This window comes from Arachis hypogaea, chromosome 13 (assembly GCF_003086295.3).
Source record: "Arachis hypogaea cultivar Tifrunner chromosome 13, arahy.Tifrunner.gnm2.J5K5, whole genome shotgun sequence".
In the NCBI taxonomy this organism is placed as follows: Eukaryota; Viridiplantae; Streptophyta; class Magnoliopsida; order Fabales; family Fabaceae; genus Arachis; species Arachis hypogaea.
Window position 1 is genome coordinate 11573876 of NC_092048.1, and position 144179 is coordinate 11718054.

General features: G+C 32.8%; 12 protein-coding genes, 2 long non-coding RNA genes and 1 pseudogene across 20 annotated transcripts in view; 9 read left to right on the forward strand and 6 right to left on the reverse strand.

Annotated features, from left to right (window-relative positions):
• Positions 1 to 207, forward strand: part of LOC112737199 (cinnamoyl-CoA reductase CAD2) — a 3628-nt gene extending 3421 nt beyond the window's left edge. The window contains exon 6 of the mRNA XM_025786979.2: positions 1 to 207. This exon is cut by the window's left edge and continues 69 nt beyond it. Coding sequence (XP_025642764.1) covers positions 1 to 73 — 73 coding nt within the window. The 3' untranslated portion in view covers positions 74 to 207.
• A 12221-nt stretch (positions 208 to 12428) lies between these two features.
• LOC112737202 (phenylacetaldehyde reductase) lies at positions 12429 to 15466 on the forward strand. The gene is made up of 6 exons (XM_025786982.3): positions 12429 to 12678; positions 12757 to 12929; positions 13614 to 13805; positions 13925 to 14087; positions 14266 to 14449; positions 15096 to 15466. Exons 1-6 carry the CDS (start codon positions 12531 to 12533, stop codon positions 15238 to 15240), a joined length of 1005 nt encoding a protein of 334 aa, XP_025642767.1. The 5' UTR covers positions 12429 to 12530; the 3' UTR covers positions 15241 to 15466.
• A 6791-nt stretch (positions 15467 to 22257) lies between these two features.
• On the forward strand, positions 22258 to 24901 carry LOC140177442 (uncharacterized). Its single transcript, XM_072210547.1, has 4 exons — positions 22258 to 22406; positions 23084 to 23411; positions 23514 to 24309; positions 24687 to 24901. Exons 1-4 carry the CDS (start codon positions 22258 to 22260, stop codon positions 24899 to 24901), a joined length of 1488 nt encoding a protein of 495 aa, XP_072066648.1.
• Positions 24902 to 30358: 5457 nt separating this feature from the next.
• On the forward strand, positions 30359 to 35219 carry LOC112737203 (cinnamoyl-CoA reductase CAD2). The gene is made up of 6 exons (XM_025786983.2): positions 30359 to 30622; positions 30711 to 30883; positions 32781 to 32972; positions 33829 to 33997; positions 34099 to 34282; positions 34913 to 35219. Exons 1-6 carry the CDS (start codon positions 30502 to 30504, stop codon positions 35055 to 35057), a joined length of 984 nt encoding a protein of 327 aa, XP_025642768.1. The 5' UTR covers positions 30359 to 30501; the 3' UTR covers positions 35058 to 35219.
• Positions 35220 to 35271: 52 nt separating this feature from the next.
• LOC112737204 (phosphatidylinositol N-acetylglucosaminyltransferase subunit C) lies at positions 35272 to 37666 on the reverse strand. 2 transcript variants are annotated; one of them, XM_025786986.2, is made up of 3 exons: positions 37484 to 37666; positions 36412 to 36584; positions 35272 to 36344 (listed from the first exon to the last, which is right to left on the reverse strand). In XM_025786986.2, the coding sequence occupies exons 2-3, from the start codon at positions 36430 to 36432 to the stop codon at positions 35463 to 35465; spliced, it is 903 nt and encodes a 300-aa protein (XP_025642771.1). In that variant the 5' UTR covers positions 36433 to 36584; positions 37484 to 37666; the 3' UTR covers positions 35272 to 35462. The 2 variants fall into 2 exon arrangements, with proteins under 2 accessions (XP_025642771.1, XP_072067316.1); XM_072211215.1 differs by lacking the exon at positions 37484 to 37666 and adding an exon at positions 36833 to 36953.
• A 2525-nt stretch (positions 37667 to 40191) lies between these two features.
• LOC112737200 (uncharacterized) lies at positions 40192 to 42646 on the reverse strand. Its single transcript, XM_025786980.3, has 5 exons — positions 41921 to 42646; positions 41493 to 41792; positions 41246 to 41419; positions 40916 to 41116; positions 40192 to 40820 (listed from the first exon to the last, which is right to left on the reverse strand). Exons 1-5 carry the CDS (start codon positions 42596 to 42598, stop codon positions 40452 to 40454), a joined length of 1722 nt encoding a protein of 573 aa, XP_025642765.1. The 5' UTR covers positions 42599 to 42646; the 3' UTR covers positions 40192 to 40451.
• A 14474-nt stretch (positions 42647 to 57120) lies between these two features.
• Positions 57121 to 70211, reverse strand: LOC112737201 (cytochrome P450 81Q32). Its single transcript, XM_025786981.3, has 4 exons — positions 70131 to 70211; positions 61654 to 62467; positions 60930 to 61319; positions 57121 to 57908 (listed from the first exon to the last, which is right to left on the reverse strand). Exons 2-4 carry the CDS (start codon positions 62179 to 62181, stop codon positions 57288 to 57290), a joined length of 1539 nt encoding a protein of 512 aa, XP_025642766.1. The 5' UTR covers positions 62182 to 62467; positions 70131 to 70211; the 3' UTR covers positions 57121 to 57287.
• On the reverse strand, positions 65933 to 67846 carry LOC112732655 (putative disease resistance protein At3g14460). Its single transcript, XM_025781403.1, has one exon. The coding sequence runs from the start codon at positions 67844 to 67846 to the stop codon at positions 65933 to 65935; it is 1914 nt and encodes a 637-aa protein (XP_025637188.1).
• Positions 70212 to 71204: 993 nt separating the features above from the next.
• LOC140177851 (uncharacterized) lies at positions 71205 to 72506 on the reverse strand. The gene is made up of 2 exons (XR_011869353.1): positions 72363 to 72506; positions 71205 to 71473 (listed from the first exon to the last, which is right to left on the reverse strand). It is a non-coding gene; the product is annotated as an uncharacterized lncRNA (long non-coding RNA).
• Positions 72507 to 74134: 1628 nt separating this feature from the next.
• On the reverse strand, positions 74135 to 77502 carry LOC140177852 (uncharacterized). Its single transcript, XR_011869354.1, has 2 exons — positions 77129 to 77502; positions 74135 to 76256 (listed from the first exon to the last, which is right to left on the reverse strand). It is a non-coding gene; the product is annotated as an uncharacterized lncRNA (long non-coding RNA).
• Positions 77503 to 80179: 2677 nt separating this feature from the next.
• Positions 80180 to 91120, forward strand: LOC112737206 (cytochrome P450 81Q32). Its single transcript, XM_025786989.3, has 3 exons — positions 80180 to 80736; positions 81249 to 81647; positions 90406 to 91120. Exons 1-3 carry the CDS (start codon positions 80212 to 80214, stop codon positions 91036 to 91038), a joined length of 1557 nt encoding a protein of 518 aa, XP_025642774.3. The 5' UTR covers positions 80180 to 80211; the 3' UTR covers positions 91039 to 91120.
• Positions 91121 to 91259: 139 nt separating this feature from the next.
• On the forward strand, positions 91260 to 92979 carry LOC112732656 (gallate 1-beta-glucosyltransferase 84A24-like; annotated as a pseudogene).
• A 28040-nt stretch (positions 92980 to 121019) lies between these two features.
• On the forward strand, positions 121020 to 123106 carry LOC112737207 (protein VASCULATURE COMPLEXITY AND CONNECTIVITY-like). Its single transcript, XM_025786991.3, has 3 exons — positions 121020 to 121421; positions 122071 to 122273; positions 122442 to 123106. The coding sequence occupies exons 1-3, from the start codon at positions 121326 to 121328 to the stop codon at positions 122776 to 122778; spliced, it is 636 nt and encodes a 211-aa protein (XP_025642776.1). The 5' UTR covers positions 121020 to 121325; the 3' UTR covers positions 122779 to 123106.
• A 2980-nt stretch (positions 123107 to 126086) lies between these two features.
• LOC112737208 (DEAD-box ATP-dependent RNA helicase 45) lies at positions 126087 to 132274 on the forward strand. 6 transcript variants are annotated; one of them, XR_003812937.2, is made up of 5 exons: positions 126087 to 126450; positions 126683 to 130179; positions 131011 to 131126; positions 131258 to 131835; positions 132037 to 132274. XR_003812937.2 is itself a non-coding variant. In XM_029291442.2 (3 exons), the coding sequence occupies exon 2, from the start codon at positions 126718 to 126720 to the stop codon at positions 130174 to 130176; it is 3459 nt and encodes a 1152-aa protein (XP_029147275.1). In that variant the 5' UTR covers positions 126087 to 126450; positions 126683 to 126717; the 3' UTR covers positions 130177 to 130179; positions 131011 to 132274. The 6 variants fall into 6 exon arrangements, 1 of the variants encoding a protein (XP_029147275.1); XR_003812939.2 differs by having other exon boundaries at positions 131592 to 131835; XR_011869356.1 differs by having other exon boundaries at positions 131592 to 131835; positions 132047 to 132274.
• Positions 132275 to 141252: 8978 nt separating this feature from the next.
• Positions 141253 to 144179, forward strand: part of LOC112737209 (uncharacterized) — a 4044-nt gene continuing 1117 nt past the window's right edge. Inside the window, exons 1-4 of the mRNA XM_025786997.3 lie at positions 141253 to 141487; positions 141710 to 142298; positions 142392 to 142721; positions 142806 to 144179. The exon at positions 142806 to 144179 is cut by the window's right edge and continues 608 nt beyond it. Of these exons, the coding sequence (XP_025642782.1) occupies positions 141374 to 141487; positions 141710 to 142298; positions 142392 to 142721; positions 142806 to 144179 (2407 nt within the window). The 5' untranslated portion in view covers positions 141253 to 141373. The remainder of the gene's footprint in view (positions 141488 to 141709; positions 142299 to 142391; positions 142722 to 142805) is intronic.

The window sequence follows — 144179 nt, forward strand, 5'->3', positions numbered from 1 at the left end:
ATTTACTCCTTTGGAGGTGACCCTTAAGGAGACCGTGGAAAGCTTTAGAAAAAATAAGATATTCAACTTCTAAATTCGTCATTTCCTCCGTTTGAAGAATAAATGTTGATAAAATGCCATTATGTACTGTATATGTGTGTGCTTCATGTTGATTTTTTTTTTAATAATCGATACATCCATCGTCAAATAAGATCAGATAACTAAAAACTCTGTTGCTAATATCAAACTATAAGGCTTGATTCGAAATCAAAACATGTTAATATAAAAAATATTATTTGTATATTAAAATTAATTATTAATATATTTGTATATAAATATATATATAATTTATTTTATTTTAATATATATTTTATATTAATAATTAATTTTAATAGTTAATTTTAATGTATATGTATCATAGTTGGGTCAAATATATATACTGCTTGATAAGCTATCTGATTATATGTAGGTACGGCTATTAGATGTTAGTATGAATGAATCCTTAATTACGGTAACTTGACTACTTAAGACATAAGAATGACGGTCTTTTAACTGATGTATCATTTTTTTTAAATTTAATACTAAAATATATTTCTTTTAAAATTAATTATTCAAATATTATGTTTTTATAGAATAAAGTATTATTTTAATATTAAGTATTTGAAATAAATTCTAATTTGATAACATTTTTAATATTTTATTTTTATTCTAAAAATGTTTAAACAAATTTTAATATTCTTTTACTATTAAATTTGATATGAATAGTTAATAAAATGGGTGATATTTTTTGTTTTATCAAGGATAAAGTCGTTTTATTTTATTAGAAATAAATTTATGGTCCATATTTAGACACTAATTGAAGAATAATATTGGAAATGTTCCACCAAAAAATAATTAAGCTTACAATAGAAGAGTAAAGGTCTCAGGAGAGGGAGAGACATCTCTAAGCTTGAGATTCATTAACCGCAAAGCTTCTTCCGCAATTAGGAGGGGAGAACTTCTGTTTTCCTTCAAAAACAAATTCATTTCTAACCGTCCAATTCAACCAAGTTGTAATAGCTGTCAAGTTCCTCTTCTTTCCGTTAGCGTCACTGAACCATTCGAGCAATTTCAACCACCATTGCCATGGGAAGTCCGTGTGAGATAGAATAGGGAGGCCGCAAGCATACCAAGCTTCAACTGCGTTCAGACAAGCCCAGAGACAATGAAAGATCGATTTTTCTTCACTGTGGCATCTTGGACAAATCGATACTACTGTTTGAATTCTTTGGCCCAATTTCTGTTTTACAGATAAACCGTCATGCATGACTTTTCATATAAAATTTTTAATCTTTGGTTGACATCTGAGTTTCTAAATGGCTGTCCATAGTTCTTTCTTTCTACAGTGTTCTGGAAAAAAATCTGTTGGAGGATAAAAAAATTGAAAGCCCACACCATAACCAGAAGCTATTGTATATGTCCTAGATTTTTCTTTCATCCAGGTAATTCTATCCTCCTCCTGGTGAATTGTTGAATTTAGAATAGCATTTGCAATTGCTGGATTGAATGCCTCACGAATTAGTATCTGATTCTATGTTTTGTCTGGTAGCATCAAATTTGAGACCCATTCTAGTCTTCGACCCTCTGGGTTATTAGGATTAGGAGTAATTTTTTGAAAGTCTCTTAACTGTAGGTCTTGCTGAATCCTAATTGTACTACCTCTACCAATTTGCCATAAGATTTCTTTTTTTAGCACTTTTCGACCCTCCAAAACACTTCACCAGCTCCAAGATGGGTTGTTCCCAATCTCCGCATTTAAAAAATTTGAGAACTTAAAATATTTACTCTTGTACACCTTATAATACAGAGAGTGTGGCTTAGTTATCAGTCTCCACCCTTACTTTGTTAACATTGCAAGGTTAAAGGCTTTAAGATCTTTGAAGTTAAGACCCCTTGAGATTTAGATCTACAAGAAATTCTCTATCCTATCCAGTGCATCATTCTTTCCGAGCCTCGCTATCCCCACCAAAATTGGAGCATGAGCTTTTGAATTTCATCAACCAGTGTCTCTGGCAGTTTAAAAGAACCACTACAAGAAAATGGAACATTTGTAACAAAAAAATTGTATCAAATTTAAAATTGTTATAAAAAATTAATATTTTTTAATAATAATTTTTTATTGTTACAAAAGAATAATGTTTTGTAACAACCTGTTTTATTTTGTTACAAATTATGTTAGTTTTTGTAACGATATAGTATTTTATTACAGAATATTGTAATATTTTGTAACAAAAAAAAAAACAAGTTACAAAAATTTAAAATATTTTGTAACAATTTTTTTTTTGTTTAAAAAACTCCAATTATTTTGTAACAAAATTTAATATTGTTTGTAACAAGTTAATTATTTGTCACAAAATATAAGTATATTTTATAACATTTTTTTTCAAAATGTTAAACACTTTAAGAGTAAAAAAATTGTGTATATATTTTTTTAAAATAATTTTATTTTATTTCAAAAATTAAAATTTTTTATATAATGTATGTATTCATTAATTTTTAAAAATTATAAATATTATTTTACTTTCTTCTAAATAATTAATATATAATTTTTATTAATAATTAGATTTTTATACTACAAATTTTTTAATAATTAGTGGAGATTTTTTAGTGAGAATTTTTAAAAACTTACACAAAATATTTTATTTGTGTCAAATTATAAAACTCCTCTGCATAATTCTAAAAATTCTCCCACTATTACACATAATTAAAATTTTTAACTCCCTCCAAACAAACCCTAAAGCTCTCAGCCGTCGCAGTGTGAGAGAGAAGATCTCGTGAAAATGTGCAAGAGGCTAGCTTTAACCCTAAAGCTCGCAGCCGTCGCCGCCTCCATCGCCGCCGCCATCACCACCACCATATCTGTAAGACCCGGAACTTTTGAAAAATCTTATTATGATCAAGTCTCAAATCATATAGTTATTTATAGTCTTAATTTCAGAATATTATTTTATTAAAGATAATTAGAGCAAATTTTGATTAATTAAATTTGAAATAAATTAGGATTATTATCTAATTTTATAATTATTAGATTATTTCCTATATTTAAATTATAAAGTTGGTAATTATGAAATAATAAGAATTTTATATGGTTTGGACTAAATAATTAATATTTAAAATATTAATACCGCTGCTTTGGAAAATAGAGAAATTAATTATATTATTTCTAATTTTTGGATTTGAACATTTTATTGAAAGTCATTTATAAAATTGATGAACAAATAGTATTTTTATACATTATTATTGTTGGAGTAAAATTTATTCCTAATTATTATATTATCCCCACTTTTATTTGAAATTACAAAACTAACCCTAGACCTATTTTTACTCAAAATCCTAATCCACCCTCACTCATCTCCCAGCCGCAGCCCTTCCCCAGCAAACTCATCAAGCTTGAAACACACACAACATCACCGAACTCAAGAAACATAAAGGGTAGAAAGGAGAGGGATTCACAGGAAAAAGGGGAGGGGAGAGTGAGGACGGTGCCGGCGGGCGTCACTGCCGCCACGCCGTTGTGTCGCTCAGAGAAGAGAGAGGTGCGAGCCGAGGAAGGACAAGGAGGAGAAGGCCGCGCTGTTGCCACCGTCGTTCGGTCTGTCCATGAGCTGCTGCCAGAACCGCACGAGGAGGAGCGTCGCCGTTCTGTGGAGCCGTGTTGTCGCTGTTCAACCCACTGCCGGAGCAGAGACGCACGAGGGAGGAAGCCGTCGCGAGGAGGATGTCATCAGTGCGAGCTCGCGGAGGGAGAGAGGGAGCCCGCAAAGTCGCTGCTGAGCTACCGTTGATGCGAGGAACAGAACACGCGAGAGGGATTTGAGGCTGCGCTGTTAGATGCTTTTGAATCCGAGGAACAGAACCTCTTCTGCTTCTGCTGTCATGCCGTTGTCTGCCCCTCTGGACGTCGCTGCTTTTGAATCGTGTCCTGTCACTCGGATACCACTGCTATGAAGAGGCATTGATGAGGAAGAAGCACAAACCCTCCACCAGCAATACCACTGCTATGAAGAGGATGATGAGGAATCCTTATGAGTATCACCACGATCTGGGTTAGTTTCCTCTTTTTTTCCTATTTGTTAGTTATGACTGCCAACTGTTTAATATAATGATGGGTTTCCTTTGTTAATTTCTTGCATTTTGTATAAGTTGCTAGAAAGAACAGTTAGTGCTGTATTAATTTGTGTCTATTATATAAAATGCATAGCACAGTAATATGATTTCTGCTGCTAATGCAATCCGTGATTGATTTATTTCATGTATGAATTACACACTTATAACTGATAATCTCATTGTGGGATTCCAACCACAGAAGCCTGAAGACATCAATCACCTCAAGAAGGAAGAAGGTGTGACATACATTCTGAATTTGCAGCAAGATAAGGATGTAGAATATTAAGGAATAGACTTGAAGTCGATAAAAAGGAGGTGTGACGAACTCGATGTTCGACATATGAGGAGGCCGGTAAGTAAGAAAGCTACAAACCTGTATTTCAGTCAATTTTGTTGAGAAAATAGACTCCCACTCTCTGAATTTTATAAAAGTATATACAACAATGCCAACTTATCTTGCTTAATGGCATTGTCATGAGATAGAAATTTTAATTTTTCCTATCTGGCTAATACAATGTATGGCTAAGTCAAGGATCCATATACTTTTGGTGCAATTGACATTGCACTTTAAAAGTGTTAGAAAACCTTTTTCTAAAAGAGTTGTGAGTTTGTTAAATGCTTTGCTTGCTTTTCTGAGACTGGATTATAATTCATAACTTGATATATTTTATAAATCTATTCTATAAGGCAATAGACTTTGATCCAAACTTCTTGCGAAATATTCTACCTAAAGCAGTCTGATCATTGGAATGGGCAATCTCAGAGGGAAAAGGAAGAGTTTATGTGCATTGTACTGCTGGACTTGGGAGAGCACCAGGGGTGACAATAGCTTATTTGTTCTGATTCTATGACATGAATGTGAGTTCTAAACTTCCACCTATCTTTGATTCAAGAAATGATTATCAAATTTGATATTGTTAAGTGTAATGTTATGGTTGCACTAATTTTCTAGCTCATGTTATGGAAAAACAGTATTTTTAATATGTATGACAGATTAGTTCACAATTTCTTAAAAAGTCTTAATTATCAAGAAAAGAATGTGTTGTCTTTCTTGTGAATGAATTGTTATGGAATCCATGCCTGATGAGATAACAGCTTCCCTTATACAATGCTTGATAATGTAGCTTAGTGTATTCAATTGATGGTGGAGTAATGTGTGACCGTGACTTATATGGAAAGAGGGATATAGAGTGTTGATCTTGTTGTGGCCCTGAAATCAGGAATAGGCTTTGAACTTTTGGGATAATTTTGGACTCAGATACATAATGGGGATAGAATAGAATAGGATTCTATCTTTTAACACCAAAAGTTGCATTCTTATTCAATGCAAAAGCTGATGGATGATGCTGCAGCAGCAACACTAAGCTCTGAGGTGTTGCTTATTAAGCTAATTAATGTGGCAAAGTTATTATGAACATACAAAAATTGTGCTGCATCTTACTCACTATGCTTCACCAACTCTGATGGTTTTCAGTGGCTAAGAGAAGGGGGGTTGAATCTTAGCCCCTTTTTCTTTCAGTAACACTTGCTGGTCGTGAAACAACTTTTGGAGACTTTTTGCCTTTTTGTCTCGTCACCAGCCACGAGACTTTTTTTTTTGTCTCGTACCCAGCCACGAGACTTTTCTTTTTGTCTCGTTGTTCAGCACGAGATATTTTTTTCAATTTTATCTCCAGTGCAGCAGAAACAGAAATGGAGTAGAAGGGAGAGAAAATTACACTCAGATATATCCTAGTTTAGCTGCTAAGTGCAGTGCAGCCTACATCCAGTCTCCATCACAACAATGATAGAATTTCACTATAATCATCTTTGATTACAAACACCGATTCTCCCTAGGAACTATCCTTCCTATCCGGGACAAGTCCAGAATCTAAACCCCAATCCTGAACTTGACTTGGTCACTGCCAAGCTTTCCAACTGCTAAGTGCTAACCCAACTTGCAAGGGAATTCCCACAGAATCATGAAACACAACATATATGTACAAAGGACCTCTAAGGACATCTATGGCTTTTTCTTTTAATTTTGCACTCTCTGCCTTTTTTCACTCTATGGCTTTTTCTTTACAAACCTCACTGTTTGCCTTTTTTCATGAGACTCAAGATAGACAAAATTAAACAGAAAAATTACAAAATAAAGAACATTAAAGGAGAAGAACTTCTGTTATCTTAGGTAGCTATGAGAACTCTGTGCCTTGCACTCTCACTCCTTGCTCCTTGCCCTGGCTGTTCACCCTTACTTATAGGGAGAAGCCTCCACGGTTGGAACTAAACAAACCAAGCTAATCTTCTTCTTCTTCAAACCAGAACCGGTTCGGCCAGAGAGAGAGAAGAGATAACCCATGCAAAACCCAACATGTAATTACCTCTAGTCCTTCCTTGGTCACCAATCTTCATCAATCCGAGCCCTCCATCCTTGCCTTGCTCTCCAAGATGGATTCTTAGCCCTTGATGCATGCTTGATGATGATGGCTTCATCTGCTCCAATCTCTGCCTCTTCCATCACGTAGCCACTGTAGCTACCTCCTGTGGTGGTTGAGCAAGATCAGAATCAAGCCATCCTCTCCAAGGATCTTCTTCTCTGACCGGGATCTTCTCTTCCATTTTTGGGTATGGAGAAGCCAAGATCTCTTCACTAAATCTTACCATAAGTGATGAGAATCTTAGTCACAACATACTTTTAGTTTTCTTTTTCTTGCCATCATTGTGATGGTCTTGTTGCTTGCACTTTCTTCTTTTCGGTGACTCAATATTTCTTCCATAGTTTGCTGTGTAATGACTGAAAACAAGAAGCAAGGTGAGAAAGAGAGGAAAGAGAAATTTGAACACTAACTAATAGATTTTGACAAAGTAAATTAAATTTTCACTTCCCTTGCATTAGGTAGCCTGTAGCATTGATGATGTCCATCAAATGAATAGCTAACTCTCTCTCATATTTCCAATGTAAGTTTAATTCAAGTTAAATGAATTTGAAATCCATATGATGAAAGAGTGAGATCCGTTGGAAGCAATGGAATTTTGCTTTCTTTGCTTAATGGTTTCGGACCATGCAAGCTTGCCTTCAAGCAATTTAGTTTTGGGCTTAGTTCAACATGGTTCTGGCCCAATTAATCACAAATTGCTTCAGCCACTTAATATAACATACTTTGAACAAGGCTAAAAAGCACATTGGGCTTGCAGTAATAAATCAAGCTGGCCCAATAAAATAATTCAGCCAACATAATCATATTTAACATCAAGGCTAAAGGTAAGATGCATATATGGGCTTGCAACTTTTTTTCTATATTTTCGGCCCAATTAAAATCTGTATGAACAAAATTATCAATCAATACATATGAATTAAAAAATAAATTGACAATTTTGTAATTTAATCAAATTAATAATATTTGTTCATCATCAAAATAAATTTAGAGTTTTCCAAACTCATCAAACTCTATCTCAGTATATATCTTCTCTTTTTTATTTTTCATTATATTTAAATATATATGTTGTCAATTAGTGAACATAACTTAAGTGAATTATGATATTTTATTGCATGGACTTGATTCATTGTAGGGTGTTTTGTTTTCCTTTTTCTTTTTCTCCTTGATTTGAAAGAAAAAAAATTGATGTTGTATATATCAAACTCCATCCTTAGGTGAGACCTTGAATCTTTGTTTTACCTTAGGATGGATTCTTTACCAGTATTTCATTTATTATTTATTTTTTGGTCATTATTGGCAGTCTTCAGAAGACATGGGGTGACATGTACTGCCACTGAAAATGATGTAGATGTTTTGATAGCTGCATATGCATTTCGTCTTAAAATTTTGCATGAAAGGGGACTTAATCTGTTAAACAAGGAAGGTATGGGCTTCCACTACTTATATGAATTTGATGACTTATTGAAAATCTTACTTCAATTCTACTTATCAAACCATTTAACATGCAGCAGAAAATGATAAAGCAAAGCGTGTTCATTCTACTGACAAGAAACTCTCTCTTCATAGTCAGCATGCAACCATGATCAATGGTTTACAAGGTCGTCACCCAAATTAGAGGATACATTAACTTGTTTGGTAGATACAATGAACTGAATTTATTTATTGAATTTTTAATTAAATTTTGCTTGTGTAATAGATGTGCTCAAAGAAAAACTTGAAGAGCAACAAATACGGAAAGAGGAAGAATTAGCTAGAGTGAAAGCTCAACAAGTCGTACTCTTTCATAGCGCGTTTTGACGATGAACGAAACTAGACAATTAAAGGTACTCCTAAAATTGCTTATAGTTTTAATACATATTCTTAGATGATTCATATATTATTAGTATAGCTTAATTGTATATGGATCTATTTATTATATTTTACTTGTGTCATGTTGATAAATGATAAATGTTCTATTATTTGGTTTGATAAATTTAGTTGTGTATTGGATGAGACATAATTGGTTGCTTTTGTTGGAACCGTAGACAGTGGAAATATCCAAGTTTTAGGGGAGGTTCTGCCAAAATTTTTCTAAACATTTTGGATAAAAGTTAATGGAAAAAATTATAATTAGTGTTATATCTTGTTTCTAATTTTTTGTTTCGATTTTTCTTATTTACAGGAGTGCTGAAATGGTGACCACATGCTACCTTAAGGGCTCAAGAATATTTTGATTCATAGAGACACTAATCTATGTTAGAACTTTTAACTTTTGGTTGAAATTATGCAAGACATATAACTTGTAGAACTAATCAATATACTCACTAATGTTATTTTGTTTTAAAACAATTTTAGCTAAAAAGATCTTGTTTGAATTATCTATGTTTTTGCATATTATATAGATGTAGACTTCGCTTATTAAAATAGTTAATATATTAGTTAATTTAAAAAATAATTTAGTAAATTATGCATGCAATTTGTATTAAAAAAATTGTTACAAAATAATTAATTTACTTTTGTAACTAAAGAAAAAAAATGTTACAAAATTATGTTACATTTTGTAACAAAATTTTATGATAGAAAAAAATAGATTGTCACCAAAAATACCTTGAATATCAAAATTTGTTACCACTTTTGTAACGGCCTCTGGTTTTTTGTATCAGAAAAATTTGTTACAAAATATCATTTTGAATTGTAACAGTTCCATTTTTTGTTACAAAAACTTTTTGTAACGGGACATACTGCAACGGCTCCTTAGTTTGTTAGTCTTTAAGATTGGTTGCTATTTTAGTAATTTTTTTATAGTGTTTGTTGTTCTCTTCTCTTTTTCACTTCAAATGTAATTTTTCAATTGTGATTAAAAATTCTATTATATTATTGTCATGTCATTAAATTTTGTGCACTACAAGAAAGTTGTCAGATACTGGTAAATTTATCAAAAAATTTGCCGTAATCTGTTTATCGTCAGATTTAACGACAGAATAAATTCGACAGTATAAATCTCGCTGGTAATTATTTACCGGCAAATTTAGGGACGAATATAAACTTTTAGTTGCAAAATTCTGGAGTTTGTTACTGTCGGATTTTCTTTTGGTAAATTCGATGGTAATATATTATTTAATATTAATAATTAAATTATTACTTATTAGTAGATTTAACCGACGGTAAACTTAAATTTTAATCTTTTTTAAAAATTTATTTGAAAATTTAATATATAATTTTAAATAGAAACAGCGACAACTTATTTATTACTTTAGGTGACACAACTGAAAAACAGAAGATTAACTAAACAAGTTTCTTTTATCTCTTTTCTTCTACTTTAAAACTACTTCATTCATAAATGGAATCTACAACTTATATGGGAGCTAAACAATAACAATGATAAATAAAAAAACTAAAGATCCAAAAAATAATTCCTATATAATTTACAATTCCAATTCAACAAATCACAAAATCATCAAATTGAATAAACTCTTACATCCTAAACAAATTACAAAATCATAGAGAAGCTAAAAACAAAAAATAACAAAACATAAAGAAGTTAAAGTCGAAGTATTTCCTATACCTTGCTATAATACTATTCAAATTAACAAATCAAGAGATCAATCAAAATGCACTAAAACCCCAGTAACTTACTCACAATTTTGTTGAAGTTACTTACTTACTCCGCTGGCAATGATGACACCAACGATAATCAGAACAAGTGTGAGATATGTGAGTCAAATCTCCCTCTTAAACGTCATTAGGTAAGTAAAAACGACAATGAAAAAAGATGTTGTGGCAACAATTGCTTGGTTAAACGACACAAAAAGGTACCTCAACAACACATTTTCAAACACAATAAAGACACAGAAAATAAGACTCAAAGTAGAATCTTGAAGAACTGAATAAATATTAGCAAAAAATTTAACAAATCAACAAGAACCATAACAACAATAACTACAAGAACTGAACACTTATTAGCAAAAAATTTAAGTAATCAAGAACAATAACAGCAAATAAATTTAATAACTACAAGAACTGAACATCTATGCAACAACAACATAACAATTAACAAGAAGAATCAGCAACAAGAAAAACAACTAACAGAGGCTGAAGAAGAACAATCAGCGACGAGATGTTGAAGACTTGAATCGAATAACAGAGTCATGCACTATACCTAAAAGCCAGAAAGAATGGAGCTAGAGGCGAGTAGGTCTGAAAGGGACGGCGACGAGAGGCATAAGACGACAACAAAGTGACTATAGAGCTCGCAGAATAGCAGACAGAGGAACTCGCAGTTTGAAGCTCTGGGAGAGGAAGGAGATACACCGTTGGAGAGGAGAAACACAACTCCAGCAACAGAGAGAGCTGCAGCAGTAGCTCTTCTAATGGTGGCGAAGATAGAGGGAGCAACTCCATTTGAGGCAACGAAACATGATATAGACGACTTAACGCATACTTTGGAGGAGAATGGAGGTGGACATCATTGGCGGAGGGGCTATCGGAGATAGTTGCAAGGGAGAGAGAAGAGAAAGGAGAATGAGGAAGAGAAAAGAGTGTTCTCAAAAGTGAGGGGAGAGGGCCGCGCATTTTGAATTTTAATTAGATTTATCGTTGGATTTACCAGTGGATAAATCTGACGGTAATGCATTGCGTATGACCAAAACAAAGCGTTCCATTAATTGACCTTTACCGGAGGATAAATCCGTCGATAATTGTGACGGTAATGCTCGCGCCAATTTTTCTTTTTCTCTTCAAAATATTACCGGCAGATTTACTGTCGAAAAATTTAATCCGTCGACAACTTTTGTACCCAACAAATTTATTGTCATATCCAACGATAAATTTGACAGTATTCAGCATTTCTTGTAGTGGTGAAGAACGTGATACAATTGTTGATTTATTTATTTATTATTTAAAAATAAAAATTTAAACTCTCAACCAAATAATCAAATAATAACTTATATTTGCTTTTATTCTTAGTATATATCTTCTCTTTTTAATCACTCTTAATAATTTCTTTCGTAAATTATTAATCATAGTTGTAAATTTCTTGTAATAATTATAAATTCGTGGAGACAATAGAAAAATTAATATATTGTATGTTAAAATAAGTAATTAATGATTGGATAATATTAAGAATATAAATAAAATAATAGTGATTAATAATAAACTCTATTTTGAAGGGAAATAGAAGTTATGAAAGTGTAAACATTCACTTTTAGTATATTAAGGTTGATGATTTCACAACGTTTATATATATATATATATATATATATATATATATATATTATAATGGCTTATTAAATTTAATTTTTAAAAGATAATTTTTTATTATTGTAATATTTATATTTGATAAATTAAAATAAAAATAATTTTCAAAAAATACAAACAATAATAACTAATCAACTGTACGAAAAACTCAATTATTTGGTGGGCTGTGATTAATAACCAAGTATAATTGACATGTTACCAATTAGATATTATATTTCTATAATACGACTAAATTATAAAGGATGCTTGAAGGCTAAAGCATTATTTTTTTTTGAAGGAATTTGATTCGTTTAATTATATGTTACATTTTTAAATAGATTTTGAAAAAGTGTAAGAACCAACTATATCATAAGCCAATTTAAATAAATTTTTTTGTGTTTTTAGTTTTAAATTTTGAAAAATTAGAAGTAGTGTGATTTTTTTTTTATATAACAAATTTTCGATTTTAAAATTAGTTAGTTCTAGTTAGTTATACTCTTAATTAATTTTTTAGCAAAATTCAATAAAAATTTAAGTACGGTTAATTTTATACGAATAACTTAAAAACAGTTAGATATAACAATTTAATCAAATATATTAAATTATTTAATAATTTTTAACTATCAATTTCAAATAAAATTAAATGAGTTTTCACATTTATTTTAACTTATTAGTGAAATCTGAAATCTCACCAAAATTAGAAGGGGACAAGAAAAGAAGACAGCAGCAAAATCCGGAAAGAGCTGAACAACAAAGGAAGAGACTGAGAAAATGAGCAACAGCATCGCTGGAATTGGAACTGGAAATGGAAATGGGAAAGTGGTGTGCGTTACCGGCGCTTCTGGTTACATAGCGTCATGGATAGTCAACCTCCTCCTTCAACGTGGCTACACTGTTAGGGCCACCCTTCGTGATCCAAGTCAGCCTTATTAGTTACTAATTCACTCTCACTTATTAATAATCACTCCTTAATCTCAATTTTAACCGAACGTCTCAGGTAATCCAAAGAAGCTTGATCACTTGCTCAAACTCCACGGCGCAAAGGAGAGGTTGCAGATCTTTAAGGCGGACCTTCTAGAAGATGGCTCCTTTGACTCTGCCATTGACGGTTGCGATGGTGTCTTTCATACTGCTTCGCCTGTTACGCTTCGGGTTGTCAATGACCCGCAGGTTGCTTCTTTCCATAATTCAATTCGTTCATCTCTTGTTGATAATCCCCTTTTTGCCGCTACTGTCTTTGCTGTATATAAATATAGAGACAAACTCTTTTTAGATAGGCAAATATTTGTAGAGACAGAAATTTTATTGTTTAATTTTGATGTACGGACATGAAGCTTTATATAGTAATCTAATCAAATTAATGTTTGGATAATTTTTAAGCAGCTAATTTAAAAATTAGTTGCTTTTGCTGGCATGACAATATACGATTATATATATTTGTAATTTCTGAAAAATTGAAAGCAAAATATATCTATTTCTATTTCTATGGAATCTAATACAACTTATGAGAATTACATGTCCGAGTTGATATATTCTAAGGTGCTTATTATTTATTTGTCTTACCTACAAAAGAAGAAAGGTTAAATTACACAGACCTCTCTGTTAAGCTTAGATGATATTAGATATGACACTCCTTCATTTGTCAATGCCAAATTTTATTAAATACATGGATACTAAGTATATAACTTAAAACCTCAAGAGAGGTTAGTTTTTTTTTTTTTTTTTATCTTTACAAATGAAAAGGTGTTATGCATAATGTCCTTGAGAGGAGTTCTATCTAATTTCCATTGCCCTGTCCTTTTGAAACAAGCTCAGTTGCCTATTATTCACTTTTCTTTTGTTTCTTTGCTTCAGGCTGAATTAATTGATCCAGCAGTGAAAGGAACCTTGAATGTCCTTCAATCCTGTGCAAAATCACCATCGGTGAAACGAGTAGTATTGACATCTTCTATTTCTGCGGTTCTATTTACAGATAGGCCTTTAACTCCCGATGTAGTGGTCGATGAGACATGGTTTTCAGATGCTGATAACTGTACAAAACTAGAGGTTTCGTGCTATGCTTACTAGAACTCATTCAGAAATGAACTACAATTAGAACTTTTTGCCTTGTATAATATGTTAGCAATTTATCTGATTTTCTTGCCATTTCCTATTTGAATTGTCAGAGATGGTATTCACTTTCAAAGACTTTAGCAGAGGATGCAGCCTGGAAATTTGCAAACAAGAACGGCATTGACATGGTTTCTATTTTACCATCAATGGTAGCAGGACCTCTGTTACAACCAGAAGTTAATGAAAGCGTTGAGCCAATCCTAAGCATAATAAATGGTAACTTATATTCTAATGAATTTATGATGTATCAAAGTTAAAATCCAAAGAACATTGTAGTCAATTGATGTAATAATATCTTTGGATAATGAATCAAAATATCAGTTTGATTTTGATCATTATTTTGCCTTGATCCAAGAATAGAAGCACTGTTTAACTTGGGTTGATGCTGATGCAGGTGCACCATTTCCAAATAGAGTTTTTGGATGGGTGAACGTGAAAGATGTCGCGATCGCCCATATTCAGGCATATGAGATTCCTACAGCTAGTGGAAGATATCTTATTGTTGAGAGAGTGGTGCACTACTCTGAACATGCTAGGATTTTGCATGATCTTTACCCAACATTACAGATTAAGGATAAGTAAGTTTAATTATTTACTAAACTTTCTTTTGAAATTTTAATGTCTAGTTTGAAAACTTGATTCAAGCTGAAAACAAGAGGATTGAAATTGATTTGCTTAGTCTAATGTATGTGCCAAAGCGGAAATCAAGAGGAAAAGTGCTGAAGATGAGTACCCATGAATAAATGCAAGAGCGACATGTTTCTTTCTAAAATCATTTAATAAAAATGCATACTTTTAATTTTCAATCTTTTTGGTATAAGGCTTAAGAATAGTAAAGGATAATAGTATTCAGTTATCCAATATAAGCACCGTAAATATATATCAGTCTCATCAATAGCATCCTTTGTCTTCACTAATTTTTCCCTCATCAATGTGTTTCAATAGATCATTTTTTTTCTCAATTTGGCTTAAATGAATTTACTTCTTGCATGACTGCGTGGTTGAATAAAGTTAGTAGAATCCACTTTTATATTGCAAGAATATTGTGTATTCTAAATCTATGAACTGTTCTTTCATTCCTGGTTTGTTTTCCATCCATTCAATTCAGTCAAATCTTTATACATAATCCTGTCTATTTTCATATTCTAGTTTAAATAGTTTAAGCCTGTTTTTGTTCTTTTGATTTTTCTGATAACATTTTATAACTTTGAACAATGTTATCAGGTGCGAAGACGATAAGCCATTTGTGCCAACATATCAGGTTTCCAAAGAAAAGGCAGAGAGTTTGGGAATCGAATTCACACCATTGGAAGTAACCCTCAAAGAGACTGTTGAAAGCTTTAGAGAAAAGAACATTGTCAACTTTTAAATTTCTCAGCCATGATATCTCATGAGGTAATAAATGTCAATATGGTTAATCCATGTTCAATTGGTAAATATAATTTTACAAACTCCGTGCTTATATTCTATGAAGGAATAAATACTGTTTACTGTGGTTTGTATTGACTATTGAATCAGATCAGTCAATATTGTTTCAAGTAATTTTAAGCAATACTGTAAAATGTAAATGATATGAAGTTTTCAAGTTTGTTAAACTCCATGAACAGGCATAGGCACAGATCTAGAAATATTATTATGGGCCAATAATATATATAATATTAAAAAATTATGCAAAAAATTATATAATGTAAGATGTATTACAAAAAATATACCGATAGAAAATATATTTTAAAGTACAAAAAATATGTGTGTACTTTTTACTAACGAAGTAATCGATTCTTCGTATCATAAAATTTATCAATAATAGAATTTGTGTCAAATTTTTTAGCAATTTTCTTTTCAATATAATTAAAAGACAATTAGCAAGAAATTCATCTTTCATTTTGTTTCTGAGTTATTTTTCACAATATTTATAGTTGAAAAAGATCTCTCAATTGTAACAATTGAAATGGTGAGAATTAATACCAAATGAATAAAAAAGAACGGTTATAAGAAAAAAATTCATTTTATGGGACTTGAAAATTTTTATTTAATTAAAAAATATTAGTAATAATATCTTTTTCATATTTTTTTAATATTATTACTTACTTTTTAGATATTAGAAATCATTAATATTTAGATTGGATTGGATTTTTATTTATACTAGACTAAATACTAAATAAATTTTTTAAAAAATTAAATTATACTTAATAACTTATCATTATTAATTTTCTTTAAAAAAAAGCTGGGGACCGGGGCCTCCAGTGACCCCCATATGTCTGTCAGGAAGAATCACATATTTAAACCCATATATTTTTTAGATGCGGGGTATTATCAACATGGAAGTTCAAAGTTGACAACAACTCTTAAAAAAGAAAAATCAATCAAAAAGTTAGCAACATAATAATTCAAAAAATTCAACAACTGAGAACGAGAGTAACCTACATGCAGAACAATATCAGAGCAAACATAAATCAAAATCAATACCATGATCAGAGGTTTAAAGAACCAACAGGAGCAAATTTGACATGAGAAAGCACAAGACTTCTACAACCTTGGTTAAAGAAATTGGAGATGAAGAAACGGTGGGAGTGGAATTTCAGTGGCAGCATCAATTTGTATTGAGACAAGACACGCAATCAAAATGATATAACAAACTTTATTTTGAGGATGTATAAAATACAGGTCGGTTACAACTTATAAGAGAAAAGAGAGTTGGAAAATACACCATCATCGAAATTGCAAATTTAGAGGAGAGGAAGCAGAAGCTTCCATGTTTGTGCATCCTTGGCGTCGAAGCTTCATTCGGAGCGCAGACAGCAGAAGAGACCCAATCAAAAGTCTCATTTACAATTACATATCAATATAGGTTCTGGAGAGAGCAACCGCGTTGCAACGGCTTGAACACATTAATTGCCTAAATGGAAGAGAATACATGTTGCGGTAAATTGGAGCACAAAACGAAAAAAGGATAAAAAGATCTTTGTGCTTCAAAGTTCAAAATAGATGGAATGAATTAGGAAAGTTAGATTGGATTGGGGTTCGGTTGGGTATTCTGGGATTTAATGGCCAATATCTAAAAAAAACCTATATATTTTCTAAAAGATGTGATCATTTACTAGATTACTTCATGTTGGTTGAGAAAACTTTTCTCAAAAACTCAATTCAATGATTCCTTTCAAAAATTAGTTCGGGCCTTCAAAATGTTACTGCTTAGTCTCACCAGTCATGTGTTGCAAGAAAACTAACTACGCCAAACAACAATGCTGGAGTAAATACATATTGTTTTTGTAATATGAAAAGAGTTTTGATCTTGTGGTGGTGATAATATTGAATGGATGGAGAACTCACTCTATTCTTACCTACATAAATGGTTTTTTTTTTTTCAAATTTAAATAACACAGATAATATTTAAATTGATGTTAAAAAAAGTAATTTACTAGCAGCAATTTACTTTTTTACTCCACATAGAACCAGTCAAACGCGGAGAAAATCTAAGACCGTTTTTCACATGGTGCAATATAAGAATTAAGATATTAAGACGTAGCCGTCAATAGCGACATTTAAAAAAGCTTTGTGATCAAGATTGATATAAACCAATTCAGCTAACTAGTATTTATTTATCTATTTATGATCATAATACACGTTCTGAAGATTTGCTTGTGATTTAATTTAAATTTGGAACAATAAAATGAGAGATTTAAATTTGCTTATTTAAGCTTGGATTCGTTTACTATTTTTTGTGTCGATTTTCGGCAATTTTCAAATGTTTCTGATTGCAAACAAGTAAAATGAATTAATGTATGCATTGAAAGAAGTACTAGAAATTGTATTTTATTTTTTACAAAATAAGTTAACTAAAAAATTGTTTGACGGCAAGTGGCGTAACTGGGATCGTGAAAACTATGCTTACTGATATTATTTGTTTGTGTATTAAAGGGAGGTTGTTGGATGATTTGCAAGAAGGACATGTATGTTATAAAAAACTAGTACCTGGTTTAATTTGGTCAATGAATTAATTGTTGTGTAATCATCTAATAATATTGATGTGTCCAATTTGTTTGGCAGGCTTATGGCATTAAACGCATTGAGCCAGACGTGATTCCTTTAGACATCCGTCATCATTCGGTTATTTGGAGTGTCACGGCGCCGCTTATATCTTTCGAATGCGTCGAGTGGCATGCATCCGATAGATTCAGGAGCCAATTTGGTTTGATCCAAGGCATTCCTAATCAAGAGCGGGATCTAGGTGCATCACACGGCGAAGTACTAACTGGAGCTAAGAATTAAAATTGGGCCGACACCCATTTTTTTTGGATGATGCAGTGGACCAATCGATATAGTCACGTTCTTGCTGATGACTTGGTGCTTTTACATTATCCTTTGAAAATTTACAAGCATTGGTACCGAGGATATTTGAGAATACACGATACTCTCCTAGATATTTGAGAATTTATCTTCTCACAAATTACACCGTTTAATTTCTCAAATGACAATGTAAACGGAATAACATCTAATGAATTTTCACATACAAATTAAACTCTCTCATATGTTTATAATAAAATCTGTCCATAACAATAAATTTTTAAGATAATTCTATCATCTATAATGATATTAAACACTCTCAATCTCACTATTATTTTTCTGAAAAAATAAAAAAGAAGAATAAGAGGAGAGAAAGAACATGATGAGCTCATATTTAAAACTCATGGTGAAGAAGAAGCAAGGAGTTCTATACAATTTTGGTTTATGCATACATGAACAAGTAAATTGGACAGTCGGACTGCGTTTCAAATTTCAATTTTTTTACGGATCCAAAATTGGTGAATCCGATTAATGTGCACTCGCATTAAAAAGAATTTCTAAACCCAAAAATTAGTGAGTCCGATTTTAATCTAGCCCAATTTCTTTCTCCCTTGATTCCAAAAAAGTAACACCATCATAACAGTATATCACTCCAAAAAATTTTATAACCCAGCATAACTCATATGTGTAAATCATATAAAAACAAATTAGCCGTATTTCACGTGGTGCAATATAAGAATTAGCCACCGAAGAAAAACGTACCTAGATATAGTAGACTTTATGAGAAAAACTTTGTAATCAAGATTGATATAAACCAAATCAGCTAACTAGTACTTTTTTATCTATTTATGATCCTAATACATGTACCTTTTTTTTTGTCATGATAATACATGTACTGAAACGCAATCCATACGCTTCCCTTTTGGGCTTAGGGCTTCTTTTTCAAATAAAAAGTAGACAAGATTTGGTTGTGATTTAATTTAAATTAAACGTGGAACAAAAAAAAAAAAACGTGGAACAATAAAATGAGAGATGTTTTTGCCAACCCGACGTAATAAAATTCGAACACTTGGTTGGTTATGAATTTTAATTGATTGCAATAATATGAAGAGTGAGTTTGTGATTAAAAAGAACACAAATTAAAATTAGTTTAATAAATTGTTAATTGACTCTTAGTTGATATTTATTGCTTACCAAACAGTACTCAGTATAATAAATAGAATCTTTCCTCGAATTTTCTTTCCTCGAAATTCTAACTAGGAAAAAGGAAAGGACTGCATATAGATTGGATAATATTCACGTATTCGCAGTAATTATCTGCATCTGATCTGAATTTTGTGGATATTATCCGATCCATAGAGTTATCGGATCGGATCAGATCCGATCCACATTATGGTAGGATCGAATTGCGAATTTAGCAGTAATATCCGCAGATCCGGTCCGTAAATCCGCATATCCGCACATCTCATATAAATAGCATAGTTTAAGAAAGTAAACCCTAATGTGATATGAATAATAGTGTGTTGCTTTATGAATTTTATGATATCTTGTTTTTAATTTTTTATGTTGTACTTCAACTTAGAATAATTAAACTTAAATTTTGTGTTATTATTTTTTTTTTGTTATTCAAGAGAACTTTTATTGATAATATTTTAGGAATAAATAGGCTTAAACAGGTGAAAAATGAATATTATGGATATTTTTTTGTAAAAATGGCCAAATAGAATCTTAAAATAGTTTATTTTTAATTATGCGGATATACTCATATCCGATCCGATCCGATCTGCAAGTATACGGATCGGATCTCGCCTGAAAAAATGCGGATATCGTATCCGATTCGATACGTGTGCAGCCCTAGAAAAGGGCAGTTTTTCAAAGCTTTATCATGTGGGGGTGAAAGAAAAGAACTAAATAAAAAGAAGATAAACTTTTACATGTAAAACTAGGTACAAATAAGACAAGGTAGTACTAAATTTTTGAAAATTGAACTGCAGTAAAGTTAGAAATTTAAAAGTTTAATCAAATTTTAATTAGAGTTGAACTTGATATATAAAATAATTTATTTATCTATAAATTATATAATTTTTTAAAAATAATTTTTTAATATTTTATTATTTTAAATTAGTTAATTACTAAAAAATAGATTAATTCGATTAATTAATTGATTGTTTGATTTTTTTTTTTATTTTTTAACCAATTTATTATTGGTCAGTTTTTAATTTTTGTTCTAAATTTGACTGATTTAATAACTAATTCTTAATTAATCCATTTAAATCAATAAGTTCAATTCAATTCTTGAAACAATAAGTAGTATATCGTATTTTTATTTTTAATATTAAAAAATGGGTGTTTTATTGTATCATAGAGATAAGAGGTGTATTATAAAATTATAAAAAAATAATAAAAAAATTAAAAGATCAAATTTAAAAATAAAAAATTTGAGGATCAAATTTGGATTTATAATTTTTTATTTGTTTATGAATTTTTTTATTTTTTTAAAATCACAAATTTGATTATTAGCTTTTCTCTCACGTCAACATTTATAAATTAAATTATCACCTAACCTAACTCGCAGAAATTGTCTGAAAATTTTAAAGTAGTAATCAAATCAATCAGAAATTATTGTGTAGTCTTGATGACTAGTAATAAATTAAATATGTTCTTCAATAATTAATCCATCCATCGCTTTATTTTTTTTAATTAACATGTTTTTAATGATGACTTATAAAATAACATACATACATCTCAACTTTATATATATATATATATAAAATAAATGCCCCTTTAATGAAATCAATAAGTGAAATTGCATGAATAGTGTAGCTTATAAGTAAAAAACGACCTCGTAAAATAATATATTTATCTATAAATTATATAATTTTTTAAAAATTAATTTTTTTATATTTTATTATTTTAAACTGATTAATTACTAAAAGACAGATTAGTTCAATTAATTAATTGATTGTTTGATTATTTTATTTATTCTTTAACCAATTTATTATTGGTCAATTTTTATTCTAAATTTGACTGGTTTAATAATTAATTCTTAATTAATCCATTCAAATCAACTGGTTCAATTCGATTCTTGAAAGTTATTTTGTCAATGAAAAAGAAATCGAAAGTTTTTGACAAATGGTCCCATACTTGGGAAGGTCCTTTCCAAGTGATAGGATTATATTCTGGAAATGCATATCAAATCAAGGATATCGAACCGGAAAATATAATTAACTCGATTAATGAAAAGTATTTGAAGCAATATTATTGTTTGCTGAATTAAAGATAAAATGCATAAGTCTGAAAATAAAGAAAACCATGATAAGTACTTAAGTTCAAGGTGAAGAAATGTAAGGCGCCATAAGCTTTGCTAAGTTTAAGCGTAACTTTACCCTTTCATTGTCTAGAATTGAAAGTGTCTCAGCATGCTTGAATTTTAAGTGTCCAAAATTCGCAGACATGTTGATTGATTCTGCAGCGAAAAACAAAATTTTAAGTTTTATGGACGGTTATTCAGGATATAACCAAATCTTCAATGCAGAAGATGATGTATCCAAAACTGCTTTTCATTGTCCTGGGGTGTTAGGCACTTATGAATAGGTGGTTATACCTTTTGGTTTGAAAAATGCCGGTGCAACTTACCAGCAAGCAATGAATGCTATATTCCATGAGTATATTGGGAGATTTATGGAAGTGTATATCAATGATGTTATGGTTAAATCAATTTCGGTGAATCAGCATATTGATCACTTGAGGAAAGCATTTGTCACCATGAGAAAGAAAGGGTTAAAATTGAATCCTTTAAAATGTGCTTTTGGTGTGTCGGCTTGAAATTTTTTAGGATTCATTGTTCACAAAAAAGGGATTGCAATCGATAGGAGTAAGGCTGATGCAATTTTAACATTGTCTTCACCTAAATCGAAAAAAGAAGTGCAATCGTTCTTGGGTAAAATAAATTATCTTAGAAGGTTCATTTCGAATCTTTCTGATTGAACTCGAGTGTTCGCACCTTTAGTGAAACTAAAGAGTGATTCGCAGTTCGAATGGACAAATGAGCATCAAACAAGCATTCAAGTCAATTAAGACTTATTTATCTAAGGTCCCAATAATGGCGAATGTTCGTCCTCATGAGCCCTTGAAGCTATATATTGCAGCATCTATAAATACAATTGGGTGTATGCTAGCCTATGATAACGAAAATAGGCATGAACAAGCAGTTTATTACCTTAGTCGAGTTTTGAGTAATATCGAAATAAGGTATTCCCCGATAGAAAAATTGTGTTTGTCCCTATACTATACTTGTATGAAATTAAAGTGCTATATGGTGGCTAAATCGGTGAAAGTTATAGCACAAACTAATCTCATCAAATATATGTTGAGTTTTCCAATGTTACGAGGTCGATTAGGGAAATGGATGCTCGCCCTGATAGAATTTGATTTACAATATGTCCCTGCCAAGGCTGTGAAAGGTTAGGTCATTGCAGATTTTTTAGTGGATAATTCAAATATTCTGAATGATCAGGGGGCAAATATACTCGACATTAAAGTCGATGAAAGTTATATTTTGATGGATCGAAGCACAAAGATGGTGTAGGGGTTAGAATTCTTATTATATCACCAGGAGGGATTCCATCAGAATTCATATTCAAGTTAAAATATCCTTGCTCGAATAATATGGCGGAGTATGAAGCTTTGATTTTGGGTCTTAAAATATTGATTGGTAAAGGGGCTTTGGAAGTCCAAATACTAGGGGACTCTCAGTTAGTCCTGAAACAATTATCGATGGAGTTCAAATGTAATAATGAGAAGTTGCAAAAATATTTGGCAACGGCTTGGGAATTATTAACTTCTTTTCGAAAAGTTCTTTTAGTTCATATCCCAAGGATTCATAACGAGATCGCTAATGAATTAGCCTAAATCACTTTGAGATATAGAATTGGTCCAAAAACTTTAAGAAAATTAGCTAGTATTCATCAGATTTTAGTGCCTGCAGATGAAAGGGGGGCTTTGTGTATAGGCGAATGGGAAGATAATGATTGGAGAAAGCCTATTGCTGAGTATATAAAGAATCCTAGCATCCCAGTTGATAGAAAGATAAAATTTCAGGCAATAAATTTTGTCTTGATGGCTGATGAGTTGTATAAGAAAATGATCGATGGAAGTTTGTCGAGATGTTTAAGTCAAGATGATAAAGATATTACTTTGGGTGAAGTCCATAAAGGGATATGTGGTGCTCATCAATTTGGGAAGAAGATGAAATGGGTGCTACATTTCAATCATGTGTATTGGCTATCTATGATCAAAGATTGTATTGAATAAGCAAAGGCGTGTCAGGAATGTCAAAAACATGATTCGGTACAACAGATACCAGCATCTGAGTTGCATTCGATAATAAAACTATGGCCATTTAGAGGTTGGTCTTTGGATCTAATTGGATTGATTCACCCTCCTTCATCGAAACTTCATAAATTTATTTTGGTAGCAATTGATTATTTCACAAAATGGGTTGAAGCAGTTCCTTTAATAGAAGTTGGGCAAAATGAAATAATAGATTTTATTGAGGAACATATAATCAATCGATTTGGGATTCCTCAAACATTGAGTACTGATCAAGGGACTATGTTTACTGGTCAGCGCATCAAGAATTTTGCATCTTCGAGGAATATCAATATGGTTACTTCAACTTCCTATTATGCACAGGCCAATGGGCAAGTTGAGGCAGCAAATAAAATCCTGATAAGTGTGATTAAAAAACAGATCGGGAATAGAGCTCGAACTTGGCATGAAACGTTAAGTCATGTACTATGGGCTTATCGAAATTCTCCAAGAGGGTCAACATGTATTTTGCCCTATAAATTGGTTTATAGTCATGATGCTATGCTACCATTGGAAATCAATTTGAATACTCTGAGGGTATCAAAACAGAATGACTTGCTAGTCGATGATTATTGGAATCCAATGTTTGATGAGTTGAATGAATTAGACTTAGAGCGGATATTAGCACTTGAAAATATGATTCGACAAAAAGAAAGTGTTGCTCGAAATTATAATCGTCAAATAAAAGAGAAGTGCTTCAGTATAGGCGAGTTGGTTTTAAAAGTTATTTTGCCAATGGAAAAAAAATCGAGAGTTCTTAGCAAATGGTCCCATACTTGGGAAGGTCCTTTCCAAGTGATAAGATTATATTCTGGAAATGCATATCGAATCAAGGATATCGAATCGGGAAATATAATTAACTTGATTAACGGAAAGTATTTGAAGCAATATTATTGTTTGTTGAATTAAAGATAAAATGCATAAGTCTGAAAATAAAGAAAACCATGACAAGTACTGAAGTTCAAGGTGAAGAAATGTAAGGCGCTATAAGCTTTGCTAAGTCTAAGCGTAACTTTACCCTTTCATTGTCCAGAATTGAAAGTGTCTCAGCATGCTTGAATTTTTTATATTGGGCCTTGTCAAGTTACTTCTCACATTCTTCATGTTTGGCCTCAATAAAAATGATTTCTTGGACAAGTTGTTGTTACTCTTGCTGGGCAGTGGATAAAGGTGTAACTATATCAGCTCTTCTCTTCCAAATTTTTGGTAAGTTTTTCATTGATCTGAGCCAATTCTACTTCGAGCTTTCTCTCTTCCTTGTCATAGTGAGCTTGAATGGAAATACCTTGAGAAATTCTCAAATAGAATTCTTCACGGGAAGCTTTGATGGGTTGAAGAGTCGCAATATAGCTTTCTGCCTCAGTCCTGATTTTTAGCCTCTTCATCTTTGATTTCTTGAAGTTTTTCCTAGGTAGTTACACTTCTGTTGGTAATTTATTTGAATTGGTTGATTATGACAGAGTGAAAGATCGAAACTTGAAGTTCAAAAGATGAACTTAAGAGGTCAGATGAAAGCCTGTTCAAGGTTACATCATTAGTCCAATTAATGAGTGGATGGTCCAGGAGCTTGAGAAGTGATAAAAGTTGTTCTCGAGTATTAAAACTCAATTCAAATGAAGGACTAGATGTAGATGGACCAATGAGTACAGGGGTAGAAATAGGCACTTCATCTTCTTGAATAGCCTGATTTAAGATGGTGACCAGGTTAGCCGGAGTGGCATTTGTAGATCCAGTAGAAACACCCAAATTTTCAGATCCTTGACCAAGGAAACTTTGAAGTTCAGCTTGTTGGGGAGGACTGGAGGTTCTTTGAGGAGAAGGAATGGTTTCCAAAACTCTAGATGGGGAATCTGAAGCAGTAGTCTCAGCGACTCGAGAAGGAGAGTCAGCATCAGGGGCCACTTGCAATTCAGTAGAAGGTGCAGCCTGGTTGATAGGAGAAACATGCTCAATGATCAAAGTTTGTGTTGGTGAGTGATGGATATGCTCCCTTGTTAAGTCTACTACATGTGTTCCCGTCGAAATTGGAAAAGCGATTTGGAGAGGCTGAACTGATTCTGTGCTTTGGATTGATGAGTGAGATGTGGTTTGTCCAAAGCCTTGTTGTTGTTGATGTGACTGGTCAGGTGCAAGAGAAGAGGTAATCGATTGAGCAACAGTGACAGGCTGAAATGTAAGGTGCGATAAGTTGAAGTTTATTTTGAGTGAATCAAAATTTATGTGAGAATGATATAGTATTACCAGAATGGGTCTTACTCTTCGAATCAATTGAGAGCCTAAATCTGAATCAATTGTATCCTCCGATTGTGAGGACGTAGCAAGAATATTCTGGATAGACAGCTCACTTTCATCAGAGCTTTCACTTGATGGTTGCAACTGTAACTAAGAAAAGATTGATATTTAAAGAGTTGCAAGTGAATGTGGTTATTGAAGAATGATAGTTAAAGAATGAGTGTATGTACATAATTACCTTCCTAGAAGTTTTTGAAGGTGTTCATCGACTCTTCCTTTATGGTTGACGTGAGGAAGTTGTAGTTTCAGCTTTTCTTTTTTGAGTTCTCTTTGGAGAACCCTCAGCAGCAGGGACCGCTTGAACAGCAGAACGCTTGATCTCCTCTAGGGTACGACTGTACCTAGAGTAGTAAGTAGTCCACCAATCGAAGCAAGATTTTGTGATGTATGAGCTTCGATCGTAAACCAGGTAATTATAGCCCTTTTTGTTTTTGATTTTTTAAGAGGCAGAGATCAAGTTCTTTCTGAGAAGTCAAAGTGATTTGGCAAAATGGTTTGTTGTTTCGGGGGAGTGGAGTTGGGATGGCTTGTGAGAATCCAAGTTTCCTGGCTGTGTAATGAGGAGCGTATAGAGTTACTTTGAAACGTTGTTTTTTGTGTTGAGGTAACCCTGTAGGAATCACTTGTACATCCAACAAATTTTTCCAGTTCCTATTGGCAAGCTCATTTTTTTCAGCATCATTGGGGAAGAGGAGACGCTCGAGCCAAGCAGGACCGCAATTTCGACGCATGAAAGGGGAGAAGTTGAGGTCCTCATTGTGGAAGTCTTTGCAGGAATGGAAGGAGAAAAGACACCTCAAAATCGGTCTTCATCCGATTGTACTTCTGGAAAATCTGGTTTGAAATTAGCCAATCAAAAATCTTCAATGTGTTGTTTGTCTGTAGCGCCAGCCCCAGGCATTATCATATGCTTTTCGAAAATGGCGTTAAGCTATAATTGGAGAAGTCCGAGTGGACCACATGTACTGATCAAATAATCATTTCGAAGACAATAACAAATTGGTCAAGTTCTTCGAAAACATGCCCTATAAGAAGTTTGGCCAAATTGAGGTTGTTTCCTTCGTGAAGCAAAGAAGCAAGAAGAAGGAAAAGCTTCTGCATCTGCACACTTCGAGAGTAGAAAATAATTGCATTTAACCAATAAAATAGAAAGACTACATGCTCATCATCTATAATAGGAGTGCCTTCTTTGCCCATATGATGAGCAATAAAGACACTATAGGAGGTCATAGGGCCTATGTTGTATTGTTGTCTGGGTTGCATGTCAGAGGTGAAGTCTGGAGGACTAATGGAGAGTCCCGTAATAGTAGTCACGTCCAAAAGTGACATACCAATCATCCCACAAGGAAGATGGAAATTATTGGTAGTTCTGTTCCAGAAAAAAGTCACTGCTCCAATTATCCAAGGGAGCGTCGAAGGTGAGAAGTGTGAAAGCCTTATAAGGTCCTGAATCCCGAGAGCTCCCCAAGCAGTGCTCTTCGAGGGAGCAAAGCGCTTGTACCAAGCTGTGAAGTCAGTCCCTCGAGGATTATTTTTGGGTTATTCCTAAAAGGCTTTTGGCTGATGAAAAAAAAGATATCAAGGTCTTGGTTGATCACCAAATCTTTCCCTTAAGCACTGGGGAAGAAAGACAATTTCTTGTTTGCCCTTTCCAAGTTCTCGACGGGACCAATGAAACAATGTCTTCACCTATAGTGAAGGGAACAAGGATTCTAGGGTCATTGACTTGGAGTTGTGAGTCGTCAATGACTTTATCATTGACTTGATTCAGCACATGAAGAGTTGGAGGAGCCGGTGGTTCTACCATGGGACCTTTGCCTTTGTCTTGTGCAGCGACGTGGGATGAAGAAGCAGCCATTGAAGAGCAAAGAGGAATGGAGATTGAAGAGTCAAACCCTAATGTGATATGAATTTTAGTGTGTTGTTTTATGAATTTTATGATATCTTGTTTTTAATTTTTTATGTTGTACTTCAACTTAGAATAATTAAATTTAAATCTTGTGTTATTATTATTTTTTTGTTACTCAAGAGAACTTTTATTGATAATATTTTAGGAGTAAATAGGCTTAAACAGATGAAAAATGAATTTTATGGATTTTTTTTTGAAAAAATAGTCAAATAGAATCTTAAAATAGTTTTTTTTTAATTATGCGGATATACCCATATCCGATCCGATCTGATCCGCAAGTATACGGATCGGATCTTGCCTGAAAAAATGCAGATATCGTATCCGATCCGATTCGATACGTGTGCAGCCCTAAGAAAGGGCAGTTTTTCAAAGCTTTATCATGTGGGGGTGAAAGAAAAGAACTAAATAAAAAAAAGATAGGCTTTTACATGTAAAATTAGGTACAAATAAGACAAAGTAGTACTAAACTTTTGAAAATTGAACCGCAATAAAATTAGAAATTTAAAAGTTTAATCAAATTTTAGTTAGAGTTGAACTTGATATATAAAATAATATATTTATCTATAAATTATATAATTTTTTTAAAATAATTTTTTAATATTTTATTATTTTAAATTGGTTAATTACTAAAAAATAGATTAATTAATTAATTGATTGTTTGATTTTTTTTTATTCTTTAACCAATTTATTACTAGTCAGTTTTTAATTTTTGTTCTAAATTTGATTGGTTTAATAACTAATTCTTAATTAATCCATTCAAATCAATAGGTTCAATTCGATTCTTGAAACAATAGGTAGTACTATACAATACCGTATTTTTATTTTTAATATTAGAAAAGGTGTGTTTTATTGTATCATAGAGATAAGAGGTGTATTACAAAATTGTAGAAGAAAAAAAAAATTAAAAGATCAAATTTAAAAATAAAAATTTTGAGGATCAAATTTGGATTTATAATTTTTTATTTGCTTATGAATTTTTTTTATTTTTTTAAAATCACAAATTTGATTATTAGCTTTTCTCTCACGTCAACATTTACAAATCAAATTATCACCTAACCTAACTCGCAGAAATTGTCTGAAAATTTTAAAGGAGTAATCAAATCAATCAGAAATTATTGTGTGGTCTTGATGAGTAGTAGTAATAATTGAATATGTTCTTCAATAATTAATCCATCCATCGCTTTATTTTTTTTTAATTAACATGTTTTTAATGACTTATAAAATAACATACATACATCTCAACTTTATATATATATATATATATATATATATATATATATATATATATATATATATATATGTTTAAAATAAATGCCCCTTTAATGAAATCAATAAGTGAAATTGCATGAATAGTGTAGCTTATAATAAAACAAGCCTGAAATTCAGGCACCATTGATCAGAAACAAACGTATATATAGTTGTGATTTGTGAACATGTGATTTCGTCTTCATTATTAATTCTTTATATGTATAAATTTAAATATAAATACAGCGCAATTATCTTGTCTTGCTTCAGAAATAAAGAGCGTGGTTATTTCTTCGAAGCAAAACATGGCACATGGGAGTAATCCCCTGTGGGGTAAAGAGAGGTAGAAAATAATAAAGAAAATAATCAAAATGTATGTTAATTAGGTTGTGAACTTGTCATACAGGCTTGGTCTGTAAAGTTGTGTAAAATATGTTGTTGATATACAATTTTCTTTTCTTCCTTCATAAATATAATTTCTTTTGGCAAAAATCATACACATGTTAAAAAATGAGTCCAACAATATAATATTAAAATTTTTTCAACTAAATTATCCTTGTATTTAAATTTTTATACATAAAAAAATTAATACTTAAAATAATCCCTGAAATTTGATCCTCAATTCAATTTAATTCTCAAATTTTTAATTAATCTAAATTATACCCTGAAATTTTAACGTATGTCTCAAATTGACTCTTCTATCCATTTTCGCCGAAAAAATGACATAAAAAATTTAGTTGACACCTAACAGTGGCACAAAAAAAAATGACGTCATAAAATAATATATTTATCTATAAATTATATAATTTTTTAAAAAATAATTTTTTTATATTTTATTATTTTAAATTGATTAATTACTAAAAGACAAATTAGTTCGATTAATTAATTGATTGTTTGATTATTTTTTTATTCTTTAACCAATTTATTATTGGTCAATTTTTATTCTAAATTTGACTGGTTTAATAATTAATTCTTAATTAATCCATTCAAATCAACTGGTTCAATTCTATTTTTGAAACAATAGGTAAATAATAATAATAATAATAATAATAATAATAATAATAATAATAAGTAAGAAAAATACTACACAATGTCCTGTTTTTATTTTTAATATTAGAGAAGGTGCGTTTTATTGTATTATAGAGATAAAAAGTGTATGTATCACAAAATTGTGGAAGAAAAATAAAAAAAAAATTAGAAGGTCAAATTTAAAAATAAAAAATTTGAGAATCAAATTTGTATTTATAATTTTTTATTTGCTTATAATTTTTATTTTTTTAAAGTCACAAATTTAAAAATCAAATTTGTATTTATAATTTTTTATTTATTTAAAATCACAAATCTAAAAATCAAATTTATATATTCATCAAATTTCATCAAGAATTCTGACCACAAATTTCTTATTTCCATATTAAAAAAAATTCTCAATTTATTCACACCAATAAATAATACATCATATCTGTCCATTATTAAAAAAAATTAGCCCACAAGACAGAGGTAGAGAGGGAGGAAAAAGAAACTCAAGAGAGAATGAGTGTCACCACTGGAAATGTTGTGTGTGTCACTGGTGCCTCCGGCTACATCGCTTCATGGATAGTCAACTTTCTCCTTCAACGTGGCTACACTGTCAGGGCAACAGTTCGTGATCCAAGTCAGTTTTTTTTTTTTTTAATAAACTAATTATTATTTATTTCTCACATGAATATAATAAAATGATTGATTTTTTGTTTTGGATGCAGGTGATCCAAAGAAGGTTGAGCACTTGCTCAAACTCAATGGTGCAAAGGAGAGGTTGCACCTCTTCAAGGCAGATCTTCTAGAAGAAGGTTCTTTTGACTCCGCCATTGAAGGATGTGATGGTGTCTTTCACACAGCTTCGCCTGTTTTACTTCATGTTGTTAAAGATCCAGAGGTTCTCACCATTTTTCTAGCTTGGTTTGGCTTTAATAAAGAGCAGCATGAATCTATTTATCAATGCCATATTGATTATGAACACTTTCAAAATTTAAGGCCACTCATCTAAATCTATATTTGTTATTTTCATATATAAAGAGAATATATACATACTACTACTTTCCACTACCATTGCCTATTTTCTAAAGTTTTAAATTATCTTCTAAACAAAATTTAAGAAAAGTTTCTCTTATAAACAATAAAAAAAATGACTCAAGCAAGTACCTATTAAGTCAACAATTATTTTGTAAATTGTAAGGTTGCAATAAGTACTTCTTTGAAAAAATTAGTAGGGGATTATTTTTTTTATGTAATTGTCAAAATATATTTTATCAAAAATAGAAGTAATTAAGATATTTGGATATAAAAAATATCGAAATTTTTTTATATAAAATTCCAACAAATGTCCTACATATGTCTGGATTATCATATAGTTTTTTTTAAAATAAATAATAGTAAACAAAATTTAAAATAAATTATGTTCAGAATATTTAAGTTAAAATGCTAATAATGTTAATAGTTTAAAATAATATTCAACATTTAAATATAAATATTGTAATAAAATACAAATATTTAATTTAAGATAGGATAATTTTTGTAGTATAATATATATTTATATACTATATATATTGAGAATATAAGATGAGTTAACGTCCAATTTTTTTCTTAAAGTACCCTTAATTAAATTATACTATTATAGTTATAGTTCATACACATGTCATTTCAACTACTTTATCTTTTATTATTTTTATACATGTTTAACAAATAAAAAAAATTAATAGATATGTTAGTATCTATTGATATACTAGTATATATAATACTAGTATATAATAAAAAAAATTAATAGATATGTTTTACATGCATTCTATTCCACCGACAAGTCATGTTAACTTTTTTTTTTAAAGCACAGACAAATGACTATTTAAAAAAAAAAACAATTTTTTTCCAAAAACTTCAAGAAAGGAGTCCAATCTATATAATAAGAAATTTTATATAAATTTTATGTACAAATTTATATGTAGTTATTGTTTTATGATGTTGATAATTGAAAATTATTATACAATAATTTAATTAAACATATTAAATTATTTCACTATTCTTAACTATTTATTTGAGACTCAAACAATATAATGCAATTGAATATTCATCTATTTATCACGGATCGGATTGGTTTAGATTTGGGGTAAAATTAGAACCAAACAATTGAATTGTAATTGGTTGTTTTGTTTGAATTTATGCTTTTTTGTATATGTACTTGAACCAAACAAAATCGTTTAAGAACGAATTAGTTTACTTCAAATAATTGGGTACTCGATGAAACAAAAATTTATAAAAAAATTTATCTTAAAAATTATATAAATACAATAAATATGTAAAATCAATAGAAATAATGCAAACATGTTAAACACTAAACACATTAAAAACTAAACATATTAAAAGATATATATTTTAATTATCATATGATTAGATCTATGGGTTGGTTCAGATTCTGCACTCCTATCCAAATTAATTATTAGAAAGAGTAATAATTTGATTTGGGTTGAACTCAATTATCCATTAATTTCAAAACCAATTTAATTGATTAAATTCGGATTCAATCTGATAATCGAATACATGATATTATGATCACCCTATTTTTTTAGGAAGAAGAGAATAAAATATATCATATATGTTAACAAAACCACACACATACTCTACCATGTCTCCGGATAGGAAACTGGTCCTACATAGAGTTACGAGTGCAGCGAAGTGGTCCTAATAGAAATAAATGATATTTCTATATTTATCTAAATTATCTATTAATAATTTTGCAGCTCACAGATCTGTTTGTTGTGTTAATTCATTTATGGTTGCAGGCTGAATTGATTGATCCAGCAGTGAAGGGAACTGTGAATGTACTTGGAGCATGCGCAAAATCACCATCTGTGAAACGAGTTGTCTTAACATCTTCCATTTGCGCAGTTGCATTCTCTTCCCGGCCTAAAACTCCTCAAGTAGTAGTTGATGAGACTTGGTTCTCAGATCCTCAATTCTCCTACCAATTGAAGGTTTCATTTGTGTCTTTCTCTGTTTTATTTATTTTTCATTCTTAGATTTAAATACCAATTTAACTGAGCAAACACATCCAAGTTAGGAATTGAATGACATTTTTTAATCTACACATTTGTTTTTATCCGTACATCTTTCTAATAGTAGAAGATAGAGATATTATTCTGTCGGATTTGAGTTTGTTATTTTTACTAGTATAATTTTTGACCTGGGTTTATGTCATATAAAATTATATAAATTAGGTGGATTCAGTTTAACTCGATTGGTTTTGATTAATTTAAGATCGAAAACCTATAAAATAAGTCGAGTAAAATATTAGAATCAAATTCATTCCAAATTAAACTCAATTTGGCCAGCTCATGTACTCAGAGTAAGGGTTCATTTGGAAAATTTCAAAAGTTACTTTTTTGAACATTTTACTTATGAAAAATAGTAATATTAATATTTAGTGAAATTTTTAAAATCAAATTGTAGTTTTTTAAGGAGTTATTTAAGTGTTTATGGAGAAGTTAAAAAAAATAACTTCTCTCATAATATAAAATTTTTTTATCACATTTCTTTTAAAATAAACACCTTTAAAATTAAAAAATCAAATACAAAATAACTTATTTATAAACTACTTTTAATATAAATATTTATTATTTAAGTTATTTTTTAAAAAAGAACTTAAATAAACTGTTTACTCAAATTGACCTAAGTGTCTAACTGACTAAATTTGTTAAGAAAATGTGCTATTCATACTCAATTTTCTTTTGTACAATAAATTGATTAGTTTTAATTTTTATTTTTTATAAAGGCGTTGTTTATACTTATCTATGTACATTGAATTGACACGGTTCCTATTCATATTCTCAGACATGGCAGTGGTATACAATTTCAAAGACTTTGGCTGAGGAAGCTGCGTGGAAGTTTGCGGAGAAGAACGGCATTGACATGGTTGTTATCAACCCAGTGCTGGTGGCAGGACCTCTCTTGCAACCAGAAGTTAATGCAAGTGTTGAGCCAATCCTCAATCTAATCAATGGTACATTTCATTCAAAATTTAAACACTAGAGTTTTTGGTTTGATACATTCCTTGTTACCAGGGAAAAACATGGAAGCATTCTTTAACTTGGTTGATTTCAGGGAAAAAATTTCCAAATAGTTCTTTTGGATGGGTCAATGTAAAAGATGTTGCAGAGGCACACATTAAGGCATATGAGATTGCTTCAGCTAGTGGAAGATATTGTTTGTCTGAAAGAGTGGTTCACTACTCTGAACTTGCTAGGATTTTAAAATCTCTCTACCCAACGTTACAAATTACTACTGAGTAAGTTTAATAATCTCTTTATTACAATCAATTTTTTCCAATTGTTTATTGAAATCTCTTTATTACAATCAATTTTTTCCAAAGGGTGAAGTACTATTTTCTAATATTTGGGTCAAATTTTAATTTGGTTTCTAACATTTCAAACGTCTTATGTTCATCTCAAAAAACTTTAAACAGGTTTAATATTGTTTTACCGTTAAATTTAAATAAATAATTACCGGGTCATATAATAAAAAAATATAACCAAAACCTTCTTATAACATTTTCTTTTCAATCTCCTTCTTGTAAAAAACCCTCAAATACTATCAATCAATCATTAATATTTCATAATCAAAAGAAACTCTTGCATTAGTAATTAGTAATGACTTGATTTTATCTATGTACTAAAATCAAACCTTATTAACTTTTAAATATGTTAATTGTTCGTGTCAAATTTAAAAACAAAACAACATTAATTCCATTTGAAACTTTTTATGACCGAAATAAGACGGTTAAACTTTTTACAACTAAAATAGGATGTTTGAAACCTTAAATACTGAATTAAAATTTAACCCAAATATTAAGAACTAAAATAGTACTTTATCCTTCTTTTAATTACATTTCACTTTGATTTTTTTTTTTAATCAATAGGTGCGAGGATGATGGGCCCTATGTGCCAACATATCAGATTTCTAAAGAGAAGGCAAAGAGTTTGGGAATTGAATTCCAACCCTTGGAAGTAAGCCTCAAAGAAACTGTTGAAAGCTTTAGAGAGAAGAACATTGTCAATTTCTAATCCATGATTTTGTAATAAGGTCAACCATGTCCGGTTGGTGACCATATACCATTAGAAACTCCATGAATGGAAGGAATAAGTAGGTTATGAGTATTAAACCAGATCAAGTGAATCTTTGGAAATGGACCAAGTTATATTAATATAAACTTGCATTATCAATAACAATCCGTTAAAAGCTAGGGTAAGGCACCATAGCTCAAATTTGGTGAAACTATTTTTCAAAAACTTGTTCACATAAAACTTTCACTATAGTTTCCTTCTGTAATTATGAAAGATACAAAAATCTTAGGGTAACTCCATGGCCCCATGCATTACAAAATTTGCATCTAGGACCATAATCAGCAAATAAGAAGATTACATTCACATGAACCCCAGAAAGCTACTCAAAATTGCTTTGTTTTTATCTCAATCTGTAATAGCAAAACAAAGCTTAGCCTCATCCCAAGGTCCATTGATCTCAAACTTGTACTCCTGGATCCGTATAAGCCAATAAGGGCAGACCACATTGACAAAAACCAGCAAACTAAGCAGCAACACAAAAAGTAAGCGATGCAGCATGTACACGAAACTTAATGTCACAACCATCAAACTGATAGAAAAACACAGGTGTAAACGGAACGAATATTTCTTAATGCAGTAAGTAACCAGGGGACCAAATAGGAAAACTTGCAAGGAGAATAGCATGATGGCAAAAACATGTAGTCTCGACGGAAGGCGAGAAGCAATGAATACAGAGGCGACTACAGAAGCATTTACAGAGATGCAACTGGTCAATGCAGGATTTTTTAGAGCCCCCGGTGCATTGACAGTTGATTCCGAATAGTCATGCAGGAAAAGGTGAATCACGAGAAGCGATACGGTTAACGCCCAAATGGAATCAGAACTGATGGATCTTGTAAGGGTTTGGTAGATGGGAGCCAAAACATATAATCCCATTATGAAAAACGAGATATTGAGGAAATAATGATGAACAAGGATGCTAAGGGAAATCTTTTCCTGAGTGAAAAGGAGAATTAAGAAACCCGAAACAAGAAGACTAACATCTATGCACAGAAGACAATTCTCATCAATGGTTGATTCTAGTGTGTAGGTCCATACTAAGACAACAAGAGCTACAATGCATAAGTATTCAGAAATGGAAACAGAGTCTAACATCACCTTTAGCATGTCCCTTCTTACAACATTGGCATTCATGACCATTCCTTCAAGGAAAGATTCATCGGTATGATTGTCATCAAAACCAGGTTGCATACCGCCATATGCTACTTTCCTCCATCTAGGACGAACCTGCGGAGAATCACTAGCCAAGTGATGATCCATCACAAGAAGCTACCCAATTTTCTTCAAATGTTACCTCAAATCTCAAATCTATCATATGAAAACACTTCTCCAACTTCTATTATGTGCTTAAATCTTGCTCCCCAGACATGATGCCACTTTGGGGCTTATACAATCAGTAAGGTAAGAAATCATAGTTTATTCACACTCTCTCGTGTTTTCAAGCTTGCAGATTTACATGTCAAAACCCTGAAGATAAAAAGTTGAAGAATTCACATAAATGCAAAGAAACCGAATTCACATTTGCAACTAAAGGCATATATGATTGATAACAGAAACATAAATACAAAGACAAAGAATTAAGAATATGATTATGCTACACAACACAAAACAGATATTGAGACACAAAATCAATTAACAAAAACTTACATTTAGATAGATAAATGAATAAAGGATTAAATGCAGCAAAGTTGTTAAGGTTTTTTTAAAACCCAAACCTGATTAAAGGTTAACCAGAAATAAGTAGCCACTATCAATAGTTCAAAGAGACAGTAATTTTTATTCCTCATGTGATGTGTGTGCGCTACACAAATCACGTTCCGAATGACGTAGCAAATCCATAATGCTCCTGTCACTATTTATGCAAGAGTGATTTTAATTCTATTTTGTTATAATTTCATTATACAGAATTACAGATTAAGCCACAGAAAAATGAATAAAAGAGAACATTCCAGATATATTAATCAGCAGAATACAGAAGACCAATGACAGTTATGTAGTTTACCTAAGTGAGAAGAAAAGTAGAACAAAGTAGAGAAGAGGGCTATGCATAACTTGTAGATCAAAACTAATTTACTTTATTTCAGTGCTAATTTTAAAATTTTCACTGAAATTGATTCGAAACATTTACCCTTAACTAAAATGAATAAAAATAAAAGAAATATCGCAGCAAGCAATAGAAAAAGAAAAAAAGGCAATTACAGAGCTACGCATTTCTCCAACTTTTTCAAGCCATATCCATTCACAAATTCCAAAGCATATGCTATGCTAATCCACAAGAACAACCAAACATGCCCACAAAACCCTAAGAACCCAAATTCCAAGGCAACAGAAGAGAGGAAAAGAGGAATAGAGGAAAAGAGGAATACCAGAGGGAGAGACGAGAAAAGAGGGAATGATATGCGTTAATTCAATTGGCAACGATCACTCGAGCGTCACCACCGTTGAATTGTGAATCGGAGAAAGAGAGAGAGAGAGTAGCGGAAGGATTGAAAGAAGGAACCTTGTGAAATTGGCAAACCAAGGATCACTTTCAGCTTGCTAGCTGCTGCAAATGAACACTACTCTTATTACCATTTTCTTCTTTCCTTTTTTTTCCTCCTTTTTTCCATATATTTTTTTTGCTTTTCTTTTACCTAACTGAATTGGGCCATGCCCCTTAGAAAATAAGCCCATCCATGTTTATTAGTGAAGAAGAAATTATAATTATCCAAGACCAAACAAAAAATAATTATAATTATCTAAATTATAATTACAATTTCGGGTAAAATTGATAGCTTTATCAACGTCACCTGAAATTAATTCACCTTAGTTTTCACCATATCTAAAAATAAAGGTTTCAAGAACCGGACCAGTCATCAAACCGTTTTAGTTATTAGTTTACTGATTTATTGGTCTAACCGGTCCAACCGATAGTTCAACCGAAAAAACCATTTTAAAATAAAATAATAAAAAATTATAAATAAATATCCTAAAATATAATTATAGTCTAACATAATCTTAAAATATCTTCGAAATTTAAAACACTACATAAAATATCATCAACAAAATCCATATGATCTTATTAAAATACAAATTCAACCGTTAAATAGTAAAAAAATATATCTAAATATTAAATCCCAACATCATAATTTATCAATCATCAAAATCAGCAAGAACTTATTATCAGCAATTGCTTCTTGATTAATATTATTATCCATAATTGAAATTATTAAAACAGATACAAAATTAAAAACAGCCACAGCACAATGAAAAATAAAAAAACCATCAACAAGACCATATCTGAATTAACCCCACAGCATTCAGCAACAATCACAAAACCCTAGACCTTCACCCAGCAATTAGCAGAATACAAAACACCAGAACAAAAATAATTAGGAGCATACAAAACACTAAAAGTCATTAGCAGAATACAGTATCTACAAAACAAAGCCATTAGCAGAATACAGTAAACCTTTACCCAGCAAAACTAGCATCTACAAAACAAAGCCATTAGCAGAATACAAACACCAGCAAATTTGAACAAAATAATTAGGAGCCATCAGCAGAATACAAACACCAAAGCAAAAAATTCGGCAGAAATAATGAACTTCATTGGCACAATACAAACAAATTGCTTTAAAATAAAATAAAATTATTGAACCCAACTAATACAACAGCACGTTGTAACTCAAGTTGCACAAAGTAACCAAAGGTGCTTGAACTCAGATATACACACAAAGAGCAAAATTCTTGGCACAGTGTGCTAACTAACTAAGCCAGCTATAACAAATGTAAACAAAGCCAATTTTTTATTGAATCCTAAATCCTAAATAAAAAATAAAATTGCGGATTTCCAATTCTTGGCACCGTTTCTGGAGGTAATCTAACTCCCATGGTGTTTAATCACATCAGTAAAGAACCAATAATCAGTAGAGAACCTGAGCTAATCACAAAATAATCATTAATCAATAAAATCGCAACACATAAAACCAGAGCTAATCACAAAAACAGAGCATAAAAAGTAGAAAAAAAAACGAACAACAACTGAACAATTGAAGAACAAGCAAGCAAGACATTCACTGACCTTCGAAGAAGACGCCAACAGACCCTTGATTAATGGATGACGCCGACCAGACGACGGCAAGAAGATGAAGCTGACGGCAAGAAGATGCAAAGAGTAGGGGATGGGGCGAGCTCGCGGAAGAAGAGAGCAGGGGAGTTGGAGACTTGGGAGGCAGTGGCTACACGGATGGACGGCGGCAGAGCTCGACGGACGGACGCGGCAGTGGCTCGAAAAGAGTAGCTAGGGTTGGATAAGGGAGAGTGAATGATTCGGGCAATAGCAGAGCATAGGCTGAGAGGAGTGAGAAGTGAAGTGGTTCAGTTCAGTAATCACTAATCAGTAGGCCAAAGTTGCAAACGACGCCGTTTCCTTCAAACCGGCCGGTTTCCGGTCCAACCGGACGTTTTTGTCCGGTTCATCAATTTTTTATCGGTTTTTATTTCAGCAGTTTTACATATCTGACCGGACTATTAATATCATCGGTTCGCGGTTGGACCGGTTCGATCGGCTGGTCCGATCCGATTTTCAAAACACTAAATATCCTAATCCAAAAAAACTATCTTGTAAATTTTTTGGTGACGTTTTAAAAACATTTTTGTTACTATTATTTTATAAGAATAGATGTGATTGAACTATTATATAAAATATTTCATAATATCAATGCATTAAAATTAAACTTATTTTGTAAATAGTAGTACGAGGTTTTTTTACACATTTTTTTGAAAAACTTAAATAAAATAGTAATATTATGGTTCAATAAAGAGTGAAATTACTTTTTTATTAAAAAAAATACCTAAAAAATTGTCATATACAATAAATATATTTTCTATAAATTTAGTAAAAAAAAAGATTTCATTCTTCAAAAAAAAAGTCCTAAATAAAATTTGAGACAGGATCCAAGAACTTGGAATTTAAACCTTGAAATATGTTGAGACCGTTATGTATATGTGTCAAACTAAAAGTTATTGTTCCGAATTAAATAGCATTGTATATGGAATATGAAGGAGATAGAGAAACACAAATTTCACAGAATTGATGCTTCAAAACTATACTTTGATCATGCTGTAAATAATGAACGAGGCCGGCCAACAAAACGCATTACACTCTTCATATTCATTTGGATAATGAATTTGGTTGGTAACCTATGACATGAATATAACAACCTTGGGCATTCATTTTCTGCTGACTTAGTACACATTATTACATTGACACATACCAAATCACCTTTATCTTGATCCATCCCATTATGTTAAAGGTTGTTATGATATCTATATTTGTTGTGTTAGTGAGGGTCACTCGCAGAAAATCTTGTCAGCATTTGAAGCAACATGGCTATGGCTATGGCTATGGAAGTGGGAAAATCGCTTGGCATTGTGGTTCACCAACAATGATGATGAGTTCCCAATGTCTCGGAACGGTGTTCGTTTCGTGGCGAGGACTCCACCTATGGTGGCAGCATGTTGTGCTTTTTTGCTTTCCCCATTCCCTGAAACTTCTTTATGCCTGTTGCTATTACTATTTTCCTTTGAGTTGCAAACCATCACTACTCTCTTCTCCAATTCATCATGCCTTTCAAGATCACCAGAGACCGTAGCAATTTTCGCTTCAAGCTCTTTTGTTTTATTTTCAGACAAAATAGCCCTTTGTTTCCATTCTTGCACCTAGTTATAAACAGTTAAATAACAATTTAGTCAAATATGTCAAACTATTTTTCGACAACTTGGAGTGAGTAATCATCTAAATAAGTTTTTCTTACATCATTTTGAAGGGACTGGGCTCGATCTTCCCAAAAGTTGCGAGAAGACTGCAATTCCTCCATCTCTTCTTTAACCTGAGCAAGCATCTCTTGCATTTGGGACCATTGCTCTGTTTCAGCTCTAACCTGCTCCACGATTCTTCGAACAATCGTCTTGCATTCTCCTGAACACAATTTCCCTCCTTCATAACCCAATTTTTCCTGCAGTTTTAAACAAAACAACACCACAATTGAGTTCAGGAATACTGCATTTACATATGCTACCTTTTACAAAAAACCAGTTACTATATAGAATGATATTGAAATACAAAAATAAACATGTATTTATACTTGATGCGATTGAGGTACTCGGATGGAAGAAGATGATGAATCTTGAAGTTCAACTCTCTTTGAAGTTGAAGCAGAACTGTTAGCACTTGACAACATTGAATTGTACTCTTCCTCCATTCTCTTCAACAATACCCCCTTTGATAGTCCCTCCATTTTCCTTTTCAATATCTCCACCTGTGCAAACAAACACAAATATCTCAAAATGTAGATTAAGATGCTAGCTAGATGTTTTTGTTTTGCCGCTTACATTTAGTTTTCCTCTTGCAACAACGGATTCATGAATGGTGTTAACCGAGAAGCTTATATTTGCCATCTCTTGAAACTCCCTCAAGTATATGTCATTGGAGGATCCTCCAATCTTGTCAAGTCTTCTCTGCAAAACCGAAACTTGCTTGTCGAAATTTTTGGTTCTCCTGTTATAATTATTACTAGCCTGGGATGAATTTGTTGATCTCTTTTGCATCCTCTGAATCTTCTCCGTCAACTCACGAATCCCTTCATCCAAAACACTCTCAATGTTCTCCCCTTCACAAATCTTTATTCTTCCCTGCAGCATTATTCAAGTTTGAATCAGCACAAGATAGATGCATGCGCAATGCATATACAAAAATGTTACGCGCACATAAAAAAATCAGCTATCAAATCGAAAAAAGAAGTGAAGGGAGTAGAACTAACAGAAACAAGAGTGCGAAGTGCAGATCTGAGAGTGGTGTCGATCTTGGAACGAGTCTTCTCGAGCTTCTTGAATGCAATCTCCTTCTCCATCCGCAAAAGGTTACACTCAGCCCTCAACATCTCCGCCTGAAACTTGCAGTAGTTTTCTTCATCAACCACCGCCCTGCTGCTTCTTTCGGCGACTTTCTCTCTCCTCTCCCCACCATTAGCAAAGAGGACGATGGGAGGGGCCGATGCACGGCGTTCTCCATGAAGCAAGGTGTCGGCGTTGTTGCCGTTGTGGGGCCTCCGGCGACGAGGGAAGTGGAGGATGCGGGGAGTGGGAGGCGGTGGAAGGTGCCACTTATTCAGAGGGGGTCTCCTTGATGACATGGCGGCAGTAGTAGTGGTACGGGTTTCATACATACCATGCAATGAAAAATAGAGAGAGAATGGGCGGGGCGTGCAGTGCAACAAGGTCCTCGTGAAGTGAGTTAAGTACACAACACAATGCAAGAAGAGCAACAGAGATTTGAAATGAAAGGTGGTTGTTGTTTTCTTTTTTGGTTTCGGTATTGCTCGAGTCTTGAGATAGTAGCTTATTAGGTGTGGTGTTATGTTATGTGTGTATGTTATGTTGTGTGTGGTGTAACTATTTATTTCCAACGTCGGACACTGCCACTGCCACTGCTTCTTCATCGGAATTTGAAAAACATTACTGTTGCTCCTTTTATATATACTAACCAATCATCTATTCCAACTTAATTATTACCCTATACTTTTCAATTTTTCCACCCTTATATAACTACACATGCAATGATGCATCACTAGCTAGTTTGCTATTTTATAATTTTCGAGTTGAATCTAGAAAATACTTAGGCTAAATAATTTTATATGATTTGGAGTCATGTATGTTTTATAGTTAAAATATATACTTTATGATAAAATTAATAATAAAATATTATATTTTTATATTTAAATTAATATTTTTATTGATATTTATTAAATTTAACTTTTAAAGATAAAATTTTACTAATTTATCATATATATAAAATTTATAAAATTACATATACTAATTATACATCAAATTTAAGGTTAGATTCAAATTTTTAAAATAGACCTAATAAAATATTAGGTTGAATCCAAGTCTAGTTAAATCCAATATGGCCTAACCATACTCTCATATTAGCAGATCGAATTTCAATTTGAATCTTTGTGCAGTTTGAGTTTGTTTCTCATTATCATTAATCATCTCAATCGTCTCTAGTAATGGATATTCTTATGATAAGGAAATCAAACGTGTTAGACCGGAGAGAAAACAAAGCAAAGGAAAATTTTAAAGGATAAAATCAAGCCTTTTATTCATAAGTTTGAGATAAATAAAAAGAGAAAAGCAAAAGATTTATGATATATATTTTTATAAGTCTATCTTTTACCAAAAAAAAAAAAGATATGCATATTATATTTAATATATGTGCATATATTTATTACAATAAGTTCTTGAAAATAATTTAATTAAATTAAAATCTAACTAAAATACTCTAATTTGAAAAAAAATATATTTAAATAATTATATAATAATTATTAAGATAAAGGTATTTTTACATGAATATAAAATATATTAAGTGATATAGTCTAATATGACAAATTATCTAATAATTTTTAACTATCACCTTCATATAAAAATATTTTGATACACGTTATAATAAAAAGAAAAAATAAAAAAATTGATGAATAATTAGATGTCTATCTAATATAATATATTATTTTATTTTTATTAACTTTTTAAAATAAATTATACACTTATCTTAATTCCTTTTATACAAAATTATTTTTCTTATAGAATTTGCCAAACATTTTTACGTGATAATCACTGAAATAGCATATATAATAAGTTCTAAATTTTAAATTCGGACCCGTCACTTCACTTCGTACACTTTACTAGTAGTTAAGATATAAAAAATCATGATATTATTGTCCATACTCAAAAGACTTTAGTAAGTCCCACTAATGAATAAGTACTGGTGGATTTCCCTGTTATGATTTGATTTTTTATTTTGTCTAATTCCGATCAACCAAATGTCCAAATCCTCTTCCTCATTATATTCTCCTACTTTCAAATTTGAATATATTTGACTACGTTATAAAATAAATATATTGAATTCTTATGTAACGGGGAAAAACCCTAAAAACGTGTGTTTATATATTTTTTTATACAACCATTGGCGGAACAAGAATATATTAAGTATATATATAGTAGCAGATACACAAGCTTAAAAGCTGGAGCTGCCGAAATTAAAGTAAGTATAATTTAATATCAAATAATTACAATTTTTTTATGTATTTGATTACTATCCCAATTTTTTTTTTCTCTTATTCTCTTCTCATCACTCATACCTTATGAAACAAATAATACTATATATGATATATCCTAATCTCATTTTAATAGAATCATGGAAAATATATATTTTTTTCCCGCGCCAATCATGAACCGACGATGTTTATTATATTCAAGTTTTGAATTTGATACTGATTACATTGATAAAATAAAATGATATAGCAATGTATACTAAAAAGTTAGAAATAAAACTTACCACTTGAAGAAGCAATAGTAAATACGTAACTGAAACAATGAATACTACGAATAAATGGAATATAAATAGTGAAATACTAGTACTAAGTAGTACCACTAGTACTATAAATAATTTTTATTAGCAATTAAGCATAGGTGAAGAAACTCGTGCTTGCAAATTAAAAAATAAATTGAAATTGAAATGATGAAATATTTGTCAGCGCATGTTTTGAAGGAAGTCACACATAACAAGGTGTGCTCATAACAATCACATAAAGTGTCAGTGAGTCATTAATAATCAGCGATTAAATGCGAGTATGCCAATAAATATACATCGTCCGTGCCGTCTAAGCTGAACAAATTTTGATTCTCTGTCTCAACTCTTTCTTCCTCAACGGTCGCAATCTCACTCACTGTCAATTATTAACGATACTTCTTTTTCACAGGTTTAATCTTAAAAGGATTTCAATGGCTTCTAGTAGGATCATTTCTGTCTTTTTTATTCTCATAGATAATTAATTAATTAAATTGCTGTATTTGCATTCTAATGTTGTTAGTCATGTCTCAAAATGTATGACTATTTATTAATAAGAGAATATTTATGGATAAATTGTTTTATAAAACCGTATTATTATAGTAATAATATTATAATTCCTACAAAAAAATACGTTATGATTTATAATTTTTCATAACATGAGCCCATGCATATAGTTAAGTGATTGAAATATTGATGATACATTGAAGTAATAAACTAAATTTAATTTGAAAATGAATGAATTTTAGTTAAATAATATATGGGTATCTATCCATCAATGAATTATCAATAATTTAATTTTGATATATAGATAAAATAAACACTAAATAAGCTTTTAAAATACCATGCACTTAAGTTTGACATTAATTAAAAATATAAAAATTAAATTTTTTTAACATATAATCAGTCGACATTTATATAAAATATATAATAAAAATAAATTAAATAAAATATATATTTATATATTTATATATAAATATATAATATAAAAATGAGAAAAATATAAAACAGTTCTTGATAATTACCTCAAAAGGCAATGAGGTCCTTGAAAAAAAAAAACTCAATCCGGTCCTGATAATTAATTAATTATCTCAAAAGGACAACGAGGCCTCTGTGCCAAAAAAAATTAATGTTGTTTTTTTTTTTGCACAGGGACTAATCAATCCAAAAAAAGATTCGAACTCGGATTGAGTGTTTTTTTTTTTTTCTTGAAGACCTGGTTGTCCTTTCGAGGTAATTGCCAGGGGTCGGGTGGAGTATTTACTCTATAAAAATTATTTTTAATATGGAGATGAAGATAGTATTTAATTGAATATTGATATTTGAAGTGTATACGATATTGTAGAAATACAAAAAAAGCGTTCAACACATATCTACGTATTGTCAAAATAATGACACGTATCAAACACACATTCTGCATGTTAATTCTCAACCTACTAAATCCACTCACATATAATTATATCAAATAATTTTATTTTCAATAAAAATACTAATATTTTTTCATATAAAAAAAATTAGTCTATATATTAACTAATTTAATAATTTATTTTTTGTATATAATAGTTTTGAATGAAATAACTAGACAAGTCGAAGCTAGGATCAGAATCAAAGAAAACATGATTTGGCTTGTACTTGTCACTGACGTTACTGTGTTACTATGTAGACTTTTTTGTATCATTGTAAATTTGTAAACAATCTGACTAAGTAACCAATAAAAATTTAGTCAATAATAAATTAATAAATATTTTTAAATTGTATTATATATTAATTAATTATCACTAATTAATAATTATTTAAATTTTATTTTTTAAAAAATGCAAAATTAATATTTATTTTACCTATACTTTTTCATTTGCAAAATAGGATTTTAAGTATCAAAATCAAAATGACCGCACACACAGTTTTGTGTATGCAGAACGTGTAGCTAGTGTGACACTTGTGTTGCCCTATTTTGAATTTTAGATAAAGTCAAATAGAATACAACCATAATATAAATAGATTTATGCAACTATACTAATAATATTGAGGATTGATCCTTTTCTCACTTTGTCTCGGTTTGTATCTCTCATTCGCAACAGTACCACGCTGAGATTCTCTCTTTAATTTGGCCTTGGGCTTCTCTATCTATTTAATTACAATATACTATTTCTTTTTCTTCCAAATTCAAAGAAGCCAATGGAAAATCAAATAATGTCGTAAGCGACGAGAGAGTAAGTAAGGCATGCACCAATAGGGCTTAAATTAATGCACCACGAGGATTGGAACGTATATCGAAGTTGCAACTGTTCAATACTCGTAAATTTTTGGACCCTTCTCTCCCTTGTGTTGTCTTTACCACTAGCTGTTTATGGTCATGTACGCTTTTGAATTCAGCATTTATGTGTCTAGCTATTTTCGTATTTTAGACACCAATTTTGAATCTAACGTAATTTACTCTAAGCTATGATAATTTGATCATAATAATTACTTCAGTTAATACTTAAATTCATCTTTAAAAATTAATTTATTTTTTAAATTAGTTTTTAAAAAATTTTGTTTATTATATTAATTTTTAAAAAATATAATTATAAATCAAATAAGTCTTTTTATATGTTAAATAAAATGTATTAAATATCACATAGACATAACATAATAACATGATAGATTAATATCACATGTTATAAGATAATTGATTGATATATTCATAATTATAATTGGTTGACCAATCATTTTATAACACATGATATTAAATCTATTATGTCATCACATTATATAGTATTTAATGTGACATGTTATTATTTAATTTAAAAAAAAAACTACTTTAGTTTATATTATATTTTTCAGGAACTAATATAATTAGAGGACTAACTTAACAAATGTGTTATCTTTCATTGATGAATTCAAATATTAACTCATAATTAATTTATATATGTGTATATTTTGATAATCTAATGTTAGATTAATTTTGATACATTTTGTTGTTATTTAATTAGATTCATGTATTTAGATGATTTTTTAAGTATTAGGTATAAAAATTAGTTATTTTTACTAATTAAAAAATATAAAATGACAAATTTTACTCAATTTTTTTTTAAAATAACATATAATTTATATTTTATGATATGTCAAATTTTAATTGAATGTTATCTTAATTTGATAACAAATTATACTTGTAATTTGAGTTACTTCAACTTGAGTTAATATCTTAACCATAATAAAACTATTTGTAATTAAGTTATTATTTAAAATGAGTGATTATCTAATTTCTTAAAATATTAATATAACCAATTTTTTTTTCAAATAGTTATTTTCTAAAAAAAATCCTCCTGAGTTTTCTGCACACCATCACTCCTCAATGTAATCGCTCACAGTTTACTACCTCACCGTGATAATAGTTAAATATTTTGAATAATACTGTATCTTTTTTTTTGTCTTTTTTTAAATATATTTTTACCAAATTATAAACCTTGTGAACTTTTAAATTTTTAAATGAATTTTACTATTCATACTAAAATTTTGATTTTACTAGATGAAATCAATATAAAAAATAATATAACATTGTCAAAAAGAGATAATAGAAAACTGAATAAGAATGAGAATTTTATGAATTTATTTTTGCTAAAGTGTATTCAAATTAATTATTTGATGGGATGAACGATTTTGAAAGAAATTGAGAGAAGTAAAAGCCATTATAAAAAGAGTTATGGTACCTAATTTGGGAAAGAAGTTTTTCAATTTTTTTTTTTCTGTGTTTTGGAAAGAATGATTTGAAAAAAAATAAGATTTAGTTATTAATATTTTAAAAAATTATATAATTATTTATTTTAAATAATAATTTAATTATAAAATAATTATATTATAGTTAAGATATTAACTCTAATTAAATTGAAGTAACTCAAGTTCTAAATATAGTTAGTTATATCTAATTAAAAGTTGACACATCATATAAGATAAGTTGTATATTATTCTAAAAAAAGTTGAGTAAAATTTATCTATATAAAATTGGTTATTTGTGTGTGAAACTTTTTAACTAATAATGTATATATAAAAATTAAAGGATAATTTAAATTAATAAAATGAATGAGTCTCAAAATTATATAGATGTCTCAAACACAATTCAATTATATGTCTGTCCGCTTTATATCTCTATGTAAATCGAATTAACTTAATACGATTTACACTAAACACATATAAATCGAATCAACCTAATTCAATTTATTATTGTACAACATATACATAGTAAATCAAATTAACTTGATTCTATTTACTACTTGTACAAATTATTTACTCTTTATTAACTTTAAAATATAAATATCAATAAAAATACTCGAACTTGGAATAAAATATCAAAAAATCAAAACGAATAAGAATATAAATTCAAATTTTGTATTTTAGTTAAAATCCTAAAAAATCTACATTTTTACGAACTTATAAATTCAAAACGAAATAATAAATAATTTTAAAAAATTCATTTAAAAAATTTTTTTTGACTCATTAGCATCTAAAGAATCATAATTAAAATTTTTTATGTTAAAAAAAATTAATATAAAGTATAGCTCTCCAAAAAGGCATATGAGTTAAAACTTGAATTTTTTTTAGAGTTAGAAATAACGTATAACATCTTCAAAATGTTTGTTCTACACTTAATTTTACAAATTAAATAATACTTTAATTGATATAATATGTTAATTATTTGTAAAAATACATATTGTATAAATCAAATTAAGTTGATTCGATTTCAATAAAAGTATATATAATTTTGAGCTTTTATTTATTTTATTTATATAAATAATTTAAAATTAAATTTATATAATATTTTATAATATTATCCATTAAAAACATAATAACGTACAATATAATAATATAGATAATCGTAGTCAAGCTCATTAAATTGGTAAATGTTGAAAATTTTTAATTTCATAATCATTATCACATTTTATTGCATATACAAAATAAAAAATTCAGTTAATTTAAGATTAAATATTAAATTAAATATTAACTATAGATTAAGTTATGCAGGCAGCTGAATAATGTATAACCATCACCCATATATATCAATTTCCATTGCTTATTGTGGTTAAGGATTTTTTATGAAATTAGAATCTAGCTCCTATTTTGATTTTTGAATGTTCAAACTTACCATATACTACAATTAAGAAGTACTTACTGGATAGTACAAGTATATATGAAGCATTGCATGAGCACCACGTGGACCAATGAGAGAAAATAAACAATGTGCATAAAATTAGTTAATTAATTAATTAATAATTGATGCAGTACAGTCATATACTCATATCTTTAATGCTGCCATTGCTGTGAAAGCAAAGTTAAGGTGGAAGAAAAAAGGGACACTATCTCAAATTAAAATAAAATATATGTTCAATTATTATAATTAAATCCCTTTTGAAGAGTTTCATGATTTTACCGTTACATATTATTATATATACGGTGGTAGTGATTCTTATGAACAAGTTGTAAGATTCCAAATCCATTGAAAAACTTGAATTTTTAGCAAGTTTCCTTTTTTTTTTTAATGGTTCATTGCAGCTTTTCAAAAAATAAAATAAAATGAAATTATTATTATTATGAAAAATTGCAATGTGGCCCTGACACTTTTTCGAATGGAAGTATCTGACAGAAGTCAATGTTTAATATTTCATTCTACGGAGTAATAATTTATAATTGGAAAATGGTAGATACAAATCTTTGCAAAAGATTAAATGATTAATACAGGAACCTTACCTAGTCACACTCTCACAGCCCCCATCTCCCAAAGTGGATTATATGATAATTAATAAAAGAAAAAGAGTCAAATGTTTCGCTATAAAAGGAGCTTTATCTTCTTTGAAACATATACTTACTTGAATGGTTCTCTAATGTAATGTAATGTTTGGTCATATAAAGTAACTGTTAGTGCAATCTATATTCTAAATCATGACAAGACAATGTTGCTGTAATGATTTTAGGGAAATTTAATTTGTATAAGCATTGAGCATAGAAAAATTGAAGACACAGAAATATAAGAGAGGAAACGGATTACGATTACCACATTTCACATGATAACTACTACATTCTTTTTATTTTTTATTCTTTTGGTTTAAACGTCTTGTACACAAGAACTAGGTCCATTTTAATTGGGCTACTTAGGCTCCATATTTATTATATTACTGTCTTCTTCAAAACGAGTTACAAACTCTTGACCCAACAAAAGAAACAAGATAAATACCAAAAGAGTAAACTACTATTTGTACCCACGGAAGTTAAAAACGCTGACATATCTATCCATAGAAAAAGAAAATTATCATTTGTATCAATAAAATATAGATTTTGCATAATAAAATTATCCAAACACTAAAAAATTACCTAAAATTCCTAAATTACCCTTACTTCACCACCATACCACCTCCTTCACCCAATCACCTTTCTAACCCTAACCCTCTTCGCCCTGCCACCACCCCTCTTTTCCTTTCTAATCTCAAATCCCACCACCACCTCCTTCACCCACCACCACCCCTCAAACTCTTCACTCAATGGTGGCTCCCGCTACCCCCGCAACCGTCACCGGAATCCTCGCCCTCGTTCACGAATTTACCGGTGAATCCAACTAGTTCCTCCAGCTCACCGCCATCTACTTCGCCAAGGCCGGATTCGCCACCTGCGCCATTGACCATCAGGGCCACGGCTTCTCCGACGGCTTCATCGCCCACATCCCTGACATCAACCCCGTCGTCGACGACTGCATCGCCTTCTTTGACGAATTCCACTCTCGCTTCGATCCTTCTTTTCCTTCCTTCCTCTACTCTGAATCCCTCGGCGGCGCAATCGCGCTATTAATCACTCTCCGCTGCTGCGATTCGCCAGAAAATGTCTCATCTGCGAACCGAGCGTGAGCTCTGATTATGGTGTCGTCCTCTTCGTGGGTGAAGGCCTGATGCTCTACCTGCGGGGAGACACCATCGGAGCCTGCAAAAAATGGGTTGGTTCATGAACCTGTAATGAAGAACAAAGCAAAAGGAAATCAGGGGAGAGGTAGATATAACAACGGCAGGGATCAGGCAACGATGGTGGTGGTTCTACGACGCAGAAAGAGGTGAAGAGGGTTGGCTATGTCGACGATAAGGTAGCGTGAAGAGGAGGGTATCTGACGCAGTAGGCTCTAGTTCGAGGCCGATGGTGATGGTGGCGAGGAGAAGCTGGCGCGATGCTCCTGGGTTCGGGGTAGGTCTGCGACGTTGCTAGCGGAGAAGGGGGTGAATAGTGATGAGGAGGGTGATACGGTGGTATGTGGTTGATGTTGGAATTGGGTGGCTGAAAAAAATGAGAGAGAGAGAGGAGATGATAGTGGTGGAGGGAAGGGTAGTTTAGGAATTTTATTTAAATTTTTAGGGTTTGGATAATTTTACTTGCAAAAACTATTTTTTATGGATACAAATAATAATTTTCTTTTTTTTATGGGTAGATTATGTCAGTATTTTCAACTTTTGTGAATACAAACGATAGTTTACTCTAAAAAAAACAAAAGAAACAAGATAAAATAAAATAAAACGAATAAATAAATATTGCATTTGGAAGTGGAGGCATAGCTGAATTGCACTTGGTTCGACTTTCGAGATTGGTTATAACTCAGTGGAGAATGAACTTATTGTCTGCGTGAGTGCATGAACAAAAAGATTCTTACACGATCAATCTATAAGGTTGTGGAGGTCGTCACACAAAACAAAACACATTGTTGTGAAAAAAGAGGGGAAAGATTAATTTAATTATATATTTTTCAAACAAAATTATTCCTAAAAATAAACGGCATTGAATTGTGATGTGGGAAGAGCAAAACTACAAAAAGCCAGGAAGGTGGAGAAGCTAATAGAAATCAGCATCCAATTTGCTGGACGTTGTTTGCTTCCGGCGAACTAGATAAGAGGAAGCCTAACTGATTTAAATTAATAGGATGATTAGTTCACTCGTCTACTTAAACAAATATCAACTAATTTTTTTTATATATCAGAAATAAAAGAATGGAAAAATAATTTGTGTATTATTGAGTGTATTTAGTATATTTGAACATTTATTATAGAATATTACATTTTTATTATTACGATTCTCTTTTTTTGTACGGCCTTAAGCACAACCGCCATTCGGGCAGCCAGTTACCCTTACGACCATAGACTCGTTATACTTCAGACCAACCTGCACCACCCAGTCATAGATCATTAATTTACAATAACGCATACTATTTGGAGATCTTGATAAGCTGTAGACAAATCTCCCCAGAAGAACAGCTTGAGCGTTGTTGTGATGGGAGGCTTCCATGCATAACGTATATCAGTCAAGATGATGTTTTGATTTTGAGTGATCCGGACATTCAAATTATACTTCTCAATAATCTCTCTTTGTGTTTTCTTCGTCTTTCCACCAATGCGACCGTTATCAACATGAAGACCATAAATAAACTGCCATCACCCTGGAAGATGGAATCCAGCAAATAAGGTCATGTTGCATAATGGAATGGAACTATATTCAAGCCAAAGATGTATTACCAAAGCATGAATCAACTAAAGATCGTTTAACCACATGAAAAGAAGACATGGGTGTTTGAGAATGAATTTATATACATATCTGCAACTAAAGAAGGCAAGTAAAAAAAATCTATAAAACAACATTTTTTTTGGCTCCTCGTGCTATCCCTTAATCTGTCTTAGTGGGATTTGAATCACCGACACTTGCTTAAGCAGGCGAGTAAGTTAACTACTCCACTAACACAAATTAGTTACAAAGCACCATTTTATCAGAACTACAATATTCTTTTTTTTTTTTTTCTGAAAACAAAGTGAATTTATGTCCAGAATAACGTTTTTCATTTATACTTTGCAGAGTAAGTTCAGTTTGTTGGTCCCACATTTTTTGTGCTTTGTTTGCTGGACCAAAGCGTTATTACATATAAGTATATTTTACAGTTTGGGCTTGAGTCCACCACTTTTGATAAAATTTGGGCCAGTCTTTTTGTCAAAATTTGGCCCACTTTACTTGTTCCAATATCTCCACTTTCGAAATGGAGTTTATCCCCTGACCAAAACAAAAAGAAATAGAGTTTATCCCCGTCAAAAAAAAAAGAGTTTATCCAGACCGAAAACGAAAAAGAAATGGACTTTATCCTTTGAGCGAAAAAAATAATCTAGTGGTTGTATTTTTCAGTAATTGCACCATAAAATTCTTTGATAGATGTTAGATATTGAAATGACTCGTTTGTATAACGTTTATAATTAAAAAACTAAGTGGGTTTATGCTATTTAAAAAAATTCCTAAAAGAGAGATTATGTGATATAAAGTGAGACTGGTTGTCAACAAGCTATAGTTCAGTCGGCGTATGTCTCCCTTCCCACTAAAAAATCTCGGATTTGACTTTCATCTAATGTAGCTTGAGCAAAAAAAAAAAAAAAAGCGTGGATTATATATGGACATATGGTTCAAGGGTGTACATGACCAGGCCACACCGGATTTAGTTTAATATAGACTCGACCCGAAATATAGATTGGGTCTAATTTTTAGACTCTAACCCGATCCTAGACTCGATGAAACCTACGCACCTTTGGGCCGGGTGAAAACCGGGTCTTTAGCATGTAAAAATCACCTAATCTCCAACCATTATTTTACAATTCACATAGTAAAATTCACTTAAAAAAATATAACAAGAACCAATCATTCTTTAAAATTAAAGCATAAGCATAATCAATACTAATATTGTCTAATAAAATCAAATATTTAAATCAATACAAATAACACAATATTATGCATTAGTGTAAAGTCTTATGCATTTTAAACATAAAACATTAACTTATAATCTTATAATGACTAATAACACAAAATATTAAGGTTTACAATATTTAAATTTCACATAAGAATAGCCATCATTCATCACTAATAACACAAAATATTAATTGTGTATGATGACCGGGCCATCGGGCCGAGTTCGGGTGACCCGAGCTATGGTCCGATCCCGACCCGAAATAATGACCGGGTCTATTTTTGAGACCCTTACCCGACTCTAGATCCGATGAAATCACACTAAATTAGCTCCTAAAGTGTTCGGGCCCGGACCGAAGCTTCGAGTTGGGCCGGGCCATGTACATCCTAGGTCCAACCTCCAAGTTTTCTTAATCCAAATACTGCTTTTATATGTAAATTTCATAGTGCCGTTTATGGTCTAAAACAGATTTCAAAGGTCCTGGTTTCGTACACTTGCTGCAACCTTAAAAGCTAAAACAGTGCAGTTTGTGCCTTTTTGTTTATTTGACAAACCAATCCTTCCATTATCTCTCTTAATTTAATGTAAATGATATTCTTATTGCTAGCAACAATGCATCTGATATTTATTCTCTTATTAAAATTTAAAATGCTGTGTTTTCTCTTAAGAAATTAGGCATGTTTAATCGTTTTTTTCTGGACTATTAACCAAATTTGGGACGGATTCCTCTAAATGGACCCACTCTTTTTAATGTTAAACTAACAGTGTCAACAACTTATTTATTTCTGCTTACCAATTTAACCAAACGAATGAGTTTACCTGTGTCTGGTCTTTAATCAAGGTTAATTTCTTATTTCTTTGTAGGTGAATAATAACAATACAGTATGACTACGTAAAATGATTTAAAAAATGAATGGTGCAGACATTTAGAATGGGTAAAAACATAAAAGTTTTGTTAGATAATATAAATCAAACACATCATGATTATCTTCTACTTATCAATAATTCTGGAGGATTAAAAATGCTACAATAGAACATCGTAGAAGTGTTGTGGAAGTTGTAGTCAAACGTGAGTTGCAATGTTTGACTATAACAATAAAAAATTGAAACCTTAAAGAATTTAAGATAAAACTGAATAGGAATTATGCAAGCTTTGTAAAATGTGCTTCTTTACAAATGCTTAGTAATTCAGCAGTGCCAATGATAATTACAAATTGGTGCCCGTTTAGACTCCGTTTGAAAAGCAGTAGAATTTTTTTTTTATTTTGAATTATAAAAAAATTACAGTACATGTATTTGGTACTTTTTTTAAAACAATTTTTAATTTTTCAAAAAGTTAATTCATATCTTTTTGAAAAAGTAGAAATATATGACTTCTTCTCTTCTATAAGTCATTCTATTATCTTCGTAAAAAAAATATCTCAAAATAAAAAAAATCTACTTTTATTTTTGACTCTATAAAAAAATATTGAAAATATTGACTTCCCATTACTGTTTTCACCCAAGATTCCATCTGCTAAAAGTATTGGTCTTCCACTATTATTTTCACGTAATGATTTATCTGTTGAAAATATTTATTTACCCTCCACCACTATTTTAAAATAATATTCCATTTGAACCACTTATTACATGTATTCCTTTCAATTTTTTTTAATCATTTTACCACTCTATTTTTATTATTAAATTTGTATTTAATATTGTGTGCGGTATAAAATCTCAGTTTTAATTTTATATAGTTGCAATTATTTTTATAATTAGTTATAACAAGTTCTTGACCCCAATAAAAGAGGTAAAAATTTTAATAGAAGTAAAAAAGAAAATAAAAAACAGCAACAAAATATACATTGACACATATTTCATAATTATTTTTTATTTTTATCGACCATATTATACACAATAAAATAGCAAACACTAACTACACAATAATTTTGTTGGCATTGCCATTAAGATTATTGTGAATTAAAATTTTATTACTATTTACCACATACAAGAACACCATTGTGAGTGAAGATATATGAAGTAAAAGAATCAGTTTCTACCTAAAAAATGGAACTAATAAGAAAACAAATAAAGAATTAATTGCCTAAACAATTGTAATCTTAGTAATTAGGTTATAGAAAATTAACATTTAATATTAAAAAGTATTTGTTATCATGTTGTTTTAATATCTATTTTTTGTGAAAAAAATATATTTTTTTAGTTATTTATCTAAACGTTACAACTTTAAAATAAGGACTTCTATAACTAAAAATTCAAATACAAAATAACTTATTTATAAACTACTATTAATAAAAATCCTTATACTTAAATTTTTTTTTAAATTTATTTAAATTATTTACCCAAACTTTATACTTGTAGAAATGTCATAAATGAAAATATACTTATCAAGAAGTCACTTGTCTCTAGCTTCTATTTTTTTTTTTCTTTGAGTTTTAGTGAATTTGAGAAAAAAAAAAACATGATAACGTCATCCATGTGAATGCAAAATTGTACACTAATTAATTATAGAATTTATTATTACAAATTTTCCAAGGCACCAATAATTTAGCTGAAAGACTAGTCCATCTCCGAAGAAGCTAAGAAGGCTGGCCCATCGTTATTGAGGTAGAAAAACAATTTTTCTAAGTGATGGAGAAGACTAACTACTGCTACTATATGGAAATTTCCCTTTTTTTTTCCATAGTATATATCATACGATTATAATAGGTATGTATTAAAATCAAGTATTAAAATCAGTTATTAATATAATATATATATAAATATATTAATAATTAATTTATTTTAATATCCAAATAATATTGTTAATATTCACATTACATCTAATTTTTTTTAAATTTTATTTTAATGTGGAATCCTTGTGTATCGATTTTTTTTTTAATACAATGGCAGCTAGCTAATCAGGAAAAAAAGAGAAGCAAGCATATATTATTTAAGCCATTTAGCATTTAGGCCTTTATAATGTTCACATTATAGTGCAATACACATAATATGAAACATATATATAGAATTTGTTCCCCCTACATCTACTTTATTCTAAAGATTGAGTCTTGCATGCATGCGCAAATTATATATTGGATAGAACCTTAACCATTTCTTGACGTGGCTTGCAAAAAGCAACCAAAGGTTTAGCTTTGGGCAACGTAAGCCCTATTCCCTCTGCCATGTCCACTTGATCCTCAATTTTCTCCCATTCAAAACACTGAAACAGTGCTCCTAATGCATGTCCCATAACATGTTTTGCCAAAACAGCTCCAGGGCAAGCTCGTCTTCCAACACCAAATGGAATCACATTGTAACAAACTTTACTACCATCTCCATTATCATCAAATCTTTCTGGAACAAATTTTGTAGGATCAGCCCATAAGTTAGGGTCCCTCTGCAGTGTCCACAAGTTCACAAGCAGCATTGTCCCTTTCGGTATGTCATAACCACAAACATTGCAATCACTTGAAGACTCGTGAGGTAAGAGAAGTGGTGCCACGGGGTATATGCGAAGTGTCTCAGTGATTATGTTCTGCAGGTACTTCATTTTGGAAGCGTTTGATTCATTCAAGAGTTGATCATGGCCTGCGTGTGTTTCGATCTCGTGTTGAAGCTTCTTCATTGTTTGTGGATTGTTGAGGAGAAGCGACACTGCCCATTCCATTGTAATAGCCGAAGTTTCTGACCCAGCTATCAGCATTGCCTGGATTTTTAACAGTTTTTAAATTATAACTATTTTTAATTTTTTATATATTTCAAACATTAAAAATATTAAAAGTTATTTTTTAATAAGTTTTAATAAAATATTTTTTTATGATATTCTAAAAAACGTATTCGTAAAACATATGCTACTATGTTAGTTAGCTCTTTTCATTTTTGAAATAATTAGTGATTGAAATCAATTTTGACCTATGACATGACAACATCATCAAATCTTACAATATTTCCCCAAAATTCACTCTCTAAACCAGTCTTAGGCAACGCCTTTTGTACTATTTTTTTAAAGTTCATTTATATCCAAATCCAAAAAATCATTGCCTATGCTAATATAAGCAGCGGTTATAAGTTTTTTGGCGTTAGAAGCAAATTAACATATATTTTTTCGGTTATGCTGAGAAAAAAAAATCTAAAATTATCCTATTTAATTTAATATTTATAATGTATGTAATATTTATTATTATTATTATTATTATTATTATTATTATTATTATTATTATTATTATATTTAAGATTATTCAATTATTTTATCAATAATTGATAATGAATATAAAATAAATAATGATTATATGTGAACTGAAATTTCTTTTACATGTAGAAGACAGAAGATATTATTATTGTCAAAGATATGGTGATGAGAGACTTGGAAGAGATACGTCTTCTTTAATTTGGAGTGGCATATGATGTGGGGTATTTTCAGTCAATTTTTCTCATTACGTGTTTTGACTTTCTCCCTCTGTTTTCTACCTTGTCTATTCAACAATACTTTTCATTTCTTCCAACAAAAAGACAAAAGGAATAAAGTGTGCGATTTACATTATTATATATGGTGATACTATCACCAAAATTTTATAATTATCTTTATATAAAGATATTTTTTTATAATTATTAGATCATAAATTATATAATTTGATTTTGATGTATTATAAAAATATTATTTTTTTAAAATATAACTAAATAAATAAAATATACTTTTAACACAAAAATTTTTATGAAAAAATATTTTTAATATTTTTATTTAAATAGATGGCATTAGATATTCGTACCACCTTTAATTTGAATGTTACCTTTGTATTTGGATAAGGTATACTTAACAATATCTCAAGAAGTGAAATGTGAATTTGCTTCATTCTCAACTCAAAAAATATAAAGAGCTGAAGATTATCTATAATTCCAACAATTTAACCAAAAAATCAAACATGAAGTGCTTTCTGACGCACACAGCTTGTTCCACAATACCATGCCTGGAGCCAAATGTATATATTATTTGTTATAAGAAAAGATATAAATAACTAATTTTAGAATTTAAATTTATAATTTAAAATTAAAAATAAAAAAATTATAATTTAAAATTTAAAATTTAAAAGTAATAAAATTTATTTCTAAAAAATTGATTAATATTAGTTGAAAAAAGTAAATTTTTAATATTATTCTAAATTAAAATTATTAAGCATTCATCGTTATTTATTTTCTGTTTTATTGATTAACTGTTAATTAAAAAAAAAGAAATTAATTATTTAATAAAAGCGAAATATAGCGCATGCTATTAAACTAGCTCATGACAACAATAAAGAAGTCTTGTGGCCCACAAATTCAACCCAACAGAATACATAAATTCAGTTCTAATTTCAGTCTTTATTAATTTATCTTATCTTATCTTTATGTTATCTTCTCTTCTTATCTTATCTTTACTTTTATCTTTCATAGGACAATACTTTATATATATATTTAGTCTTACCCTCATAGTTTACAACACTTCAGTACAATTCAATCAATCAATAATCAATAAAAGTTCGCATTCTTTTCTTTTCTTATTCTTTCACAATTTTATCATGGTATCAGAGCCACTTCTTTTTCAACTTCCTCCCACAATAAATAATCATAGATTTAGTTACATGCATCCAAGTGAAAATTCTACCACAGTTTTGATTATCCCGGTTCTTTACCAGCAATTCCGTCTGCGCCTTCTTGTATTTCATCTGCAACTTCTTCCGGGAGTTTTGTTTCAGCAGTTCAATCTGCATCTGTTCTAGCAGTTCAATCTGCATCTGTTCTAGCAGTTCCATCTGCGCTCTACGCGCCATTTGAAGACCACTCTTATTGCGCTATACGCGCCCTCTAAAGATCAATCTTGTTGCGTTTTACACGCTTATTTTTTATTTTTTATTTTTTATTTTTTATTTTTTATTTTTTATTTTTTATTTTTTATTTTTTATTTTTTATGAAGATCGCTGCTTGCTCTCTCTCCCTCAAGCACAGCATCTCCTTTTATGTATTTTTGCCGTCGGTAGCTCAAGCTCCGCCGCACGCAATTGTTTAAAGATCGCTGCTCAAGCACAACATCTCCTTTTATGTATTTTTGTCGTCGGCAGCTCAAGCTCCGCCGCACGCAATTGTTTAAAGATCGCTGCTCAAGCACAGCATCTCCTTTTATGTTTTTGCCGCCGGCAGCTCAAGCTCCGCTGCGCGCATTTTTTGAAGATTGCTGCTCAAGTACAGCATCTCCTTTTATATTTTTGCCGCCGGCAACTCAAACTCCGCCGCACGCATCTTCCTCCGCGTCACTACGTCAAACGCGTCTTCATCAACAATTTCATTGGAACTTATCCAAGCTGTGGATTATTGACATCTTCCATCCACCAGCTTGCGGGGGCGTATTAAACTAGCTCATGACAACAATAAAGAAGTCTTGTGGCCCACAAATTCAGCCCAACAGAATACATAAATTCAGTTCTAATTTCAGTCTTTATTAATTTATCTTATCTTATCTTTATGTTATCTTCTCTTCTTATCTTATCTTTACTTTTATCTTTCATAGGACAATACTTTATATATATATTTAGTCTTACCCTCATAGTTTACAACACTTCAATACAATTCAATCAATCAATAATCAATAAAAGTTCGCATTCTTTTCTTTTCTTATTCTTTCACAATTTTATCACATGCAAAAAGCCAATAACCCTTATAACAATCTCTTAAGGTGAAGAAGAAATAAATATCTCACCAGAATGACTCCTTTCATTGTTTCATACGTGTAGAGTTCAGGTTCCTTATCTTGCAAGTCCAACATGACTTCAATCAAATTTAGTTTCCCATTATTATTATCACTTCTGATGCTCCTATTCCTTTGGATCTCATCAAGTAGTTTCTGAAGAAAACTATCCACCCTTTTCATCAAATTCACCATCTTCTTTTTCATGCCTTGAAAATCAATCCATTCTGGTATTGGAATGAAGTCATTCAAGCAACTAGCTTGAAGCGCCGTGAACTCCTTCATCAGAATTTGGAACTCTTTACCTTCTTCATCAATATCCTTGCCATAGTACCTTTTCCCAGATATCATCCTCAGCAGCATGTTGAAAGAGACTTCCACAAATTTTGGCCTCAGTTCTACCTATTATCATTAAGTAGTGACCAAACCATAAATAAAAATAAAAAAAAATGAATAGAAGAATAATTTTACATAAACTTTATCTTAGTATATGGACTAATAAAGATAATAAAAATAATAGACAACATAATATATCTAAATTTGTGATACACTAAAATATATTATATATTTAAAATTTATTAATACTATGTGTACACTAAAGTAAGAAACGAGACTCGAATTCGAAATCTTTAATTGAGTATGGAAAGATTATGTCATTTAAATACTATAATTGATGAAAAATTGAGTATACGATGAATTGAATCTTTTTGGCAAACCGGATATTATAATGTTCTACCTTTAACTTTTGAGTTTGACCACCTTTGCTGCACTCTTGAAAGAGTTCCTTCACCAACAACCGAATCTCTTCCTCACGAATGCTTTCAAACATGGCAAGACGATTGGTAGAGAAGAGCTCCAAGGTTGTTAGACGGCGGAGGCTGCGCCAGTGGTCGCCGTAGGAAGCAAATCCTATCGTCCTACTACCATAGTTGAGAAGCTTCGCGGCAAGTGTGGTGGGACGGTTTGCAAAAGTGATATCATTCTTTGTGAAACATTCTTCAATGGCGGAAGGTGAAGAGACAACAAGGACTTTTCGTGTGCCGAGTTTGAGGAACAGCATGTGGCCATATTTCTGTGTGAGGTTGTGAAAGCTTTGGTGCAAGGGTTGTTTTATGAGATGAAGGTGACCTATCATTGGTAGAGAAGGTGGACTTGGTGGTAGGTTTTTGTGTTTGCCATGGATTTGAAGAATGTATTTAGAAACAAGAAAGAAGAAGAGGAGAAATATTGAAGTAGGTATCAGCCAGTTACTTGCTTCTTCCATGTTATTGTGAAAGAAAAAAACTGTGTGGGAGAGTGTTTATATATTTGCTGAATGATTCTTGTTGATTCATTTGTTTTACTAATGAGCTTGACTTTTGAAGCATTTTGATAAGGATTTCATGTACTAAAATTTTGAGATTTTTTTTATACGAGTGGAATATTTACAGTGGAACATTGCAATTATTGTTGTACCGACCACTTTTGCTAAGAAATTAACCTTTTTTTTTTTCTGATCATTAATGAGCTATTAAAATGGAAAATGAGCATAGAAGAGTGGAAGTTTGACGCTGTTATTATTATAGAGAGGGAAATGACTCAAATGAGAAAGTTAGATGATTCAAAATTTAATACCTATTTTTTTTAAGTTTAAGGAGTAAGTTAAATAATTTTTTTTATTTTTTATTTAAAAATTAAAAAATTAAAATAGTAAACTTTTTTAACTAATTAATTAGAATTGCCTTCAATCTTAGTTTATCCTAGCAGAATTGTGTTTTTTTTTTTTTCACTCAACCACGTTACCTAAATCTACTAATCAACTTTTAAGATGTGTGTACATAAATTTTGTACCAATAAATGTTTTTTCTTAACAGAAGTTGGCCTCTATTTTCTTCCTTTACACATGTACTCCTTAGTTAATTTTCGGTCCATCTTATTGTATGTTGAGTTTTTTATTTCAAAAAAAAAAAAAATTCCATACTGAAATTTGGGAGGATATGGACAAGCAAAGAAACTGGGTTTGGTAGTCTCGAACAGGGACCTACTTCTGCATTTAATATAGGCGGCTAAAAATTTAGTGTCTTGGAAGTATTTTGTCTAGTAATGGAATTGAGAGATTAATATTACCGTTAATATTTAATATATAAAAGAATAAGGTATATTTTTTATTATTAACGTTTATAATTTAAAAAAAATTATTTTTATTATTTAATTTTATTTTTAATCATTTTTATTTATTTAATTTTATTTTTAATCATTTTTATTTATATCAAAACTACTTCTAAAAATTTTTTATTTTATCTATAATATTTTACATAAAATTAATGTTTAGATATAATTTTGACACAAATAAAAAATACTAAAAATAAAATTGAATGAAACTAAATGTTGAAGATTTTTAAAAAAAATCGCAAACATCAGAAATAAAAAATATATTTATACAAAAATTAAAAAATTTTAAAATACAAATATTTAAAATTTAATTAAAAAATATATAAAATTTAAACTCAATAAAAATATACTTTTAGTTAATTTTATAAAAGTTTATTATTTGACAACTTACTATAATATTGACTGCTATAATATATATTGATTCGAATTCCCTAGCATTAGTCATTTAGTCTTTTTAAAATAAGAAAGTGCAATAGAAAAATTTGTGTTAATAGATTTCAACTACTTTTTGTGGCTTCAATTATGTCGAATTGAATTTGTCGAGCTTTTGGCAATGGAATTCGGATGCTTTAGGCTTACTAGAGACAAAAAAAAAAAAAAATTAAGTAGAGAGTAAAAATAACTATAAAAGTGGTTTTTTTTTTTAAGTTTCAAAATAAATACTCTAACAATTGTAATAACGAGAGAAACACATACAGAGCTTTTAGTTTTAAAAAGTTTTAATATATAAAAAATCTTTAAAGTTTATAGGTTTCAATGAAAACATTTTTCATTATTTGCCTTAAAAAATTATTAACTAAATTATTTTTATTTGCAGTGTTAAACTTTTTTTAAGTCTACTCCAGTCTCCAGTTAATGGACTAAGATCTTGTTATTGTTGCTGTCATTATATTAAACTTTTATTAGAAGTATAAAAAATAAATTATACATACATTAATAAAATATTTTAAATTAAAATCAAGTAATCTAAAAGTCAATTTATTAATTCGCTTAAATAAGTGATCTAATTCAAAGCATACCTTGTATTAATAGACTCAGTAGCACAGTAAATTAATTTTTTATTTTTGAATTGGACTAAAGGATATTGTGAAAAACTAAAATATATTGAAAGCTTCTAGTATGAGGAAAGTATTTTAAGGTCTTTTATAGACCAGGATAAATTACAAATATGTAAAAATTATGGGAGTCACTTTGAAATATGATAAACAAGTAATTAATCTTTACATGACTATCACACTCATATGATCATCACGTGTGTTCAAAGAGAATTCAAAACCCAAATTCTCTACATGTGTCAACATCACTAATAAAAGAAATACTGTAAATTTAAATTACTTGTTCATTTCTAAAAACAATTTCATTAAAAGATCTAAAACATTTTTGTTAAAAATGTGTTAGTCATAAAAAGTAACAATAATAACAATAATAATAATAATTATAATAATATCAATTAATGTACTACATTAGAGAAATATATTTTTTTTAAACAAAAAGCAAGTGACGGAATTGTAGATTTGTTTTTGAACTTAGTCCTTGTAGTTTTATCATGTAATATAGGCCCAAATATAGAAAATGTTGGACTTAATTTACAAAAACAAGGCCCAAAATACTTCCAAACTATTGTCAATAACAGGATTGAGGAATAACCGAATAAGTAACGTGGTTTTTTTATAAATGGTTATTATCAGTCCCTAGTTGATAATAATACTTTCAAAATATTGTATAACTAATGGCAATTAAATCACACACCAAAATAGTGTACAACAACTCATATAATAGAGGAGTAGCATTGTTAGTTAATTTAAAGTGATAAGGTTGAGGAATAAGAAGCATCGTATAATTGACCAATTTTTAGCAGCTAGAACATGAAATTCAGGATAAATGGAACACACTCCAAATTTTTTACTCTTAGAAGAGTAAAAAATACGATGAGATTATACTAATAGTTCGGCTTTAAATCTCAAGTAGGTACATAGAGTCATAGACAGACTCCCCCACACTGTAGCACCAGGCCAAAATGCTTTACAGGACTTCCCTAATTCCTATCACCAACCTCGGCACCAAAGGCGGATAAATCTGAAAGTTCTTGGTGAAACATGAAATTTATTGTCTCATATGATCCCTAACAACTAACCAGTCCTCTGCAACCTGCAATAAGTTCAGCAGAAAAGTTCTATGAAAATTTTCAACAACAGAGTCTGTGAGCCTTCAAGTTTACTTCTACAATGTTAAAGTTTGTGTAGAACTGGAACTCCATACAACATGCAGAGTTGCTACAAGCACAACAAAACTTTTTCCCCTAGATGTGTCTGCTAAATAAATCATATCATGCAATGTATGAAAACTAATTTTTCTAAAAGCTTAAATAAATTTTTGTGTAGAGATGCAACTACTTAAACTAGGGTCAGCCTCATTCATGTCGTGCTCAAATCTAGAAAATAATTTTTCTAAAAGCTTAAATAAATTTTTGTCCCCTTTAAAAATAAAATAAAACTATAAGGACAAAAACCAAAGTTTGCTAATGTTACAGAGACCAAAATCTTATTTAAGTCTTCTCTAAATTTGATAATACTAAAGAGTCCTAGCAAGCTAAATGCTTCATTAGATTAAATATTCATATTATAAATTACGAATATACAAGGAAATCAGAAATAAGTACACTAATTGGTGAAACCAAGTTAATACAAGTTGGCAAGCATCATCTGAACAAGGCAGTAATATAAATTAAAACAAACCTAAATATCTCAATTACAGCTTAGCTTAGGTAGTTGTTTGCTTGGAATGCAAAACATTATTAAAAGAAAAGATAAAAAGATGAATCCCAAATATATATATAAGGAAAAAAATAACAAAGTTCTAACAGGTTAAGACTTAAGATGTACGAGTGATTTCTTCCCGTCAATAAATACATTGGGGACATGAGCTATCTCTCTCAAGTACTTGATATTTGGACAATAACTCAATTCCAAACGCTTAAGAGAATTGAGGCTAGACAACACTGGAAGTGAGTGCAGTTCAGGGCAAAATTTTATCTCAAGTTTATTCAACCATGGAAAGTCTCCATTTTCTACTCCTGTCCACTCTTTCAATTGAGGCATGGATTGAATTGACAGTGTTTCCAACTTTGGAAATGCATGATATAGTTGATCTTCTCCATCCCGACAAAAGTGTTCATCTATTCTTTCAAGCTTGTCCATTCCGTCGATCCACAAAAAGCGAAGAGATGGCAATTTACCAATGGGTAGAAGACATTCACAATTCATACAATTATAAAGTTCCATATCAACTAGATGGGCATAGGATGGATCAGAAATCCAATTTGGAAGCTTAAAACCTCCATAACTTGTTATTTCTAACTTTTCAAGATCCAAAGAAGGTTGAAGATATTGAAGGATTTGTTCTTCTTTAACAGCATCACATTCCCGTGAGGTAGTCCATATTAGTTCTAGACTAAGCAGCTTCTTATTACTCAAATCAACCTCCTGGGCTTCCTCAAAACTCGAGATGTTTTCCATTCTTAAAATACATAATGATCCAGTCAGATCAACCAGATCCTTCAGCTCTAAAATCCTACAACCATCATCCTTACCAACAACGAATTTGGACAAAGTCTGAAGACTAGTCAGGTTACCTATCCCATGAGGCATAGAACCCGATCCTCCAATAATGTCAAAAACAAGATGCATCAAACTGGTGAGCTTCCCAATCTCTTCGGGCAACCCATCTAGCTTAAAACAATTCTTCAACCTTAGAGTCTGCAAATTAGAAAGACTACTAATTGAATCAGGCAATCTTTTGATGGGCGTAAAGGAGAGATCAAGATATCGAAGCAACTTCAAGTTCCCCAAGGAACTAGGTAGTTCCAAAATATGACTTCTACTAAAATTTAATGCCCTCAAGTGCTTAAGCCTCAAGAAAAGATCATGCGGGACTTGATGAGCATAAAAGTCAGGTGTGGGAGTAACGAACAGCGTTTCCAGATTTCGAAATCTTTCCAATGACTCAAAACCAACATGTTTGATGCTTTTAGCATCTAAGGACAAATGCTTAACATCGTCGGAGACACCATCAATGTCTCCATCAAAGACTCTGGCATATTCTGCAGAAAACTTTAATTTGGATTGGTTGATTTTATACAGGAAAGTGCGGAAAACACCCATAGATGGATCTAACCTAGAAGGAAGAACAACTTCATCAGATAGCAACGAAGCAAACACTTGATTCTCCACCTGTCTAGAAGAAGCGGTAAAGAGGTCTTGAGCTGCCCATAAGGAAATTAATTCTTGTTTGGAAAATTCATAACCGAGAGGAAAAAGAGAACAGTGAGAAATAAAAGGAAGAAGATCAACATGTTGTTCAGCGGTGCTTCTTTCAGAGTGAATTGCAAACGGAGGAGAGGATGCTGAAGGAGAAACATCCTTGTCCAGATTAACTTTGAGCTGTGTTAATTTCACAGCCTTTCTACTTCTCGGTCCGGTAGTAGAAGGGAACGGCATGGTCGCATCAGATGGTGATCTTGGAGACAGTCCAATCGTATCTCGAATTGTGGGCAAGGATTTTCTTGAATGGATAGGAATATGATCCGCGAGATCCCTTGAAATGTTCCCCACCCGCGGAGGCAGAGTCTCGTGTGTGTCAGGAGGAATAACTTCCTTTGGAACAGCTCTTGGTTTCGGCTGATTAGAACTGGGATTCGAGTCCATGGGGTGTGTGCGTAGATTCTGGTAAAGAAGATGGTGGTTCCAGAAGGAGAAGCAGCTGCAGAAGCAAAGGCACATAGCGAAAGAAACCCTAACACATTGTTTGGTTTGATAGAAAATTGGTGGAAAGAAAATGGATGGAAAATGATATTTTCCTTTGTTTGATTATGAAAGAAAATAGAAAGGAAATAAAATTTTTGTATGGTTCCATTGACAAAATTTTCTTTCCATCACAAGCAAGAAAATAAGAAGAAAAGTGCTATATTTTTGTATTTTCAATATTACCCTTAGTTATATTATTATTAGTAAATATTAATATAAATTTAGTTTTAATATATTATTATAATAAAAATTTATATTTAAATATTATATGTATTAGATAAATAATTTAAATCAAATATATAAAATTATAATATTTTATAATATTTATAAAATATAATAAAACATGAATAAATAAAAATATTTATATTTTATTTTATGATAAGAGTATTAATGTAATTTTATATTATTATGATTTTTTTTTTCACTTTTCTTTCTATCCAAACAAAAGAAAATTTTCTCTCTATTTTCTTTCCATCTATTTTCTATTCATCCAAACAACACACAAATAACTTAACTTTTCTTTCCATTTTCTTTCCTCTTATTTTCTTTCCTTTCATTTTCTTTTCAACATCCAAACAAACCCTAAGCGAGGGAATAGAAAAGTAAGTTTGTATTAGAGTGATTTATGTTTGACAATTTTTGATAAAAAGTAAGTTTGTGTTAAAGTAATTTATGTTTGGCAATTTTTGTATCAAAATTGATTATAGTAAAATAAATGTTGTTTGACTTATACAATTCAAAATCACTTTTAGATCAAAAATTACTAAAATAGACCTCAACTTAAATTATTTTTTTTATATTATCTTATTATTATTCTAATTTAGATATTTAAATAGATCTTATTAATTAATTTTATAATAAAATTAATATTTACTTACTAAAATAAAAATAACATATAAAAATAGATAAAATATATTTTTAAATAAAAATAAAATAATATAAATTTTATATATATATGTAAAAGAATATTTAATCAAATATGTTACATTTTTTTAAGTATTAACTAAGAATGTTACTTTAGTATTTTTTTGCATCGTACTCTTATTCTAGTACTCTCAATAATCTTATTCTTAATATTAATTTGGAATCCAACGTTTATGATTTTATTATTATCTATGATTAATTTTTATCTAATTTATTTTTTTAATAGAATCATAATCTAATGTTATAAAAAATTACACTAAAACATAGTATATGAGAATTACAATTATAACAGAGAGTACTAAAAATAATAAAAAAATTAAATATTTACTTTATAGTAATTGAAACAAATCTGAAAATTTTTTATGATCTTTTTATATAGTATATTTTTAGTATTTTTAGTACTCTTTTTTTAGTATGTTATAATTTTTTACTATTATTATTATTTATAGTTAATTTTTTGTTTAATTTACTTTACCTAATAGAATCAATAAATCATATTATAAAAAGATAATAACAAACATAATACACAAAAATCACAATTATAAAGGTGTATAATATCAAACAAACAATTGAAAAAAATAAAAATAATAAATAATAGAAAAATAGAGCTCATATAAATAGAAATAACAAGAATTTTATAAATAATATAATAACATACATGAAGGATAAAGTTGATAAAAGATAAATAAATGGTTAGTATCCATGGTTAAAAACGCATAAGCTAAAAATAGTTGCTTCTTGTAAACGTTGGTTTTGGTAGCAAAATCACTTCTGCGTTCATAAAAAAAAATTTGCCAAACCAAAAGTTGAAGCTTTCAAGAAGTCTAAACGTGCTTCTTCTCTTCCAACGAGTTTCCCAAACACAGCTAGTGGTGGTGGTGTTGCTGTCAACTCGACGTCGGCCCTCGAGTGTTATGACGTTTTTAAAGTAGGCTTTGCATTTTGGTAGCCCACTTTTGAATGGACTATCGTAGCCTCTCTTAAAACATAAGAATAAAGCACTTGTATAAACTAAATCGATGCTAATATTATATGAATCACCCAGACTAAATAACGTTACGTACATGTCTCCAATTATACTTCTATATAAATCGAATTAAACTAATTCGAATTGCATAATATCTTTCAATATTATGCCGAGGATGATATCTGGGAAGAGATACTATGGAAAGCATGGAGTGACCGAAGGAGGAAAAGAGTTTCAGATTCTTACGAGGGAGTTCACTGAGCTTGAAGAGAATGATTGAGTTGATGAAGAAGATGGACCGGTTCTTGCAGAACCTCTTTGACGAGCATAGGAGAAACAGGACTAAATTAACGAAAAAAGGAGCATGACTCTGATTGATGTCATGTTGCATCTCAGAGAAACTGAACCTGAATTCTATGCTGATGACAATATGAAAGGAGTCATTTTGGTAAGTAAATAATTCATTGACTTATGGAAGAAAAAATTGAGATTTTACGTGAAAATAAAAAGGTAAATTAAAAATTGTATCTTAATTTAAATCATAAAATTGTCTCTTCTAATTGAAATTTTGTAAAATCAGTAGACTCATTTAAAATTATAATACTGGAAGATTTTAGTAACTATCACTTAATTGCCAACAATAATTGAAACACTTATACCCTGTGACACCACAACTTATACCCCACGAATCCTCTAGTGATTGCCAAGGAGAGGTTCGAAGAAGAAGATAGAGGTGGGGAAGTGTACTACAATATGATTCCATGAATATTGGAAGGAGAGCTTGCCCTGGAGCAGTGTTGGCAAAACGTATCATTGGGCATACATTGGGTGCATTGATTCATTGTTTTGAGTTTGATAGAGTTGGAAATGAAGAAATCAACATGAAGGAAAGACTAGGACTTACCATGCCCAAAGTTGAGCCTTTGGTGGTTTTGTGTGGGACAAGTCGGAGTATGATTGAAGTTCTGTCTAAGTTATGTGTTAATAATAATTAGATCATGAACCATCTTGGATTGGTCTAATAGTTAATTCAATAATTCGTTCAAACAAGTACTAGAGATTCAAATCTCACTTTGTGCATGCAACAACCCATTAGCCATCAATAAATCTAATACTAGTAGAATTATTTTCTAAACAAACACCAACTATTTTGATGTGCAAATAACATTGTTAGTTAAGTTAAAGTGACAAGATTGAGGAATAAGTAACATGGTTTTTCATAAATTGCCAGTTCCTAATTGATAATAATACTTCCAAAATATTGTATAATCAATTGCAATTAATCACACACCAAAATAGTTTACAACAACTTATATAATAGAGGCGTAACATTGTTAGTTAATTTTAAGTGATAAGGTTGACGAATAAGAAGCATAGTATAATTGACCAATTTTTAGCCGGTGGAACATGAAATTCAGGATAAATGGAACACACTCCAAATGATTTGATAATTGTAATAACTATAAGCGAAACAGTCTCTTAGAAGAGTAACAATACGATGAGATTACACTAATAGTTTGGCTTTAAATCTCAACATAGGAACATAGAGTCATAGAAAGAGCTCCCTCATACTGTAGCACCAGGCCAAAATGCTTTACAGACTTTCCTATCACCAACCTCGGCACCAAAAGCGGATAAATCTGAAAGTTCTTGGTGAAACCTGAAATTCATCGTCTCATATGATCCCTAACAACTAACCATTCCTCTGCAACCTGCAATAAGTTCAACAGAGAAGTTCTATGAAAATTTTCAACAGAGTCTGTGAGCCTTCAAGTTTACTTCTACAATGTTAAAGTTTGTGTAGAACTGGCACTCCATACAACATGCAAAGTACTACAAGCACAACAAAACTTTTCCCCCTAGATGTGTCTGCTAAATAAATCATATCATGCAATGTATGAAAACTAAATAAGATGGAAATCTTCTGATGGTGCAACTGCTATGCCTATGCCAAAACCACCGAGCCTTTTCTTCTCTTTCCAAACTGAAGGAGGAACATATATTATTGTTATTTCTGGCTTACAATCCACAACTACATCTCCATTTTCAGGCACAAGGCTACATACATCTATCCTTCCCAAACCTTACCAGGTAAGGAGCATTGAACACTGCATCACCCTTGTGTAGAGATGCAACTACTTAAACTAGGGTCAGCCTCATTCATGTCGTGCTCAAATCTAGAAATTAATTTTCTAAAAGCTTAAATAAATTTTTGGCCCCTTTGAAAATAAAATAAAACTATAAGGACAAAACCAAAGTTTGCTAATGTTACAGAGACCAAAATCTTATTAAGTCTTCTCTAAATTTGATAATATTAAAGAGTCCTAGCAAGCTAAATGCTTCATTAGATTAAATATTCCTATTATGAATTATGAATATACAAGGCAGTCAGAAATAAGTACACTAATTGGTGAAACCAAGTTAATACAAGTTGGCAAACATCATCAGAACAAGACAGTAATATAAGTTAAAAACAAACCTAAATATCTCAATTACAGCTTAGGTAGTTGTCTATTTGGAATGCAAAATATTATTAATAAAAGTAAAGATAAAAAGATGAATCCCAAATATATATAAGGAAAAAAATAATAAAGTTCTAACCAGTTAAGACGAGTGATTTCTTCATCATCAATAAATACATTGGGGACATGAGCTATCTCTCTCCAGTATTTGCCCTCCACTTTCTTGCAGTCTTTCGGTAGCTCGGAGCAGTGTCTGATCAAAAGATATTCAAGACATCTAAATCTGTTTCCATCAAAAGAATATGAGATATTTGGACAATAACACAATTTCAAATGCTTAAGAGAATTGAGACTAGACAACACTGGAAGTGAGTGCAGTTCAGGGCAAAATTTTATCTCAAGTTTATTCAACCATGGAAAGTCTCCATTTTGTACTCCTGTCCACTCTTTCAATTGAGGCATGGATGAATTGACAGTTTTTCCAACTTTGAAAATGCATGATATTGCTGATCGTCTCCATCCCGACAAAAGTGTTCATCTATTCTTTCAAACTTGTCCATTCCGTTGATACACAAAAAGCGAAGAGACGGCAATTTACCAATGAGTAGAAGACATCCACAATTCATGCAGTTATAAAGTTTCATATCAACTAGATAGGCATAGGATGGATCAGAAATCTAATTTGAAAGCTTAAAACCTCCATAACTTATTATTTCTAACTGTTCAAGATCCAAAGAAGTTGAAAATATTGAAGGATTTATTCTGCTTCGACAGCATCACATTCCCTTGAGGTAGTCCACGTTATTCTAGACTGAACAGCTTCTTACTGCTCAAATCAACCTCCTGGGTTTCTCAAAACTCGAGGCGTTTTCCGTTCTTAAAATACATAATGATCAGCTCTATTTTTATATAATCAATGAATTGGTACTAATTTATTATTATTATTTTATTTTACAGGTAAAAAACTAATAATTTTGGACGTTTCTAATTTTCAATAAATAGAGACTAATCAAATTTAAGATACTTTTAGTTTTTATAAAATATATAGGTAATACTAATTTGAGATTTTTTTATGATTAAAAATATCGTAATTTAAAATTTTTATTTGAAAAAAAAATTATAAAATTATATGAATGTAATAATGAAAGACAATTTTTTGAGATTTGGTTCACATTTAATTTGGAATTGACTTTTGGTGTAATTAATGAGAGAAGATAGTTGTAGAAAGAAATTAATTGTGTCAATTAAGTTAGGAGCGTAATTTACACTTAGGGCTGGCAATGGGTAGGATAGAATAGGATTTGGACTCTACCCTTACTGTACCCGCGGGTTGAAAACTTTTTTAAAATTCTATCTTACCCTACCAGCGGGTTGAAAATCTCTCAACCCTAACCCTATCTGCATCCTAAAGTTCTAAACCTTATCCTATCCGACCCTATCCATAGAAAAAAAATTTTCAAACAAATATAAAATTCAACCATTCCAAATTTTATACATATTAATAAAATAAAAAATTAAAAATTAAGTTCAAATTAAAATTAAAAACAATAAAATCTTTAAAAAATCCAACATAAAATTACAAATAATATAATCATCAACTAGTTTAATGGTTACTTCAAGTTTTTATAAGAAAAAGATTGTGACTTCAATACTTACTTTCTTCAATACATACATAATTTTTTTATATATATTATATAATATATTAGAGGTGCGGGTAGGATAGGGTATACCCTAAACCCGTACCCTACCCCACCCTACTCTACCCACAGCGGGCAGAATAGACAACCCTACTCGAACGGGTTGGTCCGAGTTGGATACATATTACCAGGCCTATTTACACTCTTTTATCAGTACAAATATTATTGATCATATATTTTTATTTATTGTCTATAATATTTTGGCTACCTAGCATTACTCAAAAATAAATATTATGCATTGTTGCTGGCAGTAAGAATATCATTTACATTGAATTAAGAGATAGATAATGAAAGGATTGATTTGTCAAACGAACAAAAAGACACAAACTGCACTGTTTTAACATTTAAGTTTGCAGTAAGTGTACGAAACCAGGACCTTGAAACCTGTTCTAGACAGGCGGAAAATTAAGCGTTTGATTCATTGCTATCTGATCAAGTTCTTGTTCCTTCCAGCTGTGGGTTCTTTTCGCACTTTCCTGTATAAAATCAACCAGTCAAAATTAAAGTTTTCTGTAGAATATGCCAGAGTCTTTGATAGTGTCCCTGACGATGTTAAACATTTGTTCATAGATGCTAGAAACATCAAACATGTTGGTTTTGAGTCTTTGAAAAGATTTCGAAATCTAGAAATCCTGTTCGTTACTCCCACACCTGGGTTTTATGTTGATCAAGTCCTGCGTGATCTTTTCTTGAGTGAGGCTTAAGCACTTGAAGACATTAAATTTCAATAGAAGTCGTATTTCGAAACTGCCTAGTTCTTTTGGGGACTTGGAGTTGCTTCGATATCTTGATCTCTCCTATACGCCCATCAAAAGACTGTCTAATTCAATTGATAGTTTTTCTAATTTGCAAACTCCAAGGTTAAAGAATTATTTTAAGCTAGATGGGTTGCCCAAAGAGATTGGGAAGCTCACCAGTTTGACACATTTTGTTTTTGACATTATTGGACAATTGGATTTTATGTCTCATGGGATAAGTAACCTGACTAGTCGGCAGACTTTATCCAAATTCGTTGTTAATAAGGATGATGGTTGTAGGATTGTAGAGCTGAAAGATCTGGTTGATTTGACTGAATGTATTTTAAGAATGGAAAACCTCTCGAGTTTTGAAAAAGCTCGTAAGGTTTGATTTGAGCAATAAGAAGCTGCTCAATCTAGAACTAAGGTGGACTACCTCAAGAATGTGATGCTATCAAAGAAGAACAAATCCTTCAATATCTTCAACCTTCTTTGGATCTTGAACAGTTAGAAATATGAATATCAACCTTCTTTGACAGCATCACATTCCCTTGAGGTATTAGTTCTAGACTAAGCAGCTTTTTACTGCTCAAATCAACCTCATGGACTTCCTTAAAATACCAGTCAGATCAACCAAATCCTTCAGTTCTACAATCCAACAACCATCATCCTTACCAACAACAAATTTGGATAAAGTCTGAAGATTAGTCAGGTTACCTATCCCATTAAGGATAGAATACAATTGTCTAATAATGTCAAAAATAAGATGAGTTAAATTGGTGACCTTTCCAATCTCTTTGGACAACCCATTTTACTTAAAACAATTCCTTAACCTTAGAGTCTGCAAATGAGAAAAACTATCAATTGAATCAGACAATCTTTTGATGGGTGTATAGGAGAGATCAAGATATCGAAGCAATTCCAAGTTTCCAAAGGAACTAGCAGTCTCGAAATATAACTTCTACTAAAATTTAATGCCCTCAAGTGCTTAAGTCTAAAAAAAGATCACCCTGACTTGATCAACATAAAATTCAAGTGTGGGAATAACGAACCGCGATTACAGATTTCAAAATCTTTCCAATGACTCAAAACCAACATGTTTGATGCTTTTAGCATCTATGAAAAAATACTTAACATCGTTGGGAACACTATCAATGTCTCCATCAAAGACTGGCATATATTCTGCTGAAAACTTTAATTTGAATTGGTTGATTTTATACAGGAAAGTGCGCAAAAAATCCACGGATGAATCTAACCTGGAAGCAACAACTTGAGCAGATAGCAATGAGTCAAACACTTGATCCTCCACCCGTTTAGACGAAGTGGTAAAGAGGCCTTGAGCTACCCATAACGAAATTAATTCTTGTTTGGAAAAAAAAATAGTGAAAAATAAAAGGAAGAAGATCAACATGTTGTTCAGCGGTGCTTCTTTCAAAATGAATTGCAAACGAATGAGACGATGCTGAAGGAGAAACATCCTTATCCAAATTAACTTGATGATGTTCGAGCTGATCCCCTTTAGGACATTGGATGATCCCTGATTTTGGCGGCTTTAATTTCACAGTCTTTCTCCTTCTCGGTGAGATGGTATATGCGTACCTAACTCACAACAGACAGAATATCATAATGTTTAGGTTCCAAAAGGAGAAGCAGATGCAGAAGCAAAGGCACAAGCGAAAAAAACCCTAAGTGAGGGCAAAGAAAAGCACAATGTTTAGGTTTGATTTGACAAAGCCAAGGTTCAGACAACCAAACCGGTTGTTACTGGTTTACTAGTTTAATAGATTCAACTGTGATTCAATCAAAAGATTGTTTTATAAACTAATGTAAACTTCAAACTATCATCCAAATTAAAAGAAATACACAACCACAACATTATAATCTCCTCCAAATACAAACTCAAAAGTCAAATAATAAAGAAACAATCAATCATGAAATGCCAACATCAATAGATACACAACCAAGAAAAAATTCACAACAGAACAGAATATCATAATCAAGATTCAAGAATATCATCAACATCATCGAAAATCCTAAACCAAACCAGGATATGGACAACAATAGGTACACAACCAAAAAAATTCACAACAGAATCATAAATCCATAACAGAATCAAAGAAAATCAGTCACTGTAACAACAGAACCATAACAAATTAAAAATATAACCACAGAAGATCATAATCAAGATTCAAGAACATCATCGACAATCCTAAACCAAACCAGAGTAATGACAACAATAGGTACACAACCAAAAAAAATTCACAACAGAACCATAAATCCATAACAGAATTAAAGAAAATCAGGTAACAACAGAACCATAACAAAGTAACAGTAGAACCACGCAATATCAGAATCAAGATTCAAGAACATGATCAATATCATCGACAATCCTAAACCAAACCAAAGTAATGACGGCAATAATTGAAGAAGAAAAATGGAAAATCACATATTAACAATGCTAAGAAGAATACCTTCTAGAGCACAGAGGTGAGGGAGAACCGGATGGCTGGAGCAGAGAAGGGTTGGAGCTTGGTGGAACAGAGCTGGCGCGGCGGAACAGCGGCTTTGCGCGACGGAGGAACGACGCGAGATGAGAGCAAGTGACGAAGTGATGGAGACGACAGTGGACGAGAGTGACGGAGTGAAGAGAGCAAGTGGACGGTGGCTTCGAGCAGTGGTGGAGAGACAGTAGTGGGGAAGGCGGTTTCGATCAGTTGCTATGGCGGAGGTGACACGTCGGTGGCTGGACGGAGCAATTGACCGAGTGATGGAGGAGCTCGATGCTGCTGCTGGTAGTTGTGAGTGAGTGAGTGCTCATTGCTCAACGAAAGGGGAAGGGGATTAGGACATTTTAGGGTTTCCGTTTTCATTTTTTTTAATGCAAAAAACGGTGCCGTTTTTTTGGTGCAAAATGTGAACCGGATTCCGGTTCTGCGACCCAATAGTATTAATCTCTGGTGCAATTTTTAAAATCAAATTGCAACTTTCTAAGAAGCTATTTAGGAGCTTATAGAGAAGTTAAAAAAAATGACTTCTCTCATAATACTTCTACTTTTCATCACATTTTTATAAAATAAGCATTTTTAGAGATAAAAATCCAAACACAAAATAACTTATTTATAAGTTACTTTTAACAGAATCATTTATTGTTTAAGTTATTTTATTAAAAAGAGCTTAATTAAGTTGGTTACTCAAACTGGGCCTTAAAGCATAAGAACTTTTATTAATAACAGCTTATAAATAAGTTATTTTGTATTTGGATTTTTAGTTATAAAAGTACTTATTTGAAAATTATAGCGTTTGGATAAATAACTCAAAAAATAATTTTTTTTACAGAAGAGAATGAATATTAAAATAACGATGATAATAATGTTGATTTTACATAACCTAATCACTAATATTATGTATGATATGGTAGGTGAAAATAAAAAATAAATATAAAATGTGTGTCAATGTATATTTTGTTGCTATTTTTTATTTTGTTTACTCTTATTAGAACTCTCTCTCCTTTATTGAGGTCAAGAACTTGCTATAATTAATTATGAAAATAATAGCAAGCTATAAAATTACATATAAAAAAAAAATTGAAATTTCATACCACAGTTAAATATAAATTTAATAATGAAAAATAGAGTGATAAAATGATAAAAAAAAATACTTAGAAGGAATATATGCAGTAGGTTGTTTAGATGCAATATTGTTTGAAAATAGTGGTGGAGGATCAATACTTCTATCAGATGAATCATTACGTGAAAATGGTGAAGTTTGGAACATTGCGTGAGAATGATGGTGGAATAATGGTGGAAGACCAGTGCTTCTAGCAGACCTTGCGTAAAAATGGTGGTGAAGGGTCAGTATTTTTCACAGAGTCAAGAAGGAAAGTAAATTTTTTTTATTTTGAAATTTAATTTTTTTTAAGTAAGTGGTAGAATGACTTATGGAGAAGCAAAGAAGTCATATACTTCTATTTCTTCAAAAAGCTGCAAATTAACTTTTTGACAAGTTAAAATCTTTTTATAAAATGGTGCCAAATACGCAGATTATGACTTTTCATAATTCAAAAATAAGAAAAAAAAAATAGCTCCTGCTACTTCTCAAACGGACTCTTAATTCTTGTAATTTTATCATGTGCTATAGCCCTAAAAATAGAAAATGTAAATTTACAAAAAAGGCCCGAATAAAAGCCGGAGAAGAGATAAAACTCATGTCCAAAAACCAAAAAAAAGGCAAAACTAAAAACCACAGATCAGTTTTTGTTTGCTGCTTTTGTGGTTTTAGAACCCCCGATGTCAATCTTATTCTATCTTGACTGTCCTTTGGTGGAGGTATTGATAAACTTCTTTTCTTTGGGCTTAGGCCCCTATGTTTACCAAAACCAAAAAAGAACCCCGCTCTCAAAAAAAAAAACATATATAGGGCGCCACCCCTGCTCGCGAATTACTAGTTCAATGTTCCATTTTATGTTTTGCAGATTGCAACAGTCTAGGTAAAAATCAAGTTCATCATATGTAGAAGCAGCGAGGAAGGAGAATTATAATAGAAATAGGAGAATAGTAATAAGGATGATATGATGTTTTCTTGATTATTGTGTTGTCTTTGTTTCTTGACTTAGGCTCTTCTGAGTATTTAGTTGTCAAAGAGAATAACTAATATTCATAAAGAGTTGCTTTGTTGTCTCTCACTTTTTTTTGTGGGTAGAATTGTTGTAAATGACCTAAAATAAGCCATATGTAGAAGCAATTGTAATTTGAAATTGATATCTACTATGAAAGTGCGGTATTGCTTTTATTTTTTTAATTAATCATTTTAGTTAAACACATAATTACTCAAATATATAAAATATAAATTAAAAATAAATTATTAAACTATTTTTTAATTAATAACACAGAATCGTAAAATAATTTCAAATAAAAAACAAAAATTCCATATATTGTAAAAATAACACTAACATAAAAGATATTAAAAAAATAAAACTAATTTAAAAAAATCATACTTTTTGTATATAAAAAATATCATCCATCAATCACAATCATTATATCAGAACGGAAAAGTCTAAGGGGCCAGCAATTTTATCAAATTTTGGCCAGCATGTAACCATCAAAGAAGAGTGAGCCATTGGATGAAATCTCATATTAATCTCACACCATTAAAAATCTCATTGATGGCTATTTGATGGCTATAAATCTCAAATGTTGCTGACCCCTAACATTTCTCTATAAGAATATATATTGTGTTTGTAAAAACTTTTTTTTTATTATACTGATATAAATAAGTTTAATTATTCAACTATAAAAAATTAATTATTTTATTAAAAAAATGTAAAATAATATATAAATAATATACTCAAAGTTAAAGAGATAATAGCTAATTTGATGTCAAAACTTTAATGTTTATGAAATTTTTTTAAATGGAAGAAACTTTTTCCTTGAGGCTCGATAAAATAACATTTACCTGCTACATATATAGTATCTTATCTTCTGCCGGCCAATATAATAATTAACATTAATATATAGTGTGTTCAGTACCTTAGATTTTACAATAATAACATATCCAAATGGAAGACGAAGCATCAGTTTCAGGGGACTGGCTGATGATACTTCTTCTTCTCTTGTTTCTTTTTCTTGCTAAATTCATACTTGAAAGAAATAATAAGAACAACAAAAATCTACCACCAAGTCCAACTTCTCTACCAATCATAGGTCACCTTCATCTCATAAATCAACCCTTACACCGAAGCCTACACAACCTAACAAAGAAATATGGCCACATCCTATTCCTCAAACTTGGCACACGCAACGTTCTTGTCGTCTCTTCACCTTCCGCCATTGAAGAATGCTTCACAAACAATGATATCATTTTTGCAAACCGTCCCCAAACACTTGCTGGGAAGCATCTCAACTACAATTGTAAGACAATGGCGTTTGTTCCCTATGGCGACCATTGGCGCAGCCTCCGCCGTCTAACATCTCTTGAGCTCTTCACCGCCAACCGTCTTGCCATGCTTGCTAGAGTCCGAGAGGACGAGGTTCAGTTGTTGCTGAAACAACTTTTTCAAGATTGCAAAGCTCAAAACTTAAAGGTATAAGTTTAGACCTAAAATTTTAAGTATGAATTGTAAAAATATTTGATTGCAAGATCACTTATTCAAAAGTTTAACTTTGTTCCTATTTAACAGGTTTTGTGGAAAGTCTTCTAGAAAAAATTAATACATCATTTTATATAAGAATTTTATATAATTTTTTTTATATAATTTAATCAAATATAAATAATTATATCTTTAATAGGTTTTTATATATATATATATATATATATATATTTTTTTTTTTAATTTATTTAAAATTAAAATAAAATTATATTCTAAACTTTTAAATTATATAAAAATTTTGATATCATCTTATGAAATTATTTTCCTCAAAAATAATGTTTGCTGATTAAGTAAACATTTATACTTATATCTTAAAATTTTCAATAAGTTTGAATTAGGTAAATAGCTATGCATCTCGGAAATTAAAGTTGCTAACTTCTTTATATATATGTCGTTTAATTTAATCCATTAATTTGAATCTTGTAACTTGTAAGTGACCGCAACAGGTAGAACTAAGGCCGAGATTTTTTGAGCTTTCTTTCAATATCATGCTGAGGATGATATCTGGGAAGCGTAACTATGGAAAGGATATTGACGAAGAAGGGAAAGAGTTCCAGATTCTAGTGAAGGAGATGGCGGAGCTTCTGGGTAGTGGGAACTTGAATGACTTCATTCCACTGCTAAAATGGATTGATTTCCAAGGTGTGGAAAAGAGAATGGTGAGGTTGATGAAAAAGATGGATGGCTTCTTACAGAAATTACTTGATGATCATCGAAGAAATAAGAGCATCAAAGGAAACCAACAAAATAATATGAATAATCTCAATTTAATTGATGTCATGTTGGATCTTCAACACAAGGATCCTGAATTCTACACGCATGAAACTGTGAAAGGAGTCATTCTGGTCAGAATTCATTCTTTCTACAATTTTTCTATTAAAAATTAATATGGTAATTATATTATATTATTTTAAAAATACTCTATCTATAAAAATATATGAATAATTTAATTTAATTTTAATAAATGTTTTATATTAATAATTATTTTTAATGTAGTGGCAGTTGATATTGTTTATTTATAAGTCCTAGAGATCTAGACTAGCGGCAACGCAACGACTAGTTCGAATAGGACAAGAAGAAAATAGGCGAAAGCTAGTGCACTCCAGACAAAGTAGGGAGTGCAGCACTCTTTAAAAGTTAACCTATTATCAAAAGTGATCAGGTAAATTAAATTTATTTATTATTGTTATTTTTTTTTTGTCATGGGTTGAACAAACAAACCGACACTAACAAAAAATAACTAATTCGCTCGTTTAACACAGGACTATCTTTACACCAGAAAAGTACTCAGAAAAAATTGATCGAATTCTTCCACTATTGTTCTGTCTAGGCACAGATTTTGACGCTCTTGAACCCACCCCATTTCACCTCTACCATAAATTGACCTTCAAAGCCCGAAAAATTGCTGCCATAGAAAAGAAAGACGTTGTTTATAGCCGCTGCTGGTTGGCTAACTCCAAACGTAAAATTGATTCTGTAGAAGAACCTGGTCTCCATGAAGGTGCCATGATTCTCAAATGACGACGCAGTCAAAGCAAATACATGACAGTTACAACAAGTCCATTATTTTTTATTTCAAATTATCCTCAACGTATACGTAATAGAATGAAAAATTAAAATACAATTATATTTAAACAATTATTTGTATTTTTTTATTAATTTATTCAAAAAATAATTAAATTTTAAAGCTAATTGGTATAAAATATTACAGATATAAAACTAAAAAAAAAATTATTTGTATAAGAATGAGTCTAATAAATAATTATTCTATTTAATATATAATTAAGAGTATTTCTTTCTTTGTCAACGAGTTATAGTTCAAATGACATAGTCTCTATATTCACCTAAGAGTTGGTAAAAAAAAAAGAATACTTCTTTTTTTATTAACTTTTTTAAACATTAATTATTTATTTTACATACAATATAAAAATAAATGAATATAATATTTATTGAGTAGACGCAGTTACGTAAAATTTTTTTATTGTCATAGTATTTGAACCAAAGAAAAGAAAGTATTATTTTAAGAAAAATTAATAATATATTTTTAATAATATTCTTAATACAAAATAATAAATTTTAAATATTTTTTAAATAATATATATTAACTAAAATGATATAATTATTCCAAATAATATATTATAAATATAGTAAAATGACATATTTCAATAAAAAAATTGTTAATAAAAAATTATATGAATTTTTGTTTCACACAAAATAAAATTATTATATGTTTGTTTGCTTTTTACATTGTATATATGTTTTTTCAATTAAATTAATATAATACAAAATATTTTATCATTTTATTCATATTTAATGTTTTAATTTTGTTTCTCACAAAATAAAATTATATATATATATATATATATATATATATATATATATATATATAAAACACAAAATTTTTTATTATTGTGTTTATATTTAATATTATAATTTTATTTCACATAAAACAAAATTTATTTAAATTTTAATATTATATACATAATATATATGTAACACAAAATTTTTTATCATTGTGTTTATATTTAATATTATAATTTTATTTCACACAAAACAAAATTTAGTTAAATTTTAATATTATATACATAATATATATTTAATATTATTTTTTTAAAATTCTAATATATCTTTTTTTTCTAGATTTAGTACATGAATTTTCAACTTATTTTTTATGTATTATTTATTTTAATTATAAAGTCCAATAACTTTTTTTTTGTGTACAGACATATTGCTTTTAATATTTATATACTATTTTTTTATTTTGAACTTCAGTCCAATATCTGAGACTTACAAAAAAAATCTAAAACTTGAAAAAAATGATTAACCTGATTAACAGGTTACCTTCTTAAATCCAGACCATTCAAATAAAATATAATAAATGAAGAATTCAGATTTAATGAATTCACAAGGTGTGCAGCACTCCATACTTAGCGAGGAGCGTTTAAGGATGAGCCAAGAAAATATTATATACTAAAATCAAATAGAAGCCAAAAGAAAAAGTTTCTTTTAAAAAGGAATTTACTGTTTTCCATGCTCTCAGCCTCTAAACGAGAATCAAATCTCTTACACTTAATTAAGAGAGAATGAATTTCATCCACTCAGCCTCACTTTTAAATTGAAATAAAGAAACCTTACTTTAATCAATAAATTGTATGTGAATGATGACCATATGATTGAATTATTAATTATTATTTTCCTATCAAATGGCTGACATCGGTGCAAAATTATTAGTCAAATAAATTTATTAGGATTTGCTTTCAATGCTACCTAAATTAACAAGTATATTACGGAAATAATAAAAAATTAATCTAAAATAATTTAAAATTTAAAATTTAGAATTTTTAAATTATTATTAAACAATTAAATAATATTAAATATAATAAATATTTAATTATAAATATTATATATAAATATAAATATTAAGTTACATATATATAATTTTAGATTATTATTGTGTCTATAACATATTGGAAGCTTTTTTGCATGCATATGAAGGCAATGGAATTTCTAAATCGATTGTCTTTATGTGTGAGTGGAATATGTGATGTTAGAATAATGCACTTCTATAATGCTACTGTTCCGTCTGTGATGACCGAGGTTGATGATCTCCGGCCGAGCGTTTGGATGCGTGGCTGGACTGTATGTTGTCCTCGAAGAATAATGTGAGTTTAATCTCGGCCTTCTGAAACACGGCGGCGGAAGCACCTGCACAAAGCACTCCGACGCTCAAGTAAGTGGGGGAATAATTAAGAGTAAACTACCATTTGTACCCACGAAAGTTGAAAACGCTGACATATCTACCCATAGAAAAAGAAAATTACTATTTGTACCCATGAAATATGGATTTCGCATAACAAAATTATCCAAACACTAAAAAATTACCTAAAATCCCTAAAATACCCTTATCTTTACCACCACACCACCTCCTTCACCCAATCACCTTCTTAACCCTAACCCTCTTCACCAAACCACCACCCCTCTTTTCCTTCCTAATCTCAAATCCCACCACCATCCTCTTCACCCAGCTACCACCCCTCTTTCCCTTTCTAACACACTCTCACCATTAAGTCGAAAACCTCAGCTTCATGTTCTGCGTAACAGAGCCCCTCTCTTCTTCCGACTAAACTCAACTTCAGGGCCCAGAGCTTGAGCTACAATGGCGCCGAAGAGGCAGGACGATGGAAGCACCAAGAAGAGGAAGCGGATTCCAGCTTCGGGCTCTAATGCCGAAACATTACATGAATCCCCTTCTAAGGCTCCTAAACTCTCTACCTCTAAGAAACCCTTCAAATCCCTCAAAACACGCAAACCAGACGCCGTTCCTAAAGACAAGACCAAGAAGACTCCCCTTACAGGTCGAGAACGTCGTCTTCATGCTAAGGTCTTAAAACGTTACCAATTTACTTTCAAATGCATTTGAATTTGTGTTTTGTTATTGTTATGAATCAGTGGAACATTTTGTTGTTTGATTTCAGGAACTTGCGGAGGCTAGAAAAAAGAAGAGGAAGCGCCATTTCACTATTGAGCAAGTTTTACTTTGAAATTTTGTATAACTCAAGGCTGGTGACAGAAGCTCTGCAAAAGATGAAGGGGAAAATTCCTGAAATTGCAGGCCTGTCTCGCCATCTGCAAGGTCTGCTGGAACGGCTGTTGCTTCAACTCTGACATTCTCGCAACTTTTGATGCTGCCGTCGCCGATAAGGTAGCGTGAAGAGGAGGGTCTCTGACGTGGTAGGCTCTGGTTTTTGGCTGATGGTGATGGTGGCGAGGATAAGCTGGCGCGGTGCTCCTGGGCTGGCAGAGGTCCGCGACGTTGCTAGCAGAGAAGGGTGAACGATGATGAGGAGGGTGAGACGGTGGTTTGTGGTTGATGCTGGGATTGGGTGGCTGAGAACATTGAAAGAGAGAGAGAGAGAGAGGAGGGAGGAAGGAGATGATAGTGTGGAGAGAAGGGTAATTTAGGGATTTTAGATAATTTTTTAGGGTTTGGATAATTTTGCCTGTAAAAATATTTTTTGATGGGTACAAATGGTAATTTCTTTTTTCTATGGGTAGATATGTCAGCGTTTTCAACTTTCGTGGGTACAAATGGTAGTTTACTCAATAATTAATGAATAAAGAGTAAATAACTAGAAGTGAATGTGGAACCTGCCCCTTTCTGAATCAGGGGGGTAAGATTTATAGGCTCCTTGGGTTTACTGGTGAGCTCCTGTTAGTTCCGATATTCCTGGTCAAGTGCCGTTGTGGATATCTTGTGAAGAGACGTGATTGAGTGGTGTATTCAGTTTCGGAGATAATTTATAAAGTTTGTTTGTTCTATTCTACTTGGTTCCGACTTTTAAGGTCAGTTTGCAACTGAACCTCCATGCCGATTATGGCGTGGTACGCATCATAGCCCCCCAGGTCGGCTAGCGTTCCGTGTAGGTCGGTAGGCGAGCTTTTTGTTTTTCATACGTGGCTAAGTTTTGTTTTGAAAAAATTTGAAAAGGGTTTTACTTGTCTCTTCGCAAATCGTGTCATCTTTTATTGCCCATTATTGCCGTGACTACGAGTGCCAGGGCGAGCTGTTCTATCTTCGGGTACCTCTGTTCCGTTGGTTGCATTACTCTGCTGACGAAGTATACTGGCTGTTGGATCCTTCCTGTCTCAGTGACAAGGGCCGAGCTTATGGAATGATTGGAAATGGATAGGTATAGATATAGAGGCTTGCCAACCTCAGGTCTTTGTAGTACGGAAGGTGATGATAGAAGGGTCTTTAGCTCGGCGAACGCCGTTTCGCACTCTGGTGTCCATTGAAATCGTTTGTTTTTTAAGATCGTCTGGAAAAATGGATGTGACCGACTTGAAACCGCGGGTAGGAATCGGGAGAGGGCGGCTATCTGTCCTGCTAGTTGTTGTACTTCCTTTATCGTCCTGGGGCTTGTCATGTTGAGTATAGCCTTGCATTTCTCGGGGTTTGCTTCGATCCCTCTGGAAGTCAACATGAATCCTAGGAATTTCCCTCCTTGGACTCCAAAGGCGCACTTTTCTGGGTTTAATCTCATGTTGTATGCTCGGATCTGTTCAAATATTTCCTTGAGGTCGTCGCAGTGTGACCGATCTTTAGTGGACTTGGCGACCATATCGTCCACATATATTTCAATGTTCCGACCTATTTGGTGTCGGAATACTTTGTCCATCAGACGCTGGTAGGTTGCACCTGCATTCTTAAGGCCAAATGGCATAACTCTATAACAGAAATTACCATGTTCAGTTATAAATGCTGTTTTGCTTTGGTCTTCTGGATGCATTAGAATCTGGTTGTACCCAGAGTATGCATCCATGAAGCTCAAGCTGTTAAAACCTGAGGCGTTGTCTACAAGTTTATCGATGCATGGCAGGGGATAAGCATCCTTGGGACATGCCTTGTTTAGATCCGTAAAGTCGATGCACATGCGCCATTTACCTGAGTTTTTTCTTACCATTACCACGTTTGAGAGCCATGTGGTGAAACGGATTTCTTTGATGAAGTTGGCCTTGAGGAGCTTTTCTGTTTCTTCTAAGGCCGCTTTTGACTTCTCTGTGCCGAGGTTTCGCTTTTTCTGGGCTATGGGTCGGCATGTCTTGTTAGTGGCTAACTTGTGGCAGATGATATCTGGGCTAATGCCAGGCATATCTGCCGGGGTCCAGGCGAACAGGTCAGCATAGTCTTGTAGTAACTTTATCAATTCCGATCTCTGTTGTCCTCTTAGTGCTTGGCCGATGTAAGTCACCTGTCCCGGGACTTGAGTTAGCTGGATCTTGTGTAGCTCATCTGTTGGTTGAGGTCTTTCCTGGGTATCTCCTCGAGGATCAAGCTCGGCCAGGGATAAGATTTCTGTGCCATTTATTGCATGGACCTCCCTTTGTTTGTGGCTTATGTCCGATTTTTTTAAGCTAGCATTGTAGCATTGCCGAGCTTGTTGTCGATCAGAATGTATTGTCGCTATCTTGCTGTCTTGCGCCTGAAACTTAACACACAGATGATAAGTAGATACGACTGCCCTGAACATATTCAGGGTAGGTCGTCCGAGGATAATATTGCAGGGGCTGGGGCAATCAACTATTAGGTATTGTACGCTAAGGTTTTTGATAATGGGTTGTTTCCCATCGTCGTCCTTAGCCATATGTAACCTTTGATTGGTACTCTCTCGCCAGAGAACCCTACTAATTCCCCGGACGATGGCTGTATTAGTTTTTCAGATAGATTCATTTTTAAGAAAGTAGAATAAAAGAGAACATCTACACTACTACCTGGGTCCAAAAGGACTTTCCTTACCAGAAGGTCGCCGGCTTGGATCGATATTACCACCGGGTCGTCCGAATTTGGAACAGCCGAGCATATGTCGGTTTGGTTAAGCGTGATTTCTAAGTCAGGTATGTCCTTGTTGTTTGGTAGCGTTGTTTCTTCGATTGCTAACATGGCACGGTAACTTCGTTTCCTTGCTGAGATCGTCTCACCCCCTCCTGCGAATCCTCCAGATATGCAGTTTATGATGCCTTTGGGGGGGGGTTATTGCTCGGCCACTTGTTGGTGTCTTTATTGGCCGAGGTTTGTTGTCGCTCTTCCTTGTTATTTTCTCTGTGTTTTCTACCCTCAATGTATTTGTCCAGGAGGCCCTGCCGCGCCAATCTCTCGAGGAGGTCTTTGGCTATCACACATTCGTCGATCGTGTGGCCATATTTCTGGTGGAAGGCACAATGTTTGCTTTTATCAACGAACCTCTGATCCTGGTAGCTTCCCGCCCTGGTAGGTGGTTTTATGATTTTAGCATTGAGTATTTCTTTTATTATCCTTTCTCTCTTTGTGTTGAATTTGGTATAGTTGTCGAACTTCGGAGTGAGCTTGAATGATCTGCCGAGGTCTTTAGCATTTGCTGGTCTGGAAGATCTGTCATCCTCTTTTCTCGGCCTCCTTTCTGTTTTGTCGGCTTCCCGGAGTTCTTCGATTTCCATTTGCCCCGCTGCTCTTTCGCGGAACTCGTCTAGTGTCTTTGGCTTAGTCACTGCGATGATTTCTCTGAACTTTCCGGGCCTGAGACCAGCCTTGAGGGCATGTAGGTGGACGGCTGGGTTCAGGTCAGGTATTTCCATGGTGGCGTCTGTGAACCTGGTCATGTAGTCCTTCAAGCTTTCTTGTGGGCCCTAGCGAATGGTGCTGAGATAGTCCGATCCAAGCACATAAATCCGAGCTGCCGCGAAATAATCGATGAATGACCTGGCTAATTCCTCGAAAGAGGAGATTGATCCTGCAGACAATTTCGAGAACCACAACAGGGCAGCCCCATCGAGGTAAGTAGGGAAAGCTCTGCAAAGCACAGGGTCATTGTTAGGTCCGTTAAAAAACATCATGGATTGAAATTTCTTTAGGTGAGCCCGGGGGTCACCAATCCCCTTGTACGGCTCAAGAGAGGAAGGGAGAGTGAAATGTTTTGGCATTTGGTAGTTTGTGATCTCCTCGGAAAACGGGTTGTCCAAGGTCAGCTTTTCCTTGGGGGGGTTGGCACAGATTAGATCGGCTGGACCTTGGGTTGGACCTTTGTTTTCTTCTTGCTTGCTGTTCTGCGTGGATAGCTCAGCTAATCTCTTGACTTCTGCTTGTAGTTCGGCCAGCTGGGCCATGAGTTCGGCCTGACTGGGTTGAGGGACTCCATTGTCAGCCATGTACTCAAATTAATGGGTCCTGCGTAAGAGAAGAAAAGAGGGTGGAAATAAAGTGGGGTTAGATCGGGCCCCACAGTGGGCGCCAAATGTTCCGTCTGTGATGACCGAGGTTGATGATCTCCGGCCGAGCGCTTGGATGCGTGGCTGGACTGTATGTTGTCCTCGAAGAACAATGTGAGTTTAATCTCGGCCTTCTGAAACACGGCGGCGGGAGCACCTGCACAAAGCACTCCGACGCTCAAGTAAGTGGGGGAATAATTAATGAATAAAGAGTAAATAACTAGAAGTGAATGTGGAACCTGCCCCTTTCTGAATCAGGGGGTAAGATTTATAGGTTTCTTGGGTTTACTGGTGAGCTCCTGTTAGTTCCGATATTCCTGGTCAAGTGCCGTTGTGAATATCTTGTGAAGAGACGTGATTGAGTGGTGTATTCAGTTTCGGAGATAATTTATAAAGTTTGTTTGTTCTGTTCTACTTGGTTCCGACTTTTAAGGTCAGTCTGCAACTGAACCTCCATGCCGATTATGGCGTGGTACGCATCAGCTACTATTAATGTATTTTCTTTAGTTATGTTTTCACAATTTTATTAGCCAACTAACTTTTTGTGTAACCAATAATAAATTTATAAAATAGTGAATGATAAAGGTAATATAAGAATTTGAATTGCTATTGTTATTGTTAAAAATTTCTTATATTTTCATATTACTTTTTTTTAAAAGATAAAAAAATAGATATACTTGATCGTTTAATTTATTTTACATTTTTCTTCTACCAGAGGCTTTCCTTGTAACAACTATGAAACATTGTAGCCAAATTATGGTTGCAAAAAGCAAGTTAGAGAGCCATAGTATATAAACTGTTAATTTCTTTTTACAACAACAATAATAATAATATTAAGCATTATTCATGTTATATATGTAGGCAATGCTCACAGCTGGGTCCGAAACTTCAGCTACTACTCTGGAATGGGCAGTGTCACTTCTCCTCAACAACCCTAAAACAATGAAGAAACTTGAAGCTGAGATAGAAACTCACGCAGGCCATGGTCAACTCTTGAATGAATCAGAAGCAACCAAACTCAAGTACCTGCAAAGCGTAATAACCGAGACTCTTCGCCTTTACCCAGCGGCTCCGCTTCTTCTACCTCACGAGTCTTCAAATGATTGCAAAGTTTGTGGTTATGATATACCAAAAGGAACAATGCTACTTGTGAATGCGTGGACACTGCAAAGAGACCCTGATTTATGGGTGGATCCTGCAATGTTTGTGCCAGAGAGATTTGATCTGGGAGATGGAAGTGGCGGTGGTGATCACGTAGTTTATAATATGGTTCCATTTGGGGTTGGAAGACGAGTTTGCCCTGGAGCTGCTTTGGCAAAACGTGTTATGGTACATGCATTGGGAGCATTGGTTCAGTGTTTTGAGTTGGACAAAATTGGAAATGAAGAAATCAACATGAAGGAAGGACTAGGTCTTACCATGCCCAAAGTTGAACCTTTGGTTGTGTTATGCAGCCCTCGCCAACAAATGATTAAGATTCTGTCCGATATGTAATAATTCAAGGTATTATAGTGTGCATCTTGCTGTGACGTTAGATTTTTATTGGTTGAATAAGGTGACATTAGATTTTTATTCATCAATTTCTGCATAGTAAATAAACATCCTACGACTTCCCAGTAAACCTAACACTAATAGACTAATTCTAACATTCTCTCCGTGATTTTGATACAATTTCACTCTCTCTATTGATTAAGCAGCTAACTACTTCTTGGTTTTCCAGTAACCCTATGAGTCTGATCTATCTCTTCCATATATTGTTGGCTTTCAAGTAGTGATACCTACAAGTCTCTATTTATCATGTTTGTACATATCCACACAACAACACAAACTTCAAATCTCTAATATTATTTAAGCCCACATTCTTTTTCCACATTCTTCATTAACTTTAGAGCGAAAATGACAAAAGGATTATTTGATTCTCTTGTGCATGTATACCTGGTCTCCTTTCCGAGGCAAGGCCACGTCAACCCTCTCCTGAGGCTAGCAAGCGCTTAGCCACAAAAGGTCTGCTGGTCACCATTTGCACGCCGGAAAGCTGGGCAAAACAAATGAGTCTTGCCAGCGATATAGTCCCGGGTAAGCCGTCCCTAAACTGGGTGCGGCTCGAGTCCTTCGAAGACCAGTGGGCCGAGGACGAGCCACGTCGCCAAGACTTGGACCAGTGTCTTCCCCAGCTAGAATCCGTTGGAAAGAGAGTCCTCCCTGTCATCATCAAGAACCAACACCCTCCGGTGTCTTGCCTCATCAACAACCCCTTTATTCCATGGGTTTCCGACGTGGCGGAGTCCCTCCGCCTCCCTTCCGCCATGCTCTGGGTTCAATCCTGCGCATGCTTCTCCGCTTACTACCATTACTACCACAAATTGGTGCCGTTTCCGTCCGAAACCGACCTAGAGCTCGACGTTCACTTACCCTGCATGCCGTTGCTGAAGTCCGACGAAATTCCCAGTTTTCTGCACCCTAATACTCCTGAACCTTTTCTGAGAAGGGCCATCCTGGGACAGTATAGGAACTTGGAGTTGGAGAAACCGTTTTGCGTTCTCATAGACACATTTATGGAGTTGGAGCACGAGAATGTTGACTTCATGTCTAAGATCCGACCTATCAAGACGGTGGGACCGTTAGTTGTTCAGTAACCCCAAGGCAGCCAACAACGCCGCCGTGAAGGGTGGCTTGCTAAAGGCTGATGACTGTATCATCCAGTGGCTCGACACAAAGCCAACGTCCTCGGTGGTTTACGTGTCTTTCGGCAGCGTGGTGTATTTGAAGCAGAAGCAGGTGGATGAGATCGCTTACGGTCTTTTGGATTCAGGAGTTTCTTTTCTTCGGGTGATGAAGCCGCCGCACAAAGATTCTGAGCTCAAGATTCACGTGCTGCCGGAGGGAATGTTGGAAAAGGCGGGAAACAATGGTAAGATAGTGTGGTGGAGTCCCCAGAAGCAAGTCCTGGAGCAGTCCTCTGTGGCGTGCTTCGTCACCCACTGTGGGTGGAACTCATCCATGGAGACCATGGGCTCCGGGATGCCCCTTGTGGCATTTCCGCAGTGGGGCGACCAAGTCACGAATTCTAAATATTTAGTGGATGTGTTTAAAGTTGCGGTTAGAATGTGTAGGGGCCAAGCTGCCAACGAGTTGATTAAAAGAGAAGAGGTTAAGTGTTGTTTATTAGAGGCAACGGTTGGCACCAAGGCAAAGGAGATTAAGGAGAATGTTTTGAAGTTGAAGGCAGCTGCAGAAGCCGCTGTGGCGGAATGTGGATCTTCTGACCGGAATATCCAAGAATTTGTGGATGAAGTTAGAAAGAGAAGTTTGGAAATAATTAAGATAAGCAGCAATAATAATAATAATAATAAGTCAGCCAAAGTGAAAATTCACATGAAATCATATAATTATCTTCATCTAAAGTTGATAGCAAATAGTCATGAGATAAATTGACAAGTTTGATTAAATTATTCTTTAATAACTTTTAATTATCAATTTCACATGAAGATTACTGCATGTTAGTTTTTACCGTCAGCTAATGTCGCAGCGTGTTCTACCGAGGAACCCACAACATCTCTTAGTGAGGTTGGTGATTTTCTTGAAGAAGCCAATTCCTAACAGCAAGGCACAGTTAGTTTGAACTTTGCAGCTTTGATCTATATTGCATTAATTAATAAGAGAATAAAGTTCTGAGGAAAAAAAGTGATGCTTTATTTCTGTTGTTGTTCCCACCGTTATGAACGAATTAAAATCATTCCAAGAGAAAACACAACACTATTGCACTGCAAACAACCCAATCGCACATGGAGGTGTATTAATATTTTATGTAAAGTTTTTACACATAATTAGTAAAAAATTGAGGTGAGGTCGTTCATTATTCTTGACTTTTAAGTCAAGTAATTGAAGAGTGTTTGTTTGTGTGTGTCACTGTGTTACCCGTGCTGCTTGTTCTGTTAGTTGTTTGTAATTCCTCGTCTAGTTTTCACTTTTGCTTCTTCTCATATTTAACTTAATCTAAGCTAATAAGCTATTATGTGTCCGGTTGTTGGAAAATAATGTACACAAATTATTCTAATTAAATATATAGACTCTAATTAAGGAGTAAATATATTAGTATATTAAACATAATTTTTGAATTGAATTTTGAGAATAAAATAATATTTAAAATTTTTTATTATTAAAAATTCTTTGATTAGTTTGTTTAAGATTGTTATTTTGAGATTTTATTTTCTCATATATTGAGTATGATTTTATTTTGATATTTTTTATTATATTATTAATTAATAATTTTTTTCTAATCTTAAAAGTATTATACTTATAGAAGGAGCGTGCATATATATTAATACATAATTATGAGTAAAAAAATATTTATATATTATTAATTAGAATGCATGTAATAATGTTTTAAATCAATTAACGAGAAATGTATTTGTATATATTATTAGAAAAAATATAATATTTTAATTTATTATTAATTATACTAAATATAAATTATACTACAATTATACATAATTATTTGTTACTGAATTAGAAAACTAAATTATTATATTATTAATTAATTATTTTTTAAATTAATCTTAAAAGTAACTAAATCAAGCTTAGTTTATTTTAGATTGTTGTTTTAAGATTTTGTTTCTTAACATATTGGGTATGATTTTATTTTGATGGTCTTTATTTTCTCTATACCTGTATATGGGTGTTTTAGGAGTGTACAACTATTACAAAAAAAATATTTAATAATATTAAATACTTTTTGAAGGGTATTTACAAATTTGATTAATTAATATTATTGATATTATTATTAATATTAATAAATGGTTACTAACCGTTTAGTACCATTTGGTTGAAAGGACACAACCTTTTAAGGATTGTGTATGTTCAAAACATTGTGTTTATTGGTTAAAATGACACAACTTTTTAAGAATTGTATATATTCAAAACATTGTATCTATTGGTAATAGAAAAGACACAACCATTTGTATACGTAACTAATCATAATTGCTACGTGCGATATGTATAAATAAATCATTGTCCACTATTTCAGAAATATAAGTACTAAGTGTACATTTTAATCAACTATTAAGAGATTTTCTTTGTTCGAAAGAATTGAGAATTTCTTACTATTGCTAATTAAGAAATTCTTAGGTTTCATTGTATCTTGGGAGAGTATTGTCATCAACCCTATAACAACTAAATGTGGAAACAAATATCTTTCTAAAGAAAGCGATCTAATCGTGTTTTGAAACTACTATATAAATATAAAATTTTGTCATCTTCTCATACTACTATACCCAACACTTTTAAAATTATTTTATAAAATCTCAAGTAGAATAATCTGGTTAGGACTTAGGACTACAAATAATAAAAAAAATAGGATAGAATAATTATTAAATACAACATATATTAATTAAATTGTTATAATCAAGATAAATTTTTTTAACACATATAAGACATTAAAGATACAATTAATATATTACTATTACTATTATGTTTCTTTTTATTTTATATTATTGTTTGGTATTTGTATAAATAACCAAAGATATATAATTATTTTATACAATTTAAATATATTCATGATAAATTTCATTTAAAAATATATTTCAAACATAAATACAAAAAAATAAATATTGAATATTTTTATGATAAGAGCTTTAAAGTAAAATTTTTAGAAAAATATCTAACTGATATATTTAATGAATTATCTTAATGTACAAATACTATGTACTCCATGTAATTCATTGTGTTTAAAAAAGAAAAAATTAACGGAAAAGCTCTGCATACAAGCCATTAGGGCTTGTATGCTTTACAAGTTCATTAAGCAATAAAACAAAAAAACGTGTTGCTCCACATACGTTGTATACACGCGCTATATAAGATCCCGCGTATATCTAACTACCAAATTTAAAAGATTTGTTTCCTTCTTCGTTTTCGTTATTTTGAGATTTAGTTGTTCTTCTTCTCGCGCGTCTTCCCTCCTTCTTCTCAATCGTTCTTTTCCTCTCCTTTTCTCACTGGTATGTTCTTCGTTTACGTTACTTTCCTCTCTCTCTGCAACTCAAGCTTCATTTTCTATTTTGATTTGTTGTTTTCTGAAATCAAAGTTTGAACTCGTTTTGAAGATAATGGATCATTCAACCTCAGATTGTCAGCTGAATCCAGGCGAAGTGGATTATGAATTTGAATCTAACGAAGTTCCTGAGGTTTGATTTACATAGGATTAGTATGAATTTTCTTTCAGTAATTTGTATAGTATTGTGTAGTTGAAAAATTGCTGAACATTGACTGTGAAAGTAACACGTTAACATGAATTTGTCGATTCAATGTATTAGTTGTGATTAATTATCTGGAATTTATAGCAGACGCTCGGGTGTAGATCAATTCCATTTTGGGTGTATTTTTTCTAGAAGTGTGGGTGTATTTACACTTTACTGGTTTTTTGTTATTTTAATTGAGTTGTTGTTGTTCAGGTGTATTATATCAGACATGATTGGGTGTGTTTTTAGTTTTTGACATGGTGTATTCTGCAGCCTGTGTATTTACAGTTTATGGCTTTAAAGGTCATTTTGTAGTTGAGTTGTTGCGGTTCGGGTGTATCATATTAGACATGATTGGGTGTATTTGAGTCATATCTATGGGTGTATTCACAGTTTCTGACATGGTGTATTGTGTAGCCTCTCTCGGTTGTTGATGACGAGCTTGTTCCGAAGGTTGGAATGACCTTTACCACCCTTGAAGATGCTGGAAAATTTTACAGGAACTACGCTAAGGCTGCAGGTTTCTCTACAAGAGTTCGATGCACAAATAGGAAGGGAAACGAGATTAAGAATCAACTGATTACATGTAGCAGAGAGCGAAAATGGAAATCTAAAATATCTCCGACCGAGAAGACCAATCCGACAGCCGGTTTAAACTGTCCTGCAAGAATTTATATACACACATTGAAGGATGTCGGTGCTTGGATCATTTCAAAGGTTGTGCTGGATCATTCACACCCCTGCTGTCCAAGTAAAGCAGAGATGCTCAAACAGCACAGGGAACTAAGCATGTCCATTCGTCGTACGATAGAGAATAACGAGGAGGCCGGTATCAGACCAAGCAAAACCTACCAATCATTTGTTGCGGCTGCTGGGGTCACCGCGAGTTAAATTTTATCGAAAAGGACGTGAGGAATTACATTACCAGGGAAGTACGGAATATTTCCGGACAAGAAGATGCAAAGAAATTCGGGAAATATTTCTTAAGAATGAAAGAGAAGAATTCGAATTTCTTTTTTGAGCTCGAACTCTAGGAGGATCAATCGATTAAGCTCGCTTTTTGGGCCGATGCAAGAAGCAGAGCTGCCTTTGAGTATTTCGGAGACATCATTTCATTCGACACCACCTACAATACAAACAAGTAATAAACTGCCACTGTTTATGATGCTAAATTAATGTATTTTTACGAATTCGCAGCAGAGGTGTATATTGGCTGTTTCATTGGGTGTATACGAAGCATTTATTGGGGTGTACCTAATGATTTTGCATTCTGGACTATGGTAATTTGTTTCAGGTATAATTTGGTCTGTGGTTCTTTTGTCGGGGTGAATCACCACGGTCAGTCAACACTTCTCGGATGCTCTTTGGTGAAGAACGAAGAAATTGAATCATTCAAATAGTTATTTCAATGCTGGCTTCGTTGCATGGGAGGAAACGCTCCGAAAGGGTTTCTCACCGATCAGTGCGCATCAATGAAAAGGGCTTTAGAGGCCTGTATGCCAACGACAATTCACCGTTGGTGTATTTGGCACATCATGAAAAAGATTCCAAGCAAATTAAACGGGTACAAGGGACATGCTGATATTGAACAAGAAATGAGCCAAGTTGTTTGGAACTCTCATAGCAAAGACTTATTCGATAGGAATTGGAATGATTTTCTGCTGAATTTTGGTCTTGCGAACAACAAGTGGCTTTCAGGTAATGTCTTTTTAAAATCTGCAGCAGAGGTGTAAATTGCATGTTCCCTCGGGTGTATTTATAGTCTGTGTTTGGGTGTATTATGCAGATCTGTACGAAGACCGTCACATATGGGTTCCTATCTATCTGGATCACCACTTATGGGCAGGGATGAAAAGCACACAAAGGAGCGAGAGCATGCATTCATTTTTTAACAAGTATATCACCCGGAACAGCTCGCTTATTCAGTTCGTCAAACAATACGATAATTGCCTCGGAAGCAGGGAGCAAGCAGAGAGAGAATCAGATGCTGCAGATTTTCATACAGTCATACCGTGTGCAACCAAATCCTCCATTGAAGCTCAGTTTCAAGATGCGTACACTCATGCAAAGTTTAGGGAAGTCCAAGCGTAATTCAGAGGAAAGGCGAATTGCATCACCAGATTAAAGAATTCTGCTCTAGGCTATTCAGTATACGAAGTCGGAGAACAAGTTTCCAGCTCAATATTCAACAAGTTCGTGGTTACTTACGACTCAATTGCAGCCGAGGTAAAATGCCAATGCTCATTATTCGAGTCGAGGGGGATACTATGCCGTCACGCACTAAGCGTGTTAAGCTTCGAACAAGTAAGCCAAGTGTCACATAGATATATACTGGAACGATGGAGCAAGAAGGTAAAGAGGCGACACACACACATCAAGAGCAGCCACGACGAGCCACTAATGGATCCAAGAAGCAAGAGGTTCTACCAATTGATTTTTTGTTCGCAAAATATTTGCGAATTTGCATCCGAATCGGAGGAGCTGACTGCAATTCTGCACCGTGCGTACGATAACGTCATGGCCGAGATGGAATCATTAAAAGCCAAAAGGAAGGGGACATCTTCTTTATCCCATGAAGACGCCAACTTGGAATCCGTTAACGAGCTTCAAAGCCCGCCAAGGATTCGAACAAGAGGACGTCCAAAAAATAGGCTAGGTTCAAAGTTGGACAAACAGATTGCAAATGCCACAAAGAAGAAGACGAAAGTTTTAAGCGAGGTAAAAGTAATGTTCTTTAAATTTGTGGCGATTGAGTTTATTTTTCTCGTTAATAGTTTAGCTAATGTGTGAGTGTTATATTCAGATAAACCTGTTTGATGCTGCATCAGCGGTGCATTCAAATTCCAGCCAATATCAAGGACACGTTATGAATTATCAGTTCAGGGTACCAGCAGCAGGGGATAACTCTTTGGGTGTATAGTTTTAGAGAATATGGGTGTAAAAGCACTGTTCTTTTGGGTGTATTTTTGTTCATTGACAATTTATATATAGATATATATATAGATACACATAGAACAAAAGCTGTAAAAATTCGCAGGTTATGGGTGTATATTTGATTTGATGTTTTTCTTCATATTTTAGTACTTGTAATTCATACATTTTGAATACAGCACAGACAGTTTGAGTGTATATTTTATGCAATCTTGGGTGTATTATTAGACCTGCGTTGGGTGTAACAGTTTATAATTTGCGTTTATATATGCCTTGATTTTTTTCTTCATATTTTACCACCTGTAATACAGCTTTTGAATACAGCACAGACAGTTTAACAGCACAGATAGTTTAACTATGGAAAAAAATATACATGGAATAGAAGTTGTTGATAAATGGCAAATATTTACAGCATTTGTTCAATTTACAAACTACCCAGCAGTTGGATTACGCAGTTTCTATATCAGTAGAATTTATCTGACAAAACGGACTCAATAATACAGAGGATGGCTTCGACAGCCTTATAGCATTACTCTCTCTAATTGCCCGATCTCTCTCTTTATTCATCTCACTGAATAGTATCCGCGAAGCATACTCCACTCTATAGTGGTCCACCTCCTCCTACAATTAAAAAGTATATTCTGTTTAAACAGCAATATTAATTCAGTAAAGTAATACAGAGTTATATAGTTCTAAAGACAGTTACCTGTGGCCAATTATCCCATTCATACTTCCCCTTTTTAATGTTTTCCGGCTCAATTAACTCCATCTACTTCATAACGTAGATAGCGCAGTCATAGCTGAAAACGAAAAAAATAAATTACAAATCTCATTTACGAAAGTTTAATGTTCAGAGTCACAAATTTATACCTTGATTTTTGGCTTGATATTTTAACATATGATGATTTAATTTCCTTCTCCTTCTCGCCTTTCTTCAGAACTTCTCTGCCGGCATATGTTATCAATCTTGAAAATACATATCCCTTAAATACCAAAACAAATCAGTAATACACCCGAATGAATGCACAAGATACACCCAACTGAATGAACAATATACACCCAACACAACTAACGAAATAGACCTAAATATTAAAGTAAAGAAGACAGAGGCAACTTACAGTGAATTTATTAACCTTCTTTCTCTCTTCGCCGGGAGCTTTTTTGTGTAGCGGGTCAAGTATATGACATCTCCGCTTCGTTGTATCTATCAGCCATAACCACCAATGCCCCGAGTAGCAAACAGGTGCAAAAATCTGAAGGATTGCCACATTTCAACAGTGTGTTATTTTATTTGGCATATAAGTAAAGAAGCGTACTAACAAATTTAGCAATATGGATGTGAAGTTAATTTTTTTGCATCTATGAAGGGAATAAAACTCGGGTAGTCTTCCACCCTGAATTCCTTATTCGTTTTCGGTGATATGAATTCCCCGTTTGGGTGATCCGAAAGTGCCATGTTCTGCAAGAATTGCAAAACAAGAAATAAAATACTGAAAATACACACAAGTGAATACTTTAAATACACCCAAATGACTACACAACTTACACCCAATTGAACGTAAAAAATACACCCAAATCAATACAGAAAATACAGCCAAAGTTCGTAGAAGTAACACTTACCACAATATCGGGGGGGGGGGAGACAGTATATTTGTTCTTGAAACCTCTTTTCATTTTTCTGGTTGAGGATGAGGCAGATGGCAGATACAATCTAGAAATATATGCCGAAATCAATTTTACATTAATAAACATTGCAGTTGACTTTGGTGTAAAAACATTAATGTTATTCTAATATTACCCTAGATTCTATATCACTTTTTGCCTGGAGGGATGCAAGGTGCATTCTAATCAAAAGGTATTCATCTTGGGCAATTAGAGTGCACATGTGCTCATACTCGTTAGTATTGCCATCTGCGTCTTCCTTCAGTCGCGTCCCCCAGATGTAGCACTTTTGTTTCATATCATCCGTAATCTGATTCATTCCCCCAGGAGTTTCAAACTTCCCAGAACTTTCCCCCCAGTCTCCCTTTGAATTTGTGGACTTTTGTTTTTTCCCTTCGCCGCACTGCTTGCTATTTTTTGGACCAAATCGTCTAATTGTTCTATCAAATTTGCAGCTTCTGGAGATTTTGCCCTTTCTGTCTCCTGTGTTGACGCTCCCTCCTGGCTTGAATCAGTCAATCCAAGGCTGAATGATGGCACCCCTGAATCTGTTTTAGGAACATAGGATGTTGTCCGTGCCATCATCAACAGGGCAGCAACGTCTTCTGCGGCTGGATGACTGCGTCATCATGTATAAGAATAAGAATAAGAACAAAAATATACGGATGATAAGCAAAGATTGATTTTAGTCTGATGAATTTACATTTTAGTTGGAGCTGGGGGAAGCGTGGGTGTGGTTTCTTGAAGTTGTTTGGGGGTTTCAGGAGTGCTGCACAGTTACACAAAATTAATCATGGCGTAAAAAAAACTAATCAGGAACAATATACACCTAAACTGTTAGCAAATATACACCCAAACTCTAAACAAATATACACCCAATACTATTTCTTACGTTTCTGTAGTCCCTTCAATCTGTAGCATAGGGGTTGGTTCAAAATCTGTCTCAGTGGTTGTTTGGGATGTCGGCACAAAAACCTGAATCGGGACTCTAAACAAGAAGAAAAAAGAAGGGTTAACAACGCCTTTGAAAATAATAAGGTTATAAGGTTGAAATATTCTTGGAAAACTCACATTGTAAGCGCATCCGACGGTGTCTGTTCCCTCACAACCATCATATTCGAATCAGCCGGACTCAACCTAAAATACACCCAAAGAAGGTCAAAAAATACACCCGAACAATTCAAAAAGAAGACAGGCTTTGTTTTTTGAGAACTTACATACTTGCAGTTTTTGCTTTTTTTTCCTGCCTTTTTTTTCTTGAATAAAATAATAAAGGGCTTTTTTTTTCTAAAAAAAATATATATAGAATTAGAAGTAGAAGGTAATAGAAGAACAAAAGTAACGGTTATTTGAAAGAGAAATTACATGCTCTCTGACGGCTGATTTACACTACTCTGTTCTGTGCGTCCTTGAGAGGAAGGATAATCACTTCCCAAGTTCACAACCGGTATTCTAAAACAGATTTGATGTTATTCAGACAAAATAAGATACAGGTATAAAATACACCCAAATGAATGCACAAGATACAACCAACCGAATGGACAATATACACCCAACACAACAAACGAAATATCCCAACTTAATAAACAACATACACCCAACTTGATCAACAAAATACACCCAAATGGTTCCACAAAATACACCCAAATCATGATAACAATATTTTATTAAATAAAGCTTCTTACATTTCAGAGGACACATAGCGACCTTCTGTCGATCGCAGGTCTGCTTGGTTCTCCCTGCGAAACAAGAAACAATTATTAGCAAACAAAACACACCAAAATCTGAAATAGACACCCCACCAATACATACCCCTCTGCAGCAGATTTATCAACGTTTTCCCTTAGCCATTCTTCTAGTTCGTCACTTGATATTTCATATCTCTCACTACATTCATAAAAGAAGATGTTAACAAAAATAATTACGATGATAGACGGTAATATAGCTTACGAGGTACTGTACCCATCAAAGTATTGATCTTCTTCAGGAGGTGAATCCTCCACAACAACTTTTTTCTTTTTTGGTTGTGTTCTGGGTGGAAAAAAAAGAGTACCAATGAAAAATAAAAAATTAATTTTATCACAGAATATTATCCAAAGAAGTGCTTACTTTTTTGGTGATGTTTTTGTCTTTTTCTTTTTCTTTTCCTTCTCCACCGGTGATGATTCTTCGCTCCTATAAGTTAATAAGAGACACTTCAGTTAATACACGAAATCTTTACAATGAAGCCAAAAGAAAGGAGTAATAATTTCAGGACATTACTCATCACTTGATTCAGATTCAGATTCTAAATCAGAATCTGACTCCTCTTGACTCTTCTTTCTTTTTCTGGAGTCCATTCTGGAAGGCAAACAATCATTATTTAGAACATACTAAAAAATACACCCAAATGAATGCACAAGATACACCCAACTGAATATATAATATACACCCAACGCAGCAAACGAAACACACCCAACTTAATAAATTACATACACCCAACGTGATCAACAAAATACACCCAACTCGAAAAAGAAATTACACCCAAGTATGGTACTTACTTTTTCCCCTTTTTGCTGCGGTGTTTTCTTCCTGAATCCTCTGAGTCTTCTTGAGTCTTAGATTCAGAGGTAGAAGTGTCACTGTCAGTAGTTGTTTCTGTCTCCGAAGACGATGTTGAACTCGCCTTCCTTTTTTGTTTTTTTTTTTTCTTTTTTTTTTCTTTTTTTTCATTTTTTCTCTTGCTCTTGTCTCCGCCATCTTCACAATCCCCTGAAACATTAGATATTTTAGCTAGCAGCATTCAAGTAAATAAAATACAACCAACATATTATGTTTACTTACCAAAATTTCCTCTCTTTCTGCAGTCATTCTTTCCACCAACTGCTCCTTAGTCCAGTTGGCAATCCAGGGCTTTGGTGGTCTTTCAGCCCTCTTCTTGCCTTTGTTTTTTGAAAGATGAAAGTAAATTATCATCAGGGCGAAGAGGCAGCCATCAATTGCCTTCTTTTTTTTTCTCCTTATAGTCTGTGATGCCCTTGACCATGAAGGTCAAAACATGCCCCCCCAGTTTCTCTCCGATATGCCGTCCATCTTAAAAATTGGGGCCAAGTGCACAGGCGATATTTTGTTTATCGTCGTTGGCAAAAGGAACGCCATCTATATATAGAGGATGAATATCCTCTTGAACATCAGGCGTTCCTCTTCGTTGCCAACGCCGATTTCCATCATCTCATCGGTAAGACTTTTGAGGGTCTTACTCTGGAATCTTCTAAAAATTATTTTGTCATCATCAGAAAGTTTCTTATACTCAACTTTCTCAGGAAATAGATCTCCTACAAAAAGGAAAACAAAAAAGTATCCAAGTCGGTTCAAATACACCCAATCATCAACTTAATATACACCTATAATTTTAAGCTAGTTACCTGTTGCATTGATGCCAAGCGCATCACCTATTATTTTTGGTGTTATTTTGAAAGAACCATATCCTGTTTTCAGTCTGTTCTCCCCATGTTTGAAGTTGTTTGCTAGCTCCCTTAACAGTTGGTGATCCACCCTTAGTGGTGGGATGTGCATCAACCCACCGAATCTGAGATCCCTCACAATCGCCTTCTTCTCCTCACTCATATTTCTGAATTTATCACTTAGGAGATGTGTGGCACACTTAAGGTCTTTTGTTTGGTTTCTTGCTGCCATTCTCTCTGAAACAAAAAATACACCCAAAGATATCAGTAAGATACACCCATATATCTGAGTCAGATACACCCATTAATAATAGTAAGATACACCCATTGATAACAGTGAGATACACCCATAGATATGATTCAGATACATCCATATATATATCAGTCAGATATCACTCAAACATGCTTCAATATCAAGCAACATTACAATGTCAAGCAGTATACACCCCCCAATCTACGGAATATACCCCCAAAAATCAGTTACCAGAAGATCTAGAACAACAAGAATAACAGGAGAACTTATAACAACAACGTAGAAGAACAGTGTAACAAAGAAGCAAGAATAACAGTAAACCCTAGAACAACGACGTAGAAGAAAAGTAAAACCTAGTTCGTAATCTGGAAAATATACAGGAATCTTAATGAACTTACCTTGAGTATTGTTGCTTTGTTTTCTCTTCAGATTCTTGATGGAGAGTTTGATGGTGTGTTGATGGAGGTTTCGAAGGTTAGCGACGACTTGTATATTTTGAACTTCGATTTTCGCTCGAAAACGGAAGGGTTGCTTTGTATTCGAATCGGTTTGAGAAGTGGAAGAAGTGAAAGAGTCTGTCATTACTCCTAGGATACGTAACCGTTTGAGTGTTGAGCGCGTGAATGTGACGCTCCATGTAATCCTTCTTCATGCGCATGAGTTGTATTTGGGCTGGGTCAACTTGTAAGCTTGTAAACTTGTAGCAGACCCGAAAAATTAAATCTTGTTTGATACGATTTGATTCAATATGAAGATTACCATTAAATTTTTAGACTAAAACATCGCTAAATTAATAAGTTCTAATTTTTTCATATAAAATATGGAAAGGACATTAATCGAATCTTAAAAATATTAGTGTTTGAAAATCTTTTATATATGTTAAAGAGATTATATACTAATAAATTAATGTTAAATTTAATAAATGAAATTTATTACTCTAAAAAAATAAGATATTATTTTTATCACCTTTTCACGACAAAATATTTATGGCAAGAGGTTTTTAATTTTTTATTTTTTTAGAAAAAGAAACTCTCTCAAAAAAATAAGGTGCATAGATAAAATTTAATAAGTAATTGAGTTTGGAACATTCACGAATCTCTATCTTTCGAAGACTTGCAGGATATCTAATTATAAGAAGGATTTATAGAACAGGACAATGGCTTACGGTAAGTTGATACAGCATACTGAGCATAGGCATGTCATCCTCCTTTAAGCATGTCATCCTCCTTTAAAGCTCTCCAGCTTTAGGTCTTGCATGTTATGTAATGTAACATATTTCAACCTACTAATCTGTTAAATGCAAAGATCTTTTAGCATGAGAAAATAGCTAAAAAAAGGAGAAAATTATATAAATATAATTAATCAAAACAATATTCTCAATCTTTGTAAAAAATTTAATTATTAAAATAAAATGATACATAAAATGGTTAATATACATTTTTTTTGTTATTAAAGATTTAAATTTGATTTTATAATTTTTTTGTGAATTCTATTAAATAGATATAGAGACTCAAGAGACATGTGAAGATTGAATCATAATAAAATTCTTTGTTTTTTACTAATTTATTATTTTTTTTTCTTATAATTATTATTTTTTGTTGTTATTAATAATGATCTATTTTGAAGAATGAAAAAAATAATATTTAATCTTATATATAATTGATTTTTATTTTTTATTGTTTTAATTTTAAAATTTGTGTAGTTCATGATGGTGGTGTATATTACTACTAATTTTTTAAGGACTACTTTTGTCTTTTTATTTTTAGATATTGTATAATTTTTTAACTATATTATTTCAAGTATATTATGCATGTATATTTTACACTTCTATTTTATGATTTAAGCATAAGATTCTGTGTAGTAAAGTATTATAAAAAGTACTTAAGACAATTCCATATTCATTCCATCCCTTCTACCACATACCAAACTTCAATTTTATCAATTTCATTTCAAACAATCCACAACCAAAACAACATGATTCATCATTATACATTATCATAATCAAACACCAAACTCATCAATCAACAAAGTCATCATTCATCAATTCATTTTCAATATAATTCTATGTTTCTATCAAGGTTATTAAACATCCACATACGTATACATTTTTAACCTATCATATGATTATGTAACCTACGTTTTTATGAAACATTATATATTATCTACGGCAACCTAAACCCATACCTTGGTCGATTCCTCCCTAAACTCGGAACACCTCAATTATCCACTGTTTCTCAATCTCCAAAGTTCCAACTCCTCACCAATTGAATTTCTAACTCCCAGAATTCAATATTTCAAGCTTTTAATATCTACCAATTTAACTCCTAGTCACCAAATTCAACACAATTCAATCTATTTCCATGAAATTCACCAAATTAATACTAGGGTTTACATAATTGAATAACCACAAGGGTTTAGAGTTTTCTTACCTTACCTATGGATTAATTAGACAAAATCCAACAATTATTCACCTGCAATGTCTTAGATGAGTATGGAAAAATTATGCCATTTGAGTTATAACTCATTGGCTGTGATTGTATCTTTTTGTTAAGCACAAGAAGAGAAAAATGAATTGTATTTGAGTATTATGAAAGTAATTTTGCAATCTCATAAAATATTTTTTTAATAAATATTTGATTATTAAATTATATAAAATTTTCACGTTTTGTCTTTTACATTAGTTTGATAAAGAAAATCACTTAAAATATAGATTTTTAAGTACCAGATTTACATAATTACATGAATATTAAGACATGTTGAACCTAATTTTTTTTGTTTTTTATTTAATGTGTTTTGAATTTAACTATATACTAATTTTTAGAATTTTGAATATTTTGTGAATGACAATATAGTATAGATAAATTTATTTTTTTTTAAATGGCATTTATCTTTGTATACTATTCTGGCCGGTTCCGGCTAGCCTAAAGCCTAAATCCGAGTAACCGGCCGACCCGACAGCTTTACGCAACCTGAATCGGGAGGCGAGCCAGATGTCACCTCCCCTTCCACGAGGTACCTGAGTACCTGACAGTTGGGAAGGAAACTTCCTAGAAGGTGGGTCTGCCCATGTGAACCTGCTCTAATACAGACTATATTAGGGAGGGTCCTACCCCTCCCCAAAGGTACGACACCTATCCTTTATTCTATCTGTCGCGTTCGTACGGACACTGATTTGAGCGTCGAAGTCCTTTTGCAAGTGCTCCAATTCCAAGCCGTCAGCTCGACGGGACCTCACGCCTCGACCTCACCCCCTTCACGCTAGCCCGGGAGACCCTGACGCACGAAAGCGAACCGAATCCAATTTTCTTACCTCTTTCAGGCATTTGGCATATCCTACTCGTTCAAAGTCTAGCTACCGAACATATACTTAATAAAAAATTTACATAATTAATAGATTTTAACTAAATATATAAAGCACTAGTAAAACAGGAAGCTAAAAATATATTTATGTTTTTTACATTAATTCTAAAAATTTTATATAAGAAAAAAGATATTACTTACATGATTTTACAAATAAATTTATTGATTTGGATAATAAAATTATCCATTATTTTTTTTTTTTGTAAATTTAGGTTAGTTTAAATATAAATTGGTTGTTACACCTTGCTCTTTTCCAAAATGAGCACTATAAAATATTACATAAAATTTGTTTCTTAAAAGATATATTATATAGGAATTTTTTAAAATAATTTGTTAAATTATTTTGTTAAAATTATATTTTTTATTTATTAGATTTTTTAAAAATGATATAAATACTAAAAATATATGTCTTTACTCTTTACAAATATATATACAGTTAAATGTTATATGTTTGATAAAGATGCGCAGTCATTTACCTAGTCTTGTAAAAGGTTGGGTTGCCCACCCAACTTGAAACAAGATACCACCATATCCTGTTATGAGGTTAAGTTTTCCGGGCACATCTTGTGAGGTTATATACTAATAATAGTAGTAGAAGAATTAACAGATGTAATGATGTAAATTTGGGTAGTATTTTGTTTTATTTATTAGGTACTCTTTAGGTACTCTAATGTATATAGTTTGTTAAAATAAATTTATTAAAATTTAAGTGTTTAGTACTTTATGTAGTGAAATATTATTTCTATAATCTTTTTTATGAAAAAATATTTATAGTGAGAGGTTTAGTCTTATTTTAGAAAAGAAATTTAGAAAGACAAAGTGAAGAAATAGAATTTAGTATTATGGACATTTCCAAACTCATCATCAACATATTCTAACTTACTACTAATTTATTCAATGTAAAATCTTTCAGCATGGAAAGATGATAAAAAAAAAAAGGAAAAATTACACAAATGCAATTTTCATAACAATCCTCTCAATCTTGCAAAATGTTGGATAGCCCACCCAATACTTGAAACAAGATGCCACCATATCCTAATATGGTTAAATATAAAGATCTTTCAACATGGAAAGATGATAAAAAAAAAAAAAAATTACACAAATACAATTTTCATAACAATCCTCTCAATCTTGCAAAATGTTGGATAGCCCACCCAATACTTGAAACAAGATGCCACCATATCCTAATATGGTTAAATGTTTATCCTCTTGTAAGGTTTAAGTTTGCTTAACATATCTTGTAATTGAAGCTATATATTAATAATAGTATTATAAGTATGTAATTAATTAAGTACTCGGTACGTACTCTCATGTATATAGTTGGATAGAATAAATTTATTAGGATTTAGATGTTTAAAATTTTATGTAGTGAGATATTATTTTTATCAATCTTCTTAAGATAAAAATATTTATTGTAAGAGTAGGACAAATCATTCAAGCTTGGAACATTCACAGATTTCTATATTCTCAAGACTTTGTAAAATATCCAATTGTATGAAAGGTTTTTAGAGTAGAACATTTGCTTATGGTAAGCTGAAATGGCTTAGTATGTTCCCTTCCTTTAAAGCTCTCCACTCTCCTAGATCTTACATATTATGCAATTTAAGATATTATAAAGATTTAAAATCAGTTAAGATTCTACCAGACTCATCAATATATTCCAACTTATTAATTTGTTCGATGCAGAGATCTTTTAGCATTAAAAGATGTTCAAGAAAAAGAAAAATTACACAAATACAATCTTTAAAATAATACTTTTAATGTTACAAAATACTTGATATAGTTAAATGTTTGATCCTCTTATGAGGTTTAAATTTGTCTAACATATCTTGTAATTGAGGCTATATATTAACAATAGTATTATAAGTATGTAATTATATGAATTTGGCTAGTATTTTATTTTGTTAATTAGGTACTCCGTATGTATTCTCATGTATATAGCTTGTTAGAATAAGTTTATTAGGATTTAGATATTTATGTGGTTTATGTAGTGAGATTTTATTTTTATTATTTTTATTAGTGACAAAGTATCTGTTGTAAGAGGTTTAGCTTTTTTTTTTTTTAAGAAAAAGAAACTTTTTCATAAAAAAAGAAAAAGGTAAACAAATAAAAAACATTCAAGCTTAGGACATTCACAAATCTCTATATTCTCAAGACTTATATAAGATATCTAATTGAGCTAGCTTAAACATGTTATCCTCCTTCAAAGCTCTCCACCCTTTAGGTCTTACATATTATGAATGTAAGAGATTGCAAAGATGTAAAACTAATTTAGGATTCTACTAGTCTCGTCATCAACATATTCTAACTTACTAATTTGTTCAATGCAAAAATATTTTAGCATTAAAAAATGTTAAAAAAAATTACACAAATACAATCTTTAAAATAATGTTCTCAATCTTGTAAAATGCTACATTATCCACTAACCTGATATGATATGGTTAATGTTTGATCCTCTTATGAGGTTCAAATTGTCTAATATATCTTGTAATTGAGGCTATATATTAATAATAGTATTATAAGTTTGTAATGATGTAAATTTAATTTGTATCTTATTTTATTAATTAGGTATTCCATGTATATATCTTGTTAGAACAAATTTATTAAGGTTTAGGTATTTATGACTATGTGTAGTGAGATATTATTTATGGCTATATAAATTTAGTTTGTATTTTACTTTGTTAATAAATAGCAAGTTTGTTTCTACATACAAAGAGTGTGTGTTCTAGTGTGGTATAAATAAATTTAAATAATGTCCCTTAACATCGTAATAAATGCGATATAACCATTGAAGTAAGTAATTTTTTATATGTTTTTAATATGGTGAATATTATCCAACACCCTCTAAAATAATATGTAGGTTATTCTTTATAATGTGTCAAATTTTAATTGCTCATTATCTTAACCATAGTTGAATTATTTTGTAATTTATTATTTGAGATGGTAATGCTATAATTTCTTAAAATTTCAAAATCTCACTCCCATTAATTGAAGCACCTTTCTATTATATTCCTCGATTCTTCCTTCATCGCGTAGTTTCGATCCTTTCAAGCATCGTCGTCGCGGTCGTGATAAGAAGCGCTGACGTCTACTGTCCTCTCACGCAATCTCTCTTTTTCGAGTGCATCATTCCTTAACTACGTCGTTGAATTCCCTCTTTCTGCTGTGGATCACTCCTTACTAACATAATTAATGATTAGTTTGGTTATTAAATTTTTTATTAAAAAATATATTTATTTAATTACATAATAGAACATATATTCATATGTAGAATATAATATAATAAAATAAATCTATTTAGAGTACTTAAAATATAATTAAAATCATAAATATATAAATATAATAGTAAAATTTGTACTCTAAACAAGTAAACATATGCTTTATCATACATAAATCATTTAAAAAAATTGAATAAATTGTTAGAATTAATAACAAAAACTTAAAATGATAAAATCTAACTTTTTTATCATATTTTTTATAATATTTTATTTTTTTAGTTTTTAATTTATTAGTACTTTATTATTTAATTAATGATTAAACAAATTATTTTTATGAGAAATTATTTTTTGTATTATCTTAAAAAGGAGACTAATATAACAATTTAAAAAAATAACGTAAAAATAATATTTTAAATAAAAAATATTTAATATTAAAATTTTTATATACAAAAATAAATTGTATAAATATTTAAGAGTTAAATATAAAATATATGTCTAGAATAAATAAAACATATAAATAGAATTATTCTTGAGAAATAAAAAATTATTTTTGTTTATTTTATTTATTTTAGGAATGTATTTCATATTTATCTCTTAAATATTTATACAATTTATTTTGACATTTAAAAATTTTAATATTAACTATTTTTTATTTAAAATATCATTTTTATGTTATTTTTTAAACTGTTATATTGATCTCTTCTTTAGAATAATACAAAAAATAATTTGTTTAATTATTAAGTAAATAATGAAGTACTAATAAATTAAAATTTAAAAGAATAAAAATACTATAAAAAATACTTGTAAAAAAGTTGGATTTTATCATTTTAAACTTGTGTTATTAATTTTAACCATTTGTTTATTTTTTAAAATACTTTATGTATGATAAAAGATATGTTTACTTGTTTAAAATACAAATTTTATTATTATATTTATATGTTCCTGATTTTAATTATACTTTTAAATACTCTGAATAGATTTTATTTTATTATATTATACGAGTATATGTTCCATCATGTAATTAAATAAAAAAAATATTTTTTAATAAAAAAATTTAATAACCAAACTAACCATTAATTATGTTGACAAGGAGTGATCAACTGCTAAAAGAAGGTTCGAGTGAGAGGATAGGAGATAACAATAAAGTCAGCACTGGCTATATTGGGAAGGACGGTAAAGTTACGGACGACGAGAATTTAACGACGTCGTTAAGAAATGATGATGACGACGTTGGCGTTCCTTATCACGACAGCGATATTTGGAAGGACGGAAACTACGCAATGAAGAAAGAATGGAGGAGTGAAAAGTTGTTTTAATGGAAGTGGGTTTTTTTTTTTGGTGACTTCTGTCTATGGAAGTGGGTTTTGATATCTTAAGAAATTATATCATTACCATCTCAAATAATAAATTACAAAATAATTTAACTATAGTTAAGATGATGACCAATTAAAATTTGACACATTATAAAAAATAACTTACATATTATTTTAAAGGGAGTTGGGTAGAATTCACCTATATAGGGATGTTTGTAGTGGATATGTGGGTTGAATGACTAAGGTGGCCAAGACCACCAACAAATTTAAATGGGACACGTGATAGAGTTTGGCATGAATGAATTGATAATTTGACCCCAGTAATCAAGTAGCTAATGTGCTAGGATAAAATCTATGAATTATTAAATAGTTATTAACCAATAATTATTAACAATTTAACCAAAATAGCAAATCATGGAGACAAATTTGTAAATTTTCAGTAAGATTGAGCAAGTTGGAACTTGAAAGAGCGACAGTATGAAGCATCGAGGATGAACTAGAGTTTCAAGTGTTGTTGGTGGTTAAGTCGCGTAAGCCAATTAAGGGTGGCAAAGCGGGCCGACCCGTCTCAACCCGCCCCGCTCCGCCTAAGTCCGTCCCATAAACGGGGCGGACCGGCCCGCCCCGCCAACTAAAATGAGTTTAAAATGTTAGCTCGCTCCGTTTTTTGGCGGATTGGCGGGTTGGCGGGCTAGTCCGCTTCTTTTTTTTTTAAAAATAAAATTCATTAAAATTAACTAAAAAATAATAATTAAAAAATCAAATATAAATAAAAAATAGCCAAATTATAATATAAATTTTTTACTATTTCTTTTTATTTTTAACTTCAATAAAATTGTTCAAAATAATATTTGTCAATAGAATCATCTTTATTTTAAAAAATAAGTCACATAATTTGAGCCTATATACGAAATTGTAAAATAAAATAAATAAAGTTAATAACTAAAAAAAGACTAAAAACAAAAAATGAAAAAAAAGTGTTTAAAAATTCTATAATTATTAATTTTATAATAATAATCACTCTTTTATTTAATAAAAAAAAATAAAAATCTTTGGCCCGGCGGACCGGCCCGTCCCGTCCCGCCAAAACCCGCCAATTTGGCGGTGCGGGTTTGACGGGTTTTTTTAATTTGGCGGGCTCCAAATCCTAACCCAACCCGCCTTTTTTAGCGGGGTTAGCGGATCGGCCCGACGGACTCGACTCGTTTTGCCACCCCTAAAGCCAGTAGGAGGGTGATTTTCGGCGTGCAGTCGGCGGCAAAAATAGTGGCGGACAGGAGCAGCGGCTATCGTGGTGCATTGAAGGGTTGCGTTGGTGAGGGTTGCGTTGAACTAGACTCCTGGTCCTGTGCACCCACTAAGAGCATCATTAAATAGTATCGATTACTAAAGCTTCTCCGGCAATGACCAATGGCTACGTGTCGAAAGGGAATCTATTCCAAATGGAATAGATTTCCATTTGGAAAGAACCCCTTAAAAGTTAAGGGATCCCGCCCTCCTTTAATTCATATCTCGATTTTAACTCTCTCCAAATGAAATCTATTCCAAACATATATACCATGGTTCCTTACTTCGACAGGGTACAAATACTTGCAGGTCAACAAATACTTGCAGGTCAACAAATACTTGCAGATCTTATAGTATTATTCTAAATATAATTAATTTTTATAAATATTAAATAATAAGAATATAAGGCTGGTAAGATATCCAATTGTAAAAAGGATTTCTAGAGTAGAAAAGCTGGCTTAGCGTGTTATCCTCCTTCAAAGTTCTTTACTCTCTTAGGTCTTAAATGTTATGCAAAGTAAGAGATTGCAAAAATGTAAATTCAGTTAGGACTTTATTAGATTGATCATCAACATATTCCAACTTACTATTTTGTTCAGTGCAATCTTTAAAATAAGGAAAAGTATGAGGAGCTAATGAAATATCTGAACAATGTGTACAATGGAGGTTTATGGAGTATTAGAGATATAATCATTAGTGTTACCTTTTTCCATCAGTTGAAACTTTTGGGATGAGTGGTATCATGACATGATATTAGAATGTTAGATCCAAAAGGTCAAGACTTCAATTCTTGGTGAATCCCAAAATTAGCTTAATCTTTTGGGAAGATGTTTATTATCCCTAATACTCTGATGATTATTCTAGATAGTATGGAGGATGTTCATTTTGTAACTCAATAGCTCATTGTACATATTGTACAAATAGTCCATTGTCTCTCTAGCAGGATCCTTAAAATAATGCTTTCAATCTTGTAAAATGCTGCATTGTTTACCCAACTTTAAACAAAATGCCACCATATCCCGATATGGTTAAATGTTTGACACTCTGATGGTGAAGTTCAACTTTGTCGTCTAACATATCTTGTAACTGAGGTTATATATTAATAATAGGATTATAAGTATTTAATTATGTAAATTTGGTTGGTATTTTACTCTGTTAATTAGGTATTCTGTATATATGGTTTTCTGTAGTGAGATAAAAACTCTCTCTCGAAATAAAAAGAAAAAAAGAAAAAAAAGATGAACCAATAGAACTTGGTAAGCATTTAAGTTTGGGACATTCACAAACAAAAAAATTTTAGCATTGGAAGCTAGTCAAGAAAAGAAAAAATTATACAAATACAATCCTTACAAACAATGTTCTCAATCTTGCAAAATGTTGGATTGCCACCAAACCAAAAATAAGATGCCACCATATTCTGGTATGGTTAAATGTTTGATCCTCTTATGAGGTTCAAGTTTACCTAACACATCTTGTAATTGAGACTATATATTAATAATAATATTATAAGAATTAACATATATGTAATTATATAAATTTGGTTGGTATTTTATCTTATTAATTAGGTAATTTTTAAGTACTCTAATGTGTATAGTTTGTTAGAGTAAATTAATTAAGGTTTATGTGTTCAGGATTTTATGTAGTGAGTAAACTTGTATATATATATATATATAGATTATGGTAATAACAAAAGTGTGTGATTCTATCTTTCAACTATCTTTCTTTTCTTCCTTTGGAATTTTTCTCTCATATATATGGTGTTCCACTTTTTCACTATCCAATTCTACATGTTTGAATAGAGCTTTGTCATGGTGCAATGAGTTTTATTACAACAAATTTTCAAAACTTTAAAAGGATAATTGTTCAGTTTCAACCAATCCAAGCCACTTCCAAATTCAACATCAATTTTCTTCAAGATCCTTCAAGTTGTTACTATACTTCCATCCAAGTGAGACACTTAGCATTCGCAATCACTCTACTAACCACACTAAACTATCACACCTGATCCAAATTTGTGTACATCTATCTAAACTCAGAACAAAATTAGACTCATGGATGACACATTGCTCAAACTACCTCAGGGACCGGTACAACACATTCGTGCTGTCATGGCTACATGGCTCGTTGAGCCTAAAAATTATGCAGAGTGTATTATTGTGCATTCTACATGGAAGGACCTCAAACATCAATTCTATTAGGGTAATTTATTTCGGATTGCTGAACTTGAGGAGGATCTGTTCAACACAAAATAAGGTGAGTTATCCATCACTTATTACTATACAAATTGAAAGAGATATAGAAAGAACTAGATGAATTCATACTCATACTAACTTGTGCTTGTTTGAGTAATTGTAATGGTGAATTAGACATAATGAAGCAATATAGGTTGCAATCCTATATGATCTGTTTTCCTAGAGTTTTAAATGACTGATATGTAAATGTACGCTTCCAGATTATGTTGCTTTAGGCCCTTCCAGATGTGAATATTGCTTTCTCTCTACTTCTTTAACAAGAGAGACAAATGATGCATCTCATTGAACTAGATTCTAGAATGCGCTAGTAAATGCTATTTACACAAAATCTGTAGCTGCTAATGCCTTTGAGACATACCAGAGTAGCCAAGGAAGAACCAAATTTATCAACACTGAAGGTGAAAAAGGCCGTTTGGAGCCAACAATGTCAGAGGAAGAGGAAGGGGGTGTGATGGTAAAAGGTAGCAGCGGTACTGGGAGCGGAGCTCCCAAGCTTTGCTCGCATTGTGAAAAACAAGGTCATTTTGTGGATACATATTACCAGAAGCATGGCTTCCCACAAATCACTCTAATGGAGTTCCACATTCAGCTACTTCAGTGAACTCAATGCTAGTTGCAAGTAATGCAGAGTGCAGCCCCTAACCTGTTATAAAAAATGAAAGAAAAATCAGTTTGGATGGGATATTTCTCAGATAGGCAGAAGGAAGCACTTATTACACTATTCCAGTAACATAGAACCTCTTCATGATGGAAATTGAAAAATATTCATGCTCCTTCAGAGCTGTTCAAACTTCTTGGATCGGAGCTTTACTTCTCGACAAGCTTTCATCAAGGGATACTCCGCCAAGGCTGCACCATTAATTGATCTTCTCAAGAGTAATCACTCTTGAAAATGGCCAAAGGAGTATCAAAAGGCCTTTGATGAATTGAAGGCTATTATCATAGAAGGGTCAGTACTAGCACTGCCCGACTACTCAAAGGTGTTTGAAGTCTATACTGATGCTTCTGACTATGCTATTGGAGGAGTTTTGGTACAAAAAGGACATCCTATTGCCTTCGAGAGTTGTAAGTTGAATGATATAGAGAGGTGATACACTGTCCAAGAGAAGGATATGATCGTGGTGGTGCATTGTGTGAAAACTTGGTGACACTACTTGCTTGGTTTACACTTCATCGTCAAGACAGACAATGTGGCTACAAGCTACTTCTAAACTTAGAAAAAATTAAGCCCCAAACAAGTTAGGTGGCAAGATTTCTTAGCCAAGTTTGATTTTGAATTTAAATACAAGCCTGGCAAGACTAATGTGGTAGCAGATGCACTGAGCCTTAAGGCTGAGTTGGCAGCCATTTTTATGGTCAAAAGAGATATTGTGCATACCATCAAAGAGGGGTTGCATCATGATCCATTGGACAAAAAGTAGGTGGAGTAGGCTAGAGAAGGTAAAACCAAAAGATTTTGGTTAGAAGACAACCTTTTCTACACCAAAGGGAGAAGACTATACATCTCTAAGTGAAAAAATCTAAGGAGAAAGCTAGTGAAGGAATGCCACAACACCAAATAGGTTGGTCATCAAGGCCAACAAAGGACCTTGGCACTTATTGAATTTTTCTATTATTGGCCTCAAACGAGGGATGAAGTGGAGAGCTATGTGAATACTTGTCTTATGTGCCAACAATATAAGATTGAAAACAAGACATCAAGTGAATTTTTGGAACCTATGTTGCCACCAGAGCGACCGTGGCAAAGTGTGTCTTTGGATTTCATCTCTGCCTTACTGAAGTTTGAGGGGTTTGGATCTATCCTCGTGGTAGTGGATCGATTTTCGAAGTATGCTACCTTTATACCTACTCCTACTGAATACTGATTGCACTGCAGAGGAAGCATCATGAATATTCTTCAAGAATGTGGTAAAGTACTGAGGATTACCTAAGAGTATCAGATCTACGCTTCACAAGATGACTATGGACAAAGCTGTTCAAACTTTTTGGATTGGAGCTTCATTTTTGGATAAGCTTCCATCCTCAAATAGATGGACAAACTGAGAGAGTGAATGCTTTAGTCGAGTGTTATTTGAGACATTTTGTAAACGCTAATAAGAAGGATTGGACAAAACTCCTAGACATTGTTCAGTTCTCATACAATCTGCAAAGGAGTGAGTCCACAGAAAAGAGTCCATTCGAGATTGTGACTAGACAACAGCCACTTACACCATATTCTCTTTCTTCCTCTTACTCAGGAAAGAGCCCTGGAGCTTATCATATGATTAATTCATGGGAAGAATAGGCAGATGCCACTCGTTCTTACCTCGACAAAGCTGCAAAGAGGATAAAGAAATTAACAGATAAGAAGAAGAGGCATGAAAGATATCAAGTGGGAGATAAGGTAATAATTAAACTTCTTCCACAATAATTCAAAGCCTTTCACAAGGGTCATAAGGGCTTAATCCACAAATACGAAGGGCCATTTGAGATCATTGGGCATGTTGAAGAGATTTCTTACAAAATACAACTCCCTCCCTCTATGAAGATCCACCCGATTTTTCATGTGAGTATGCTTAAACCATATCATGAAGACCAAGATGAACTGAGTAGAGGTGACTCGAGTCATGCTCCGCTGTGGTGATTAGATCCTTTGATAGGAAAATCGAAGAGATCTTAGCTAATCGTGTCGTGCGACGAAGAAGAGTACCACCAAGTATCTAATACTTGATCAAGTGGAAAGGACTCCCGATAACCGATGCTAGCTGGAAAGCTCGTAAAGACTTGTGGCAATTTCAAGAACACTTAGAACGCTATCATGAACAGAACGTGACGAGGACGTCTATGTAATAGGTGGAAAAGAATGTCATTGTAAATTTTAGAAAGTTAAATTTAATTGTGTTTGTTTAGTTTTCTGGAATATTTGAGAATGCTCTAGGTGGTTCTGAAACATTCTAGAAGTTTTAGAAGGTCTCGAAATACGCTAGAAGATTCTAGGAGACTCTGAAAGGTCGTAGAGTATTATAGAAGAGTGTGAATATATATATATATATATATATATATATATATATATGTATATAGAAGTATGAATAGTAGTATGGAATGAAAATGATCTAGAAATATTTTGAGAAATGTGGTAGGATAGATATTTATAGTGAAGGTTCTAGATGATCAATTTAGACTGTTGATTAGATTTAATCCTAACCATCCATTGAGGAGGTGGATGGCTAAAAATAGGGGTGAGAGTTAGAGCTAGGTGTGTGAGTCATTTGTAATAAACATTTAGATAATAAAGTGTTCTTTTCACCAAAACTTTTTTCCTTGTGTACTCTTGTATTCTTAACTTTTTTTTGTTAAGTATTGAGGGTTAGGCTAACTTGGTCTTAACTCAAGAGGTTGAGTAAGTCCGAGTATCGACATGATAGCGTTGAAATGTGTCCAGAGCCGTGACAAACTACTTACATTTGCTTTAGTCTTAAATATTTACATTCTTTTAAACACATTAATCTAGTTAAAATTATCATGCCAAATGATTCACAAGCTATTATAACTTTATGTGGAATCGTTTTTTCCTCAACGAAATTTTATTTGAAGTTTTATATGTGTCAAGCTTTAAATGTAATCTTATTTCTATTTCAAGAGTTACTATTGCTTTATCTTATTGTTTTATGTTTAATACTCAAAATGGTGAGATTTAGAAGTGGCCTACTTTAAAAAAACAGAATTTTATTTGAAGTTTTATATGTGTCAAGCTTTAAATGTAATCTTATTTCTATTTCAAGAGTTACTATTGCTTTATCTTATTGTTTTATGTTTAATACTCAAAATGGTGAGATTTAGAAGTGGCCTACTTTAAAAATGATTAGAGTTGCTAATAAAAAATGAGGGCCGTACACAATGAATACTCAAGCAAAGATAGCCGTTTAACTTTAGCAAATTAGAAAAAAAGAATTTTGCATATTATGGCACAATAGGACAAACATACTTCACACACCTTACAAAGTGTTTTTTGGTATTATTTTTTCTAGATTACAACAATCAGAGAAAATGCATCTATTCATCTCATGTCTAAATAATGATGTACTATGTGATCCATATTATTTTGTAAAATAAAAGAGATTATTCTAATTAATATAACCAATTAATTATAATTAATGTAGTCAAATAAAATATTAAATAATTTAATATTTATCTGCATCAAATCAAATAAATGATTAATTTTAATACTTTTAAAAATAATTAATTAAAATACATAAGACAAAAAAATTAATGTAAATTAAAATAAAATAAATTTATTTATTTCAGTCAAATCAAATAATTAATGTAATTAATTACTTATAGTTAATGTGATCAAATAAAATATTAAATAATTTGATATTTATCTCAATTAAATTATTTAATTAATGTATTTAAGTGAATCAAATAAAATATTAAAAAATATTTTTTTTTGTGACTTAAAAGAAAATAAACAAAAACTAAGAAAGAAAAAAAAAAACAAGAAACTGCTTAAGAAAGGCAGTTCCGCTGAATACTACTCTCAAACTCCTTCCAAGGCAATGGAAGCTCCACTTGGGGAGAAATAGTCCTCATTGCAGTCTTTGCCATGATGTCTGCTACTGTATTTGCATCTCTCAAGATCAACCGAAGATCAGCACGCCATTTCCAAGACATGATATCTCGGATTTTTAACACCAAAGGATCAGTAAACCCAGAGCAATCTTGTAAATTATTGACAATAGTAAAAGCCTCCACACAGTCTGTCTCACATATAATGTCTCTTTGTCCCGAGTCCCATACTAAAAGAAAGCCTCTCCAAATAGCAAACAACTCTCCTTGCAAAATGTTACGACTCTCAATTGTTCCCAGACAGCCTCGTTGCCACCTTCCCTTCCAATCTCTGCTAACACAAGCAAAACCAACTCGAGCACCACTGCTAGGATAGCTAGCATCACAATTAATCTTAAAGGTACCCACTGAGGGGGAATCCAAGAGCCACTAATGGTTGAGGGGATAGATAGTCGTTGCAACTCAAAAATATTTCGGAGCTCCTTTTCTAAGGACAAAGCCATACCAATCACCTTGTCTGTGGTCCAATGCTCGTGAGGATGAAAGATCTCGTTGTTTCTCGAACACCAAATCCACCAGAGACCAGAAAAGAATCTAAAGGGGCGCTGTTTGCTATTATGTAAGAACCAACTCATCAAATCCACTGGTTGATCGGAGATCCCTAAAGCTTGCCAAACAAGTTGGGCTTTTGGACAATCCCGAATACAATGTAAAACCGACTCCTGACTTGAGAGAAACATCGTGGACAGCTATCCGTGTGCGAAATGCCCATTCTAAAACGAAATGCAGCAGTAGGAAGAGCCTCCCGAAGACATATGTCTTGTCAGTTACGCTATTAATTGAAAAAAAAATCTGATTTTAATAATAGATAATAGATTAGAAAAAAAACTAGAACAGATCCACAATTATTCATAGATAATTTTTTTATAAGGAAATTGCGTTTATAAATATGATAAACAATTCGAAATAAGAATTCTTCTCAGTATGTTTTTGCATTTTATCATTTCGTCTTTCCATGTTTGCAGTTTATCATTTTGTAATTTAAGTTTTTGAAATATTATATTCTTAATATTTTTTTAAGGAAAAATATTTCAAATATAAATTCACCTGTAGCCACTTCACTCTTAGTATTTATTTATTTATAATGGTGAGGTACTATCATGGCACAGTTAAACAGAGGCAGAATAAAAGTTTCATAGTCACCACTCACCACTCACTTCTTCCCCAACTTACACTTTAACAAATAATTTCACGGTTATAGAAACAGGTAGAGAAGAGAGAATGAAGAGAAAGGTTCTGTTGGTGAGTTGTGTTGTTGGATTCTTGGGTCTATTGTCAGCTGCAACTAGCTTTGGTGCAGAAGCGACAAGGATTAAGGTAACTTTGTCTGTAGTGTTCTATTTGGTTCAATTCCTTGCTGGCACATGAGAAAAAAGAAAAAAGAATCGAACTTTAGATTAGTTTTGTTGCTTAATAGGTGTTTGTGTATTATGCAAGATTTTTAAATTTGGTATCTTTGAGCATTATTATATACTTTTCTTTTTCAGCCGTCTAATTGAGAAGTTAACAACTTTAATGTTTCTTCTTTTGTCTTATTACACTGTTCATCAAGAAGATTTTGCTTTCTCTATGGTGCTGTCACTAATCTTGTTTTCTATGGTAACTTAATTGGATAATCCTTTTCTATTTTGTTAATTTTGGATGAATAACATTGTATCTGAAAAAAAGAAGGATGGTAAGATTTTGCCATCAATCTTCTGTAAGGAGACAAAAAAAAGGAGTGATATGATGTTCAAATAAAACTTACTGCTGATAGTTTTCATTAAGCAATTTACTTTTGCTTCTTTTGTTAAGGAATTTTTGGCAGATTTAGTATCTTTTGTTTCTTATTTATGATGTTGACTTTGCAATTTCTAGCTTTGACTATTGTTTGGAAGTTCGGATGTATGTGTAACATACTAACATTGAAAATATTGAAAGCTCCTATATATCAATTATCATAACTATTACTTTGTAATATGTGCAGCGTTCTCAAGTTCAATTTGTAACCCCAAATCAATGCATATATCCTCGAACTCCAGCTCTACCTCTTGGTTTAACTGCAGCTCTGGCTCTCATGGTATCTCAGATTGTCATAAATGTCGCAGCCGGCTGCATTTGTTGCTCGAAATTCCCTCAAATCCCTGATTCCAGTTGGAAGGTGGCTTTGATCAGCTTCTCTTTATCTTGGTAACTATGCTGGTATCCTGATTTGGCCTAAATTGTTTTTATTTGAGAACATTGTTTCTGTGGTGTTTGATTAGGTTACTTCTGATATATAATTATAAGAAACTTATATGTAATTTAAGTATTGAGTTCAACCATGTTGGTGATTATTAAAACACTCTTTTCGAACAGGTTCACATTTGTCATTGCGTTTCTTCTGTTGCTAACTGCTGCGGCGCTGAATGATCAACACGGCGAAGAGAGCATATACTTTGGCAACTACTACTGCTACATTGTGAAGCCTAGGGTGTTTGCAGGGTGTGCAATTTTATCCCTTGCAAGTGTTGCCTTTGGTATTGTCTATTATATTACCTTAGCTGAGGGAAAAAATGGTAACAACTCTTGTGATTCCTTGGATCCAAATCATGGGGGCATAGCCATGGGACAACCTCAGATACCACCAACTCAAGTTAGCCATGACCCACTGTTTGTACATGAAGACACATACATCAGAAGACAGTTCACATGATAATCAGCAGTAGTCCCTATTTCTTTATAGTTAGAAAAAAAAGGTCTATAATTATATTGTTGTGTCTAGCAGTTGGAATAGGACATAAATATAGAGATAGTATAAAAAATACATCATTTATGTTTTGAGATATGTACCTCATCTAGTTTTCCAAGGTAAGCCAAGCTTTATTCATATTCATAGAAATAGTATTTGTTAGAGTTTTTTTTTTTATGTAATAACTAATTAACTATGTACATGCATGTGTCTCAAAAATGTTTTGTGAGGGAGTTATGTTGGTTCTGACATACAATACAGAATAAAGATGTTGCCTCCGTTTTCATTTCAATTCATGCTGTTATTATTACCAAAATCAATCCTTGGCCATTTGTTCATTGTTAATGTACTTATTGTTATTCAATTGGTTGTAATATTTTAACCATTGCACCAAATTCAAAATCATCTTATAGTATAAAAATTTCTACATTGCACCATTCCATAAATCAACTCCTTTTTTGTGACATCCTGAATATAAGATAAGAATGTAATAACTCAATTAGTCAGTTTCTGCCATATCATTCTATTTCATGTCAGTATTATATCAAAATAATAAAATAAAAATAAAATTACTGAATAATGGCATTAACCATATTACCAACTTTGAAATGGTTGGAACATCAAAGATTCTCGACATTGAGCTAAGGAGATTCGAGTAAATATTTACAAGACTTGATTGTCTGATTTCCTTGCATGGATACATGGATCTAATACCACGTTGTTTCTTACCTTCTTTTCCTTTATTGTGATATCAAACTAGATTTGATACTCTCTACTTTTGAAGCAACAATTTATTTGCCTTTCTTGGAAAACTAGTCTAGATGTGTGGAATAATGCAGCCTAAGCATTCTTCTAAATGGAATTTGCACCCATTCTAAGCTATTGATTATTGTAGGGATGGCAAAATTCACCGAGACGCGGGGATTCCTGCGGGGGCTGCCCCGAATGGGGATCCGATTGTGGGGAATTTTTTCTGCGGGGATGGGGATGGGGGACAAAATTCCCCCGAAGCAGGCGCAGAGACCCGATCGGGGATCCCCGCCCCATCCCCGCTATTCCCCGAAATTTATGAATTTCTTGAATTATCCTTAATAGTTTATTTCTCATATATGTTTTTTAGACATTTCTCACACACACTATATATAGAAACCCAAAACTCCTAATCTTTATTTGCATAACCCTTCTTCATCCAACCTCTCTGCAGCCACCCCCTCGTCACCCTTCTCACCGCATCGTCACACCTCACCGTGCCATCACCCTTACCGCGTCGTAATTTCTTTTTGCGGCGTTCATTTTCGTAACTCTGCCGTCGTGTCCATTCTCCCCTCTGTTGCCGCGTCTCCCACCTCGTCTAGTACTTTGTCCTTTGGCTTGTCGTTGCATCCCCATTGCGTTATTTCGAAAGAAGTCACCATCGTGTCATTTAGACTTTTTGTATAAAATCTTGCAGTTTTTGTATAAGATAGACACTTGCAGCTCTATTCATATGGAAATTAATAATTAGTTAAAACTATTATGTACATGGGGAATGGGGTCCCCGCCGAAAATGGGGCCCGTAAGGAATGGGGATGGGGAGTAATATTCCCCCACAGCGGAGAATGAGGCGGGAATGGGGAGCAAATCTGAGGGTGGGGATGAGGAGCAGAGAGGCATTCCCCGCCTCCGCCCTGCCCCATTGACATCCCTAGATTATTGGAATAATTACTTTCTTACCATGTGGATTATACCTGAAATATATATGTATAAGAAATTAAGAATTGAGAATCCGGCAAGGACGTTGCTCTGTTCATGAATAAAACATATAGGCTACATCATAGCAACAAGTAGATACAAGTTTAATCATGATTAGGAGCGATGTAAAGAAAAATAAAAAACTTTTGAATTTTATTTGACTAAAATTATAAACAAAATTAAGTAATGTCGCTGAATGTGGGTTTGATCCATCAATATTGTTAATGGAGAGTATGATGTGACTTTCAATTATGTAATTTTTAACTAAAAATATAAATGTTCACTTTTATACACTGTAATTAATTATGTTTATCATATAAATAAAGTAATTAATTTTCACAGACTACATAAAAAATATCCAAACATATTAACTTTTTGAAAAAATATAGGTAGACAATGAGAATACTAAATAATGTGAACAATAGATATATCAGATGATCAATTCAATAGGTATCTCTAGGTGAATATGGGGAGACTATACCATTCAAATTGTAACTCGTTGGCTCTAAATATATTAACTTGATTAGAAAAGTATGTAAAATTTTATTCACTATTATTGTTTCAAAATTAAATTAAAAAAAATTGTATAGTGAATAATTTAGTTGTTGTTATTAATCATAAATGACTTATGACTATATATCTAAAAAGATAAATAAAAAACATAAAAAGTCTAATTTAATTATAAAGAAAATACTTACTTTTCACATTTATAAATCATAATTAAAAAACACATCAAATTTAATTCTAATAAACTTCACTTGGTTTTGATTAAATTTGATTGATAATAAAAATTTGATCTAATATGTAATCTAGTTCAATTTATGTGATTTATAAAATTTAAGATTCCATTTAATTCAAACTTTTGGGATTTTGTTGGCTTGCAAATTAAATTGAATTTGTTTAGTTCAGCAATTTCGATTAGCTTGAATTTGGAATTTGAATCATAAAATTAGGGCTGGCAATTCATATTTTATCCGTGGGTACCCAAATCCGTGGGTACCCAATCCGATCCAATCCGTTTGGGTTTAGGGTGTACCCTACTCTATCCTACCCGCACCTCAAATATATAACACATATTTTATAAAAATTAAGTATATAGTGAAAGAAGTAAGAGTTGAACCTACAACCTCTCTTATATAATGACTTACAATAAGTGAAAACCACTAAACTAGTTAGTCAATTTAGTAATTTAAAGTATTAGTTTGTTATTTTTTATGTTATTAATCTGTAAAAAATTTGAAATGATTGAATTTTATATGTACTTTGAAAAAATTTGATATATCTGCGAGTAGGATAGGGTAAGGTAGGGTTTAGAACTTTAGAGTGCGGGTAGGGTTAAGGTTGAGAGATTCGAACTCTTAACCATCCGGATACAAGGGATAATAAACAATCTCATGTTATAAAAAATTAATTTTGGGTTCACCAAAGTTCGAACTCTTAACCTTCCGGATTTGGAACTTTAATACCATGTCCTGAAACCACTCATCACAAAAACGTAACCTAACAAGACAATATAACACTAATAATCATATTGGCTCCCTATACTTTCTCATAAATAAATAGCAAGCAAAATCGTATAATAAAAATCAATTTAAAAAAAAAAAGAAAAGGTATTTAAGCCTATATTTATTTATTCTTTTATTTTTTTTACTCTTTCTTTGTTGGGCTACTTGCTTGCTTCAAAACCTTCAACTTGTCAGTTCTTAGCGGAAACCAGTCGAAAATCGTTTCGCCTGAAGAACACATCACGCTCACTGGGTTACCATCTCCTGCATCCTTGAATTCTTATATCTCCGTTTTGCATTTCTTGCTGCGATTCATTCTCCATACGATATTTCGATTGGAGTAAACACGTTTTTGTTTATCAATCGCTAAGCCAGTGCCCTAGCCCTACCAATTATAGCGGTTTGCTTTCTTCTTCTCTTTCAATTTCAGTTCATTTATTTATTTTTTTTCTTCAATTATTTTTTTGCGTGCTACGTAATATGTTCGTGCTGTTCTTAATTCGTTATTTACTTGGATGCATGTGCCACCCGATTAATAGCGCGTACAAACGTTCCCAATTTGCCTGCTAGGGTTTGGGATTACTTTGTGGTTTTTTTTTGTGTCTGTCTAAAATGTTTGCTTTTGCTTGCAGCGTGAATTCTGAGGAGAAGGGACTCAAGGGAGCTGATGGAAGATGGAAAGCATAAATCAAGGAGAGAAGATTCTGAGGTGAAGGAAGATGATTCCAAGAGGAGCCACCGTGACAGGGGCGGGGAAAAGGATAAGGATAGAAGCAATGGGAAGCATAGGGATAGGGAGAAGAGGGACCGCGACCGGGATAGCAGAAGGCATGATAGAGATCATAGTAGTGATGATTCTGATGATAGGTATGAGAGGGAGAGGGAGAAGGAGAAGCGCAGAGATAAAGACAAGGAAGAAAGAAGAGCTCGCGAGAAGAAAAGAGAAAGGGAGAGGGAAAGGGAAAAGGAAAGGGAAAAGGAAAGGGAGAGGGAAGAAAAGGAGAGGGAAAGGAGAGAAAGGGCGAAGGAGAAAGAAAGAGAGAGAGAAAGAGAAAGAGAAAGGAGGGAAGATAGAGAGAGGGGGCGGGAGAGGGAACGTGAGCGTGAAAAGGATAAGGATAGAAGGGAGCGTGAGAGAGAGAAGGAAATTGAAAGAGAAAGGGGGAGGAGAGTGCGCGACCGGGAGAAGCGTAGGGAAGTTGATAGTGATTATAGTGATGATGATTCTAGGGAGAGGGAGAGAGACAGGAAGAGGCACAAGAAAGAGGATGATGATTATAAGGGGAGAGACAAGGAAAGGAGTTCTGGCAAGTCACATAAGCATACTGAGGATATTGAAGGTAGCCCAAGAAGAAAGAGTGTTGAAGATGACTCGGATGCCAAGGTGAAGGAGAGAAAACCTACTCATGAAGAGGAGATAGAGGAAGAACACAAAAGATTGGATGAAGAAATGGAAAAGAGGAGGAGAAGAGTTCAGGAGTGGCAAGAGCTGAGGAGGAAGAAGGAAGAAGCTGAGAGAGAAAAGCAGGGTGAAGCAAGTGCTAGTGAACCAAAGTTGGGAAAGGCCTGGACCCTTGAAGGGGAATCTGATGATGAAGAAGCAACTGGTACAGGGAAGCCAGATACTGCGATGGATGTAGATGAAGATGAAAAACCTGTTGATAAAGAGCCTGGGGATCCTATGGTGGCAGATGGTGATAATGGGGCAATTACGTCTGATTTACAAGAAGGAACTGCTGGTGCTCCTGAGGATGAGGAAATTGATCCATTGGATGCCTTCATGAATTCTATGGTTCTACCTGAAGTTGAAAAGCTGAACAACACTGTTTGCTCTTCAATACCTGATAAAACTAATGACAAGAAACTCAAGGATAGAGGGGATGAGCAGGGTCGTAGTGGACAGGCAAGGAAAGTTTCCAATAATAAATCGATTGGAAGAATAATTCCTGGTGAAGACTCTGACTCTGATTATTCAGATCTTCAAGTTGACGATGACGACATTGAAGAAAATGATGAGGAGTTTATGAAAAGAGTGAAGAAGTCAAAAGCTGATAAGCTGTCTATAGTTGACCATTCAAAGATTGATTATCAACCTTTCAAGAAAAATTTCTACATTGAAGTGAAGGATGTCTCAAGGATGACTCCTGAAGAAGTTGCTGCATACCGGAAGGAGCTGGAGTTGAAGATACATGGGAAGGATGTTCCAAAGCCAGTAAAATCATGGCATCAGACTGGACTTACTAGCAAAATTTTAGAGACAATAAGAAAGCTTAACTACGAAAAGCCGATGCCTATTCAAGCCCAGGCACTGCCTGTAATAATGAATGGTCGAGACTGCATTGGCATTGCTAAAACTGGTTCAGGCAAAACACTTGCTTTTGTTTTGCCTATGTTGAGGCACATCAAGGATCAGCCACCAGTTGTTACTGGAGATGGACCAATTGGGCTTATCATGGCTCCTACAAGGGAGCTTGTTCAACAGATTTATAGTGATATAAAGAAGTTTGGGAAGGTACTGGGTCTAAGATGTGTACCTGTGTATGGAGGTTCTGGTGTTGCTCAACAAATTAGTGAGTTGAAGCGTGGAGCTGAGATAGTGGTTTGTACTCCAGGTAGGATGATTGACATACTATGTACCAGTGGTGGCAAAATAACTAACCTGCGCAGGGTTACTTATTTGGTCATGGATGAGGCTGATAGAATGTTTGACATGGGGTTTGAACCCCAAATCACAAGAATTGTTCAGAATATCCGACCAGATCGTCAAACTGTTCTATTTTCTGCTACTTTCCCCCGCCAGGTTGAAATTCTTGCCCGCAAGGTTCTAAATAAACCTGTTGAAATACAAGTTGGTGGCAGAAGTGTTGTGAACAAGGACATAACACAGCTGGTGGAGTTGAGACCAGAAAAAGAAAGATTTCATAGGCTATTAGAGATATTGGGTGAATGGTATGAGAAAGGAAAGATTTTGATATTTGTCCAGTCACAGGAAAAATGTGATGCTTTGTTCAAGGATTTGCTAAAGTCTGGTTATCCTTGCTTATCTCTTCATGGAGCTAAGGACCAGACAGATCGTGAATCCACAATTGCTGATTTCAAAAGCAATGTCTGCAATATGTTGATTGCAACTAGTATTGCTGCCAGGGGACTAGATGTCAAGGAGCTTGAATTGGTTATCAATTTTGATGTTCCTAATCACTATGAAGATTATGTTCATCGTGTTGGCCGCACTGGCAGAGCAGGCCGAAAGGGTTGCGCTATTACTTTTATTTCGGAGGAAGAAGCAAGATATGCACCTGATTTGGCAAAAGCATTGGAGCTATCTGAGCAAGTTGTTCCTGATGACCTGAAAGCACTTGCTGATGGCTTTATGGCAAAAGTGAAACAAGGGCTTGAGCAGGCTCATGGAACTGGTTATGGAGGCAGTGGCTTTAAATTTAATGAAGAAGAAGACGAGGAGAGGAGAGCAGCGAAGAAAGCTCAAGCCAAGGGATATGGGTTTGAAGAGGATAAATCAGATTCGGAAGATGAAGATGAAAATATTAGGAAGTCGGGAGGTGACATCTCACAGCTTGCTCATATTCTTGCTGCCTCAAAAGGAACTGTCCCTGCTATACCTAGCCCCATCTCTCCTGCTCAGCTGATTTCTAATGGTGGACTAACTGTTCCGTTGCCAGCTGTTCTTGGTAATCTCCAAACTACTACAGTTTTGCCTACAGGGCTTCCCCTTACTACAAATGATGGGGCAGCTCGGGCAGCATTAGCTGCTATTAACCTGCAGCACAACTTAGCTAAGATACAGTCTGAAGCATTGCCTGAGCATTATGAAGCTGAACTAGAGATAAATGATTTCCCTCAAAGTGCTCGGTGGAAAGTCACACACAAGGAAACCTTGGGTCCAATTTCTGAGTGGACAGGAGCCGCTATTACCACCAGGGGACAATATTTCCCACCTGGTAAAATTGCGGGACCTGGGGAACGCAAGCTCTACTTGTTCATTGAGGGTCCTAGTGAGCAGTCTGTTAAGAGAGCTAAAGCAGAGTTGAAACGTGTTTTGGAAGACATCACAAATCAAGCTTTACAACTTCCTGGTGGATCTCAACCTGGCAAATACTCTGTTGTTTAAAGGGTACGATCTGGCCTATTTGAGCATATTATTACTTGCATATTTGATTGATAATGCCCCACAGATATATCCTCCTTTGGTTCACTCAGCTTGTAGTGAAATCATTCTATTAGTTACTATTTCATCATGTCTCATGCACTCTATATGCATTAAGTTACATACTTAGTAATGGTAATGATGTGAGTCCAGATTAGTAATGATTATTGTTCTTAATTTCTCATTCTTTTTTACATACAAATATACAATTGTACGCCAATTATCCTCAGCTGGATGGTCTGATTTGATTTAATGGTTTTTCTCTGTTTTCATAATATTTTATAGATTTTGCTTTAGTTCAGAGTTATTATATGATTCTTTTCTTGAGTTTAAGTTTATAGACTTGATTTGGTGTATAAGCAGACCTATTCAGCAGCAACCAGGTGATATTTGTTTAGCAAATAGCAATAGATTATCCTTTCCTAATTTTTCTCAAGATAGGAACCCATAGGTGTACTTCTGTTGCTACTTGGTGCCAAGGCAAAATGCTTCAGTTAGTAATCCTCCCCTTTCTCACCGACTTTGGACCATGTTGTCAGTGTACCTTATCCTGCTCAATTCCTCTTCCTTCTTGTGCATGTATGTGTAAACTAAAATTATTATGTAAATTTCAGCTGTCCTTTGTCCCTTGTGTTTATTTGTGTTTTCAAGCATTGAACTCTATCCTCTAATATATTTTTCCACTCTAGATATTGTTATGATCTCCAGATGTTTGTTATTAATTTATTTGCACAAGGTTTCTGCCCTGTTTAAGTTTTATTAACTTCTTTATCTTTTTTTTTATTTGTTACTGAGCAGATGGGCCTTCTGGGGCTTGCTTACATCCTCAATTTTGTCATTGCCCATACTTGACTTGTGGCTTTCAATGGTGGCAATCATGGCACGGCAGCAGCGGTTTCTTTTTTTTCATCCAGGTCCTGTTTAATTTGAAGCAAGGATCTCAAGACTCTTGTTTTGATGCGTGTTGTCACTTTGTGCATGAGTTGTAGGGTCCATGATACTATTAAACTCTATATGTTCATCTAATTATAATGTTATCTTTCAGGTTCTGGTTACAAGATACTTTATCAAAAAGAGAAAAGATGTGATGGGGGAAGATTGATGCATTAGCCATAGTCATAGTTTGAATTTCATCAAATGTAGAAAACAGGATACCTTTCAAGTTTTCCATTTAACAGGCATCTAAACTATCATATTTATAGGCTCAATAGCTTTAATATTGATACCTTTTGCTTGTACCTTGTATGGGAACTAATGAGTTCAGTTTTTTCTTTCTAGGATTGGTTGTTAGTGTTCCTTCTTCACTTAAAATGTAGCAGAGATGTAGCATCTGCTACTTGATATTCTTATCTTATGTTGACCTGTTGTGATTTATGCAGGGAATGTGTGCTTGTTATAGTTGTTCCGAGTTGTAGATTGCAACTGGAATGCTTGATGAGAAATATATAACACATATGGTTTGAAATATTGGTTTAGAATTTAGTTTATTAAGAATTTAACTGTAACTGGGGTCTATGTGCAAGGGCAAGCAGGTGGTCGTGGTCATACATGTATGTATGGGAAGCTCTGGCATGCTTTGTTTCTGGAAGGGTTTGAAAACCTCTGTCCTACCATAACATATAGGTAAAAATGCTGATTCTCCAATAAACAGTGCCAAACACTGAGGCACTCATAACTCATTCCTCTAGTATTGAACTCTTTGACCATGACTACTTAAGAGAAAGTTGCTCATTATTATCTAATTTAATTTACTTTTACCTTTTTGCACTGATGCATTTTCTGATAGCTTAAAAATGGTGAAGCTTTCATTATATTGAATGGTAGGCCTTTGCAGCTGAAGAACCTGATGGTGTGAATATGGGATGCCTGATGAAGAATAAGCGCCTTGTGCCCAGCTATTGGCCTGTTTTTTTCTTCTACATAAAAAATTATTTGAATAAGCTATGACATCAAATGTTTGATGGTGATACCATCTCAAATTTTAACTCTACGATACAACATTTTTCTTTTGGTAACTGCCCCTCCAAATGAGAAAATTTTATTTAACGGAATGATTCTATTAGATTTTGTACCACTGGATATTTTACGTTTGAGGGTTTGAATAAAGTGAAACAAGAGGGTGTGAATGCAGCAAGATATCTAAATCTAAAATGACATAAATTAAGCTTGTACATTAAAAATTAATCACTAATTAATTATTTGTATAAAATATATATTAAAACATAAAAAATAAGTGAAATAGAACACTGAAAGGACAGTTTGGTGCATAAACATAGCACGTTAACTAGAATCGGGATATAGCAACAGACATAACCCTTTTTCTTGCAATTAGCAATCTGATTATCAATATGCAAACACATCTAGCCATGTAGGAACCTTTACGAGATAGAATATAGTCGAGTTAATATTTAAAATGGTCCTTGAAAGATACCTCGATCTCCATATGAGTTCCCGAAAGATAAAGTTAATCAAAATCGTCCTCGAAAGATGACGGACATGACCACGTTAGTCTTTCTGTCATCTTGTCTGCTGAGCTGGCTAACGTGGATGACGTGTTCCGTTAACTTTTTGGGCGGATGATGCCTACGTGTACGCTGGGATTGCTGACAAGGTAGGTACGTTAAAAGAAATCAAATTAGTCCCTTGTATGATGAACCCTAATCCTAAATTCGATGGGAGATCGAAGAGTGGACACTGGGATATCTACGGCTATATCTCATTCAATAGAACATTCTAGTTCATGATCATACCAGGTCATCAAGTCAAATCAGTCTGCTACCTTAGCTGCTGATTCGATAGCCAAGCACTTGCACTAATTAATTGAGCTCCTGCGCTTCAAGAAAGGGTAAAAGCTTTGATTGAGAGGTTTCATTCTTGAATTAGCGCTTTCTTTCATGCCTGATTGGATGCAGCTTAGCTCATTGGCTCAGCAGGAAGAGGAAGAAAGAAAAAGAAGGGTCAGGAAGAAAGAAGCACCGGCCAGAGAGGAGTGTTAAACCCTCTCCTTAACAGTCGAGTAGCTTCCGCGAAGAGCAAATAAAGCAGCGAGAGGCTAATTTATGAGCTCGTGTAGTATGGTACTCGCCCCTATTCAGTCCCTGCATCCACAACCTCGTTATTGACGCCATTCGAATACTGGCAACCCACGCCCATTGGCAGGACTCCCTCGAGTCTCGCTTTACAAAATCTGAGGTTCTAGTTTCGGATGTTGCTCGTTCTAGACCGAATACACGACCCCGAGCTGGGTTTGAAGTTCTTCGACTGGGCTAACTCGAGACCTTTTTCTTGTTCCCTCGATGGCTTTGCTTATTCATCTCTTCTTAATCTTGGCAAGATTCAGAGTGTTCTCCAAGATCGAGCTGGTTCTGAACAGCATGAAAGTTGGGAACTTGAAACCTACCCATGAGGCTTTGAACTCTCTGATTCGAGCCTACGGAGATTCTGGGATGGTTGATGCTGCTCTCGGTTATTCTATACAGTGCGGAAAGTGCATGGTTGTTTCCCCAGTGTTGTTGATGCGTGGACATCTTTCCTATCTTTTTCTAGTGAATTTGCATCTAACTTGTTGAGTTTAATTAAGAATTAATTATATTTTAGCCACTATGGATGCTATTTTGAGTTTTGTGCAATTTTATTCATCCTAGGTAGCATTCGGATGGATTTGATGAAGTTTCTGCAGAGAAAGAGAAGAAACCAAGGAGATGACCAGCGAATACAGACGCGGACGCATGGCTCACGCGACCGCGCGGAATGGAGGAATTCGCAATGACGCGATCGCGTGCCTGACGCGAACGCGTGGACTGGAATCTACACAAATGACGCGAATGCGTGACCGACGCGTCCGCGTGACTCGTGAAAAGGACATGCGCCACGTGCAGAAAACACAGATTGGAAGCTGCAGAATTGACAAATCAAGTGGTCCCCACCCATCAGCTGAAAACTTGTTAATTAATTCGAATTTAAATTCAAATCTTATTTTAGGAAAAGATATTATTTTAATTTTAATTTTAGATATTTAATTTTTAAATTATTAGGATTATTTATAAAAGGGATCCCAGGGTGGTTCCAGAATAACATATTCCACAATATTATTCCATACAAAATTTACATTCCATATTCCATGAGCAACTAATCCTCCATTGTTAAGGTTAGGAGCTCTGTCTATTGTATGGATTGATAATATTATTTTTCTATTTTAATTCATGTTTTGATTTATATTTCAATAATTATTTTCGTTCTTTATTTTATGAATTTGGGTGGAACGGAAGTATGACCCACGTTCTATTTGGGTTCTTGTATAACTTGGAAAAGCTCTTTACTTGAACAATAGCTTGAAAACATATTATCCTGAATTTCTAATTGTTTGTATTTAATGTGATACATGACATATAATCCCTTTATTTTTGGATAATTAGGATTCTTGTGGCATATAAACTAGAATTTGATCATCACCCTCTAATTGGAATTAATTGACCAAGGAATTGGCAGTTGATGAATTTTAGAGGAGACTAGGAAGGTCTAAGGAATTAGGGTTTAGTCACAAATAGTTTGCCATGAATTAAATCTTACATGATTAAAATTAGTTAATAAGAAAAGTCAATCCCTTTATTGATTTCATGGGACCTTTCCCACCCTCATATTCAAACAACTATATTCTAGTGGCAGTCGATTATGTGTCCAAGTGGGTGGAAGCTGTGGCTTTGCCCACCAATGATGCCAAGGTGGTAATGAGCTTTCTTTAGAGATATATCTTCAGCCGGTTTGGTGTCCCAAGGACACTCATTAGTGATGGAGGAAGTCACTTCTGTAACAGACAGCTGGACTCTCTTCTGCATAGATATGAAGTCCGTCATAAAGTGGCAACCCCCTATCACCCTCAGACAAGTGGACAGGTTGAAGTTTCCAACAGGGAACTTAAGAGAATTTTAGAGAAGACCGTCAGTATTTCAAGAAAGGACTGGTCTAGGAAGCTTGATGATGCTCTCTGGGCATACCGGACAGCGTACAAGACTCCTATTGGCATGTCCCCTTATCAGTTAATCTATGGCAAAGCCTGTCACTTACCAGTCGAACTGGAGTATAAAGCTTACTGGGCAATCAGATATCTGAATCTTGATTCAGAAGCTGCAGGAATTAAGCGGATGCTTCAGTTGAATGAGCTTGATGAATTCAGATACTCAGCCTATGAGAATGCCAAGCTCTATAAGGAGAGAACTAAGCTATTGCATGACAAGAAGATAGCCATCAGAGTCTTTGAGCCAGGACAGAGAGTGCTTCTATATAATTCAAGGCTCAAATTCTTTCTCGGAAAGTTGAAATTCCGGTGGTCAGGACCGTTTGTGATTATCAGAGCTTCACCATATGGTCATGTGGAAATACAGGAAGAGAATTCTGACAGAAAATTTACAATGAATGGCCAGAGGTTGAAGCACTATATTGGAGGCGAGATTGATCGCCAGAGGTCCACTCACCTGCTGAACTAGCAGAGCTGATTGTCAAGCTATTGACGTTAAAGAAGCGCTTGTCGGGAGGCAACCCGATAAATTCGTATCCTTAGCTATTTTTCGTAGTGGTAGTTTTCTTAGTTATTTTATTTTTATTGAGTTCTTACTAATTTTCTGATCATGCAGCCATGTTCTTCCAGGAACCGAACACCTCAAGCTATATTTCAAAAAAAAAAAGGGGCGGGGGAGGCACATGACGCGCAAGCGTCAGTGACGCGGACGCATCAATCATGTGTGCGTGAAAAATGAAAATTGACAGAGAGTTGAGCGGGAGTGGCGCTGGACTCATGCCTTTAGCAAAGACGATCCTACGCGAACGCGTACCCCACGCGTTCGCGTCGTTTGTGATTTTCGCCATTCACGCGGGCGCGTCACCCACGCGGGCGCGTGACCCGAAAAATCGACGTAAAAGGTGTCTGGACAGAGAGTTATGCTGGCTTGGGGCAAGAAGTGTGCTAAAAGCACAAATTTGGTCACGCGGACGCGTGATTGACGCATTCGCGTTAGTTGCACATATGGCCATCCACGCGTGCGCATGCACGACACGAACGCGTCATATGAGAATTTGGCTTCCAAGCCATGCGAACAGAAAGTCACGCGGGCGCGCGGCTGGCTTCGCGCGAATCGCACAAAATCCAGGGCACGCAGACGCGTGCCTGACGCTAACGCGTCATTATGAAGAATGCGCGATGTACGCGATCGCATGCATGACGCGAACGCGTCGTTTGCGCCGCCCAAGTTTCTTTCTCTCTTATTCTCTTATCCTTTTATTTTTCTTTCATCTTAATATTTGTCTCTTCTATTTTCAGTTCTTGTTTACTTGAGGACAAGCAAACCTTTAAGTTTGGTGTTGACGTTTTGCTTAAAGGTTTTCTGTTTATTCCTATGGCACAAAAAAGGAGGCGAATCATCTTCACAAAGGAGCGCAACCTGAAGAATAAAACAACCGCTAAGATAACCCAGGTGGTTGAGTTCCTTTCATTTTTTATTCCCTCCCGCTTTTATTATGTATGTTCCGGTTTCCTGCTACTTTGTTTTGTTTATTGCATGATCCTTTATTAGTAGATTCTTAGGTTATAGCTTAATTTTTCTGTTAAGTGCTTTAATTCTGAAAGATGTCTCATGTATTGCCCACTAAGCTTGAAATCAAAAAGAAAGAAGAACAGATGTAGTGCATGAGAATTTGAGTTTAATTTTTAGAGTAGTCTCATTTACTTAGATGTGGTGGTATTTTCTGTGATTCTGAATGAATGCTTGAACATTGCATATTTTTTATAGTGAAGTTTATGAATGTTAAAATTGTTGGCTCTTGAAAGAATAATGAAAAAAAAAGAGAATTGTTATTGATAATCTGAAAAATCATAAAATTGATTCTTGAAGCAATAAAAAGCAGTGAAAAACACAAAACTTGCGGGAAAAAAAATATAGAAAAAAAAAATACAAAGAGAGAAAAAGAAAAAGCAAGCAGAAAAAGCCAATAACCCTTTAAACTAAAAGGCAAAGGGTAAGAAGGATCAAAGACTTTGAGCATTAATGGATAGGAGGGTCCAAAGGAATAAAATCTTGGCCTAAGTGGCTAAATCAAGCTGTCCCTAACTATGTGCTTGTGGTGTGAAGGTGTCAAGTGAAAAGCTTGAGACTGAGCGGTTAAAGTCGTGATCCAAAGCAAAAAGAGTGTGCTTAAGAACTCTGGGCACCTCTAACTAGGGACTCTAGCAAAGCTGAGTCACAATCTGAAAAGGTTCACCCAGTTATGTGTCTGTGGCATTTATGTATCCGGTGGTAATACTGGAAAATAAAATGCTTAGGGTCATGGCCAAGACTCATAAAGTAGCTGTGTCCAAGAATCAACATACTGAATTAGGAGAATCAATAACACTATTTGGATTCTGAGTTCTTATGGATGCCAATCATTCTGAACTTCAAAGGATAAATTGAGATGCCAAAACTATTCAGGATTGCAGTTGTAAACCCCACTATAAGAAGAGACATGAGCTTAATCGAACTCTCATTCTCATGCAAATTCACATCCTAAGCTTATATTAGTTTTTGGTTGCTTGAGGACAAGCAACAATTTAAGTTTGGTGTTGTGATGCGTGAGCATCTTTCCTATCTTTTCCTAGTGAATTTGCATCTAACTTGTTGAGTTTAATTAAGAATTAATTATATTTTAGCCACTATGGATGCTATTTTGAGTTTTGTGCAATTTTATTCATCCTAGGTAGCATTCTGATGGATTTGATGAAGTTTCTACAGAGAAAGAGAAGAAACCAAGGAGATGACCAGCGAATACCGACGCGGACGCATGGCTCACGCGACCGCGCGCAATGGAGGAATTCGCAATGACGCGATCGCGTGCCTGACGCGAACGCGTGACCGACGCGTCCGCGTGACTCGCGAAAAAGGACATGCGCCATGTGCAGAAAACACAGATTGGAAGCTGCAGAATGGACAAATCAAGTGGTCCCCACCCATCAGCTGAAGACTTGTTAATTAATTCGAATTTAAATTCAAATATTATTTTAGGAAAAGATATTATTTTAATTTTAATTTTAGATATTTGATTTTTAAATTATTAGGATTAGTTATAAAAGGGATCCCAACAGGGTGGTTCCAGAACAACATTATTCCATACAAAATTTACATTCCATATTCCATGAGCAACTAATCCTCCATTGTTAAGGTTAGGAGCTCTGTCTATTGTATAGATTGATAATATTATTTTTCTATTTTAATTCATGTTTTGATTTATATTTCAATAATTATTTTCGTTCTTTATTTTATGAATTTGGGTGGAACGGAAGTATGACCCACGTTCTATTTGAGTTCTTGTATAACTTGGAAAAACTCTTTACTTGAACAATAGCTTGAAAACATATTATCCTGAATTTCTAATTGTTTGTATTTAACGGGATACGTGATATATAATCCCTTTATTTTTGGATAATTAGGATTCTTGTGGCATATAAACTAGAATTTGATCATCACCCTCTAATTGGAATTAATTGACCAAGGAATTGGCAGTTGATGAATTTTAGAGGAGACTAGGAAGGTCTAAGGAATTAGGGTCTAGTAACAAATAGTTTGCCATGAATTAAATCTTACATGATTAAAATTAGTTAATAAGAAAAGTCAATCCAGAAAATAGATAACTCTAAAGCCTTAACTGCATTCTCAATATTTTATTCCTCACCTATTCACTTGCCTGTCTTCAAACTCTTCTTTATTGTTTAATACTTTTGAACCCTCAATTACTCTTTTCTGTTTGTCTAACTAAGCCTATCAAATACTATTGTTGCTTAATCCATCAATTCTCGTGGGATCGACCCCTTACTTACGTAAGGTATTACTTGGTACGACCCGGTGCACTTGCCGGTAAGTTAGTGGGTTACAAATACCGCACCAGTTGTCGCTTCTAATTCGTTGCTGAATTGTTTGGTTAAAATGGAGAACGTTGAGGTTGCAAGGAAGCTGTATAATGAAATGCTTGTGACAGATGGTGGCACTGGTAAGGTTGAGGAAGGTTGAGGAAGGTAGAAGGTTGATTGTATCAAGACCTGGACACTAAACGACGTCGTATCAAGATCTGAAGGCCATTGAATCAAAACGGCGTCGTTTTGTTATTGTGCCACGCAGGCAGTTAACGGAACACGTCACCCAAGGTCAACCAACTCAGCGGACAAGATGACGGAAGGACTAACGTGGTCATATCCGTCATCTTTCGGGGACGATTTTGATTAATTTTATCTTTCGGGGATTCATATGGAGATCGAGGTATCTTTCAGGGACGATTTTGACTATTAACTCAAATATAGTCTAATTGGTTTAGTGTCATGTTTACCGAAAAATTTGTTATCAATTTTTATAAAACTATAGGTTAATTTAATTAAAATATTGAGATAAACATACAATTTTGTCTATAATATTAATATACTCTTATTGCTGCCAATGAGTCATAGTTCAAATGGTATAGTTTTTCTATACTCAACTAAGAGGTTGTGGTTTCGAGTTTCCTTATCTTTGGTAAAAAAAAAATTATATAATATACTATTATTGCCTATAGTTTAATTAAGTCGATGTAACTTTCCATTTTGGGTGTTTGATAAAACAAGTTGTGACACTCCCCACTCAAATGCATTATGAGAAGTAGCCCCCCAAAAAAGAAAAAGGCTTTACAAAGAAAGAAGATAGTCCAATGTATGCGATTATTATGGATTAAGAAATTTATGCGGAAGTGATCTTTAGTGGGTTCTATGTCCTAAGTCCTAACATCATATGTATGAGAAATTGATCTGTCTTAAGATTCTAATATATTTATTGGTATATTTAAAATCTATTTTTACTTTTTTGAGTATTTAGTATTTATTATATCCAGGGCCACGTTTAAAATCTTTTTTATGTTTTATATATACCCTTTAATCACTCAGGGCAAAAAATTGCCATTATCTAGCGTTGGTGGAATTTGTTTATTAATAATTAATAAATTATGAGTATAATAATAACAAATGTGATATCGGAAATTGACTTCTTGGGTTCAAGTTTCAAGACTAGAAATCTAGATAATTTATGTGATATAAAAATTGAGTTTAATTTTAAAAATTTATCCGTGTATAAAAATTAAATTTTTTAAAATTTGAAAAATTAATTTGATTAATGAATAATATTTAAGAGACCATTTTGATAATTTATTTATTTTCTTTAATGTATATGAATACTGATAATGATAATGATATTTCAAGACAAAAAATGTTAGTTAAACACACCAAAAAAAAATAAATAATAGAAATAGAAATAGTAGATATTATTGTGAGTAATATCAATGAATTCAACCCTCATGCCATATTCATGAATGTATCACACCGAGAGGTTGCTGATTTTTCAATTTTATTTTTAATTTTTAATATTTTCTTATCAAAAATAGAAAGACTCGAATTCGCAATCTTTTATGTGAGTATGAAAAAATTATGTTATTTGAGTTATAACTCATTGAGTATATATATATATATATATATATATATATATATATATATATATATATATACATGCTGAAGATAAAAAGACTCGAAATCGCGACCTCTTAAATGAATATGCGAAGACTATGTCATTTGAAGTATAACTCGTTGGCTTTTATTACTAATAGGTAAAGTATCTCATCGTATTAAATTACTTCTATGTTCTATCCACAACTTTGAAAAAGAAACAAAATAAAAATATTTAATAAACAATAAAAATTAATTTAAAATTATTTTATTTTATTTTTATTAATTACTTTTAAAATAAATATATAATATTAAATATTAAATATTATATACATAAAATTATGAATATTAAATTAAATAAAATAAAATAATTTTAAATTATTATGTATACTGAAGTAAATAAACTCGCCACTCACGGTCACCAATCATGTTTTAATCTTTTAATCCAACAAAAAATTCAAATTTCAAATTCAAGCTCCCAACGGTCACATTCCTTAACGTTTCTCTACCCTTAACGGCTAAACCGCCGACTACACTGTACAAATACCACACACCCCTTACTCTGCAATCTGCTACACTATCACCATTCACTTGTTGACTTTCGCTTTCTTTTCAAACTCTCTCTCTCTCTCTCTCTCAATCCAAAACATCTTGTTTTGTTTTCTCTTTCACTCGATCATGGACTTCCACAGCCTCTCAAGGAAGGAGCTTCAAGCACTTTGCAAGAAGAACAAGATTCCCGCCAACATCACCAATGTTGCCATGGCTAACGCTCTCTCGGCTCTTCCCCATGTAACGATTCTGCCCTTTTTCTTCGTATTCTTTCATTATTCCTTAGATCATCTCAATTGTTTGTCATTGCAAAATTCTATTGCTGTTCTGTTCTGTTCAATTTTGATTTTTTTTTATTCATGCCGAAATACCCTTTTGTGACTATGTAAAGTGGGAACAATGAACCAAAATTTCATTTTCGTTTTTTTGTTAAATAAATTTCTTTTCCCCAAATTGGTTCAGGTTGAAGGATTGGATGAATTTTTTAATCCAATTGAAGCTGAAAAAGCAGCTGAAACCCCCATTCCTCATCGTGGTGCGGCGTCTAGAACCGCAACCGGAAACAAACCTGTTAGAGAAGAACAACAAAGCTCAAAGGTGGTGTCTTCGCAGAGGCCTCAGCGTGGGACTAGAAGAGCAGGAAATGGTGACGGAGTGATAGCATCTGAGCAAGAGAATAAAGATGCCAATGTTTTGGTTACTCCTGCTGCAAAGAAAAGGGCTCCTGCAGTTTCTTTGCGCAGAAAGAAGGAAGTTGAGGCGGTTGAAGATGATGAAGAGAAGAATAGGGGCAATGAAAAGATCATTGATTTGACCGAGACTCCTGCTGCTGTTCCAAGCAGTAGGACAAGGGCCACTGGCCGGAAAACCAAGGGAACTTCGGTTCAGCAAGGATATAGTACTCGAAGGTCGGTGAGGTTGCTTGAGAAGAACCTGTCCAACATGAGCTTGATGGATGCTGAAGACAATGGACTTGAAAAGGTTGATGATGTTTCTGAAGAAATCATTAGTGTGTCTCAGCAAATTGAAGACTCTGCAGATACCGAAGAGGGTAATGTTTGGTTGTTAAATTGTGTAAATTGATTCATTCGATGTTATCTCAACTTCTGTAGCATGATTTTGATATATGCTGTATTTGGTACAGTGTCTGATGCAGGGGCTAGTTTGAAGACTGTGACTGACGTGGTTTCAGGAGAAACTAATGAACAAGAGGTCTGCTCTATGGAAATGAAAACTGAATCTGAATACCACCAAGTCAATGATTTGGGTTCAGAAGTGCAAGCAGTTTCTGTGGAAGAAATTGATGTTGAGCCTTTGCTGGAGGCTGAATCAGAAGACAAGGGGTCAAGTTTGAAAGCTGATTCCGTGCCACGTGAAACAAATGTGAAGTTGGAAGGAAGTTGTGAAACACTGGAAGATTCGAATAAAGGGGACCAAGCAATAGAGGAGAATGATGTGCACGGAGGCGATGAAGGTTTGTTCTTTTCTTATTGTTGTAGATCTGCATGATAGAATCTTTCTGTTAAGTTATCTGAGCATGGTGGTCTTCACTTTGCAGGATCTGAGTTATCTGAAATAGAGGATGATGACAAATCTGAAGATGAAAAGGACTCAGCAAGTTCTGATGCAGTTATTGAACTGAATTCATCCAATGTTTGTTCTTCTGATGAGCCCCAAGAAGAAGATTGTGAAGTCAAATTGCACCATTCTGAAGAATTATCATCAGAAGTTGGTGAGAATCTAGAAGAAGAATCTGAAATCAAATTGGAGAACTGTGAAGAATCCATGGAAGAGGGATTGGAAAAGATCAATGCATCTGACCTCTTCGATGTGCCTTCTGCTCAAGCCTCAGAAAATCTAACTGTTATTGATAATTCTGAGCTCTTGGAAAAATCCTCCACCATGGAGGAAGAGAAATTAATTGATGGTGCTTCTGATGTTATCGGTGCATCATCTGCTGAAGAATCCAAGACAGAGGTTGAGGAAATGGATAGTAATGCTTCAGAAGAGGATTATGCAAATCCAAATTCTGAGAACTCTTCTGATGTTACTGAGAAAAGCAACAGTCTTGAAGATATCACTCTTCAAAATCACCAAGGAAAATTAGAAGAAACATCTGAGGATTTAGAAGAAAAGGATGCAAGTGCTGCTCAGATCTGCATTGAATCCTCCGCAGATGTTAACCATGTTACTCTTGAATCATCATTGATCCATTTAGCTGTACGAGAAGCAGAAGAACAAAAGGATGAATCTGATCAATTGAAAGGTAATGACCAACATGAAGATTCTAATGATGATGCAGCTGCAGAAGAAATTGCAACACATGATGATTCATTATCTCTGCCGATTCTCAATCCCGAAAAGCTAGTTGAAGATGATCTCTCATCAGAAGTTGTCATTTCAGATAAAGAACAACATCATGCAGTCGCAGAAGAAGTTGCAACTGATGATGCTTCACTCTCTCTGCTGAGTTTCAATTGTGACACAGCTGTTGAAGTTGATGTTTCATCAGTTGCAGATAAAGAACAACATGAAGAATCTAATGTTCATGCAGTCGCAGAAGAAGTTCCCACTGACGATGCTTCACTCTCTGTGCTAAGTTTCAATTGTGACACAGCTGTTGAAGGTGATGTTTCTTCAGTTGTCGTCATTGCAGATAAAGAACAACATGAAGATTCTAATGTTCATGCAGTCGCAGAAGAAGTTGCCACTGATGATGCTTCACTCTCTGTTGTGAGTTTCAATTGTGACACAGCTGTTGAAGGTGATGTTTCATCAGTTGCCATTGCAGATAAAGAACAACATGAAGAATCTAATGTTCATGCAATCGCAGAAGAAGTTGCAACTGATGATGCTTCACTCTCTCTGCTGAGTTTCAATTGTGACACAGCTGTTGAAGGTGATTCATCAGTTGCCATTGCAGATAAAGAAC

What these genes read in the sequence shown, in the direction of transcription:
- LOC112737202 (XM_025786982.3), top strand. Translation starts at nt 12,531, where the DNA reads ATGAGCAACAGCATCGCTGGAATTGGAACTGGAAATGGAAATGGGAAA. An exon ending in GGCCACCCTTCGTGATCCAA is followed by an intron (nt 12,679 to 12,756) that starts GTCAGCCTTATT and finishes CGAACGTCTCAG; the next exon opens with GTAATCCAAAGAAGCTTGAT. An exon ending in AATCCTAAGCATAATAAATG is followed by an intron (nt 14,088 to 14,265) that starts GTAACTTATATT and finishes ATGCTGATGCAG; the next exon opens with GTGCACCATTTCCAAATAGA.
- LOC140177442 (XM_072210547.1), top strand. Translation starts at nt 22,258, where the DNA reads ATGGCGAATGTTCGTCCTCATGAGCCCTTGAAGCTATATATTGCAGCA. An exon ending in TTGGGAAGAAGATGAAATGG is followed by an intron (nt 23,412 to 23,513) that starts GTGCTACATTTC and finishes TCGGTACAACAG; the next exon opens with ATACCAGCATCTGAGTTGCA. An exon ending in ATGGTCCCATACTTGGGAAG is followed by an intron (nt 24,310 to 24,686) that starts GTCCTTTCCAAG and finishes CTTGCTGGGCAG; the next exon opens with TGGATAAAGGTGTAACTATA.
- LOC112737203 (XM_025786983.2), top strand. Translation starts at nt 30,502, where the DNA reads ATGAGTGTCACCACTGGAAATGTTGTGTGTGTCACTGGTGCCTCCGGC. An exon ending in AATCCTCAATCTAATCAATG is followed by an intron (nt 33,998 to 34,098) that starts GTACATTTCATT and finishes GGTTGATTTCAG; the next exon opens with GGAAAAAATTTCCAAATAGT. An exon ending in ACGTTACAAATTACTACTGA is followed by an intron (nt 34,283 to 34,912) that starts GTAAGTTTAATA and finishes TTTAATCAATAG; the next exon opens with GTGCGAGGATGATGGGCCCT.
- LOC112737204 (XM_025786986.2), bottom strand. Translation starts at nt 36,432, where the DNA reads ATGATAGATTTGAGATTTGAG. An exon ending in TGATAGATTTGAGATTTGAG is followed by an intron (nt 36,345 to 36,411) that starts GTAACATTTGAA and finishes GATTCTCCGCAG; the next exon opens with GTTCGTCCTAGATGGAGGAA.
- LOC112737200 (XM_025786980.3), bottom strand. Translation starts at nt 42,598, where the DNA reads ATGAAGAAGCAGTGGCAGTGGCAGTGTCCGACGTTGGAAATAAATAGT. An exon ending in GAGTACCTCAATCGCATCAA is followed by an intron (nt 41,117 to 41,245) that starts GTATAAATACAT and finishes TTAAAACTGCAG; the next exon opens with GAAAAATTGGGTTATGAAGG. An exon ending in CCCAGTCCCTTCAAAATGAT is followed by an intron (nt 40,821 to 40,915) that starts GTAAGAAAAACT and finishes GTTTATAACTAG; the next exon opens with GTGCAAGAATGGAAACAAAG.
- LOC112737201 (XM_025786981.3), bottom strand. Translation starts at nt 62,181, where the DNA reads ATGGAAGAAGCAAGTAACTGGCTGATACCTACTTCAATATTTCTCCTC. An exon ending in GTCAAACTCAAAAGTTAAAG is followed by an intron (nt 61,320 to 61,653) that starts GTAGAACATTAT and finishes TAATGATAATAG; the next exon opens with GTAGAACTGAGGCCAAAATT. An exon ending in CAATGAAAGGAGTCATTCTG is followed by an intron (nt 57,909 to 60,929) that starts GTGAGATATTTA and finishes TTAAAAATCCAG; the next exon opens with GCAATGCTGATAGCTGGGTC.
- LOC112732655 (XM_025781403.1), bottom strand. Translation starts at nt 67,846, where the DNA reads ATGTGCCTTTGCTTCTGCAGCTGCTTCTCCTTCTGGAACCACCATCTT.
- LOC112737206 (XM_025786989.3), top strand. Translation starts at nt 80,212, where the DNA reads ATGGAAGACGAAGCATCAGTTTCAGGGGACTGGCTGATGATACTTCTT. An exon ending in GCAAAGCTCAAAACTTAAAG is followed by an intron (nt 80,737 to 81,248) that starts GTATAAGTTTAG and finishes TGACCGCAACAG; the next exon opens with GTAGAACTAAGGCCGAGATT. An exon ending in CTGTGAAAGGAGTCATTCTG is followed by an intron (nt 81,648 to 90,405) that starts GTCAGAATTCAT and finishes TTATATATGTAG; the next exon opens with GCAATGCTCACAGCTGGGTC.
- LOC112737207 (XM_025786991.3), top strand. Translation starts at nt 121,326, where the DNA reads ATGAAGAGAAAGGTTCTGTTGGTGAGTTGTGTTGTTGGATTCTTGGGT. An exon ending in CAGAAGCGACAAGGATTAAG is followed by an intron (nt 121,422 to 122,070) that starts GTAACTTTGTCT and finishes TAATATGTGCAG; the next exon opens with CGTTCTCAAGTTCAATTTGT. An exon ending in ATCAGCTTCTCTTTATCTTG is followed by an intron (nt 122,274 to 122,441) that starts GTAACTATGCTG and finishes CTTTTCGAACAG; the next exon opens with GTTCACATTTGTCATTGCGT.
- LOC112737208 (XM_029291442.2), top strand. Translation starts at nt 126,718, where the DNA reads ATGGAAGATGGAAAGCATAAATCAAGGAGAGAAGATTCTGAGGTGAAG.